Raw genomic sequence first — 144,179 nt, forward strand, 5'->3', positions numbered from 1 at the left:
CAAGGTGTGATTAGAGGGGGGAATAGATGCAAGCAATGCACTGGCGAGGTGATCAGGGCTGGGGTCTGAGGGCATTCTGAGGGTGTGGGCGGGTGATTGAGTGCCCTAGGGGCAGATAGGGGTCTAATCTGATAGGTAGCAGTGACAGGGGGTGATTGATGGGTAATTAGTGGGTGTTTAGGGTAGAGAACAGATGTAAACACTGCACTTGGGAGGTGATTGGACGTCGGATCTGCGGGCGATCTATTGGTGTGGGTGGGTGATCAGATTGCCCGCAAGGGGCAGGTTAGGGGCTTATTGATGGGTGGCAGTGACAGCGGGTGATTGATGGGCGGCAGTGACAGGGGGTGATTGATGGGTGGCAGTGACAGGGGGTGATTGATGGGTGGCAGTGACAGGGGGTGATTGATGGGTGATTGACAGGTAATCAGTGGGTTATTACAGGGGAGAACATGTAAATATTGCACTGGCGAATTGATAAGGGGGGGTCTGAGGGCAATCTGAGCGTGTAGGCGGGCGATTGGGTGCCCGCAAGGGGCAGATTAGGGTCTGATCTGATGGGTAACAGTGACAGGTGGTGATAGGGGGTGATTGATGGGTAATTAGTGGGTGTTTAGAGGAGAGAATAGATGGAAACACTGCGCTTGGGTGGTGATCTGATGTCGGATCTGCGGGCGATCTATTGGTGTGGGTGGGTGATCAGTTTGCCCGCAAGGGGCAGGTTAGGGGCTGATTGTTGGGTGGCAGTGACAGGGGGTGATTGATGGGTGATAGGTGATTGGCAGGTGATCAGTGGGTTATTACAGGGAAGGCCAGATGTAAATGCACTGGCGAATTTATAAGGGGGGGGGGGGTCTGAGGGCAATCTGAGCGTGTGGGCGGGTGATTGGGTGCCCGCAAGGGGCAGATTAGGGTCTGATCTGATAGGTAACAGTGACGGTTGGTGATAGGGGGTGATTGATGGGTAATTAGTGGGTGTTTAGAGAAGATAACAGAAGTAAACAATACATTTGGGAGGTAATCTGACGGCGGGTTTGCGGGCGATCTAATGGTGTGGGTGGGTGATCATATTGCCCGCAAGGGGCAGGTTAGGGGCTGATTGATGGGTGGCAGTGACAGGGGGTGATAGGCAGGTGATCAGTGGGTTATTACAGGGAAGAACAGATGTAATTAATGCACTGGTGAATTGATAAGGGGGGGGGTCAGAGGGCAATCGAGCGTGTGGGCGGGTGCCCGCAAGGGGCAGATTAGGGTCTGATCTGATAGGTAAAAGTGACAGGTGGTGATAGGGGGTGATTGATGGGTAATTAGTGGGTGTTTAGAGGAGAGAATAGATGTAAACAATGGATTTTGGAGGTGATCTGATGTCGGATCTGCGGGCGATCTATTGGTGTGGGTGATCAGATTGCCCGCAAGGGGCAGGTTAGGGGCTGATTGATGGGTGGCAGTGACAGGGGGTGATGGACAGGTGATCAGGGGGGATAGATGCATACAGTACATGGGGGGGGTTCTGGGGAGAATCTGAGGGGTGGGGGGGTGATCAGGAGGGAGCGGGGGGCAGGGGGGGGGGGATAAAAAAAAAAACAGCGTTGACAGATAGTGACAGGGAGTGATTGATGGGTGATTAGGGGGGTGATTGGGTGCAAACAGGGGTCTGGGGGGTGGGTCTGATGGGTGCTGTGGGCGATCTGGGGCAGGGGGGGGAAATCAGTGTGCTTGGTGCAGACTAGGGTGGCTGCAGCCTGCCCTGGTGGTCCCTCGGACACTGGGACCACCAGGGCAGGAGGCAGCCTGTATAATACACTTTGTAAACATTACAAAGTGTATTATACACTTTGTATGCGGCGATCGTCGGGTTAACATCCCGCCGGCGCTACCGTATGGCCGGCGGGTGAGCGGCGCCAGGCGGAGGATCGCGTCACGGATGACGCGATCGCTCCGCCCATGCCCATACAAGGACCGCCGCCAATTGTCAGTACGGCAGTCCTTGCGGCGTCCACTTCCCGGCCGCCAATTGTATATACGGCGGTCGGGAAGTGGTTAACAGTTGGACCTGTGGATCCTCAGACCATAGGGAACCATTGCTCTAAGGCACATTTAACTGTGTTGTGTAGATTATTGCAAGTCCACAGAAACACCAAGCCACATATTTAAAAGATTTATTTTTACATACTGGAACTTTAAAATGTACATAATTCACACTATAAAAACAAACACACCACCTAAGCTATTGGGAGGTTAATACATGCCCCAATGCAAAAACAAAAACATGTTCCAATACAAACGCACCATTAATGTTAACATGTATAAAACATTTTGGCATTCTGCTTAGAAGGTAAGTAAGATTTGTAACCAAATGAAGACTGAACAGGATACGTACAATTTAAAATTAACAGATTATACCATATTTAGGGCAAGTGGAATGTGCATACATTTATCAGTTTTTATTTCAAGCCTTCCTTTAAAACCTCTTTAGAGCTAAATTTGGCTGTTCAGTGTAAATGGAAACGGCACAAAACTGATGCTGGCAAAATGTAGCCAATTCACTATGAAGTGTCCAGTATAAAGAAGGAATTCTTAAAGTGAATGTATTACAATAAATATAGTTGCTAGTATCCTTGCAGTTAACTTGGACACTTCTGCATGGAGTAGTTCGCATTGTCCGTATGCATTTATTTACACAGACAGGATCAGACACACTAGAAGCACTTTTTTAGGGTTCTTTCAAATTACCAAACGCGTGCAGGAGGCAATTTCCAGCACGCGGTAATGGCCTGCGCGTGATGTCAGGAAGTTGCGGTGGGACGTTGATTAGCGGCAGTAGTTCTAATTTACCCAACAGTAAAAACGCCACGGCTGGACATTACGAAGCTCCCAGATGCATTGTAACGTAATGCTTAGTCTAATGTAAAACATGAAAGTCAAATAGACTCGTTACCTTTCTAAACACAAACTAGCAGTAATTCATCAAAACGCTCAGATCAGCTCCTAGTGTGAAAGAGCCCTAAGCCATCAGTGCTTTCTGGGAGCTTGTTAAACGCTCCCATTGACGTACATTAAAATTGCGGTAATTTAGTGTGTCTGAGCCCTCAGCCATACAAACTTAATTTCTTGACTACAAACCTAAATGGGACCCTGGGGAGAAAGACCCCAATTTGAGTACTTGCCTAAGGAGTGGGAAGCCTCTGGATCTCCCTGTGAGCTTTTTCATAGCTTTCCCCATTGACAAAGCTCACCTGCACTGTGTAGGCAGCTTCGCACTAGTACAAAGCCGAATGGGTCCGCTTTTCCCAGCCAAGCCCGATCGGTGGCTCGATGCTACTGCGCAGGTGAGAGTCCGTGGACCTTCAGGGGTCCCAGAGGCTTCCCTCTCCCAGTGTAATTTACATTTTTTTTTGTCTAAGGATCTCCCAAATTTGCATTAAAAACAGACCCTAGAATCTGAAAGGTTTACGAGGTTCATGGTGATGGTATTTGTTTGATGTACTTTGTAAAGTGCTGTAAAAATGCTTTCTTTAAACCAAGAGTGGTAGAGCTTTCCTTTCTGCATGTGTTATTATAGTTACAGGGCTATGGAGTCACGTTATTGCTGCATCTTCCATCGTCCATTGGCTAAACAGTGCCACTTGGTTCACTAACAAAATCAGTTTTTGGCCACATCTACGGTACTTGGTAGGTTGGCTAAAAGATCTAACTGTAGTTGAAAAAGTGTCAGGTTTACGTTCAGCCCGAGGACACACTACCTGCTCTGAATTTACAGAACTAGACTCCAGCAATAAAAGCAGTTTAAATATTTTATGTTCTGAAAAAAAAATGTCTAAAACTTATTAGCTCTGGTCCAATCAGTTTTCTAGAAATGTAGACATTACCCTCTTAACAGTATTTTTTCCCAAATAAGCACTTTGTTACTCTTATGCAGGCTAAGAACTGCACTTCAACAAAGCTTGCAAGTCCCCAAAACATACCTTTTGTATTCCACACTCCTTTCCCTACAAATATTGCTTTCAGTTAAGGTGGCCTAGGTGGTTTTTCTCCCACACATGCCATGCTTCATGTACAGGCCATTGCCTGGGTACAGTCATGGTCATCTGACAGCCATGAGAGATATACCTAGGACAGATGACTTTCCAAATGTTGGAATTTGCAAAAGTAGTTTGAAGGGGTTGTTTTGGCATAGTGAAGACAGAACATTACAAGTATATTTACTGCACATGTGTTTTAAGAGAAATGATCAGAATGCAGTATGCATGGTCATCAGTTGGGTTTATCAATCTGCTTGAACATGCCTACTGAAATAAGCGGGTGCGGTTGCAACATGCGGTGGGCTGGTTAAGTGGGTATAACAATGCTATCTCCCTTCGCTTGACCAATGTGATCCACCAGGCTGGATGATCGTTCAGTGGCTGCTGTACATGTACAGGATTCTCAGCAGAGGCGGTCGTTATTGGCTGCATTTTATCTGGTGTGTGTATGGGCCTTTAGAAAGCCTTGTTCACACTAAATCCCACAGTGGGTTACCGCAGCATATTAAATGCTAAACATGAACGGAGTGCAGACAGAAGCCAATCCCAAATGGACTGAGAAAATGTATTAAGTCCAAAGACTCAAGTTCTTATGAGTTTTCAGAGTGCAGGGAGGGAAAAAATGAATGCAGTATGAATAAGGCCTCAATCAAAGCCTCATCTTGCTTTCAAAGAACAGTTTGCCCACATAGGTAAGAAAGGAAGTGCTTTTTAATCAGGCTATATTTCAGTTGTAGCTTACTGTAAATATAAGTATCATGTATACTAACTTGTAACTTGAATACGGCTATACATATTATAAAGCTACTAAGCTAAAGACTCTTGCTCAAAATTTATAGAATAAGAGCAGCGGTCTAACAGAACCAGCGGCTCACACTATGGTTAGCAACAGGCTAGTTTATTTAATGGATGTCATTTACTGCCTAGGTTCTCAACGTGTGGTACGCGTACCCCAGGGGGTACTTCTGATGGTTCCAGGGGGTACTCGGGCTTGATATACTTAACCAAGAATAACAAATTTAGAGTTTTAGAAAATGATAAATCTTATGTAAACAACCCCAAATTAGTCTTTTAGCTAATCAAAAACAATTGTAAATTCTTGGAAATTGTTTAGAATATTATCATGTACTATGATTAAATATATATTTGTAAAGGGGGTACTTGTGATAATGTTTACTATGCTAGGGGGTACTTGGTGAGTACAGGGTTTTAAAAGGGGTACATGCCAATAAAATGTTGAGAAACACTGATTTACTGCATTTAGGACAGCCTTTCGGTAATTCCTCAAATATGCTAAGAGCTACTGCATGCCTTAGAGGGATAGATGAAGCACCAGTTAAGAACAATGGCTCCTCTACATGTAGGTAATTGTCTTCTGTAAAAGTCAGCACAGAAGACAGTTAAAGAACCGCTGTACAAACTTGCAGGTACACAGAATGGCAAAGAAACTATCCCAACAGATTAACAAAAAAAAATAATTGGATAATCATAGCAAAACCCGGTATTTGGAAAGAACTAAATGGTTCTCTTACACAGTGCTCTAAAATAGAAATACGTTAAAACAGGTAATTTCCATACTTTTTGTATATTGCAAAAGAATAGCCAATAGAAACAAAATGAAAAGAAGATTACACAAAATATTTATGTTTACATGAAACATGTACAAAAATAGCAACATCTACATGCAAGGTTATTGAAACTTTATATGCAATGTGCATAGGAGAAGAAAGAAGTGATAAATCTGGTTTACAATTTTACACTTTCTATGTGAAAATGGAGGAACTTTTAAGTACGTAATTATTCTGTAGGGCTTGTTCACAATGGAAGTGGTGCCAAGTGACATTCTATGTGACAGTCCCCAGTCTAGGTAACTGATGTCCCTGTGCCATTTAACGGAATGACACCTTGCATCCAGTGCACCAAAATGCCAGATGTTCTGCACTGGAATGAAGAAGCATTATACTGTTGGAAAAGCCTGTTGGGATTGTTGCTTCCAACATGAAAACCCCCCAATGCATTCAAATGAACGATAAAATATAAAAAAATAAAATCTAATAGCCTTAGAGAGACTATAAAGGCTAATCTAGACAAGGTTTGCATGGCATTCTTCTACAAAGTTATACCAACTTTGACAGCTAAAACACAGCGTTTTCAGTGTAACATCCTCAGAGACCCCCGTGTGTCTTCCAGAGCTTAAAAGCAGATATTGAGTCGCGTACCATTTATAAGGCGCTGGACCATATAAGCAGTAAACAAAAAAAAATCCAGGTGGTCTGCACACTCAATCTTGCAGAATAAAGACTCGTTTATTCACATATCGTGACATCAGTCCGTTCAACATAAACCGATGACCGTTTCACAGCCACGGCGGGTACCCTTTGTTTTTTTGATAACTTCTTATTTGGTCCAGCACCTCGTAAATGGTGTAAGGCTAACTATGCTTTTGAGGTTACCATTTGGTTCTAATACCTTGACAAAGGGGACCCGCCGTGGCTACAAAACTATTGTTGGTATACTGTGAATTGACTTGTCACGATATGTGAAGAAAAAGCTTTATTCTGCAAGATTGAGTGTGTAGACCTTCTGAATGGTTTTGATTACTTCCAGAGCTTAGCTTCCCCCATTTGCAGCCGAGTGCCATGGCGCATTGTATCAGATATAGCGCCACAGGACTCGGCTGCAAGGGGGCGGGGCTAAGTGCTGGAAGTAGGTGTACAGGATGAGTTACAATGAAAACACAGCCAAAGTCAATATAAACTTTTTTTAAGAGGAACGCCATGCACACCATGTCTATTTTAGACTTTATAGTATCTTTAATCTCTCATGTGGCAAGAGGTTGTAGAAAGAATCTTCTGTAAATGTGAAGCATGTTTTAATCTTGCAACTATGTTTAGACAAAGGTGTACATTAAGCTTGCAATATTCCACAGCAACAAAGCAGAAACCTACTTACAGAAGTCCTAACTACTAAAAGCAGATTGCCTACATCAAGCAACTGCACATAGCTGCTTTTTTTGTGCAAATACATAAAAAAATCCAAATGTTAATGTACTGCAATAACAATAAATTACACAACCAAAATGCCCATCAACTCGAACAATACGGAAAAACAAAAAGCACAGAAGGATATTTAAAAAATACAGTTCAGATTACTGTAAAAATATGTTTTAATCAAGCAATTTACACAGGCATTGAAACTCAGAAGAGCAAAATCTGCTTAAAAATACACTGTACCCAAAGTGGTAAAAACAAAAATGTTTTGCTGGTGTCTGATTCTCAGAGAGCTTGTGGTCAGAATGCGCATATTCCAAGAGCTCAGGTAATCTCCACATATAAAATGAAGTCTTCTAGAGAACTATGAGATAAGCTGTGAAGGCAAGAGAGAAATCAGATGAGAATTCTGCAGTACATAAACAGGTAACTACAGATAATGAGACAAATGTGTATCCTCTCTTTGGAGGACACATGACTGGTTACACCATGCTTACAGGAGGCTATTCATCTCCCATGACCTAAATTCCTGCTATAGGTCTTTCCTTGTAGTGCCTGAATAATGTACTGGTTAAGCACTCTGCCTCTAAAACATGAGACTGGGATTCAAATCTTGGCTCTTTCTGTTCAGTAAGCCAACATCTATTCAGGAGGAGACCTTGGGCAAGACACTGCTACTGCCTATGGACCCTGACCTAGTGGCTGTAGCTCTGGTGCTTTGAGTTCCCCAAGGCGAAAAGCACAATATAAAAATGTTCTGTGTTTTGTCTAGTGAGGGTGCATACACATATCCAATTATGATTGGCCAATTTTACCACCTCCATGTAGTATGAGGGCAAATAGAATTTAAATACTGTAAACAGACCGTGTAGGTAAGCTCTCATTCTACATGGCAGTTGTAAAATTGTCCAACCAAAACTGGATGTGTGTATGTACAAAACCTTCAATTTTCAGTCTTGCTGCATGAAAGCAATACTATGACTCATTATAGCCTGCAACTCAGCGCTTGCTGGCATCCACGCAGAAGAGCCTGACCCGGCCATTACGAAAGCCACACCGACGACTGGGAGACTGCAGCTGCATCGAGGGACAAATACACTAGGGAGTGAAAGAAACCCCAGGCGAGTTGACTTTTTTTCCCGCCTCATGTACTCTTTAAAAAGGCAATATCAGGCATTTTTAAGAAACTGGGAACTACTTACTTGCAGCTTCAACAGCCCCAGGAAGGCTATAATTGTCCCCCGCCACAGCTCTGCACTGGTCTCCCGGGGTCCCCTGCGTAGGCCGCCTCTGCGCTCACGTGGCCAGGAGCATTCTGCGCAGAAGTACTGCGCACAAAGCTCCAGGCCACATGAGCGTAATTGCCACGCTTGTGCAGGCGCAGAGGCTGCCGACCTCGCTGGATCACCGACTGCTACAGAGGGGACCCAGGAAGAGGAGCTGTGGTGAGGGTCACATAGCCCTTCCAGGGGCTGGAGGAAGCTGTAGTTCTCATTTTCTCAAAAATGCCTGATATTTCCTTTAAAGGACTTCCGAGGCTAAATGTTGAAAAAAAATAAAAAAAGTTAGATACCTGCATCAGTTTGGAAGACATGGAGGATGCCGTCCGCACCCTGTGCTGTTCTGCAGGGTCCCCGCCGCTCAATAGCCCCCCAAACGGCCCCCGACCGCACGGCCCGGCTCTCCTGCCTGCACAAAGATGGCCGCCGGAGCTGGCCGCGCAGTCCGCATAGCTGCGAGTGCGGCTGCGCAGCTCTAGGGCCAACCGCCCAGATCCACGCTACAGGAAACGTGGATTTCGGGGTGTATTTTTTACACATACCCATGCTGGGTGGGAGAAATCTCTGTAAATGGACAATTGTGTGTGTAAAATCAAAAAAAATTGTCATTTACAGAGATATTTCTCCCACCCAGCATGCTCTACTTACATAACATTTGCACTGTCCACGTTATGATTCCTGTGAATCTTATAAAGGAAAAAGTAGAGTGTAACAGCGATTTTATCTTTTGGATTGCCTGGTTAGCATCCTTGTTACTTGGTCACCAGATAAAAATGAATTTACTTTTGATTTTATGCCGACAGTTAGGACTGCAGTGTAAACCCCCCCCCCCCCCCCCCCTAAAGACCAGAGCAATTTGAACGAAATGGGCCACTGCAGCTTTAAGGCATAGCTGCAGGCCCGTACAACTCGGCACACAAGTTTGATTTCCCCCCCCTTTTCTCCCCACTAACAGAGCTCTCTGTTGGTGGGGTCTTATTGCCCCCCTTGTGTTTACTTATGTTTTAATAAATATTTATGTTGAGTTTTTTTTACTAACTTTTTTTTTTTTCTTCCCCAAATCCCCTCCCTCCCCCCAGCCGGCCAATCACGCGATCGGCTGTCATCGCTCTCAGCCGATCGCTCTCTTGTCCCCCAGGGGGACAGCCGTGTCACACAGCTGTCCCCAGTACAGCGCTGCTGCTGATCGCAGCGCTGTACAAGTAAATAGACGGCGATCACGCCATATAACAGTCTCCCGAGTGGCAATATCCAAATCTAGCAGAAATGACTTGTTCGTTAGCTAGATTGGCATGGAGATACAGCAAGATGGCGCCGGACTTGGACGCCACGGCCACAGGGCTCCGGCCTTTTCTGTTTTTTTTTAAGGCATTCTCTGCCTACACTCACCTCTGAGCTCCGCTCTTGCTGAGGTGGGAGGCGAGGGACATGACACGGCTAATCCTACTCCGAACCGGCCACGGATCGCAGCCTGCGGGTTGGCGTGAGGACGGAGACCACGTGCAGGCATGGGAGAGGCGGCACGGAGCCTCGCTGATCAACCGCTGCCACCTCCAGATCACCCGCGCTGACTCCACCAGGCACCGCAGCTTGTCATCCAGAACGGCTCCCAGCATCATCCAGGACGGCTCCACTAGGTAGTTACCAGCGTCCACAGCCATCCCCTGAAGCCGCTGCCATGGAGACCAGGAAGCCGCCGCTATGGAGACCAGGACGCAAGTAGGGAAACTCACAGCTGTTCCCCCACCGCTTACAGCCAGCAAGCGCTGCCGGAGGATCCAGGTTGCTGCACAGAGGTGGGTCACAGCTGGTCCTCCGCTGCTGCCCCCAGCCTCTCACTGCCCGTGGGAGAAGCCATGGCAGGCCTCATCCACCAAGGCTGGAGGATCCTTTTTGTCCACATGGCAGCCCTGGATACCCATGGGCCATGGAGAGCTTGGTTCTCTGTGGGTTTCAGCTGCCAGGAGCACAGGGTCCCCTCTGCCTGCAACCACCATCCATACGGATTTTTGGTCCATTTCCCCATCGAGGGATCCTTCACTGCCGCTGCCTCGGGAGATCCCTGCACACCAATTGGACTGATTGTCGGACCCAGGTTTTTTTTTTTAATCTGCAGCCCCATAAGGACCCTGCCTCTGTCTCTCTCTTCTTGCCTTGGTTCGTCTCTTTGCTATCCTTTCTCTCTATTTCTCTATCCACTCCTTTCCAGGACACACTGCGGGGCATCTGGAGTTGTTGGAGCGAGCGAGCGCCGTCAGTAGTTGGCAGGCTGCTCCCCTCACACAGCACTCCAGTTTTCCCCACACGTCCTTCACTACAGTATGGGCTATATGTGTATTTAGGCATTTGCTTACTTGTACTACTGTACCTGATTGTATGTGTTGAATTGCATGCACGTGTTGTACCATCTCCGACCCTGTAAGAGCCAAAAATAATTCCAGGTACAACCCCCGTTGTACTTGGCGAAATAAATTATTCTGAATAACCGCTCGGAGACGGAAGAGGGGGCGGAGCTCCGCCCTCCGAGCATGAGATGCACGCGCACGATCTTATGCAAATTGAGCCCCAGGACTTGACACCAATTGGCCTTACGCTGTCCTGGGGGCGCCGCTGTGACCACGCCCATTGGCGTGGGGTGGTCGCTAAGTAGTTAAGGAGATTAGTTCAGGAACTAGGACTGCACAGACAGCAATGAAGGAACAGTGTACATTGCATTCTGCTCTCATTATGCAGCAAGACTTTTCGCACGTTATTCTGCTTAACACGGTTTAGTCCATACACCCTACTGTTAGTGAAGAGACCAACAACGCTGAGGGGTTATCAGGCTGAAGCAATTAGAACAATGGTCCTGGCCAAACAAAAATATTAAATGTGTAAATAGCTTCAGAGTTTCTGGTGGTCACTGGTCAGCTATAGCCACCTCAAAGCTGGAGTCCTCAGTGAGAGATAAAGAACATAAATTGGTTGGTTTTTAAAATCAACTTTACATAAGCATATTGGTAATTAACATTAAAAGGAGAAATAAGGGCATATAAAATTTAAGCCAATGGATTTCCTATAAAATTGCTTGTGATTTCCTATCACAACAGATCAAAATCTATGTGTGTCACTTCAAATGTCAGATTTGACTGGAGAGGAAAAAAAAAAGGGAAAAAACAATAGCAGCTAGGTTTGCAGTAAAAAAACAAAAACAAAACAAAAAAAAACACTTTTCTATTTTCACAAGAGTCATTGGCTTGGCTTAAAGAGACACTTAAGCCAAGAAAAAAAAAAATGAGTTTTACTCACCTGGGGCTTCTACCAGCCCCCTGCAGCAGTCCTGTGCCCTCGCAGCCACTCACTAATCCTTTGGTCCCCCGCTGCCGGCTAGTTTCGTATTTGCCGACAGGCCCGTCAGGACTGGCCACGCGTAGCTTTTTCCGCATTCCCGACTGTAATTAGCGCTATTGCGGGCCGCAACGCGTACAAAAATACGCGTTGCCGCATTACGCACACATAGATATGTGGCAATGCGTATTTTTGTACGCGTTGCGGCCTGCAATAGCGCTAATTACAGTCGGGAATGCGGAAAAAGCTACGCGTGGCCAGTCCTGATGGGCCTGTCGGCAAAAACTAAACTTGCTGGCAGCAGGGGACCAGAGGATTAGTGAGTGGCTGCGAGGGCACAGGACTGCTGCATGGGGCTGGCAGAAGCCCCAGGTGAGTAAAACTCGTTTCCTGGCTTACGGTTCACTTTAAGCAGAACTTCCCATGAAAATGGCAGTCTCATAGTATTAGGTATTTAGGGGTCCACAAACTGAACTTAATTACCTACCCCTTTTTAAAGGGGGACTGAAGTAAGAGGTATATGGAGGCTGCCATATTTATTTCCTTTTAATCAATACCAGTTGCCTGGCAGCACTGCTGGTCTATTTCTCTGTAGTAGTATCTTAACAACACCAGAAACAAGCATGCAGCTAGTCTTGTCAGATCTGACTTTAAAGTCTGAAACACCTGATCTGCTGCATGCTTGTTCAGGGGCTATGGCTAATAGTATTAACCTCCCTGGCGGTATGATTATTTCCAGATTTTTTTTTTCTCCAAAAGCGGTGCAATTTTTTCACAAGCTTTCAGACCCTAAAAAGCATACTGCTTGATAGATCTGTGGCAGCCCTGCACATTCCACACCTCCAATGGATTCAAATCTGGATTACTGCTCTGAGCTGAGGATTTCCGTACTGAGCCTGACTCAGGGTTACCGCTAAGGAGGTTAAAGGCAGAGGATCAGCAGGGCTGCCAGGCAACTGGTATTGCTTAAAAGGAAATAAACATGGCAGCCTCCATATACCTCTCTTCAGTTCTCCTTTAAGAAAATTAGAGCAGATCTTCTAACCTGGCTGCCCTATCCTATTTCATGGATAGAATGGATTTATGCCCTAAAGATGAACTCCCTTCCTAAGCTTCTTTATCTTTTTCAAACCCTTCCAACACAAGTCCCTCTGAGTCATCTATGAGCCCTACAGGCAGACTTTATGCGTTTTATTTGGAGGCATAAGAAACCTAGAATCTCCCGCAAAGGGAGAGAGGGGCATTGGGCGTTCCTGATTTAAAAGCTTACTATTTAGCTTCTCATTATAGACAGATAAAAGAATGGGCTAAAAGACCTCAACATGCCAGATGGGTTTCCTTAGAGAAGGCGACTACCCTCCCTCACTCACCTTTAGCTTATAGGATCGTCTCAAAAAATTAGCATATTGTGATAAAGTTCGTTATTTTCTGTAATGTACTGATAAACATTAGACTTTCATATATTTTAGAATCAAATACACACAACTGAAGTAGTTCAAGACTTTTATTGTTTTAATATTGATGATTTTGGCATACAGCTCATGAAAACCCAAAATTCCCATCAAAAAAAAAAATCAGCATATTTCATCCGACCAATAAAAGAAAAGTGTTTTTAAAACAAAAAAAGTCAACCTTCAAATAATTATGTTCAGTTATGCACTCAATACTTGGTCGGGAATCCTTTTTCAGAAATGACTGCTTCAATGCGGCGTGGCATGGAGGCAATCAGCCTGTGGCACTGCTCAGGTGTTATGGAGGCACAGGATACTTCGATAGCGGCCTTAAAGAGACTCCGTAACAAAAATTGCATCCTGTTTTTTATCATCCTACAAGTTCCAAAAGCTATTCTAATGTTTTCTGGCTTACTGCTGCACTTTGCACTATCACAGTCTCTGTAATAAATCAACTTATCTCTCTCTTGTCAGACTTGTCAGCCTGTGTCTGGAAGGCTGCCAAGTTCTTCAGTGTTGTGGTTCTGCTATGAACTCCCCCCTCCTGGCCCCTCTATGCACACTGCCTGTGTATTATTTAGATTAGAGCAGCTTCTCTCTTCTCTCATCTTTTACAAGCTGGATAAATCGTCCTCTGAGCTGGCTGGGCTTTCACATAGTGAGGAATTACAGACAAGGGCAAAGCTGTTTGCAAGAAGAAAAGAGCAGCCTGAAACTTCAGTGCACGAGAGATGCAGGGGGAAAGAAACACACAAATGATCTCTTGAGATTCAAAAGGAAGGCTGTATACAGCCTGCTTGTGTATGGATGTATTTTCTATGTGTGGACATACTGTACATTAACCTACTTCCTGTTTTGGTGGCCATTTTGTTTGTTTATAAACAAACTTTTAAAAACTGTTTTTAACCACTTTTAATGCGTCGGGGAGCGGCGAAATTGTGACAGAGGGTAATAGGAGATGTCCCCTAATGCACTGGTATGTTTACTTTTGTGCGATTTTAACAATACAGATTCTCTTTAAGCTCATCCAGAGTGTTGGGTCTTGCGTCTCAACTTTCTCTTCACAATATCCCACAGATTCTCTATGGGGTTCAGGTCAGGAGAGTTGGCAGGCCAATTGAGCACAGTAATACCATGGTCAGTAAACCATTTACCAGTGGTTTTGGCACTGTGAGCAGGTGCCAGGTCGTGCTGAAATCTTCATCTCCATAAAGCTTTTCAGCAGATGGAAGCATGAAGTGTTCCAAAATCTCCTGATAGCTAGCTGCATTGACCCTGCCCTTGATAAAACACAGTGGACCAACACCAGCAGCTAACATGGCACCCCAGACCATCACTGACTGTGGGTACTTGACACTGGACTTCAGGCATTTTGGCATTTCCCTCTCCCCAGTCTTCCTCCAGAATCTGGCACCTTGATTTCCGAATGACATGTAAAAGTTGCTTTCATCCGAAAAAAGTAATTTGGACCACTGAGCAACAGTCCAGTGCTGCTTCTCTGTAGCCCAGGTCAGGCGTGGCTGCCGCTGTTTCTGGTTCAAAAGTGGGTTCATGCTTCCATCTGCTGAAAAGCTTTATGGAGATGAAGATTTCATTTTTCAGCACAACCTGGCACCTGCTCACAGTGCCAAAACCACTGGTAAATGGTTTACTGACCATGGTATTACTGTGCTCAATTGGCCTGCCAACTCTCCTGACCTGAACCCCATAGAGAATCTGTGGGATATTGAAGAGAAAGTTGGGAGACGCAAGACCCAACACTCTGGATGAGCTTAAGGCCGCTATCGAAGCATCCTGGGCCTCCATAACACCTGAGCAGTGCCACAGGCTGATTGCCTCCATGCCATGCCGCATTGAAGCATTCATGTCTGAAAAAGGATTCCCGACCAAGTATTGAGTGCATAACTGAACATAATTATTTGAAGGTTGACTTTTTTGTTTTAAAAACTTTTCTTTTATTGGTCGGATGAAATATGCTAATTTTTTGAGATGGGAAATTTGGGTTTTCATTAGCTGTATGCCAAAATCATCAATATTAAAACAATAAAAGGCTTGAACTACTTCAGGTGTGTGTATTTGAATCTAAAATATATGAAAGTCTAATGTTTATCAGTACATTACAGAAAATAATGAACTTTATCACAATATGCTAATTTTTTGAGAAGATCCTGTATATTTGGGGACACCCACATATGAAAGATCTTCCTGAGACCACTCTTTCTTCAGTTAAGTTTACAATTAAATTTTGGCGGAATTATGCAGCAGCGCTGCGCTGGATTCCCACGGCCTTTTTACTTTCCCCTATATTAGGGTCCCCGGCGTTTGCGAGGCCACTTTCTAGCACCTTTCAGGAGTACTGGGGAGTTAGGGGCTTAGACTACCCGATAGATTTTTGTCCTGCTCCAGCTTACCGTTTTCTCTTATTTCAAGACCTCCAGGAAGGTTGATTTCTGGGGATAAGCTTTTTGACGATCTACAAATTCGACATTATGTCCTCTCTATCCTGTACCCTAACATTTCCACATATAACATTCTTTGAACGTCTTACTAGGAGCCAGGCTAGGCAGAAAGGTATGATCTCACTCTTATATAAGGCTATTACTTTGACTCCTGTGGAATCTTCAGAATACCATTCTTATATGTCCAAATGGGAAACAGCCTTATCAGGCCCTATGAACATGTCTAAATGGCAAAAGATATGGGACAATGCCCGTCGTACCTCAATCTGTATATTGATAAAAGAAAACATTTATAAACTACTTTTCAGGTGGTATCGCACTCCTGAACTCTTACATTCTATTTTTTCTTCGATTTCTGATAGATGTTGGAGGGGCTGTGGACAGAAGGGTACATTGGAACACATTCTGGTTCTGCCCCAGATTGCAGAGGTTTTGGTCCTCAATCCACAAATTAATAAACTAGACTATTCGAAAAGCTGTCCCATACGATCCTTGGGTTCTACTTTTGGGCCTTCCTATCCCAAACACTCGAGTTTCTACACAAAGAATGGCAAATGCTATCCTAGTGGCTGCTAGATTATCCATAGTGGCTGCCTCGAAGTCCCCATCCCCTCCAACAATAGAAAGAGTACGATCCAAAATAGAATTTATTCGAAATATGGATTATTTATTAGCTATCAAACATAATACTGTCTCGGCCTTTGAAAAAGTATGGGATTTTTGGGATATTAATATAGTTATGGAGGAAGAACTATCCTAATCTAAATGGGCCTTTTGTGGGAGAGTTGGGAGAAGTTTGACTGGAAACAAAGCCAAAAAATTCATGGGGAATGGGATCGGGAGGAGGCCGGGTTATATTACTCTGTTCCAACACTGTTTTAAAGGTTTTATATGTTCTTGGTACTATTACTTATGACTAACACCGCCTTCCATCAGATTTGATATACTGTTAAAATTCTTTGAGGACTGGAACAATATGTTCATTACTGATATGTTCTTGTACAGATTGCTGTTATACTCTGCTTCATTTGATATTTCTCAATACAAAAAACTTTTAGTACCAAAAAAAAAAAAAAAAAAATTCTATAAAACTACCAATTTTCAATGTGCAATAATACCTTACAACTGTAATATGATGTCCCAGTGATTGAGGATAGAACCAGCTCATGGAGGAGCTGGCACCGAAGACATAGCACTGAGTTTATTTACCTCCGTACATAACACACAAGAGTACTGGCAATCTCCTGCATGCCAAGAAATGGAGGATAGCAAAACAATGTGACGGGAGTCTAAAAACCATGCATGGGCAGAATGGTGGCCAGCAATTTTACTTTGCTGCACCAGAGCCAAAGTTGTGCTTTCTGAGCAAGACATTACATAGGTTTGCCTCTACCCCCTCCCCCCCCGTTTGCCTGGGCACTCCCTCAACCCCAAAACATAAGTTAATTGGTCGCCCTACCCTCAAGCAAAAGGAAAAAAAAAAATTGCTTTAGACTATGGTAGGCACATTAAAAAGTGATTAAAGTAGGAATTCAAATGTTTGTAGTGATGGTCAATAAAATGCAAATAATTCCAAGTTGATGAAGGTGCAAATTTTGTACACAAATGTATATGTAGCTTGAAAATGGACTTGCTAAGGTGGAATTCCATTGGTCCATTTTCACGCTATGTAAATTTGATAACATTTTCATGACCCGAAATCAGTTTAACTACTTGAAGACCACTTCATGCCAATGGCCGTGACCGCGGCAGCAGCCCCAGGACCACCTAACGCCAATTGGCGTCAAGTCCTGGGGCTGCTGTTTCCCAGGGAACGGCCGTGCGCATGTGCGATCGTTCCCTGCCCATTTACAGAGCGGATTTCCGTGAATAGCCTGCTAGCCGCCGATTGCGGCTGGCAGGCTGCTTGTAAACGAAAAGGGAAAGAAAGCCCCTTTGCTTACAAGCGTACAGCGCTGCGGTCTCCAGCAGCGCTGTACGAGATCGGCGATCCCCGGCCTCTGATTAGCCGGGGATTGCCGTCCTCTTATAGGCTGATGCCTATGGGAGGCGGAACAGGACGGATCACCGTTCTGTTCAGTGTAATGCACGGAGGGGAGGAGGGAGGGGGAGATCGAGCCTGATACAGGCTAAGAAAGAAAAAAATGTGACAAGAGCGATCGGACCCCTCCGGCAGCATGTCCCCTTAGGAACAAAAATAGGAGGCGACTCCGATCACCATACTTATTAGCTGGGCTGTGCAGGAGGCTGAAAAGCCTGCAGAGCCCAGTTCAGCCAAAAAGAGCCTGGTCTTAAGGGGGGGGGGGGGTTAACACTGCGGTCATCAAGTGGTTAACGTTAATAGCATCTCACCGACAATCCCCAATTGTGAGATCCTCTGAGGGACAGTTAGCGACTCAACTATGCCACACCAGTTGCTGCAGAAGGTCATTACTGCATAAACACAATATCTTCCGCAGCACTTTGAAGAGTACATAATCATGTTACTATTTCGCCCCTTAGAGGAGCTCACAATCTAATCCCCATCATAATTCTATTCCAATGTCCCTACCGTAATATACCCGCAAGGCCATTTTTTCGGGCAGGGAAAGAAGGATCCACAAAAAAGGGGGGAGAACATCCAGACTCCATGCACAGTATCTTGGCAGAGATTGGAGTCTAGCACTGTTCAACATCAACGTGCAATCTTTTCATCCACCTATAACTATTCAATTATCCTTCAATTCAACCAGGGAGAAAAATGAATAACTGTAGGTCCAAGATTTTGAAGCCAATGAGTGGAAGATGATGTTGGCATCTCAAACTCACCTCTTTAACCGTAGCTTTTATGTATTTTTTCCTTGAAGACAAGTCATGATTGGGATAACTTTCATTAACCTTAAAAGGAATACAACAGCTTATTACTCAACTATTTTACTGGTGTCATAGGTCAGCATTCTTCATACAGCTAGGATGTGTCAACAGTGAAATATCTGCAACATCTTAAGTTTACCTTTTTGCAGATTTGTTTCATTGTGACCTCTTCAAGATTTGCTTCAGCTAAAAGCTTTTGCACAGTTTCTCGGATTTCTTCATCAGTAGGTGGCTTTTTCATCTTTTTGATCAAGGGTTCATCATCTGAACTGTCGTCTGACTCACTCTCGGACTCTACAACTTTCTCTGTTAATTTCAATATGGTTAATGAAGTATGGTGAACTTGCCCACAATACAACTACATAAATTATTCTCAAGCCAATGTGACAAACCAATAATAATAAAAAAAAAAGTGTACAGAGTTATTTTTATCTTAAAAAGTTTTGAATATGAAGAGCTGGAAATGGAATAACTTCTGTGGTCAGGACAATTAATGGCCTTTGTAATTAACCTGACAGGCCACATGTTCTACCCTGGCTATCTAGTCATTGCAGGAGTAGCTTCTGCAACCAATAGTGGGTCGCTGCTCCTGCCATGAAGGGAAAGCAGGGCTGTGGAGTCAGAGCAATTTCTGGGAACCTGGAGTCGGGAAGAAAAAGTGTACAGACTCCTAATAAATTTAAAATAATTAAAAAAGATAAAATATGATAAAAATGTTCCATTTCCCAGACAATAGTGACCATACATAACATGTAATAGCTGTGCTTAGTCCACAAAAACAAAAAACCTTTAAGCTATTTGTGCTGCTGTAATAAAGCAGTCACCATATTTTTAAAGTGAATGGGAACCCATATTTAAATAAAAAAGTCAGATACTCACCTTAGGAGAGGGAGGCTCTGGGTCCCATAGAGCATTCCCTCTCCTCTCCTGGTCCCTGTTGAGCTGGCTCCCCCGTAGCGGTATTCGACCGTTCGGTCAAATACCGCTGTTTGCCCACCGAAGGGAGGCTTCGGAAATGCTTCAGGAGCCCGAATGCTCCTGAAGACTGCTGTACACTGCGCATGCGCGCCCTCTATGACGCACTCGCACGTGCGCAGTATGGAGCCGCCTGTCTTCGGGAGGACTCTGCTCCCGAAGTCCCCGCGGCGGGGGATTTGAGAAGGGGAGCCAGCGCAGCACCGAGGGCATCGGGAGAGTAGAGGGAAGGCTCATTAGGACCCGAGCCTTCCCTCTACTTAGGCGAGTATCTGACTTTATTTAAATATGAATTCCCATTAGCTCAGTCAGATATACAGATCTCATAACTACATTTTTGATGTTTACACAGGAATTTTTATATATAGCATCTCTGCTGTAAGATTAAAGCCTGGTGTGTAATGTCACTAGTAGGGATGGTCAGTCAAATGCAAATAATTCTGTGTCTATTCAGGTTTATGTAAATGTTGTATGCAAATGTATGCACTACCTTTGATCATGAGATAAATTTGATAGGTTGTTAAATTTGGGGTTGAGGAACTAAAAATCAATTTACACAGTTGTACTATACTTAACCACATAACGACCGCCTAACGCCGATAGGCGGCGGAAGGTCGTTTGTGGTTTTCCATGGAAACGGACGCTCGTTCCATGTCAGTTCACGGAGGGTGTCTCCGTGAACAGCCTGCGAGCCTCCGATCGCGGCTCGCAGGCGAAATGTAAACTCGCGTGGGGAAGAAATCCCCTGTGTTCACATCATACGGCGCTGCTATTGCAGCAGCGCCGTAAAGGAGATCCCCGGCCTCTGATTGACCGGGGATAGCCGCAGTCTGATAGGCTGAAGCCTATTAGAGGCGGCGCAGGACGGATCGCCGTCCTGTGCCGCCCACAGTGAGGAGAGAGGGGGGGGGGGAATAGCGCTGCGGAGGGGGGGCTTTGAGGAGGCCCCCCCCCCCGCTGAACCAAAACAGCCGGCGGCGATCAGACCCCCCCAGCAGGACATCCCCCAAGTGGGGAAAAGGGGGGGGAAGCCAGTCTGATCGCCCTGCATGCTGATCTGTGTTGTGGGCTAGAGAGCCCACGCAGCACTGATCAGCGAAATATCCCCTGGTCCTTAACTGGATAAGCACTCCCCGCAGAGCTGTAGTGAATCCACTGGGAATGTTGTGCACATTGAATGCAGGTGTTGTCCATCACCCTTAAACCTGGTTCAGACCATGCATGAAGAGTGTGTAATAGAGGAAGAATCCCCTCATTCTCCTGCAGAGAACCTGCACATCACTCTTGCATGTACCCACACAGTTAGATAGGGCCCGATCGATGTTCTTTGTTCCTGTCTACACCCTCAAGTACCCTTACCAAGAACTAGTTTTGATTTCTATTTAAAGGGGTTCTTTCGCGAAAAAAGTAGGCAGTTAAAAAAATGTGACAGATGACAGGTTTTGGGCCAGTCCATCTTTTTAAGGGGGATTCTCAGGGCTTTCTTTGTTTTCAACAGCATTTCCTTAACAACAGTTGCAAAATCTAACTGACATAATAGTGTGCAAGTGATTAGGGAGGCCGGCTGGTATCTTGCTATTTTAGCAGTTAAACTGCTGTTCAGGAAATGCTGTTGAAAACAAAGCCCTGAGAATCCCCCTTAAAAAGATGGACTGGCCCAAAACCTGTCACATTTTCTAACTGCCTACTTTTTCGCGAAAGAACCCCTTTAACAGCTACTCTACAGCTATATCTTAAGCTTAGTTAAAATGCATCTCTGGTGTACAAAACCAAAACAGAGGTATGCTAATGCTTAAAAGTTATATTGTCCCAACACATTGTCTGTTTAATAAGATTCACTGGAACTCTATCAGCTGGGGTCTGGTGCATAGATCTACCCCTTCTCAGAAAATGGCCCTTGCTTTTTCTATATCAGATATAGAAAAGTTAGAGGCCTTTTTCTGCAAGGTGGCAGAGCTACATGTCAGAACAAGGCTGATATGGGGCTCCAGTAAATCCTATACAGACGATATGCTTGGGCATTCACATTGGAAATAACAGGCCGGGGTGGCAGACAGGGTAGTGTCAGCTTCCTAGCCAGGAGCTTTTTGTTTCAAAAGCAGTTGCCATCGTAATATAGCCTAAAATTTCCTAAGCTTTGGCAATGATGAAATGCCTTTTATGTGACGTACTTTCAATGAACAAGATTGTTATATGCTAATTAGAGTTGAAGTTGAGGAATCAGAGTCGTCAGAGGATTTTTGTACCACCGCCACAACCCTGAGGGAGAGAGGGGTCGGAGAATGTCCATGGATCCCTGACATGACTCTTCCACATCTTACGTAGTACTTAGCTTCACTTATTACCTCTGTGCTGTAGACAGTGTCACTTTATTAAATAGTATAGTGTCCCAGTGCTAGGGGCAGATAAGTGCAGTAGATAGCTTCACTATAAAAACTACCAATTATTAATGTAACAACTAATATGGTGTCCCAGTGATTGAGGATAGAACCAGCCCAAGGAGGAGCTGGCACCGAAGACATAGCACTGAGTTTATTTACCTCCGTACATAACACACAAGAGTACAGGCAATCTCAAGCATGCCAAGAAATGGAGGATATCTAAAACGCTTATTTTTAGCGATTTTGTGTAGTATAGAGTGGTTTGCAAAAGTATTCAACCCCCTAGAGGTTTTCCACATTTTGTCATATTACTGCCACAAGCATGAATCAATTTTATTGGAATTTCACATGAAAGACCAATACTAAGTGGTGCACACGTGAGAAGAGGAATGAAAATCATACATGATTCCAAACATGTAACTGCAAAGTGGGGTGTGCGTAATTATTCAGCCCCCTTTGGTCTGAATGAAGTCAGTTGCCCATAGACGTTGCCTATGAGTGCTGATGACTAAATAGAGTGCACCTGTGTAATCTAATCAGTACAAATACAGCTGCTCTGTGACTGCCTTTAGAGGTTGTCTAAGAGAATATTGGGAGCAACACCATGAAGACCGAAGAACACACCAGACAGGTCAGAGATAAAGTTATTGAGAAATTTAAAGCAGGCTTAGGCTACAAATTTTTTTTTCCAAAGCCTTGAACATCCCACGTAGCACTGTTCAAGCGATCATTCAGAAATGGGAGTATGGCACAACTGTAAACCGACCAAAACAAGGCCGTCCACCTTAACTCACAGGCAGAACAAGGAGAGCGCTGATCAAAAATGCAGTCAAGAGTACCATGGTGACTCTGGACGAGCTGATGAGATCTACAGCTCAGGTGCAGGAATCTGTCCATAGGACAACTATTAGTCATGCACTGCACAAAGTTGGCCTTTATGGAAGAGTGGCAAGAAGAAAGCCATTGTTAACAGAAAAGCATAAGAAGTCCAGTTTGCCACAAGCCATGTGGGGGACACAGCAAACGTGGAAGAAGGTGCTCTGGTCAGATGAGACCAAAATGGAACTTTTTGGCCAAAATGCTATGTGTTGCGGAAAACTAACGCTGCACAGCACTCTGAACACACCATCCCCACTCTCAAATTTGGTGGTGGCAGCATCATGTTCTGGGGGTGCTTCTCTTCAGCAGGGACAGGAAAGCCGGTCAGAGTTGATGGGAAGATGGATGGAGCTAAATACAGGGCAATCTTGGAAGAAAACCTCTTGGAGTCTGCAAAAGACTTGAGACTAGGGCGGAGGTTCACCTAGCAGAACAATGACCCTAAACAAAGCCAGGGCAACAATGGAATGGTTTAAAACTAAACATATCCATGTGTTAGAATGGCCCAGTCAAAGTCCAGATCTAAATCCAATCGAGAATCTGTGGCAAGAAGAATGGGCATGGATTTCAGTCTCTAGATGTGCAAAGCTAGTAGAGACATACCCTAAAAGACTGGTAGCTGTAATTGCAGCAAAAGATGGTTCGACAAAGTATTGACTCAGGGGGCTAAATAATTACGCACACTCCACTTTGCAGTATTTTTTTTTAAATGTTTGGAATCATGTATGATTTTCATTCCACTTCTCACATGTACACCACTTTGTATTGGTCTTTCACGTGGAATTCCAATTAAATTGATTCATGTTTGTGGCAGTAATATGACAAAACGTGGAATAGTTCAAGGGGGGCAAATACTTTTGCAATGCACTGTGTAAAGATGTACTTTTACATACCAATTTATTTAGCACATTTTTATTTCAGGTAACATCACAATACTCAAAACTCAGACTTTTACAATGCATTTCACTTAAAGAGAAACTCCGACCAAGAACTGAACTTTATCCCAATCAGTAGCTGATACCCCCTTTTACATGAGAAATCTATTCCTTTTCACAAACAGACCATCAGGGGGCGCTGTAAGGCTGATATTGTGGTGAAACCCCTCCCACAAAGGAATTCTGAGTACGTAACCCTTGGCAGTTTCCTGTCTGTGAACCTTGCTGCATTGTGGGAAATAGCGGTTTACAGCTGTTTCCAACTGCCAAAAAAGCATGCAGCAGCTACATCACTTGCCCACAGTAAAAATGTCACCATGTAATAAATGTCAATGTAAATCAGGGATTTAAAAGATTTTACAAAGGGCAAACACTGACTAAATCATTTATACATAATTATTGTAAAAATTAAGCACTTTTTTATTACATTATTTTCACTGGAGTTCCTCTAAGGTTTTGGCAATTTTTACCTTTTTTGGAAGCACTTTGGTTCTTCTTGTTTGTAGTACTACTGTCTGCTTTCTTAACATTAGCAGATTTAGAGGCTTTCTTATTCTTGGGTGTCGATTTTGGTTTGGCCTTTTCTTTCTTGGCTACTTTCTTTGGAGGCTTAAAAAAAAATCATATCAGGGAATCAGTTGAAATGTAGTATTGAGTATGACACAGATATATGAATGTTTTATTTTTGTTTTAGCAATACCTCTTCCTCTTCTTCCTCCTCACTTTCCTTTTCCTCTTCTGAAGATTCAGCTTTATCCTTTTTCTCATCTTCACTACTAGACTCATCTGTTAGAATCACATTGGATTTACGGCTCTTTGATTTTCGTGCAGATCCAGAACTGCTGCGTTCTTTTTTACTGCCCTTTGAAGGTTTTGATTTTGATTTTGGAAGTGCCTATAAAAACAAAAACACAGTTTGAATACAAACACAATATGCAGTCTAAGGCCACATACAGACATCAGACCATAGTCTTTGGAAAATGAAAGATCACAGACCAATCTTACCACCCTTCCTGTAGTATAAGAGCCATACTCTACACAGTCTTTTCTATGGAGCTGAACTCCACATCAGGAAAAAATCTTTGCAAGATGCTGCACACAAACATGCTGCACACACAAAAGATCAGTAGCTGCAAAAGATCTGTTCCTGCCAAAAATCCATTCCTGCAAATTGCAATGATAGTCTATGAGATCTGCAGATCATCATACACACATGATTTAACTGACATTCATCTGCAGATCTGCAAATCCATCCTGGTGGATCTGATCTGCAGTTGAATGTCAGTTAAATCATGTGTGTATGATGATCTGCAGATCTCATAGACTATCATTGCAATTTGCAGGAATGGATTTTTGGCAGGAACAGATCTTTTGCAGCTACTGATCTTTTGTGTGTGCAGCATGTTTGTGTGCAGCATCTTGCAAAGATTTTTTCCTGATGTGGAGTTCAGCTCCATAGAAAAGACTGTGTAGAGTATGGCTCTTATACTACAGGAAGGGTGGTAAGATTGGTCTGTGATCTTTCATTTTCCAAAGACTATGGTCTGATGTCTGTATGTGGCCTAAGACAAGTCTTCTGTTTCATTAGCAGTAAAAAGCACAGGTATGACATTCAGCCAATTCACTGACCTTTCTGTAGAAGACAAATATTTAAGTGAAATTCCACTCAATAAAATGTCCTATAAGCACATAATGATACTGCACAAATGTATTTACAAATCATGATATTAAAAACTACCCTTCCAATTTAATTTGCAGCCAGCTTTCAAAAGTAACTAAACACAAACAGAACCAATTTTCTATCTTGAATCCCCACTGTGTTTCAGTACAGGCGGTCCAGGTCTCTCCCCACTTACAGTACATGGGAAGCACAGTAACAGGTCTTGTTAATTTCCACCTCTGTTCTAATTGGGTGAAAGTCGTGTCCACACCACCAACCCAATCGTCTGTTATAAATATAGCTAAAAGGATGGGTATTTTATACCTTAGCAAATGTCAAATTTTCACTTAAAAGTGTGGCTGCTGGCAAGTCCTGAGAGCAACAAAAACACTATACAAAAAATTAAAATATATGGAATAGCTGGTCAATATAGCCACATCAAAACAAATTAGGAGTGCTGTGCACATACAAGCATTCAATTTGAGACAATCTCTGTATATGGTGTCACACCATGGGGTGCTGTTCCTGTCTCTTCTGTAACAATTTTGGTTACAATGTGATCCACTTCGTATCACTGGTGCAAAAGTAGCACAGCTGAATGGTTAGTGTCTTACCTACTCCAGCTCTGGGTCGGATTGCTTTTCCCCTGCTACAGCTGCCTGATAACACTAACAATTCTGATTTTAAGTTGTGACACGACATGCAGAAGACACGGGACTAAGGCAAGGGTAATTGTGCTGCTGCAGTAAAGGACGATTAATCAGACCCAGTGTTAAGTAGATAACACATACCACAATGCCATGCTACTCTGCAGTCCCTGTTGTCTCCCACAAACTAGTCACAAATAGGGGGTATGGGTTTATCCAGAAGTAATCTTTGGAGTGAATTTCTAAAATATTCCACGCAGTAGAGAAAGGACAGAAAAAGTAAAATATCGAACGTAGAAGTCCCGAGGTGGGATTTAACCACCCTGGCATTCTATTTCGTGCGGCCATGGGTGGCATTTCTATTTAAAAAAGGACTTTTCTTTTTAGCGTAGCTAGCACTGTTTCACCTGCTCCGCTCGCCGCCGGCAATATTTACCTGGCCGCGATCCCGCAATAGTCGAGACTTCCGACGTCATGCGTCAGCCTCTGTTGCCCTATTGTGTGCCCCCAGGACCCCCCTGCGCTCTGCTGTAACCTGTAACGAAAACCACCATGCTAGCAACACACAGTGTGTCGCCAGCAGGCTGTTTACCTGTGTGTGTCACCGCCGCTATATTGGAGCTCCCTGCCTGCATCCTTTCCCTCCCGCTGATTGGAGGGAAGGGCCGCGGGCGGTGAGCACCGATATAGAGGAGGCGGGGGAGCGGCGGTGACAGACACTCACAGGTAAACAGCCTGCTGGCGATACGGCGGTTTTTGTTACAGGGGACAGCAGAGTACAGGTCAGTCCTGGGGGCACACAATAGGGCAACAGAGGCTAGTGATAGTGTGCACAACCAGCCTCTGTGCCCTGCTAACTTTATTAAATCCCACCTCGGGTTCTATTTAATTTGTATTATTTCACCAGATTTTATAAAAATAAAACAAAAATCCCTAGAGTAGAGATTTGGTTGTCCGGAACTTAACTAACCAGCGTTCTCAACTAAAACAAATCGCTGGCAGTACTCACAGTAGAAGGCCAGCTGAGGTGGGGAACACACTTGTCTCAGTTTTCTGCATGCATTCTCTGCACACAGTGTGTTTGCATGAAGAAAAAAACGGCAGTTTTTTTTCACCGCACCTAGTGTAATTGATAGAGAAAACTGACAAAGGGCCTGTACACACTAGCTGCGTTGCATGGCGATTTTAAAATCACATGGGATTTTTAATCGCAAAGCCTTCATGAAAATAAAAATCACATTGCACCACTATGTACAGTGCCTCGCGATTTGCTTTATTTTCAGGAAGGCTTTGTGATAAAAAATAAAAATCACAACACAGGCAGTGTGCACAGCTCTCGCGTCATCGGAGCTTATTGCGCAGGCGCAGTAAGCTCCCGATGACGTGCACAGAAGCGAACATTATTCGTCTGTTCAGATGAATATTAAACCGGGACCGTCGGCGGGGAACGGGTGATCGGAGGAGGGCGGCGTGGGACATTACCACAACAGGGGGCTGATAGAAGCCCCAGGTAAGTGTCAGCTTGTTTGATTTTTAGACTACCAGAGAACCCCTTTAATGTGCAGAATTTTCTGCACATGAAAAAAAAACAACGCATTAAGAGTAAACTAGCCCATTGATTAAAATGCGTTTTCAGTTTTTCTGTGCAGAAAACGCGCACAAAACAGTCAAGTGTGTTCCCTGCCTTAGACCGACAGATCTCGCTATGTAAAGATTTGATCTTCCCCGGGGGCTTTCTCCTGCTCCACAAACACGAGCGAGTCCCTTGCCATCCTCCCGCGGTCTGCCAATCAGCCGTGATCAACCCCGGTAATAGGCTCAGTCACATAAGTCTGGGTCTACTGCAAATGCGTGGGAGGTCCCCGGATGCGCAGAAGACCCAGACTGGACCTGACTGAGCCTATTACCGGGGCTGATTGGCAGACCACGGGAGGACAGCGAGGGACTCACTGTTTATGGGGCGGGAGGAAGCCCTGGGTACGTATCAAATTCTTTACATAGCAAGATCTCTGGTACACTTTAAAGACTGGACTCCATGGCTCCCCCAAGGTTAATATACTTTTAGTTACTGTATTTTACCATTTAATACAGAGTTCATGGTATGTACAAAAAGTGGAGTAGAGTACTGTATTAGCTAGGCACAATTTTAATACTGAGTCTCAAGCAACCAGAAAACAATCTTATCTGGCATCAACATACTCAATGCATCCATGGATGGATATGGATTCTGTTGGGATTTTTACAGTTTTCGGGAGCTCTGACATACTATATAATAGTATGGCGTCAGAGAATAGTATGGGGGGGCATACAATGGCCATGGATCCAAGGCACTGGCATGACTCTTCCACTTCTGTTGTAGTACGTAGCTTTACTTGGTACCTCTGTTCAGTAGACATTATGACTTTATAAAAATAGTATGGTGCCCCTGTGCTAGGGGCAGATAGCTTTATAATTAAGCCATCTAATGCAAACCTATCAGTTTTCAATGTGATCACCTTGTGCTATAAACAATAATACATTACAACTGTAATATGGTGTCCCAGTGATTGAGGATAGAACAAGCTCATGGAGGAGCTGGCACCGAAGACATAGCACTGAGTTTATTTACCTCCGTACATAACACACAAGAGTACAGGCAATCTCCTGCATGCCAAGAAATGGAGGATAGCAAAACTTATTTTCATGGAAGGTTTTGCTGAAGATCTGACATAATATAAGTTTATTACATAATAAACAAAAACAGTATTGCAACTGATCTCTAAAAAGTCAATATTTGTATGTATCTTGGATATGTAAAAATTAGCCGGGAAGGGGATTAAAGAAGGCCTGAACTCAGAACTTCCTTTCTGCTCTAAAAGATAAGAAACGGCAATAACAGTTAAGAATAAAATACATTTCTTATTACAGCTTACAGAACTCCTGCAATAAATCTAAAATCTACAGTGTCTACTTCCAGGTTTCATGGAAGCAGAAAAAGGGGTCAACATCCTGGGTGTACAGATTAGCTGTGTTTTCCAAGGACTGGTGAATTCCTGTGCGGATACAGCTGACAGCTCAAATTACACTTGTGATGACTTACAGATGAGATGGAATTAAGACTGGCTCTTCTCTCTAAATCACACAGGGTGCATTTCTGTTCTCCTTGTGTCCTGCACAAGAGAGTTTAGGTCCAAGTATGTCGGTACTGATAAGGGGCAGTTGATAAATATTGCACTTGGGGACCAGGAGGGTTTATTCCAGCTTGAGGGGTTTAAAAATTGCGGCAGACTTAAGGTCTTAACATTTGTGTCATTGTGTCGCAGAAAATAGTCACATCCGAGGCAGAAGCAATAATAGGTCTATGGCGATGTCACAGTGGGTACAGACGCAATAAACAGTATGCATTTACATGGGAAGTGAGGCAAACTTGAATGGTTCAGTATCCCTAACTGTATGGCAGCACCGCACCTTTCTGGCAATCTTTTGGTTGTGGATTGATTGAAAAATCATTGCACCGGATTCAGCCTAGTGTCTAAGGAGCCTCAGTCAGGGATGTAATGAGAATGACCACCTCAGCGCTGTCTGATCTTCATGAATGCTGACTAAAAATTGACTCAGCAGCACTGGAAAGGCCTGGTGTTTCGTTAACTGTTTCACAGTATCAGAACTTGTTTTCTCTTATACAAGCATCATTTTTAGCTGCACAGAAAAAAAAAAATGCCCGGGCATTTTTCCCCTAATGCTGTGCAAAGCATGATGGGATTTCTGATGTTCTCGTTCTGCTGTTTTGGTGCAATTTTTTATTTTTTTTTACATTTTGAATTTGACATTTAAAGCCTAGCACGTGCAGCTGGGAGGGGTGATCAGGACACAGGACAGTTGGAACTGTGTCTCCTGCTCCGTCACCTCCTTTCAACCAAAAGGATGGCTGCCCCCATGACAAAGATGGCAGCCCACATGAATCACAAACATTTGCCTGTTCTTTTAAAATTGGGTGGGTAAGAGATTACCTATCTATTCTAATTAACATAACTAATGTAACTTAATGACAGTATGTTTAGGCTGAAGTTCCCCTTTAAGACTTTTCATTTCCTAAGAACTAACGCACTTTCTGTAGTGAATCACGCACCAAATATTGATAGTTAACCGTTTAGCACTAACTTGTTCCTCTAATGCATTTTTGATAGTGATGTTAGAGTGAATTCCTCAACTATACTATTTTTCAGCACCTATACATTTAAATTCACTGCTGTCATTATTACTTATCTGGGCATCACAACCATTTGCATGCCCAGATATAATTAATAGATTTTTGCTGCCAAGGAAATATTGCTGGCAGAGTGATTTTTATTAATTTTATTTGTGAGATTTGAACTTTTGAATACGAATATATATGATCCCACTCTTCGGTAATGGCATTTGAATTGTGTTTCTAAATTCTTATGATTTTTGTAGATACGCAAAGTAGTTATTTATTTTTGATTAATTACTTTTGGGATGCCATCTTCTTTGATATATATGCACACGAAAAAAAAAAAAAAAAAAAAAAAAGTACCTCCTTTTTTCTCATTTTATGAGTAATATATCTGGGTGTTAAAGTGAACCAGAGACAAAGCACACATGTATTTTCCATATATATCAGTGGGAACATTAGAGAAACACCTATCCTGCTCTGTTTCTTCACTGCTCAGCCTGCTTATTAGCAGCCCTGATAAAATCCTAAACTGAGCATTCAGTCTGGCTTTGCTCAGGAATCATTATAGGCGAGTGTCTTCTCTGATGTCTTTTCAAGCCCAAGCCTACCCCCTTCTGGCTCTGCTATATTGACTCAGCTATAATGATTCCTGAGCAAAGCCAGACTGAATGCTCAGTCGGGGACTTTATCAGGGCTGATTAGAAGCAGGATGAACATTGAAGGATGAAACAGAGAGCAGGGTAGAAGTTTTCTCTAATGTTCCCACTGATATATATGGTAAAATACATGAGGGTGCTTCGTCTCTGGTTCACTTTAAGCTTGAGTCATTTAGTAACTATTATAGTCAAAGCTATATATTGTAGTTCAGTGTTTCTCAACTTTTTCGGCCCAAGTACCCCCTACCGCAATTCAGTTCCAGCCAAGTACCCCCCCACGTGTATAGCACATACATACATACACATACATACATACATATACATACATACATACACACACATATACATATATACACATATATATATACATACATACATACACACACACACACACACACACACACGTGTGTATGTATAGAGACACACACACACACACTTATACCGCACCGTAGGTATAGGTGCCCCCAGTATAGATAGATAGCCAGGTATAGGTGCCCGCCCCTCGTATAGGTGCCCTCAGTATAGCTAGGTATAGGTGCCCTCAGTATAGCTAGGTATAGGTGCCCCCAATATAGCCAGGCATGGGTTGGTGCCCACAGTATATATAGGGGTTGGTGCCCACAGTATATATAGGCATGGGTGCCTCCCAGTACAGCCAGGCATGGGTGCCTCCCAGTACAGCCAGGCATGGGTGCCTCCCAGTACAGCCAGGCATGGGTGCCTCCCAGTACAGCCAGGCATGGGTGCCTCCCAGTACAGCCAGGCATGGGTGCCTCCCAGTACAGCCAGGCATGGGTGCCTCCCAGTACAGCCAGGCATGGGTGCCTCCCAGTACAGCCAGGCATGGGTGCCTCCCAGTACAGCCAGGCATGGGTGCCTCCCAGTACAGCCAGGCATGGGTGCCTCCCAGTACAGCCAGGCATGGGTGCCTCCCAGTACAGCCAGGCATGGGTGCCTCCCAGTACAGCCAGGCATGGGTGCCTCCCAGTACAGCCAGGCATGGGTGCCTCCCAGTACAGCCAGGCATGGGTGCCTCCCAGTACAGCCAGGCATGGGTGCCTCCCAGTATAGCCAGGCATGGGTGCCTCCCAGTATAGCCAGGCATGGGTGCCTCCCAGTATAGCCAGGCATGGGTGCCTCCCAGTATAGCCAGGCATGGGTGCCTCCCAGTATAGCCAGGTATAAGTACCCCCAGTATAGCCAGTCATGGGTGCCCTTAGTACAGCCTGGCATGGATGCCCCCAGGATAGCTAGGCATGGGTGCCTACAGTTTAGTTAGGCATGTGTGCCCAAAGTATAGCCAGGAGGGGATGCAGCGCTAAACGGGGGAGCATGCCCACACATAGCGGCAGGGAGGGGGGTCCACTCCCCCCCTCCCTCACCTTGGACTCCCCCGTCAGTGCTTCCCCCTCTGACATGTATTAATAGCAGCGGCATGCCGGAGGTCCGATCTTCTCTGAGCCTGACACTACTTCCTGATAAACAGGAAGTAGCGTCATCGCTGAGAGAGAAGGACCTCTGGCGTGGAACGCGGAAGTAAGTCCGCGTTCCTTTTACCATGCCGCCGCTGCTATTAATGCGTGTCGGAGGGGGAAGCGCTGACGGGGGAGTCCAAGGTGAGGGGGGGGGTGGACCCCCCCTCCCCGCCGCTATGTGTGGGCATGCTCCCCTGTTTTGCGCTGCATCCCCTCCTGGCTGCGTACCCCCAGCTACGAACCGCGTGTTGAGAAACACTGTTGTAGCTGATAAAAAAAAAAATTTGTTTGGGTAATACACTATCCTATTAATTTACCCAACTTTGTAACCCTTCACTGTTCAAAATCCAAGGAGGATTTACCTTTCCTGTAGACTTTGGCTCCATAAGAAAAGTCATAATCCTAGAAATTAGTTCTTGGTTTACACCAGACTTTTCCAGATCAAGGACAGCACAGATATTTTTTAGATCACTCTTTTTAAACCTAAAAATTGAGAAAGTAGAACAGTGTTAAAGATACAAATGTTACCATTATGAATAGCAGAATGAAAGTAAATGCTTACTTTTTAAGCATTTCTTCCTTCTTCTTGTACTGATCACTTCCAACTTCAAATGCAAATCCATTGAACTGACCAATATTCTTCTTTACTAGGTTGACCTAGTACAAAGAAAAAAAAAAAAGTCTAATAGCAAGAATTATATGAACTAAAGTTTGTTCACACAAAATAGCTAGTACGAAAGACCTACTTAAAGTTAACTCAAGATGAAAAACTAATGAGATAAACAACTGGATCGGTCCTCCTACATTTTATTTTAATGTATAAACATTTACAAATCAGATTTAATGTTATATAGTCTTTGTTCAATTGCAGTGTCTCAAGAGTCCTGTAGTAAAAATCACTAACTACTGACCTTTTTTTATTTTCCCCATGCACTCAGAAGCGCAGGAAAGTGTTTTATAGCTGTAATTTGTTATCAGTGAGCCTCACTGGGTCCCAACTGGAGAAAAACTGTCAGTTCCATAGCTGAATATTATCTCTTTCAAGCAGGAAACAAAAGAAAAAAAGGAGCCCAGCATAAGGGTTTGTATGCTTGCCACTGTATATACACATTTATCTCGGATACACTTTAAAGTGGATCTGAGATAATCTTTTACTCACTGCACAATTGTGTTCCTTTCATATAGTTTATACGGCATTCCTCAAGCCAAATACCTTTTCTTTTAATACTCTAATTCCCTATAAACTAAACTAGCCTCACCCACAGCTTCTCCAGTGCCTTGGCACTTTAATGTAGCAAGGGCTTATGAGAGCTCAGTCTGGGCAGGAGGTGGTGGTGTTACTAGCCAGAGATTTCAGAGGCAATGGGGAGGAGGAGAGAAGAGTCAAGTTTTCACAGGCTGAGGGCTGGAGATGCATAGCAGCTGCCTGTGTGTAATGTGACAAACAGAATATGGCCGCTGATTGCATCACAGGAAGAAATAATCATATACTGTTGAAGCTGTTTGCAGTTAGAGTTGCTGTGTAAACTATCTAAACTTTAGATAAAGGTATATAGACAAGTTACTTGTTATAGTTATTTTTCATCTCGCATCCACTTTAAGCCTGATATACTTTATTTTATGCATATAAACACACCTTTTCCCACAAGTGTTTATTGTACGTGCTATTACATGCACCCGCATACAACAGCTATAAAAACATTGGAGCAGGCATATACTATAACCTGTCCCGATTCCAGTCGCTCTCCCAGTTCTCCTTTCTGCCCCTGCATTATACCTAAAAGCCACCTGGGACCCTCTTCAGGGTCGCTGGAGTCAGGCTTTACTGTGCAGACCAGGTTGCACACGTCTGTGGCTGGGAGCGCTCTGTGCATGTCATTACATCATGCGCATGATGTCATGCGCAGAGAGAGAGAAAAAGAGAGAGAGGTCTAACAAACAAAATGTTCAGGACATATACTTACTGTGCCAAGACGATTAAAAAGCAGACGATGAAGAAGTCTCAACTGATCACATTTCTGTTTCTTCAAGAAGAAAGCAACGCGCTCTATATCATACAACTTTTGACCCTTTCCTGGAAGGCAAAACAGCTTCAGTAATATAGTGGTACAATAAGGATCATCTACATATTCTGGAAATTTGGGGGACACTCAGTGTTCTCCCTAGAGCCCTTTAAGTGGGCGGGCCGCCCGGGTAAATGCTTTTACCGCCCGGACGTTATTTATAGCCTCCTTCCACGGCTGGCTGAAGGTCTTTCATCTTCTTCACTTCTCTATTTAGTTCAGCGGGCAGCGGCTGCGTCAACACAGAGCAGACAGCTCACTGCTGTCAGTCAGAGACATGATCTCCCCCTCCTCCTCAGATTCTTCCTATCAGCAGAGTGGGAGAGGGGCGGGGAAAGCTAGGAACAGCACAGAGCAGAGGAGTCTGACCGCGGGAGCTTTGAAGGAGCTGGAGGGCGGGGCGTACACCGAGGGAGCAGAGAGGTTGTGACTCTATTCCTTCTAGTGAATACTGAGTAAGTAAGTTATCTCCCGGGCCACTGCAATGGCAGATGCTCTTCTCCTCCTTCTCGCTCTGTCAGTGCAGAAGCACAAAGCCCCTTCCTCTCCTCCCTTCCCTTGATCAGATAAGCTTTATTGTGTCTGTGGGTTCATTAAAAAATCTAAATGTTTAAAGGGATACTGTAGGGGGGTCGGGGGAAAATGAGCTGAACTTACCCGGGGCTTCTAATGGTCCCCCACAGACATCCTGTGTTGGCGCAGCCACTCACCGATGCTCCGGCCCCGCCTCCAGTTCACCTCTGGAATTTCTGACTTTAAAGTCAGAAAACCACTGCGCCTGCGTTGCCGTGTCCTCGCTCCCGCCGATGTCACCAGGAGTGTATAGCAGAAGCCCAGTATGGTCTGTGCCTGCGCAGTACGCTCCTGGTGACATCAGCGGGATCGAGGACACGGCAACGCAAGCGCAGTGGTTTTCTGACTTTAAAGTCAGAAATTCCAGAAGTGAACTGGAGGCGGGGCCGGAGCATCGGTGAGTGGCTGCGCCAACACAGGATGTCTGCGGGGGACCATTAGAAGCCCCGGGTAAGTTCAACTCATTTTCCCCCGACTCCCCTACAGTATCCCTTTAAGCACTGAGAGTTTACAACAGTTAAAATATACCCCATTTAAACACTGCCAGGGATGTGTCATGAGAAATATAACAAGCAGTTTACAGCCAGCTGCGAGAAAAGTCTGGTACATGGCATTCACTCAGTCTCCTATCTCACTACACACACCTTTGTAATCTAACACCAAATGTCTTTCCCTAGTTTAAATTAACCCCCGATTCTCCAGCTTTCAGAATCTGCACATGGATGGCTAAAAGTTCAGTTTAGCCTGCCTGGTCTCAGCTGTTATGCTTATTTCACAACAATGCAATTTTCTCTGATTGACGGTCCAATCTATTTCCGACAAGTCCGATCTGATTCCCAATCGCTTTTCTAATCACGTCTATACAAAATGAATCAGAAAAACGATCGAGAATCAGATCAGACCTGTAAGAAATAATCGATTCGACTGTCCATTCTGACAGAAAATTGCATTGTCTTTATAATGCTTAGTACACACAATCTAACTTGTATGCTCATAAATCACTGTGCTTAAAATTAGCCTAGTTTTTACTAAGTCCCTACTGGGGTTCTCACCACCTCTGGTGCTGCCTGTGTGATTCGTTAGTCAGCACTCTTCTCTGGCTCCTAGTGCATGTCCAGCAGCAGGAGTCATGCACATAGCATGCACGGTGAATGTTATCTGGTCATTGTCAGTCATGCATGTGATGATAGGGCTATGGCACCAAGGCCCCATTCACACTGGAATGCTTTTCAGGGGTTTTTTCAGCGCTTTGCTGATTATCAGTGATCAGCAAAGTACTAGGACAGTGTTACTTTATGGTAGCAATAATTCTGCAGTTGTGATTTGTTTAAAATCGCTAATGTGCTGCCTGCAGCATTGTGGGAGCGTTCACAATGTTACTCTCTTTCCCAAAAGAGATGTCCCCCTCTTCACGCAGCTTGGTGCCAACCTCTTCCGACCCAGCGTAACTCTCCCTCTGTATTACTTTACTTCCTCACCCAGTAGCAAACAGTGTGACCTTACTTACTTAGTGGGGAGAACACTGACACTGTATAGAGTGCGGAGTCTGGCAGAGGCATGGGGCTCCCCACTGGATTGCAAGAGACCAACTGGACTCCTCGTTAGCAGAAGGATCATCATTGGTTCATGGTGGGTCAATAAAAATCCTCCCTATTGCAAGCGAGAATTGGTCTGTTGCAAAAAATGGGGCGCCCCATGCCATAGAAGGTGTAATTATAAATAATGCTGTTAAAATCTGTTAATTTCAAATGCAGAACTCAATAGAAATATTTGTATTAAAGCACAACAAGGGCAGATACTCTTTGCATATGCTGTGGTAATCCGGACACCGGGGATAGCCGATATTAGTATATTGGTAAAATTACCAATATTCTACAATTGTGCAATACTATCATAGAATACCAATAATTTCTACAATCGCTATACCTAACCGTATTCTTACTGAAACATTTCCTCTCCCAATGCACAACCCTAACTACCCCCCCCCCCCCCCCCAATACCTGTGCTGCTTGAAACCCCCTCCACTGATGATATTTGGGCTGCCAAACAATTACCGGCAAGCACCCAAATTACACCGCAGTGCAACACTAAAACATTGCAGCACCCATGTTACCAGAACGCTACAGGTGCCCAAGTAATGCTTCAGCTCAGCCCCTCTAGCCCAGCCCCCCCCCCCCCCCTCCATAGTCTTCCCAGATGCTGCTGTATGGCAGTACATTTAACAGAATCCAAGGCAGCCACCTGTGCTGCTGATTCTGGCACTCTGCTTTAGTAGCTTAGCTGCTACCCAAGCACAAGTGTGACTTCAGAAAGAAGCCAACTAGTCACTAGATGGAGACACTACACAAATGTCACTGCTGGGGCTGGAGACAGAGCTGGAAGAAGGAGAGTCAGGGTTCAGAGGCATCAGCTCTTCTTGCAAGTTCTCTGCTGCACTTCCGCAGATTGGAACATTCATCTTGCTATAAGCAACACTTTACAACTGTAATATGGTGTCCCAGTGATTGAGGATAGAACCAGCCCAAGGAGGAGCTGGCACCGAAGACATAGCACTGAGATTATTTACCTCCGTACATAACACACAGGAGTACAGGCAATCTCCTGCATGCCAAGAAATGGAGGATTGCAAAAATAAGTTATGTGCTTGGGGTCTCAAAATCTAGGGAGTTAAAAGCAATTATTGGGTACCTGGAAGGGTGGCACCACAGCCAGGTCAGAAACATTACTAAAAATGTATCTAACCTCAGGTATTCTTTTACATATAAAAACTTCTCCTATGGGCCCTTTTCCACTAGCAATCGCAAATCACCAGCGATAGTGATTGTGATTTTTAATTTTGTTATGCGATTTTTAATTTGCATTGCATTATCACTCTTAAAATCACTCCAGAAAGCGATTGCGATTTGCAAATCGAATCACTATATTGGAAAATACTTTTCATGATGAATTCTATGATAAAGTAGCAACTAGGCCTGAAAGATTTTAGGAAAAGATTGAATCGCACGATTTCTCTCAGAAATTGCGATTTCGATTCAATCCACGATTTTCTTCAAATGAAGCTTTAGCAGGCTGTAAGCCTCATTCAGAATTCTACTGTGCAAAGGAGACGGGCGCTGAACTGTGATCCTGTAATTCTATTTTCTAAGCCTGATTGCTGGCCACACTATTTTTAACTGACAGGCCCAGCTAGCAATGGAGGGAGAGGGAAAACAAGTGAGAGCCCGTGTGTGGAGGCTTTGAGGTAAAATAAAAGTAAAGCTTTACTTGCCGGCTTCTTCCAGCCACTAAAGTCTACCTGAGGCAGCTCTGATGTTCCACTGTCCTGCAGAGGGAACCGAGTGAGAGCCTGTGGGCGGAGTCTGATGCCCGGCGCCCGCCCAGCTGATGACACGCTAGACAGAGGAAGAAGCCAAAAGAGCTGATGACGGAGGAGGAGAGGCGGCGCACAGCGGGAGAATAAAGTTTGCAGGCGAACCGCTGGGAATGAGAGCCGCTGAGCTGCCGCGACTTGTACACAGAGCGGCGAGGGGGAAAGTAGAGCGGGAGGGCGCGGGATATCGTAAAAAAAAAAACCCACTGATGATCACGGAATCGCCGTTTCCGTGATTTCGGTTTAAAAACGATAAATCGTTCAGGCCTAGTAGCAACCCTAGCGATTTAAAAATCACTACCGATTTTGCGATTTAGCTGTGTAGTGAAAAACGGCCCTAAGAGACAGATTCTTTTTTACATCGTAGCAAACCCCTGCTTCGGTGAAAAATATAAAATTTAAGATCTCTAAGTACCTTCAGTTACAACTGGCTCCTTCCTTACAACAGACATTTCCAAGCTCAGTCTCTCCACCTTCTTCTTCTCCCTTTTCCCCTCAACAATAAGGCTCTTTTCTGGAGGGGAAAAAAAAAATATATATAAAAAAACAATTTTAAAACGTTTTTACACACATTATTTGAGGACTAAAGTAAATTAAATTTTCATCCGAAATTAATTCCGTTTAAGTTAGAATGCACCTGTAATGCAGGAAAGCTGGGGAGTATACTCTGGTACATTGATAAGTTATGAGAACTATGGCAACATGCAGGATAGCTTATAAAACGTTTAATTTTTATAGTATGGGGTTTGTAGCTACCCCTTCACAGGAATTCCTTAAGTTGGAGGTAAAATATACAAAGGGAACAAAGCATAAATAAGGCAGTTCTAATATTTCTAATACTGAAAGCAGGAACAGATTGGTCTAGAAATTCAGTTTAGCCACAACCATTTTCACATTTCAGCACTCCTCCCATTCCTTTGGCCATAACTATCAAATCTAAATGATCTATATCTTGTTTTTTTTCACCACAAATTAGGCTTTTGGTGGGCGATATTTGTTTTAGAAAAAAAAAAAAAAAACACTTTCTCCAATTCCATTTCCTATAGTTTGAAACTACTATAGTAAGGGGTTAATAACTATAGTATTTTTAAAAGGAATTTTTCTTTGTAGCCACAAGATGGTATTTTACTTATTTCTGTGTGCTCTGCCCAGAGACTGACTTCCGAGGCCAAATGAAGAAAATGACACTATACCTTTTTATTAGCAGAATCTACGGAGAACGTCCTGCGCGCGCCCCCCGCTCCTTGATCCGCGGCACATGCGCAGCAATGTTGGAGGAAGAGGAGCTGCACGGCCCTGATGCGATTAGTAACATTGCATTATCGCTAATCTTCTGGGGGCTGCGCTCTGTGACGGGGGACATCAGAGCAGGGAGGGAAGCCTCAATAGTATCCAGAAGTTTCCCTCTAATTTTGTACCCGAGCTTTGGCTTGGGAACTTTTTAGTCATCAGGCAAATAGGAAAGCCGATTTACTTACCTTGGGCTTTCTCCTGCCCCTTGCAGCTGTCTGTTCCAGGCAGACAGCTCTGTTCGCAGCCGCCTGCCCGGGGTCCTCGCATGGTGCCTGCATGAAGCGCCGCTGTCAATCAAGCCCACATTGTCCGTGGCGTACTGCACACCTACTCCTGCACAGTATGCCACGGACTTGATTGACAGCGGCGCTGCACGCAAGGACGACCTCGAGGTCGTCCTCTACACCCTGTGGGGAACCTGGTCCGGCGGCTGCGAAAGGAGCTGTCGGCGTGGGACAGACAGCTGCAAGGGGCTGGAGAAATCCCCAAGTAAATTGGCTTTCCTATTCTTTGCCCGATGACTCCTTCAAAGGGAAACTGATGTATAAAATAAAAGTTTCACTTACCGTGGGCTTCTGCCAGCTCCCCGCAGCCGTCCTGTGTCCACAACGTTTCAAACGTTCCTCCGGTCCCCCACCGCAGCTCACTTTCAACGACCGACAAGTCGACATCCACTGCGTCCTGTGCAGGGGCAGTACAAGAAAATCTCTACTGCGCCTGCGCAAGAAGCTCCAGTCAACGGAAGCGTGAACGAGGATGTGTGCAGCCAGGGCTGCACAGGCGCAACCGACGGCAACTGAAGAAACAAAGTGAGCTGCGGCGGGGGACCGGAGGATAGTTTGAAAATGGTGTGGGCACATACTTCAGGTTTCCTTTTAATAATTATAATAATAATATACACAAACTGGAAAACAGATAATTCCCACTTGCTCAAAGCTGCACTTCAGCCGATTGACCTTGCTGTAAACAATACTTCGCAACTGTAATTTGGTGTCCCAGTGATTGAGGATAGAACCAGCCCAAGGAGGAGCTGGCACCGAAGACATAGCACTGAGTTTATTTACCTCCGTACATAACACACAGGAGTACAGGCAATCTCCTGCATGCCAAGAAATGGAGGATAGCAAAAATAACAGTTATGTGCGATCTGGAGTAGGGTGGCAGACGAATAGCGACGATCGCATTGCACACGCAGCTAGCAAAGTGCTAGCTGCGTGTAGCAAAAAAAAAAAAAAAAAAAAATTATGCATATCGGCTCAGCGGGGATTGAGCGGTGCCTTCCGGCGGCATAGCCTGTGCTCAGCACGGGCTTACCGCCAGGGAGGTTAAAGAGGAACTGTAACGGCAAAACGTCCCCTGGGGGGTGCTCACCTCGGGTGGGGGAAGCCACAGGATCCTAATGAGGCTTCCCACGCCGTCCTGAGTCCCTCTGGGGTCTCGCTGTAGCCCTCCGTACAGCCGTGACGTAATATTTACCTTCCTGGCTCCTGCGCAGGCGCTCTGACGGCTGTCGGCTCCGAAGTAGGCGGAAATACCCGATCGCCGTCGGGTCCGCTCTACTGTGCAGGCGCAAGTCTCCGGCATCTGCGCAGTAGAGCGGACCCGACGGAGATCGGGTATTTCCAAGCCGAATGCAGCCTTAGCGCCCCCGCGGGAGCCAGCAAAGGTAAATATTGAAATTACAGTCGGGCCTGTCGCCAGCTGTTCAGAGGGCTGCAGTGAGACCCCCGTGGGACGCAGGACGGCGTGGGAAGCCTCATTAGGATCCGGAGGCTTCCCCCACCCGAGGTGAGTACCCCCAGGGGATCTTTTTCAAGTTACAGAGTCTCTTTAAAGAGAAACCGTGACCAAGAATTGAACTTCATCCCAATCAGTAGCTGGCCTGATACCCCCTTTTACATGAGAAATCTATTCCTTTTCACAAACTGATCATCAGGGGGCTCTGTTGGGCTGATACTGTGGTGAAACCCCCCCCCCCCCCCCCCACAAGACACTTTTAAAATTTTAAAGTGGCGATTCTCATAAGGCGACCCTGGGGAGGGTAGGGACCTGTAATGAAGACTGGATTAGGCTCATAAAGCACCTGATAATGACAAGCAAGGTGCTGTTTGTCTGCCCTGAGGTCTGCTTTTGCAATGAGGCAATTAACTTTTTTTATGAATTTCGCCTCGTAAGTCCTTTAACTGTGGGCAAAAGACATGGCCCCCACCAGGAACAGAATTCTCATAATTTTCTATATCTATATAACATTCACTGAAATCAAAACGTGGACAGTATAATACATGTGTTATGTAACTAGATCAAGTATTTATCTACTTATGTGTTTTTTTCCCCCTGGCATAGTATGGCTGATCCTACTGCTTTAAGAACAGAAACATCAGTCTAATTGTTTCCAGTACAGGAAGAGTTAAGAAACTCCAGTTATCTCTATGCAAAAAAAGCCATTAAGCTTTACGACTTTCAAAGTCGTGGAGAGGGCTGTCTTCTGACTTATCTCAACTGTTTTCTTTTTCTCTGCCAGAGGAGAGGTCATTAGTTCACAGACTGCTCTGAAAGAATCATTTTGAATGCTGAGTGTTGTGTAATCTGCACATATTAGCGAATGCTGCAATGTTAGAAAAAAACACTATATACCTGAAAATAAAAATATGAGAATATTTTCCTTGTTGCTAATCTTCTAGTAATTATTCATAGTACACAACCAATTCATTATATCATATTTTTTTTGCTTCAGTGTCTCTTTAAAGGGAACCTAAACTGAGAAGGATGTGGATTTTTCCTTTTAAAATAATACCAGTTGCCTGACTCTCCTGCAGATCCTGTGTCTCTAATACTTTCAGCCACAGCCCCTCAACAAGCATACAGATCAGGTGCTCTGACTGAAGTCAGACTGGATTAGCTGCATGCTTGTTTCAGGTGTGTGATTCAGCCACTGCTGCAGCTAAAGAGATCAGCAGGACTGACAAGTAACTGGTATTGTTTAAAAGGAAACATCCATATCCCTCTCAGTTAAAGAGGAGCTGTTAGGTATAGGGTCTCAGAGAAAATAAACACATATATCAGTAGCTAAACATTGGCTGTACTTACATTACATATGCATTTCACTGTCCACGTTTGGATTTCACAGAATCTTTATATAGTATTTGCAGAGAATGATGCTCCTGACAGCTCATTGCAGGTTCCATGTTTGTCTGTCTCCTATGAAGTCAAATGTGTCGTCATGTCCTGCCTGCTTCCTGATGATTCCACTCACACAAAAGATCAGTAATGTAAAACACTACTGTGCAGTGAATATTAATTAGCCATGTGGCTAGGAACAATAGCGGACTCCTGCAGTGTACTCTGCCAGGAGTTTTTTCAGTGCTGTGGGCTGCTGCTTTTGTAACAGGAGCCCTGTAACTTATCACTAGCAGCCGAGGGGAGGGCCCCAGAATGCTTTGCTGTATGGTATGCGGCTCTCGGCTTCTTAAGAGCTTGGGTCTAACAGCTTTGCTGATAAGCACACATCAAAACTCAGGGCTCGTTTCCACTGTAGCGGTGCGGAATCGCCTGGATTCCACCGCTGAAGAAATCGCATGCGGCTGCGTTTCCGCATGCAGATTTACCCGCGATTTTGCATGGTAAGGAGCCATGCGAATTTAACCATGTCACTGCCTGTGTTAAATTCCATTGGCTTTCATGCGAAATCGCGGGGAAATCCGCATGACAAAGCCGCATGCGATTTCCCTATAGAATACATTAGCGGCGATTCGCCCGCATTCCTGCCGCACGCGAATCTGCACGACCCTGTCGTGCAGATTTTCCCCGCAACGAAAAACGCCGCCGCCGCACACGTGGAAACAGCCCCACCCACTAACATTAAGTATGTGAATCCGCATGCAGTGCCCGCATGCGGATTCGCTATAGTGGAAACGAGCCCTTAGAGAGATTTTTAACTTTAGTATTGCCTTTTTGGCTTCCTTCTAAACTGTTTAACACAGGAGAATAGAGGTTTAAATTAGCTTTTGCAGCCTGACAGTTACTCTTTAAGGTTCCCTTTAAGTCTGAGGGGAAAGTAGAGAAGCAATAAAGGACAACCTAGCATGTCCTGCAACTTCCTTTGCGCATACCAAATAAGAGTCAGGTAAACTGGGGAATGATCATTACAAGAAAAGTAAGAGTGATTTTAAACTTTTGGATTGCCAGCTTAGCATCCTTATTGTTTACCAGATAAAAATCAAGAATTGATTTTTGATTTAATGCCCGACAGTTACACTTTAAGGTCTGGGCACCATGGATTGAGAAAATGGGGAGGTCGGGTGTTCACTCCATTTTTTGACCACTATATCATGCTATTATTAGTCAAGACGTATTTTACTATACACTCTCTTTGTAATGGATTCCCCTTTATGCTGACTTTTTGACTGGTCCCATTGTGAAATTCCCTTATTCTCAGCAGTTCACTCCGATTCCGTATCTTTAATTTTGCTTTTTTATTTCTGTATTCTCTATATACCATGACTGTGCTTAGGTTACTTGAGCTATGTTGTGGCCTACCTAGGCCAATAGTTTGTTGAAAATTCAACAAATAAAACTAAAAATATATGCAGCTGAAAGCAAATACAGGGGAGTTAGAAGTGTTAAGTATAGTAATTTTTTATTTTAATTTTTTGGGGGCCACAAGATGGCACTATTCTGGGTTACCAGGAGGGTTTTTTTTTCTTACACTAATTTTTACTTTTATGAATGAACATGGCTCCTGATTGAAACCACATTCATTTATTCCCAGGCATTTAAACTGGCTCAGGGAACACAGATTCCCATTTATTAATCCCCAACAAGCAAGTCCTGCCGTAAACAGGCATGCGCATCCGCTAATTGATATGACGTACCGATTCATCCTAATTGAGTTAAAGAGAGTCAAACTGGACACGTAAGTACGTACAGTTTGAGTTAAGTAGTTAAACCGACATGGATTATTGGACACATATTACGATGCTTCCAATCCTTACTCGATTTTGTCTTTTAAATTAACCACATAACGACCGCCCCCAGCCGATGGGCGGCGGCAAAGTCTGGGCCCAAACGACCGCAATACGCCCATCGGCGGGGGCGGCTGCGGGAGTGGCTATGCGGCGATCGCGTCATTCGTGACGCGATCAGCCGCCGGGGACTGGCTCCGCCCCCCGTTCGCCGTAACCCGCCGGCCGTTCGGAAGCGCCGGCGGGTTACTGGCATCCGGATCGCCGCTGCAACAGTGTATAATAGGCTTTGTAATGTATACAAAGCCTATTATACTGGCTGCCTCCTGCCCTGGTGGTCCCAGTGTCCGAGGGACCACCAGGGCAGGCTGCAGCCACCCTAGTCTGCACCAAACACACTGATTTCCCCCCCCCCTGCCCCCTGATCGCCCACAGCACCCCTCAGACCCCCCCCTGCCCACCCCCCAGACCACTGTTTGCACCCAGTCACCCTCCTAATCACCCATCAATCACTCCCTGTCACTATCTGTCAACGCTATTTTTTTTTTAAGTCCCTAATCTGCCCCCTACTCCCTCCTGATCACCCCCCCACCCCTCAGATTCTCCCCAGACCCCCCCCCCCCCCGTGTACTGTATGCATCTATCCCCCCTGATCACCTGTCAATCACCTGTCAATCACCTGTCAATCACCCGTCAATCACCCCCTGTCACTGCCACCCATCAATCAGCCCCTGATCTGCCCCTTGCGGGCAATCTGATCACCCCCCCACACCAATAGATCGCCCGCAGATCCGACATCAGATCACCTCCCAAATCCATTGTTTACATCTATTCTCTCCTCTAAACACCCACTAATTACCCATCAATCACCCCCTATCACCACCTGTCACTGTTACCCATCAGATTAGACCCTAATCTGCCCCTTGCGGGCACCCAATCACCTGCCCACACGCTCAGATTGCCCTCAGACCCCCCCCTTATCAATTCGCCCGTGCAATATTTACATCTGTTCTCCCCTGTAATAACCCACTGATTACCTGTCAATCACCCATCAATCACCCCCTGTCACTGCCACCCATCAATCACCCCCTGTCACTGCCACCCATCAATCAGCCCCTAACCTGCCCCTTGCGGGCAATCTGATCACCCACCCACACCAATAGATCGCCCGCAGATCCGACATCAGATCACCTCCCAAATCCATTGTTTACATCTATTCTCTCCTCTAAACACCCACTAATTACCCATCAATCACCCCCTATCACCACCTGTCACTGTTACCCATCAGATTAGACCCTAATCTGCCCCTTGCGGGCACCCAATCACCTGCCCACACGCTCAGATTGCCCTCAGACCCCCCCCCTTATCAATTCGCCCGTGCAATATTTACATCTGTTCTCCCCTGTAATAACCCACTGATTACCTGTCAATCACCCATCAATCACCCCCTGTCACTGCCACCCATCAATCACCCCCTGTCACTGCCACCCATCAATCAGCCCCTAACCTGCCCCTTGCGGGCAATCTGATCACCCACCCACACCAATAGATCGCCCGCAGATCCGACATCAGATCACCTCCCAAATCCATTGTTTACATCTATTCTCTCCTCTAAACACCCACTAATTACCCATCAATCACCCCCTATCACCACCTGTCACTGTTACCCATCAGATTAGACCCTAATCTGCCCCTTGCGGGCACCCAATCACCTGCCCACACGCTCAGATTGCCCTCAGACCCCCCCCTTATCAATTCGCCCGTGCAATATTTACATCTGTTCTCCCCTGTAATAACCCACTGATTACCTGTCAATCACCCATCAATCACCCCCTGTCACTGCCACCCATCAATCACCCCCTGTCACTGCCACCCATCAATCAGCCCCTAACCTGCCCCTTGCGGGCAATCTGATCACCCACCCACACCAATAGATCGCCCGCAGATCCGACATCAGATCACCTCCCAAATCCATTGTTTACATCTATTCTCTCCTCTAAACACCCACTAATTACCCATCAATCACCCCCTATCACCACCTGTCACTGTTACCCATCAGATTAGACCCTAATCTGCCCCTTGCGGGCACCCAATCACCCGCCCACACCTCAGAACGCCCTCAGACCCCAGCCCTGATCACCTCGCCAGTGCATTGCTTGCATCTATTTCCCCCCTCTAATCACACCTTGAGACACCCATCAATCACCTCCTGTCACCCCCTAGCACACCTACCCATCAGATCAGGCCCTAATTTGCCCCGTGTGGGCTCCTGATCACTCGGCCAAACCCTCAGATCCCCCTCAGACCCCCTTCCGATCACCTCCCCAGTGCATTGATTGCATCTATTTTCCCCTCTAACCGCCCCCTGAGACACCCATCAATCACCTCCTGTCACCCCCCTAGCACTCCTATCCATCAGATCAGGCCCAATACATCCTGTCATCTAAGAGGCCACCCTGCTTATGACCGATTCCACAAAATTTGCCCCCTCATAGACCACCTGTCATCAAAATTTGCAGATGCTTATACCCCTGAACAGTCATTTTGAGAAATTTGGTTTCCAGACTACTCACAGTTTTGGGCCCGTAAAATGCCAGGGCAGTATAGGAACCCCACAAGTGACCCCATTTTAGAAAGAAGACACCCCAAGGTATTCTGTTAGGTGTATGATGAGTTCATAGAATATTTTATTTTTTGTCAAAAGTTAGCGGAAATTGGATTGTTATTGTTTTTTTCACAAAGTGTCATTTTTCACTAACTTGTGAGAAAAAATAAAATCTTCTATGAACTCACCATACCCCTAACGGAATACCTTGGGGTGTCTTCTTTCTAAAATGGGGTCACTTGTGGGGTTCCTATACTGCCCTGGCATTTTAGGGGCCCTAAACCGTGAGGAGTAGTCTAGAAAACAAATGCCTCAAAATGACCTGTGAATAGGACGTTGGGCCCCTTAGCGCACCTAGGCTGCAAAAAAGTGTCACACATGTGGTATCGCCATACTCAGGAGAAGTAGTATAATGTGTTTTGTGGTGTATTTTTACACATACCCATGCTGGGTGGGAGAAATCTCTCTGTAAATGGACAATTGTGTGTAAAAAAAATCAAAAATGTGTCATTTACAGAGATATTTCTCCCACCCAGCATGGTTATATGTAAAAATACACCACAAAACACATACTACTTCTTCTGAGTACGGCGATACCACATGTGTGACACTTTTTTGCAGCCTAACTGTGCTAAGGGGCCCAAAGTCCAATGAGTACCTTTAGGATTTCACAGGTCATTTTGAGACATTTGGGTTCAAGACTACTCCTCACGGTTTAGGGCCCCTAAAATGCCAGGGCAGTATAGGAACCCCACAAGTGACCCCATTTTAGAAAGAAGACACCCCAAGGTATTCTTTTAGGTGTATGATGAGTTCATAGAAGATTTTATTTTTTGTCACAAGTTAGCGGAAATTGATATGTATTGTTTTTTTTTTCACAAAGTGTCATTTTCCGCTAACTTGTGACAAAAAAAAAATCTTCTATGAACTCACCATACTCCTAACAGAATACCTTGGGGTGTCTTCTTTCTAAAATGGGGTCACTTGTGGGGTTCCTATACTGCCCTGGCATTTTAGGGGCCCTAAACCGTGAGGAGTAGTCTAGAATCCAAATGCCTCAAAATGACCTGTGAATAGGACGTTAGGCCCCTTAGCGCACCTAGGTTGCAAAAAAGTGTCACACATGTGGTATCGCCGTACTCAGAAGAAGTAGTATAATGTGTTTTGGGGTGTATTTTTATACATACCCATGCTGGGTGGGAGAAATCTCTCTGTAAATGGACAATTGTGTGTAAAAAAAATCAAATAATTGTCATTTACAGAGATATTTCTCCCACCCAGCATGGGTATGTGTAAAAATACACCCCAAAACACATTATACTACTTCTCCTGAGTACGGCGGTACCACATGTGTGGCACTTTTTTGCACCCTAAGTGCGCTAAGGGGCCCAAAGTCCAATGAGTACCTTTAGGATTTCACAGGTCATTTTGCCACATTTGGTTTCAAGACTACTCCTCACGGTTTAGGGCCCCTAAAATGCCAGGGCAGTATAGGAACCCCACAAATGACTCCATTTTAGAAAGAAGACACCCCAAGGTATTCCGTTAGGAGAATGGCGAGTTCATAGAAGATTTTATTTTTTGTCACAAGTTAGCGGAAAATGACACTTTGTGAAAAAAAACAATTACAATCAATTTCCGCTAACTTGTGACAAAAAAAAAAAATCTTCTATGAACTCACCATACATCTAACGGAATACCTTGGGGTGTCTTCTTTCTAAAATGGGGTAATTTGTGGGGTTCCTATACTGTCCTGGCATTTTAGGGGCCCTAAACCGTGAGGAGTAGTCTTGAAACGAAATTTCTCAAAATGACCTGTGAAATCCTAAAGGTACTCATTGGACTTTGGGCCCCTTAGCGCAGTTAGGGTGCAAAAAAGTGCCACACATGTGGTATCGCCGTACTCAGGAGAAGTAGTATAATGTGTTTTGGGGTGTATTTTTCCACATACCCATGCTGAGTGGGAGAAATATCTCTATAAATAGACAATTGTGTGTAAAAAAAATAAAAAAATTGTCATTTACGGAGATATTTCTCCCACCCAGCATGTGTATGTGTAAAAATACACCCCAAAACACATTATACTACTTTTCCTGAGTACGGCAATACCACATGTGTGGCACTTTTTTGCGGCCTAACTGCGCTAAGGGGCCCAAAGTCCAATGAGCATCTTTAGGCTTTACAGGGGTGCTTACAATTAGGCAACCCCCAAATGCCAGGACAGTAAACACACCCCACAAATGACCCCATTCTGGAAAGTAGACACTTCAAGGTATTCAGAGAGGAGCATAGTGAGTCCGTGGCAGATTTCATTTTTTTTTGTCGCAAGTTAGAAGAAATGGAAACTTTTTTTTTTTTTTTTTTTTGTCACAAACTGTCATTTTCCGCTAACTTGTGACAAAAAATAAAATCTTCTATGAACTCACCATGCCTCTCACTGAATACTTTGGGATGTCTTCTTTCCAAAATGGGGTCATTTGGGGGGTATTTGTACTATCCTGGAATTTTAGCCCCTCATGAAACATGACAGGTGCGCAGAAAAGTCAGAGATGCTTGAAAATGGGAAAATTCACTTTTGGCACCATAGTTTGTAAACGCTATAACTTTTACCCAATCCAATAAAAATACACTGAATGTTTTTTTTTTTATCAAAGACATGTAGCAGAATAACTTTCGCGCTCAAATGTATAGGAAATTTTACTTTATTTGAAAAATGTCAGCACAGAAAGTTAAAAAAGTCATTTTTTTGACAAAATTCATGTCTTTTTTGATGAATATAATAAAAAGTAAAACTCGCAGCAGCAATCAAATAGCATCAAAAGAAAGCTGTATTAGTGACAAGAAAAGGAGGTAAAATTCATTTAGGTGGTAGGTTTTATGACCGAGCAATAAACCGTGAAAGCTGCAGTGGTCTGAATGGAGAAAAAGGCTCTGGTCCTTAAGGGGCGAAAAGACTGTGGTCCCGAAGTGGTTAAATACACATACCCTTTTTGTCATCATCATCTTCCTCATCTTCGTCGTCCTCATTTTCCCCATCTTCACTACCATTTGCAGCATCGTCTACATCTTTCTCCTCTGTGGTTTGTTCAAGAGCCTCTTCCTCCTCCTCTTTATTCAGAGGATCTGATGCATCAGACATTTTTTTTTCCTGAATGAAATACAACTCACAATTATAATGCTTGAAATCACAGTGTCACACATGGCATATCAATTACAACTAAAGCTGTGTACACAAGCTAGATAAACCTGACCAGGGCAGTTAAGGACTTTCCCAGCCAAAAATCTAGCATGTGTACAAAAGCTTCCACCTTCCCCATATGTTGCCAAAAATCTGGGGCTGAACATGGGAGACATAGCAAGCTGAGCAGTAGTGTGAAATTCACATATTTTAAAGAAGGGCTTTGTCCCACTCCGTTGATTGCAGCAGCAACTTCATTTTCTGTCACCAGAAATGCTTTTGAGTTTTGAACTGTTAACACGGTTTGAAGGAGTCTCATAGTAATCAAATCTAAAAAGGACCCAAATGTTACTGCTGGGACTGGAGACAAGAGCTGGAAGAAGAAGGATCGGGGTCCAGAGGCATCAGTTTTTTATCCCTGCGGGGTTTTTTGCGTGCTCTGCCCAGAGACAGGCATTAACCACCGTGACGGTAATCCCGAGCTAAGCTCAGGCTAGCCATCAGCAGCTCTAAGCAGAGTATTGCGCGCAGCGGGAGCTTTTACTCAACTCCAGGCGGATCCAGACGTCGGTAGCCATTCTCTTTCCTGTTCTCGGAACGAACAATCCCACATATTCTCTCTGTGTACAAAAATGTATTTTCTCTGCTGAGAGCGGAAGATAGCTTATCTCTAGTCGCCACCAAATGTAATAATTGCTGCTAAAGCGCTTTGTAGGTTTCTTTCCTCTGCCTCTTCCCTCTGCTGAAGACACATCAGATTGGCAACAGCTGAGTCACTTAAAGAGAATCTGTGATGAAATAACTAGGGGGTACTCACCTCGGAAAGCCTCCGGATCCTATTGAGGCTTCCGCCGTCCTCCTCAGTCCCACGGTGGCGGTGAAAATCCTCCAGGAGCAGCAGAGATGTAAATATTTACCTCCGTGGCTCCAGTGCAGTATCCGCTCTTCGTCGGACCACTCTACTGCGCAGCCGCAAGTCTCCAGCGCAGTAGAGTGGACCCAACAGAGATCGGCTATTTCCGCCTATCTCCGTCAGAAGAGCCGAAGCAGCGCCCCCGCTGGAGCCTGGAAAGGTATATATTGAACAGGCTGTTGGATTTGTCGCACCGGCTTTGAAGGGCTGCAGCGAGACCCCCATGGGACAGAGGATGGGGAAGCCTCATTAGGACCCTGAGGCTTTCCCCCTCCCGAGGTGATGTACCGCCCAGGGGACTTTTTCTTGTTACAGTGCCTCTTTAAGCAAAAAAAGGAGGCGAGTAATTACCACATTTGATCCTGACTAAAGATAAGGCTTTCTCCTACTTGCTGCAGTGCAAACAAATATTTGTAAGTAGAGAGAATGTGGGATTGATTAGGGTTGCTCTTACTGAGTAGCTACGTACTCGCTACTTGGAATGGAAATTTAAATTAGCCAGCGCCGCCCGCTGGAGAAGGGGGTTAACTTACCCATGCCGCCGCTGTTAGACGATGCACTCTACATCACTCCCATGCTTCCTCCCTCCGGGTTGAAGTACGAAGCATGGGAGGGACATGGAAGGAGACACTGAGCAGGTTGTCTAGCCACAGCGGCATAAGTAGTAAACCTCCCCTCTCCCGCAGGCAGTGCTGGCTAATGTAAAATTCATTTCTAAGTACAGGTAATTCCCGACTTACGAACGGCATGGATTCTGTGTCTCCATGGGAACAAGTCAAAACTTTTAAAGTTGTATGAGTAGGTACAGAGGGCAGGGGTGACACAGAGGGGGACACTGGACTGGAGGCACAGGGGACAAAGATGGCACAATGTTCCGGCTGAAGAACAGATTCTGGTTAAGAAGGAGCCTACAGTCCCTATCCCGTTCGTTAACTGGGGACTACCTGTAGCTAAGAGTACACAAGAGCAGCCCTTGGATTGATGTCAAATGTTCTTTTATGTAACAGAATAGTAGTTTTGGGAGTATACCACTTTAAAGAACACCTATCAGGAAAAAAAAAGTGCTCCTTGGAGGTACTTACCTAGGGAGGGGGAAGCTCTGGATCCTAATGAGGCTACCCCTGTCCTTTTCGGCCAGTCCGATCCTGTGGTGGGACACCTGGACGAAAACCAAAATATCCATTGCATGCAGGTGCAGTAGCGGCTTCCCGTTTGTGCTCCGGCTAAAATAGCTGATCCCAATCAGGTCCACTCTACTAAGCAGGTGCGTGGCATTTGCCCCAGCACAGTAGAGTGAACCCAATCAGGCTTGGCTATTTGCGCCGGAGTCTGAGCAGGAAGCTGCTAGTGTGCATGCCAACAAGAAAATCTTCAGGGGTCCCAGCGATGGATCCCCTCTAATGCAGAGGATGGGGGAAGCTTCTTTAGGATCCAGAGGCTTCCCCCTCATGAGGCAAATAACCCCTAGTGAAACTTTGATTCTCACTACAGGTTCACTTAAAAACAAAAATAATGAGAACATGCACAAACTGGAAAACCGCTGATGATTTCCCCTTGCTCAAAGCTGCACTTCAGTGGACTGAAACATTCACCTTGCTTTAAGTAATACATTACAACTGTAATATGATGTCCCAGTGATTGAGGATAGAACCAGCTCATGGAGGAGCTGGCACCGAAGACATAGCACTGAGTTTATTTACCTCTGTACATAACACACAAGAGTACAGGCAATCTCCTGCATGCCAAGAAATGGAGGATAACAAAAATAACAGTTATGTGTTTGGGGTCTAAAAAACTATGGAGCAATTATTGGGTATTTGGAACAGGCAAATGTGTACTGACTGAGTACTAATAAATACATTGCTTAACTTCCTTAGCGGTATACCCGACACTGTCGGGCATGCCGCTGCAGAGGTTTTGCTGGCGATCGGGACCCCCCAGAATTCATCTATTAAAATATGTCCTTTAGATACTAGCTAGCACTACGCTAGCTGGTATCGTCTGCCGGCACCCCCGATTGCCCGCTGGATACATACCACCTATTAAAAAAGAAGGAGAGAAGGAAAAAAAAAAAAAAAAAAAAAAAAAAAAAGGTACTCTGGGAAAGGTTTGTTAACTTAGGGTCACAGGACCTCAGCTAAGTAAAGTCTAAATAAATGACTGTAAATTTCCCATTAAAAAGTGGAAACTGAAGGGAATACGATTACCCGTATTTTTCAGACTAGAAGACGTTCTTGACCATAAGACGCAGCTAGGTTTAGCGGACAAAAACCAGGGGAAAAAAAATAAAAAATCAGGGCTGTGGAGTCGGTACAAAAATCCACTGACTCCGACTCCTCAGTTTAGGATTCCACCGACTCCTCGACTCAGACTCCTCTAATTTGCATATTGCAATCTTGTTGATTGAAAGTATGTAACATGAAATTTGTCTCTCAACCCTCCTGGCGGTCTAATTCATTTCGCCAGGAGGGAGCGCAGAGCCCAGGGCGACCTCCAGGTCGCTCTGTACTGCGCCTGCGCGAGCGACGCTGTCAATCACCGCCACGTGGGCCGGAGCGGACTGCGCAGGTTTATCAACTGTGTGCAGGGATGACATGACAGGTGCCTGATTGGCACTGTGACATTACAATGAGCAGCAATAAGAGGTGGCCAGCATGGGTCATATCATGCAGTGCCAATATAAGACATCCCCTGAAAATAAGCCCTAGCACACTTTTTGGAGCAAAAATGAATATAAGACAGTGTATTATTTTCAGGGAAACACGGTAAGACCCCAAAGCTCACAAAATTGGTCATTGAGTGACTGTCAAGGTTACAAAAAAGTGGGCGGAGCCAAAACATTTTTTTTTTTTTTTTTTTTTTTACTGGGAAATTATAAACGGCAGCCATTCTTACACTGTTAATGGCAGGGTTATCAAACGTTGCCCAGATGATCACTGGGTGACTGATTAATATTAAGGGAAGTGGATGGATCCTATAATAGCCAATCAAAATTCGTTTGTTGATTTTCAAGGGGAATTTTTAAATTGCTGCCATTTTTACACTGTTAATAACAGATGTCTCAAACCTGCTACAGTTAGTAATTAGATCAAAATTCTGGAGAGGGGTGGAGCCACAAACAGCCTCTCTCATTTGCTTGATTTCTACGGGAATATACAAATTGATGCCAAGGACCCCAAAGTTTACAAACATGGTCATTGAGTGTTTGAGCGTTAGGAAAAGTGAATGGAGCCATCACCAGCCAAATACATAGCAGCCAGGCAACGCTGGGTCATCAGCTAGTGCTTTATAAATATAAAAGCTCCTCTTGGACATTTTAACTATTTCTGCCGCCCGGACGTGAAGCTCACTGCTCTGCTGCGGTTCAGCGCGCTCGATCGTGGGCGCGCACCCGTGGTGTCCCCCAGTAGCCCTGGGATCAGTGAACAGGAACATGGTTCCCGATCACCGATCCGTCTTCCTAGCAGAAAAACCGAAGCACTCTTGCAAGAGTCTTCAGTCTTTCTGCCCAGAAAAATTTCCGCATCCCCCTTGTGCTTCCGCTTAGCGAGAAGCAAAAGGAGGGGAAAAAAAAAATTCAAGGAGGCAATCCTGTGGCCAAATTGTAAAACTACATCTACATATTTTTTACATTACAATTTACACATATAATAACAAAAAATTAACTGTTTATTTCCAACACCAAAATATTACCCAAATAAAAATTTTAATGGAGAAAAAAAAAAAAAGACAAATAGTTACCTAAGGGTCTGAACTTTTTAGCCAAAAACTGAGAAATCATGAATTTCCATTTTTTTTTCTTATGAATCCTGTTAAAATGCATTTATAAAAAATTAAATGTACCACCCAAAGAAAGCCTAATTAGTGGCGGAAAAAAAGATATAGATCAATAAATTGTGATAAGTAGTGATAAAGTTATTAGCGAATGAATGGGAGGTGAAAATTGCTCTGATGCATAAGGTGAAAAATCCCTGCAGGCTGAAATGGTTAAGATTGTAGTTAGGTTTTCCCATGTACAGACAGTCTGGAAATTAATTACTACAAGTAAAATTCCCTGCAGAAATGAGAAGTCTCAAGACATCTGAATGTGGGAAACCGGTTCTCTCTTGGCTGCACCTGATGCTAGAGAACATATGGAAGCAATTTCTTAACAGAAGAAAAATAAAAAAAAAACGACAAAGAAAAACAGGCATTGCCCTATAATGTGACAAAAAAATAAAACAAACAGCAGATGCCAAATCCAAACATGAAACACCACTATGGATTTAGGTATAATAAGAGAAAGGTGGTTAAAGGAATACTGTAGGGGGGCAGTGGAAAATGAGTTGAACTTACCCAGGGCTTCTAATAGTCCCCCGCAGACATCCTGTGCCCGTGCAACCACTCACCGATGCTCTGGCTCCGCCTCCGGTTCACTTCTGGAATTTCAGACTTTAAAGTCTGAAAACCACTGCGCCTGCGTTGCCGTGTCCTCGTTCCCGCTGATGTCACCAGGAGCGTACCTGCGCAGGCCCAGTATGGCCTGTGCCTGCACAGTACACTCCTGGTGACATCAGCGGGGAACAAGGACATGGCGACGCAGGCAAAGTCGTTTTCAGACTTTGAAGTCTGAAATTCCAGAAGTGAGCCGGAGGCGGGGCCCGAGCATTGGTGAGTGGCTGCGCGAGCACAGGATGTCTGCAGGGGACCATTAGAAGCCCCTGGTAAGTTGAACTCATTTTCCCCAACCCCCTACAGTATTCCTTTAAGTCTCCCCTCAAATGAATGAAGTCCATGGTAGGCTAAATTGCCTTTTCCTGATACTGCTCGTTGTCCTCTCCGTTATTTAGGGTACCTGGAGTCAGAGGTTTCATGAACTGATGAGTTTGATGATTTTTGTACCAAATTCCACAGACCTGGTATGTATTAGACTAAGGAGTCTGAGCAATTTTGGGTACCATGAATCGGAGGTTTCATAAACTGAGGAGTCTGGCGAGTTTTCTACCAACTCCACAGCCCTGATTTTCACAATGGTGTTTTATTCTGCTGTGTCCAGACACTGCAAATGCATTTAAATTTCTGCAGAAAGAAACATTTTGGTGCTAGGGACCCAGCAAGAAACCTCAGAGAAAAGTTCTCCAATTACAGCATCCTCTGAGTCTACAGCAAAGCGTTGTGATTGGCCAAATAGTGTTGGTGTAGTTCTATCTGAAACTTAGCAGAGGGAGCTTTCCACCCAATCACAGTTGAATTTCCCTATGAGGTTTCCTCCTGGGTCCCCAAACCAGCACCAGGTTTTCAAATCAGTAAAATCTTTTTTTTTTTTTGCAAAGATTCAATTCTGACCACAGTATTTCCTGGGGGGGGGGGGGGGGGGGGGGGGGCAAAAAGATAATCCTAAATTTGATTATGGTATGTAACACTAGACAATGATCACACTGACACTCAAACACCATTCTGCAGAAATGAGGAATCCTAATGCTTTCAGACAACTCAAACGTTTTATTATTATGCATCCATACAGTTGATCATCTGGTGGTTTGGAAGAAAAGTTTTTAAGCTTGGGAGAACATCAGTATTCGAGGTTAGTGTATAGGTTTTATTGGCTAACCTTACCAATCTAGCTTTATGTGCATCTGCCCACAGCAAGCAGCACTGTCACATAGCTGGATCCACACCAAACAATTCATCAGCAGATTTACCTGCCAGATCGATTTCCAGCAAGTCCAATCAATTTGTTTGAGTGATTATCTGACCAATTTCCATAGAAACTTATGCTAGGTACACACCATACAATTTTCTGTTAGATTCTTCTGTTAGATTTACCTACAACATGGAAAAAAGCTATCTGGCAGGTAAATCTAAGACAAAATCTAACAGAAAATTGTATGGTGTGTACCTAGCATAACAGAAATCACTGAGAAAATCAATCGATTCTCAGATCGGACATGCTGGAAATAATCGATCTGGCAGGTACAACTGCCAAATAAATTGTATGGTGTGGATCCAACATTACACAATGGCAGAAGGCCAAAGTAGCAGATCGTCGATTCGATTAACTGGCAACAGGTCTCGAATACACAATGAATGAAGAGAGCACAGACTTGGCAATAGAATCCTTATCTTCTGCAGATCGCATACATGAGAGCGCCTGGCAGGCTGCGCTACACAGAGACACATGGCGCAGACACAGAGCACACGCGGACCATGCAGCACACAGCAGCGCTCTCACACACACAGCGCGGCACATTACACCGCACAGCCACAGGCAGAGCACTCACCGAGCTGGATCAACGGCCGAGATGGCGCAGCGGGAAAATGGGCGGAGCAGCTCTCACCACACTTGGCGGGAAGACACGAGCTGAAGATTACACACACCTACCAAACACTACGGCGCACCGATTAAAAAACACCACATAAAATACAAGCGGAGAAAAAGCAGCCCGTCCCCTGCCGCGCTGGTGTTTTATTTCTATGTACGTTTAAAATGGCGGTGTCTGTGCAAAGCGGGAAACCAGCGACCAACCACAAGAGCAGGAGGAGCTGTAGAGGGCAACAACAGGAGGGAGCGTCAGCGGAGGCTGTCGGACTCGGGAGAGGGCTGCAGCAGCACATACGTCACTTAGCGTCACTACACCGGCCCGGAACAGGAAGCTGAGTTTTTTTCCCCGCAGCGTGTACGCTAAGCTGAGGAGTATGGTGGCATTCTGCCTAGTTTTCTAATATCTAGCTGGGAAGCACAGAAATTGTAAAGGTGCCCATACATCTGGTGATGCACGGCAAATTCAAGAGACATATCTCTCTGATCAGCTGACCGCCCATACACCACAGGCTTATTGATGTCAGCATGACAGTTTTCAGGAAACTGCTTTGTGACGCTGCCCCGCCACAAACGTTTTATGTGCCTCTTGCATACGCGTACCCAATGGACCATGTCTAATCAATTTCACCTATTTTGGCCTGAAATCAGTCTGTTGGCATGTTTGCAGCAGCACCGATTGTTGGCCTTAAAGAGAACCAGAGATGAGCTAAAGAAAAGCTTTTATACATACCTGGGGCTTCCTCCAGCCCCATACGCACGGATCTCTCCCACGCCGCCATCCACCACTGCCCGCAACTACGAGAACCGGCTTCCCGCTCTGCCGTTATTCGGAGCCAGTCTAGCGTAGAAGTGCGGGTTTTTGCGTATCTCTCCAGCAGCCACTGGAGAGATACGTACAGGGTGCACTTCTGTGTAGTCTGGCTCCGATGACGTCTGCGGTAGCACCACCACCACAGATTGTGATAGGTTTCATGCTGAAATCGATTCACAATCTGTTAGCAGTAAAGGCAGCCATACGATCTCTCTCTGATCAGAGAGGGATCTATCTGTTGGTCGGTCTGATGGCAAATCGACCAGTGTCCCTTTAAAGCAAACCTTTGTCCTAGTCTGTCAGCAGTTTGTGATCCTCTTCATCTTTGCAGCCCTGCTCCCCTCCGCATACGAGCACAACCACACTGTGCAGGCTCCAGTAGAGTTCGCATGTGCACAGTAACCACTTGTGCACACAGAAAAAAAGCCACACATAAGCAGGTCCGTGTTGCTGCCCAGGTGCGGGCCATACCTGGCGCTTGTACAGTGTGGGATGGTAGTGCGGCCAAACAAAATTCAACATTAAAGAAGTCCTGTAATAAAAAACATACCCCTCTGGGGGATACTTACCTCAGGAGGGGGAAGCCTCTGGATCCTAATTAGGCTTCCCCCATCCTCCGGTGTCCCTCTGTTAAGTGCCCGAAACCCCCGAAGTGTGGCGATGTAAATATTATCTCTCCGGGATCCTGCGCAGACGTACTAGCAGCTTTTCATTCAGGTAAGGTGGAAATAGCCAAACGCGATTGTTCCGCTCTACTGCACAGACGCAAGTCCTTTTGCACCTGCGCAGTAGAGTGGATACGGTCAGGCTCGGCTATTTCTGCCTAGCCCGAAGGAAGAGCCGCTACTGCGCTGGATCCCAGAGAGAAAAATAAATCATTCCTTCTCAGGCTTGTTGGGGGTGGATTCATTGACTGCAGCTGCAGGGGACAGGGAAGCCTCATTAGGACCCTGAGGCTTCCACCTCCCAAGGTAAGTACCCCCCAGGCAGTGTTGTAGCAAAGGAGCTGTGGGCCCCGATGCAATCTTTACAATGGGGCCCCCCCCCAAGCACTCTATACATAACTATTGATAAGGCGCACCAAAACCTGCCAATGGCAACTACAGTGTCAGAGTTGCAAGAAGGGGTGGGGAACAGTTGCTTAATGATTACCACTATTTAAAGTATCTATTGAAGTGATTATTATGAGCACAGGACCAATATAGAGCTAATAATGTAGTTGAGGGAGGGCCCATCGGAGCCCCTCTGGCCCAAGGGCCCCATGCGGTCGCAACCTCTGCAACCCCTATTGCTACACCCCTGCGCCCAGGGGAGGTATTAGTTTTTGATACAGAAACAACCCTGCCGCGTCTGATTGACCTACATGTTCCGTCCAGTCCGATCTCTGTGCAGTGCAAAACTATGCTGTCATTAATCCCCTACCACCCCTTTTCTGCCTGCACACTGTCAGTGTCCTGCACTCACCTGGCTCTGGGGCGCTACAACGCCGCTCTATTGTCTCTCAGCTGCTTTCCCAATCCCAGCTTCTTCCCAGCAACGTGCAGCTTTCTGCCATGGTGGCTCTTCTCCACGTGTTTCAACTTTCTGTGTGAATCAGCTTCGGTATCTCTGACTGTGAGGGAGGCAGCGAGTTGCTCCCACCTAGCGGCAGCTGTTGGTATTGCCTCTGAATTGTATTTTTAGCTCTCCTGGGATAATCCAGAATACCCAGTCAGCTCATGGTGAGAACCACAAAAAAAAAATTGAAGGGTCTGAAGGAGCCAGAAAAGCCCTCTAACACACTATGCAATTTCCCGTCAGATAAATGGGTCAAATGGATTATTTCCGACAGGTCTGATGTGATCTCCAATCGTTTTTCTGAATGATTTTGTATAGAAGGGATTGGAAAAACGTTCGGAAAAACAGAATCAGATCTGACCTGTCAGAAATAATCTATTTAACCCGTCTGTCTGACGGGAAATTGCATGATGTGTGCAGGGGCGTCTCTAGCCATTTTGTCACTCCAGGCGAGAAATCCTGTGGCGCCCCCCCCCCCGTGATATTGCCCCCAGCCCCATACCCCTCGTGGTGGACCCCACCCCCAAGACCCCCGAAAATCATAATGCAGCAGCGTTTCACCAGAAAATACACTTATTGCGGCATGGGTTCAGAAAATAGTTGTAATGCAGCAGAGCGTTTCACCATAAAATACACACACACACACGGCCGAGTCTAGGCGGGTGCAAGGCACCCAGGCGCCTGCCTCTGAGAGGCGCTGCTCAGCCGCCGCTCTCCCCCTGTGCCCGAAGCTCCCTCCCTCTAGCCGCTGGCGCCGCCGCGTCAGACCTCGATCAGGCGGGCGGGCGCTAGGACCTAGCACTCCGCACTGATATGCGGAAGTGACATCACTTCCGCATATAGAGCTGGTGCGTCCGGCGCCCTCTTACTGGTCGCGTCGCCCGCTGATTGAGGTCTGAAGCTGCTGCAAGGTGAGGGGGGAGCGGCGGCAGCGGCTAGAGGAGAGAGGAGGGGAGGGGGGACGCTCCTGTCAGTAACTACCTAAACAGGGACCCTATACCCCCTGGCTACATAGACTGGGCACATATACCCCCTGGCTACATAGACTGGGCACATATACCCCCTGGCTACATAGACTGGGCACATATACCCCTGGCTACATAGACTGGGCACATATACCCCCTGGCTACATAGACTGGGCACATATACCCCCTGGCTACATAGACTGGGCACATATACCCCCTGGCTACATAGACTGGGCTCATATACCCCCTGGCTACATAGACTGGGCTCATATACCCCCTGGCTACATAGACTGGGCACATATACCCCCTGGCTACATAGACTGGGCACATATACCCCCTGGCTACATAGACTGGGCACATATACCCCCTGGCTACATAGACTGGGCCCATATACCCCCTGGCTACATAGACTGGGCCCATATACCCCCTGGCTACATAGACTGGGCCCATATACCCCCTGGCTACATAGACTGGGCACATATACCCCCCTGGCTACATAGACTGGGCACATATACCCCCTGGCTACATAGACTGGGCACATATACCCCCTGGCTACATAGACTGGGCACATATACCCCCTGGCTACATAGACTGGGCACATATACCCCCTGGCTACATAGACTGGGCACATATACCCCCTGGCTACATAGACTGGGCACATATACCCCCTGGCTACATAGACTGGGCACATATACCCCCTGGCTACATAGACTGGGCACATATACCCCCTGGCTACATATGCTGGGCACATATACCCCTGCCTTCATATGCTGGGCACATATACCCCTGCCTTCATATGCTGGGACCATATACCCTTGCCTACATATACTGGGCACATATATCCCTGGCTATATATTCTGGGGACACTGGCTGTTTGTCATTATGTGCATTTACTGGTGAAAATCTGTCTCTTATTATGTGCATTTGCTGGTGAAAAGCAGTCTCTTGTTATGTGCATTTGCTGGTGAAAAGCAGTCTCTTGTTATGTGCATTTGCTGGTGAAAAGCTGTCTCTTGTTATGTGCATTTACTGGTGAAAAGCGGTCTCTTGTTATGTGCATTTACTGGTGAAAAGCGGTCTCTTGTTATGTGCATTTACTGGTGAAAAGCGGTCTCTTGTTATGTGCATTTACTGGTGAAAAGCGGTCTCTTGTTATGTGCATTTACTGGTGAAAAGTGGTCTCTTGTTATGTGCATTTACTGGTGAAAAGTGGTCTCTTGTTATGTGCATTTACTGGTGAAAAGCGGTCTCTTGTTATGTGCATTTACATGGGGAAAAGCTGTCTCTTGTTATGTGCATTTACATGGGGAAAAGCTGTCTCTTGTTATGTGCATTTACATGGGGAAAAGCTGTCTCTTGTTATGTGCATTTAGTGGGGAAGTTTTGTCAGTAAAAATAATCTTTTGTCAGTAAATTTTTAGGTATTTGTCAGTAAAAAATAACGTGAAAGGTTGGCAACACTGGCAGGCTGCGTGGCGCAACGGGAAAGATACAGGCAGCCCACCTTGGGCTTGGCAGGGGGGAGGAGCCAACATCAGCGAGCGAGAGTAGGGTGGCTGCAGGCAGCCATAAGTACGCAGTGTGTGACTGCATCACACTCGCAGAGCCTCTCAGCCTGAGTCAGTCCAGAGACTAGTAGACTCGCAGGAAGCCAAAGCCAGCCAGGAGCAAGCCCATGGAAGAGGGGTAGGAATGGGGTATCGCATGCATGCGTAAAGAGGTGGAAGGTGTGGGTGTGATTAGGCAGAACATGAGTGTGGTTATGTGGTTGGGCGCGGTTAATTTAACCACTCCCATAGGCGCCAGAGAAAATCTTGCACCCAGGTGCCAGGCACCCCAGGCTCACCCCTGCACACACACTCTCTCTCTCTCTCTCTCTCTCTCTCTCTCTCTCTCTCTCTCTCTCTCTCTCTCTCTCTCTCTCTCGCGCGCCATTTTGTCACTCCAGGCAAGAAATCCTGTGCCCCCCGTGATATTGCCCCCAGCCCCATACCCCCCCCCATCCCTCGTGGTGGACCCCACCCCCAAGACCCCCGAAAATCATAATGCAGCAGCGTTTCAACAGAAAATACACTTATTGCGGCATGGGTTCAGAAAATAGTTGTAATGCAGCAGAGCGTTTCACCATAAAATACACACACACACTACACTACACACTATACACACACTATACACTATACACACACTATACACTATATACACACACACACACTATATACACTATACACACACGCACACAGTGCACACAGTACACACACACACATGCACACAGTACACACACACACACACACACACACACACACACACACACACACACACACACACACACACACACACACACACTATAGACATGCACACTATACACACACAGTACACACACACACACACACACACACACACACACACACACACACACTATAGACATGCACACTATACACACACAGTACACACACACACACTATAGACACACACAGTACACACACACACACACTATAGACATGCACACTACACACACACAGTACACACACACACACGCGCAGAGCACACTATACACAGCACACAGTAGACACACACACACACACACACACACACACACACACACACACACACACACACACACACACACACACACACACACACACACACACACACACACACACACACACACACACACACACACACACACACACACACACACACACACACACACACACACACTATGCTGCTAACAGGGGAGGACTGGGACCTTCTGGCCTGGGGGGAAACACAGACTAGAGGCCCTTTATCATGGCAGCCTCTGCCCAAATTATGTCACACATTCACCCCACGCCGTATATGCCAGTAATCACGTGGAGTGCCAATGCGGAAATACAGCAAGGACACTCTGTGAACAGTGTGACAGGTAAAGTACAGGCATCAGGGGGAACAATACATTTTGAGGGACAACGGCCGGAGTTTCCGTCTTGTCTATAATTCGTGGTTAGCGCACGCCATGATTATCGCACCTGACAACCACATTGGCCCAAGATTTCCCAACATCTGAAGCTCAACACACACCATACAATCTTGGTTGTACAGATTTACCAAATCTATGTAGTAAAAGGGCCACCAGATTGAAAATACCTTGAATGATTGATTGGATAAGCTCTTATACTACATGAAAGTGGTAAGATTGAACAACCAAGATTGTATGGTGTGTGTTGAGCCTAAGACTGATTCAACCAATTTCCACCCAAAATTTTTTATCTGATTTGCCAATGTCAAAACGGTTGGTCGATCGGCTGTCAAGTCAACAGAAGTATGGCCACTGTAATTCCCTCAGGGCCAATCCCCCCACGCCCCCCCCCCCCACATACACCTACCTATGTCCCCCCCTTCACCACCATCTCTACTAATCCCGGTTTTCACTACCTTATAGTGTGTCTGATCCCTTATGCAGAGAAATAATGAGGAGAGAAAAGCTGAAAGAGAGGGAAGAAGATATTTGCCTCACCAGGATTGCACTTTTATTTAGCTTTCCTGTATGACAAGAAGACACAGACACCCAGCACTAGGGAAAGAGGGAAACAAAGGTGAATGAAGGAGGCTGGTGCACACCAAGAGTGCTTCATAGCGCTTTTCAAATTACAGCGATTTGAAAAGCGCTGGTCTAATGTTACCCTATGAGGGTGCTCCCACAGCAGTGTTGTGATTTTTTTTTAAATCGCAAAAATGCTGCAGGTAGCATTTATTGGAGCGATTCTTTCAAAAATCGCTTCACAAAGTCGCATTCGCGAATTGCTAGCGATTGCTATTGCGATTTTGTCGTGCACTAGCCCAGAGATAGGAGGAGTGGAGTGAGACTGAGAATAGGATGAGATGAAGCAGAGAGCTCATCTGTATTGCAGTCCCACATTACACAGAGGCTAGTTGCTGGTAATAGGGCTGCTGTCCCTGCCAGTCTCTCACACAAGTCAGAACGCAGCCCTCCTGGAGTCAAGGGACTGTCAAAACTTTTCAACCTGCTTAACACCTTATCTGCACATGCAGTCATTTTAACAATGGGGAGAGACCAGACAGATTTTTTCCCACGGACCCTCCTCTGCATCATGCTGTGTATATTTACCAGCTTGCCTGCCCTCTAATTGCACTTTTATCAGCTAGCCTAGTGTTTCACATTGCCTTACAACAACAAACCTGAATACAGCAGACACAGGACCAACCCTAAATCACTGAATAAAAGGCAGCCTGGGGGGCAGTCCATGCCTGGCTGCTACACAGTCTCTACATCCACGCAGTTACCAGTAGCAGAGAGGGACTGAATGAATCTCAGGACTCAGGAGCTGATGCTGTACTCTGATCCCTGACTAGGATGAGTGCCTTCTCTCACTGACTCATTCATTACTGTGGTTCTTTGAATGATTGAGCTGAAGGAAATGAATGAATCAGTTATCAGTCGAGTCAGGCTGCTGTTAGCTGCTGCTGTGTAAACTAATACCTGAGTGAGCTGAGGCATTTCTTCTCTCACTACTCAGTGCAGCAGCGCCCTTCCCTCCTCCTGCTGCTCTAGGCAAGAATTTATACCTGCCTGATGGCTCAGACGCCTCTGGATGTGTGCCAGACATTAGACAGGGGTCACACTTGAGGGAAGCACAGGAGATTTCACACGATGTAAAATTGCACTGTATTACGCAAATGGGTTCCTAGCATTTACCTATGTTTAAACACAGGTAATTATTACCGTTTTCAAAGAGGCAGGGGAAACAGAGGTCAAATTGCCAACCTTCGATGGATTACAAAGTAAGCGAGGGAGTTACAGAAAATTGTCTACTGTGGATCACAACAAAAATATGGTAAGTTCTTAAAGTGTATCTGACGTGAAACAACAACAACAAAAATCATACATACCTGGAGCTTCCTCAAGCCCCCTTCGGCCTGATCCCTCTCTTCAGATATACAGATGATACAACTTCTCTTGATGAGGGCGAAAGAGGAAAGTTCAAAAGCTGACCCAAGGCTCAATATTAAAGTGAACCTAAATCGGAAAAAAACAAACAAATGAGTTTAACTTACACGGGGCTTCTACCAGCCCCCTGCAGCTTCCCTGTGCCTGCGCCATCGCTGAACGATCCTCCAGTCCCTTGCAGTGCTCCTCTTTCATTTGTATGCGTGGCCCCAGTCCGTGCGCCTTCTGATTACGCTCCCAAGGATGGGCTCTGCACATATGTAGTATGGGGAAATATCTACTGCGCATGTGCAGAACTATCCCGGCAATGGTAGCGTGATCGAGGACCCGTGTGGGCGCACATCCTCAGTGGCCATCAGGTCAGCTGGCCGAAAGAGGGGTGCTGCGGGGGACAGGTTGATCGCTCAGTCATGGCGCGGGAACAAGGTGGCTGCAGGGGGCTGGTAGAAGTCCCAGGTAAGTTAACCTTGCTAGGTCGCCATCTTCTTGACATGCGCGAGCACGCTCACGTGGCCTGGAGCGTAGGCAAAGTAGATCTGCACCTGCACAGAACGCTCCGGGCCTCGTTAGCGCGAGCAGCATGCAGGCGCATCTGCAACAAAGGGGGCACTGGAGCTGTGGTGAGGGACATGTCGGTTGCCAGGGACTGGAGGAACCCCCCGGGTAAGTAGATCTTTTTTTTTTTTTCTCCTTGCATCTGTTCTTTAAGTAGTTGGAGGAGCTGCTTTAGGCCTTATACACCCAGCCATAAAGTGAGAGGAATCACTAAAACGTGTAAAAAACCCCCACTTGACTGAGCTAGTTATATGTAATTAATAATAATAATTAATACTGTGTCAAATTGGCCGCAAATTGTCTGTTGTGTGTACAGCAGGGCAATCTTGTTTTATGTTTATGTAATCCTCCAAAAAGTGGCTATGCACCTAATATATTCACAGTATATGACCACTGCAGCTTCATGTACTGTATATGTGTGCATGTTTGAAGGCTCCATTATATACTGTATGTATGCATGTGTCATATTATCTGATTGCATAATTTGAAGATGAAGCAACATTTACTGAGATGTTAGTGGTGTAACTGCTAGGGGAGCTGCATGGGGGCCTGCCTCTAACCCCCCCCCCATGGGCCCTTCCCAGCGGCTTCTGCCTGACACCCCCCCCCCCCCCCCCAATGCATAACAGAGAAGTTATTTACCTGCTCACTCTTCTTTTTATTCCTAACAGTTCTGCCCCTCCTCATGGGGGTTTGGCCTGGGATGGTATTCAGTACTGGTCCCTACTTATTCAGGATGAGCTTCTTCCCTGGCCACCAGGCACACTTAGACTAATGACAATTGTCTGCTGGTGACAATGGTACCTCAGTACCCTTTGCTGGCCCCTCCTCCAAGCTGAAGAGGCCCTCTTGCCATTGTTACATCTGTTGCTGGGCAATGGGTGCCCCCTGGCCTGCCTATTACTCCTTGGTGAGCAGACACGGTTGTGATGACCCATGTGCAACTGTGGTTGTGGATCCTGGTGTAATGCTGTCTTTGGTTTCATCCAAAACTGTTCTATGTTATTGTGGCCAAATAGCTCTATCTTTGCTATGTCTTTACAGGTTGCTCTGGAAATCCGTTTTTCTAAACATTTGGTTATGTCCTGATGTTCTTTTTGGACAGCAAAAAATCCCATGTAAAAAATAACTTCTTTCTGATGGTGGCTACTGGCTAATTATAATCCATGCCAAGAGATGACATTTTGGGGCTCCTAAAGGGCTTGCTTTCTGCTCTTAGGCACAACTTGCTGGAATGACCTGTCCTGGGTAAGTTTGCACTTGCTTGAAATCTTCTCCACCCATAACTGTTGTTGCAGATAGTGGAATGATTTATGTACAATTTATTTGTAAATGCGTTTATTTATTTACAACTGTTTGGCAATCTTTTTAAATTCCTTTCCAGGTTCAGAGACTTTTATAACCTTCTTTCTGAAGGCCGGAGACTTTTTTTTAATTTTTTTTTTTTTGGTTTAGACACCATGATGCCACATGCTTCAACAACAAGGAGCAAGACGAACTAAATACCTGACAGATTCCTCCAAGATTGCCACTGACAATGTTGTAATCAACTTTACCTTATTCTAATATTAGGTATTTGAGTTAACGATAAATGTAGTGTACTTAATTTTCCCACATACCAAGTTTGCATTTATGTTTATTTAAATTACACTACAATGGACTTCAAAAGTAAATGGTGCATGATATTGGTTATATCATCTTTCTTTGCATGTTAGAAGCATTGAGATGAAGATTGATTCATATCTAATAAAAACGTCTATGTCCACCTGCATTCGTGTGTGCCAGATCTGCACTGTATAGGGCCACAGAGCGGGCAGGTGTGTGCATCCGTGTGAGCCAAATCTGTACTGCGCAGGTGCAGGGCCATGGGCGTTAAGGCGTGTGGCCAGGAGCGAGAGGGTATGGCTGGGTTCGCAGCCACAAGGCACTGTGCAACCCAGCTCACATTATTAAACAGTCCTGATGACTAATATATGTTGGGGAAAAAAAAAAGTCCTATGTGATGTATTCACTTATTTTTATGACTGATAATGGACAGGACTAATTATTGCTTATGGGTCAAGCCAGGGATAACAGTGTATTAAGATCTGCATGGGAATGGTTATACAAGTGTAATCTGGGAATACATTTTCATTTGACTGCTACTTCTATGGACAATTTCATGTACAGTACATGAAAAGAGTATTTTCCGTTTTGAACGAGGACAGTGTAAGGGTCAGTGGAGGTACACTTATAACTTGTCTTGGCCTCTACTTTATGTTTTTTTATTTTTGTTTTTTTGTGTTTTCCCCCTAAAAGGGAGCAGTTAGCACTGATGGCAAGAATAACAAAAATAATAAAACAAAAATAGTTGTATTATTATCTCTACAAAAAGTAGCAGTATTGTGCATTAATTTTTGACAATTTCTCATTGTTGCACTAAGGACACTGAAAATTCACATTAAAGTGAACCTCCAGACTAAAACTCGACTCAGCAGCACTGAAAAGGATTGGTGTTTCTTTAACAGTTTCACAGCAGCATCAGAACTTTGTTTCTCTTATCCAAGCCTCATTTGTAGCTGCACAGAAGAAAACTGCCCGGGCTTTTTTCCCCTGATGCTGTGCAAAGCATGATGGGATTTCTGATGTTGTTGCTCTCGTTATGCTGTTTTGGTGCAAATTTTTTTTTTTTTTTAACATTTTGAATTTGACATTTGAAACCTAGCGTGTGCAGCTCGGAGGGGTTATCAGGACACAGGACAGTTGGAACTGTGTCTCCTGCTCCTTGTCACCTCCTTTCAACCAAAAAGATGGCTGCCCCATGACAAAGATGGCAGCCCCCATGAACCACAAACATTTGCCTGTTCTTTTAAAACAGGGTGGGTAAGAGATTATATTACCTATCTTTTCTAATTAACATAACTAATGTAACTTAATGACAGTATGTTTGTTTAGGCTCCCCTTTAATCACATTTAGTATCCTGAGACTGAACTTACTCGAAACTTTCCACCAGGAGGCAGCAAATTCCAAAACACTGATATTAGGAACAAAAAAAATGTTAGGATTTAATGTGACCATATTATGAGAAGGCTATAGAGGCTGCTATATTCATTTTCTTTTTGATCAATTTAAATACTTACCTTGGGATCCTCCAGAGGCTTCCCCAGCCGTCCTCCATCAGGCTGATCCAGTGTTGGGACCCCCTGAAGTGGGACTGCCTCACTGTGCCTCCGCACTAGTGTGGACCTGCTTGGGCAGAAAAAACTGCACCCGATCAGGTCTATGCTACTGCACCCGATCAGGTCTATGCTACTGCACAGGCACAGACCACTTGCACATGCGCAATAGCATAGACCTGATCGTGCTTGGCTTTTTCTGCCATAGCCCGAGCATGTTCTTGTTTCAATTGACGAGCAACAAACGCTTGTCAATGGTTTTCAGCTGGACCAAGCAAACAGACGGCAAGGAAGAGCCAGATGAGAGAAGCCTCTGGATTATCCATAGGCTTTCCTCTACCTAGGTAAGTACCCAAATTGGGCCCTTTTTTTCCTAAGGGTTTCCTTTAAACAATTGTCAGTTGCCTTGCTGAACTGATGATCTTGTCTGAACGACACATCTGAAACAAACATGTGGGTAGTGTAGTCACACTTGTCTGCTCATTCTCCTTTGACCATGAAGCATGTAGTCCCCACATCCACTGCTCTCTGTATGTTTTACACACCCTAGAGATTTGTTGTATGTGAAAATTCAAGTAGATTAGCAGTTTCTGAAAAACTCAGAGCAGTATTTGTGGCACCAATAGTCATGCCACGTAAATCCCCTTTCTTCCCCCTTTCTAATGTTCTGTTTGAACTTTAGTAAGGCCACTGTAAGGAAACGCGGAAAGGCCGCCGTCTCTCGAGGTGAGGCGGCTGTTTCCGCGTCCAGCATGGCGTCACAACGCGGAAAAAACACCGCATGCCGCATAGGCAGTGCGGCGGAATCCGCATTGGTAACGGCGGAATCCGCATCAGAGGCGGCCCCCGCACTAGATACGTTGCATGACAGTACTGGTGTGGCTGGGACTGATAGTCCACCAGGATTCAGACTTACACGCGCGCGAGCACAGAGGCAGAGTTTAAATAGCAGTTAGAAGGGTGTCGGCTGACCAGCTGGGTCAGCTGACAAATTCCACTGCTCTCATTGGACCAGCAATTAGGGAGGTCCTGGAAAGGTCCTAGAGTATATATACTGCTGGTTGTTCACTTGCTCTTTGTCTGGCGTGCGATCACATATGTGGGAGCACCCAGATCCGTAGTCAGATCCGCAAGTGTGCCGGGACCAGCTGGAGCTGAAATCCTACACTTAGCTAGATTCTGTTGATAGCTAAAGTACTAGTTTGATTGTGATTATATGTTATGACTTTTGCCTGCTTTGACTATCCTCCTGAACTCTGATCTTGTACCTCGATATTTCTGATACTCTGTTGCCGAACCCCGGCTCGTTCCTTGACTCTGTTTCTGCCTCCTGATTTTGTACCCCGATATATCTGATACCCCGTTGCTGAACCTTGCCTGTACTTTGACTCCGCCTTTGCCTCCTGATCTTGTACTTTATCTGTCCGTGTGTGTACGACCTGGCTTGTCCGACCTCGAGAACCGACCTTACTGTTAGAGGCGGTTCCTCGTTCTGTTAAGTGACCCTTCCGCCAGAGGGTTACTTTCAGTATATCCTTCCCGCTGGCAGCCTGACTCCTCCCGCCTTGGAGAGCTCAGGTTTGCGGAAGGAATCTGTACAGTACGCCTTACTGTACTGAGGCCCTGTCCTCTTAGTGTTACTGTTACACCAAAACACTACACTCTACTCAGGTGAACAGAGGTTAGCTAGTATATCGGATTATCAGTGATACTGCAGATCACGTATAATCTGGTATACATCTGTATTCCCATTGATTCTGCAGATCACTGGTAATCAGATCCTCTCTGTGCTTCACCGATCGTTACAGAACGCCAGACCAAAAATGCAAATGGACGCACACACTGACCGTCTGGGCGCACTTGCCACTTCGGTGGAAAACATCAACCAAGTGCTGGGTAGCCACAAGACTATGATTGATGTCTTATCAGGCTCTGTGCAAACCCTCCAGACGTCAGTTGATTCAGTGCGATCCTCTCCTAGTGCTGACATCCGTATGCCAGTACCTGATAAATTTTCCGGCCACAAGTCTGACTTCCGGAATTTTAGGAGTAGAGTGTTGTCATACTTCGAGCTGAGACCCCGATCCTCGGGGACTGAGACCCAACGGGTCATATTTATTAAAACTTTGTTAACCGGTGATTCCCAGACCTGGGCATACAATCTGTCTCCCACTGATACTGCTCTAACTTCGGTGGAGGAATTTTTTAAGGCCATGGCCGTAATATACGACGACCCTGACCTTGCGGCTACCTCTGAGCGCAAGCTCAAACTTTTGCGGCAAGGTAGAGGCTCAGTCGAGGATTACGCGGCAGAATTCCGCAGATGGTCGGTCACTGCCAGATTTGATAATTTTGCCCTGATGGATTACTTCTTGTCTGGGTTGTCGGAGGAGGTCTCCGATTTAATGTTAACTTTGCCCGAACCCAGGACAGTCGATGAGGCCATCACATCGGCCATCCGAGTCGACCGTCGATTACGCCATCAGAGGCAAATTCGAGGCAGTCACCGTGTAAGGGCGACATCCTATGCGGCACCTTCTGCTGCACCCTTAGTAACACCGTCTCCCTCTGTCTCATCCCCTCCGGCCTTGCCTCCACCCGAACCAATGCAGATTGGTCGATCGAAATTGACCCAGGTGGAGCGAAGGCGGAGGATGACGGAACAGCTGTGCCTATATTGTGCAACAGCAGGGCATAGAGTGCGAAACTGCCCTAACAGGTCGGGAAACGAGTTTGCCTAGGAGTAGTGGGGGGTGACACCCTGGGCACACAAATTTCACCCCTTAAAGAGAAAAAATTACTTCTCCCTTGTACAGTTACATGGGAGGATAAATCTGTATCCACTAAAGCTTTTATTGACTCTGGCTCAGCGGCTAATTTTATGAATTTCGAATTTGCTCAGAAGTTGGGTCTTCCGCTCACTCCCGTGAGACCCCCCATTCAGGTCACAGCAGTGGATGATTCCCCTCTGCAACGGAATCGTGCTCTGTCGCAGACTCCGGTGGTGAAGCTCACCATAGGGGTATTGCATGGGGAACAGTTACAATTTTTTGTATTACACATGTCAACCTCCACTATTATCCTAGGCATGCCGTGGTTGCAGATCCATTCACCACAAATAGATTGGGCCACGGGCCAGTTAACCTCCTGGTCTCCGCATTGTTTTCAGCAGTGTTTGGAGAATCTGGCCAAAGGTTTCATTCGCCCGTCCCGGTCGCCTGCTGGGGCAGGCTTCTTTTTCGTAAAAAAGAAAGACGGAGGCCTGCGGCCTTGCATCGATTACCGCGGTCTCAACAAAATTACAGTAAAGAATCGCTATCCACTACCCCTGATAGACGATTTATTCACTCAGATCACGGGCGCCCAGATCTTTTCTAAGCTGGATTTACGGGGTGCGTACAACCTGGTACGCATAAGAAAGGGCGATGAGTGGAAAACGGCCTTTAATACACCGGATGGGCATTACGAGTACCTGGTGATGCCCTTCGGGTTATGTAATGCCCCGGCCGTTTTCCAAGAACTCATCAACGAGGTCTTCAGAGAGGTGTTGGGGAGATTTGTTCTAGTCTACCTAGACGATATTCTTATTTTCTCCAACAATCTCTCTGAACATAGGACCCATGTGAGGTTCGTTTTGAACAAGCTAAGGCAGAACCTATTTGTGAGGAAACGCGGAAAAGCCGCCGTCTCTCGAGGTGAGGCGGCTGTTTCCGCGTCCAGCATGGCGTCACAACGTGGAAAAAACGCCGCATGCCGCATGGGCAGTGCGGCGGAATCCGCATTGGTAACGGCGGAATCCGCATCAGAGGCGGCCCCCGCATTAGATTCATTGCATGACAGTACTGGTGTGGCTGGGACTGATAGTCCACCAAGATTCAGACTTACACGCGCGCGAGCACAGAGGCAGAGTTTAAATAGCAGTTAGAAGGGTGTCGGCTGACCAGCTGGATCAGCTGACAAATTCCACTGCTCCCATTGGACCAGCAATTAGGGAGGTCCTGGAAAGGTCCTAGAGTATATATACTGCTGGTTGTTCACTTGCTCTTTGTCTGGCGTGCGATCACACATGTGGGAGCACCCAGATCCGTAGTCAGATCCGCAAGTGTGCCGGGACCAGCTGGAGCTGTAATCCTACACTTAGCTAGATTCTGTTGATAGCTAAAGTACTAGTTTGATTGTGATTATCTGTTATGACTTTTGCCTGCCTTGACCACCCTTCTGAACTCTGATCTTGTACCTCGTTATTTCTGATACTCTGTTGCCGAACCCCGGCTCGTTCCTTGACTCTGCTTCTGCCTCCTGATTTTGTACCCCGATATATCTGATACCCCGTTGCTGAACCCTGCCTGTACTTTGACTCCGCCTTTGCCTCCTGATCTTGTACTTTATCTGTCTGTGTGTGTACGACCTGGCTTGTCCGACCTCAAGAACCGACCTTACCGTTAGAGGCGGTTCCTCGCTCTGTTAGCGATCCTCCCTCCTGAGGGTCACTTTCAGATATACCTTCCTACTGTCAGTCTGACTCCTCCCGTCTTGGAGAGCTCAGGTCTGCGGAAGGAATCTGTGCAGTACTCCTTGCTGCATTGAGGCCTTGTCCTCTAAGTGTTACTGTTACACTAAACACTACACTCTACTCAGGTGAACAGAGGTTAGTTTGTATATCGGATTATCGGTGAGACTGCAGATCACTTATAATCTGGTATATATCTGTATTTCCGGTGATACTGCAGATCACCGGTAATCAGATACTCTCTGCACCCACTGATCGTTACAGAACGCCAGACCAAAATACAAAATGGACGCAAACACTGATTGTCTGGGTGTACTTGCCGCTTCGGTGGACAACATCAATCAAGTACTGGGCACTCACATAACTCTTATTGATGCCCTATCAGGGTCTGTACAAACCCTCCAGACATCAGTGGATCATGTGCGATCCTCTCCTAGCTCTGACATACGTATGCCTGTACCTGAAAGCTTTTCCGGCCACAGATCTGACTTCCGGAATTTTAGGAGTAGGGTGTTGTCCTATTTTGAGTTGAGACCCCAATCTTCGGGTACTGAGACCCAGAGGGTCACGTTTATTAAAACTTTGTTGTCCGGCGACTCCCAGTCTTGGGCGTATAGCCTGCTCGCCGGAGACAAAGCTCTTACCTCTGTAGAGGAATTTTTTAAAGCTATGGCAGTAATTTACGACGATCCGGACCTTGCCTCGACTTCTGAGCGGAAGCTCAAGCTTTTGCGTCAAGGCGAAGGTCCGGTCGAAGATTACGCGGCCGAGTTTAGGAGGTGGTCAGTTACGGCCAGGTGGGACACCTATGCCCTATTAGATCATTTCTTGTCAGGGCTGTCCGATGAGGTCTCTGATTTGATGTTAAGCCAGCCCGAGCCCAGAACAGTCGATGAGGCCATCTCAGCGGCCATCCGAATCGACCGCAGGCTGCGCTACCAAAAACAGACCAGGGGTAGTTCCCGTCTCAGAGGGGTATCTTACACCACGGTCCCAGTGACTCCACCTCCTACTATTTCACCTTCTCCCGTCTTGCCTCCTTCCGAGCTGATGCAGATTGCTCGGTCAAAATTAACCCAGGTAGAGTGAAGACGGAGAATGACCGAACAGCTGTGTTTGTACTGCGGTGAAGGGGGGCATATAGTACAGAACTGCCCCAATAAGCCGGGAAAACGCTACCGCTTAGGAGTGGTGGGGGGTAACACCCTGGGCGTCCGACTTTTACCCCTAGAAGAAAAACGATTGCTTCTTCCCTGTACCGTTACGTGGGAAGATAAGACTGAGGTCACGGAAGCCTTTATCGATTCAGGCTCCGCGGCAAATTTTATGGATTTTGAGTTTGCTAAGAGATTGTGTATTCCGCTCACACCAGTACAACCACCCATCCAGGTTACGGCAGTGGATGACTCTCCTCTGCAAGGGAATCACCCACTGTCTCAGACACCAGAGGTGGGGGTCACCATAGGGGTACTGCACTGGGAAAAGTTACAGTTCTTTGTGTTGCATATGACAACCTCCACCATTATACTCGGCATGCCATGGTTGCACCTTCATTCTCCACACATTGATTGGGCCACCGGCCAACTAATTTCTTGGTCAGCACACTGCTTTCAGCGATGTTTAGGGAAGGTGACATTGGGCCAAACCAGGGTTCATGTACAGGGGGTACCTGAGCAATATGTGGAATATTCTGATGTATTCTGTCCCAAGGCTGCAGACAAGTTACCCCCACATCGCCCTTTCGATTGCCCCATTGATATACGTTCAGGTTGTATGCCCCCTCGGGGTCATTTGTACAATTTATCTGGGCCAGAGAAATTGGCTATGCAGGAATATATCCGTGACAATTTAGCCAAAGGCTTCATCCGGCCGTCCCGATCGCCTGCTGGAGCAGGTTTCTTTTTCGTTAAAAAGAAAGACGGGGGCCTGCGGCCCTGTATTGATTACCGGGGACTAAATAAGATCACGGTAAAGAATCGCTATCCATTACCCCTGATAGACGATTTATTTACGCAGGTCACCGATGCTAAGATCTTCTCAAAGCTGGATTTACGGGGCGCGTACAACCTGGTGCGCATTAGAAAGGGCGATGAGTGGAAAACGGCCTTTAACACGCCAGACGGGCATTACGAGTATCTGGTGATGCCCTTTGGGTTATGTAATGCCCCGGCCGTTTTCCAGGAACTCATCAACGAGGTCTTCAGAGAGGTGTTGGGGAGATTTGTGCTGGTCTATCTAGACGATATACTTGTTTTCTCCAACAACCTCTCTGAGCACAGAATGCATGTGAAATTTGTACTCAACAAATTAAGACAAAACTCACTCTACGCTAAGATTGAGAAGTGTATTTTTGAAGTCACATCTGTCGCCTTTCTGGGGTACATAATTTCCACCACGGGCCTGTCTATGGACCCCGCCAAAGTCTCCGCTGTTTTGGAATGGCCTCAGCCGGTTGGGTTGAAGTCTTTACAGCGGTTTTTAGGCTTTGCGAATTATTATAGAAGGTTCATAAAGGGGTATTCCACGGTTATCGCACCCCTCACCTGTCTTACGAAAAAAGGGGCAGATACCACCCACTGGTCTCCTGATGCATTAAGTGCTTTCTCCACTTTAAAAGATTTGTTTTGTTCCGCACCCATCCTGAGACATGTAGACACCTCTTAACCTTTTATTGTTGAGGTAGACGCCTTGGAGGTTGGGGTAGGGGCTGTGCTGTCTCAGCGGTCAGGCTTGCAGGGAAGGCTACACCCTTGTGCGTATTTCTCTCGTAGGTTCTCTCCGGCAGAGAGAAACTACGATATAGGCAACAGAGAGCTCTTAGCCATTAAACTTGCCTTTGAGGAGTGGCGTCACTGGCTGGAAGGAGCAGAACATACAATTACTGTATACACGGATCACAAGAATCTAGAATACATCGAGGGGGCTAAGAGATTAAGTCCCCGTCAGGCTCGATGGTCTTTGTTTTTTTCGAGGTTCAGGTTCATAATTACGTATACCCCGGGTAGCAAGAACATTAAGGCAGATGCCCTGTCCAGATGCTTTGAGTTGGAGACAGCACAGCCTTCTGCCCCAGAGACCATTGTCCCACAAAATTTGGTGCTGGCTGTAACAGAGACTTGGGAAGACTGGACAGAGACCTTGAGTCCTTTTCAGCAGGATGTCCCTGAGGGGAAGCCTGAGGGGGTTTTATTTGTGCCTCTGCCATTCCGTCTCCGGGTGCTACAGATATTCCATTCACACAAGAATGCGGGACATCCTGGGGCATCTAGAACGCAGGATCTTGTGGCCAGGTGCGCTTGGTGGCCGTCTCTGGCAGCCGAATGCAAAGAATTTAAGGATTGTGCGGTATGTGCTAAAAGCAAACCCTCCCGGCTGGCACCTGTAGGGAGGTTGCAGCCTTTACCCACCCCGAGTGAACCATGGACCCACTTGTCCATGGATTTTGTGGGTGAGCTTCCCAGATCAGAGGGCATGTCGGTCATTTGGGTGGTAGTCGACCGCTTCAGCAAGATGGCCCATTTTGTGCCCTTGAAAGGACTCCCCTCGGCCCAGGAATTGGCAGACTTGTTTATCAAACACGTGTTCCGGTTGCACGGCATTCCGGAAAACATAGTGTCCGATCGGGGAGTCCAATTCGTATCTAAATTCTGGAGGGCATTCTGTCATCAAATGGGCATGAAGCTGTCGTTTTCATCGGGCTACCACCCACAGACCAATGGTCAGACGGAGAGGGTCAACCAGTCGTTAGAGCAGTTTTTGAGATGCTACGTTGCAGAGGCGCAGAATGACTGGGTCAAATTTCTGCCCTTTGCAGAATTTGCACAAAACAATTTGAAAAGTTCTTCCACTGGATTTTCTCCGTTCCAGGTTGTGTCTGGAAGATTGCCCAAATTTTCACCGTTACCAGTGGCCTCCACTCCGTTTCCAGCTCTGGAGGCTTGGCAAAGGTCTTTTAAAGACATTTGGCGGACGGTGAGAGACAGTTTGGAAAAGGCGTTTCTGAGTCAGAAGGGTCAAGCTGACAAGAAACGGTCTTTGGAGTGGAGATTCCAACCAGGAGACTTGGTTTGGGTATCCACACGTCACTTGGCCCTGAAACAGCCCTCAGACAAGTTGGGTCCCAGGTTTGTCGGGCCTTTCCCGATAGCCAGAAGGATCAACAACGTCACTTACGCTGTTGGTCTTCCCGCCAGCATGCGTGGGGTAAGGTCCTTCCACGTATCCCTGCTTAAGCCAGCAGTCCATGTGGGTCCCACTCCTCCTCCTCCTGTGTTGGTGGATGACCAACCTGAGTACGAGGTAGAAAAGATTTTAGATTCACGCGTTGTACAAAACTCGGTACAATATCTCGTACATTGGAAAGGGTACGGCATTGAGGAGAGACAATGGGTACCGGGGAGTCGCATGCATGCGGACGAATTAAGGAGGGAATTTCACGCCTTACATCCCGAGAAACCCGGTAGGAGTTGTCCGGAGTCCACTCCTCGGGAGGGGGGTACTGTGAGGAAACGCGGAAAAGCCGCCGTCTCTCGAGGTGAGGCGGCTGTTTCCGCGTCCAGCATGGCGTCACAACGCGGAAAAAACGCCGCATGCCGCATGGGCAGTGCGGCGGAATCCGCATTGGTAACGGCGGAATCCGCATCAGAGGCGGCCCCCGCATTAGATTCATTGCATGACAGTACTGGTGTTGCTGGGACTGATAGTCCACCAAGATTCAGACTTACACGCGCGCGAGCACAGAGGCAGAGTTTAAATAGCAGTTAGAAGGGTGTTGGCTGACCAGCTGGGTCAGCTGACAAATTCCACTGCTCCCATTGGACCAGCAATTAGGGAGGTCCTGGAAAGGTCCTAGAGTATATATACTGCTAGTTGTTCACTTGCTCTTTGTCTGGCGTGCGATCACACATGTGGGAGCACCCAGATCCGTAGTCAGATCCGTAAGTGTGCCGGGACCAGCTGGAGCTGTAATCCTACACTTAGCTAGATTCTGTTGATAGCTAAAGTACTAGTTTGATTGTGATTATCTGTTATGACTTTTGCCTGCCTTGACCACCCTTCTGAACTCTGATCTTGTACCTCGTTATTTCTGATACTCTGTTGCCGAACCCCGGCTCGTTCCTTGACTCTGCTTCTGCCTCCTGATTTTGTACCCCGATATATCTGATACCCCGTTGCTGAACCCTGCCTGTACTTTGACTCCGCCTTTGCCTCCTGATCTTATACTTTATCTGTCTGTGTGTGTACGACCTGGCTTGTCCGACCTCGAGAACCGACCTTACCGTTAGAGGCGGTTCCTCGCTCTGTTAGCGATCCTCCCTCCTGAGGGTCACTTTCAGATATACCTTCCTACTGTCAGTCTGACTCCTCCCGTCTTGGAGAGCTCAGGTCTGCGGAAGGAATCTGTGCAGTACTCCTTGCTGCATTGAGGCCTTGTCCTCTAAGTGTTACTGTTACACTAAACACTACACTCTACTCAGGTGAACAGAGGTTAGTTTGTATATCGGATTATCGGTGAGACTGCAGATCACTTATAATCTGGTATATATCTGTATTTCCGGTGATACTGCAGATCACCGGTAATCAGATACTCTCTGCACCCACCGATCGTTACACTATTGTACGCAAAAATAGAAAAGTGTATCTTCGAAGTAACATCTGTCGCTTTTCTGGGGTACATAATATCCACCATAGGCCTGTCTATGGATCCTGCCAAGGTCTCCGCTGTTCTGGAATGGCCTCAGCCGGTAGGCTTGAAATCTCTTCAGCGGTTTCTTGGCTTCGCCAACTATTATAGGAGGTTCATAAAGGGTTACTCTACGGTCATTTCGCCACTTACCAGTCTCACCAAAAAAGGGGCAGATACCACTCACTGGTCTCCTGAGGCGTTACAGGCTTTTGCCACCCTGAAGGGCCTATTTTGTTCTGCACCCATCCTCAGACATGTAGATACATCTTTTCCATTTATTGTTGAGGTGGATGCCTCGGAGGTCGGGGTGGGGGCTGTGCTGTCTCAGCGATCTGGCTTGCAGGGTAGAATGCACCCCTGTGCTTACTTCTCCCGTAGGTTCTCCCCTGCGGAAAGGAACTACGATATTGGCAACAGAGAGCTTTTAGCCATTAAGTTAGCTTTCGAGGAATGGCGACATTGGTTAGAAGGAGCGGAGCATACGGTCACGGTCTACACTGACCACAAGAACCTAGAGTACATTGAGGGGGCTAAGAGGTTGAGCCCTCGTCAGGCTCGTTGGTCATTATTTTTCTCTAGGTTCTCTTTCATTATTACGTACACCCCAGGTAGCAAAAATGTCAAGGCGGATGCTTTATCCCGGTGCTTCGAGTCAGAGACAGCACAGCCCTCCATTCCAGAGACTATTATTCCCCAGAGGTTGGTACTAGCCGCAACTGAGACTTGGGAGGATTGGAAGGGGACGTTAATTCCCTTTCAACAAGACATCCCGGAAGGGAAGCCCGCAGGGGTGCTGTTCATTCCGCTACCGTTCCGTCTCCAGGTTCTAGAGATGTTCCATGCAGATAAAAATGCTGGGCATCCTGGAGCATCTAGAACACAGGATCTGGTAGCCAGATGCGCCTGGTGGCCGTCCTTGGCAGCAGATTGCAAGGAATTCGTGAGGGAATGTGCAATTTGTGCCAAGAGTAAACCCTCCCGGCTGGCACCTGTGGGTACCTTGCAGCCTTTACCCACCCCGAGTGAGCCATGGACTCATTTGTCCATGGATTTTGTGGGTGAACTTCCTAAATCAGAAGGTATGTCGGTCATTTGGGTGGTAGTCGACCGCTTCAGCAAAATGGCCCATTTCGTGCCCTTGAAAGGACTCCCCTCGGCCCAGGAGTTGGCTGACCTGTTTATTACACATGTGTTCCGGCTGCACGGCATTCCGGAAAACATAGTGTCGGATCGGGGAGTCCAGTTCATTTCTAGATTCTGGAGGGCATTCTGCCAACAAATGGGCATGAAGCTGTCATTCTCATCGGGCTACCACCCACAGACCAATGGGCAGACGGAGAGAATCAACCAGTCATTGGAGCAATTTTTGAGGTGCTATGTTGCGGAGACGCAGAGCGACTCGGTCAAATTTCTGCCCTTCGCGGAGTTCGCACAAAACAATTTGAAAAGCTCCTCCACCGGATTCTCTCCATTCCAGGTTGTGTCTGGTAGATTGCCCAAGTTCTCACCATTGCCAGTGGCCTCCACCCCGTTTCCAGCTCTGGAGGCCTGGCAGAGGTCTTTTAAGGACATTTGGCGTACGGTGAGAAATAGTTTACAAAAGGCGTTTCTTACTCAGAAGGGTCAAGCTGACAAGAAACGTTCAGTAGAGTGGAGCTTCCAGCCAGGAGACTTGGTTTGGGTCTCCACACGTCATTTGGCCCTGAAACAGCCCTCAGATAAATTGGGCCCCAGGTTTGTCGGTCCATTTCCGGTAGTAAAAAAGATTAATAATGTTACGTATACCGTCGACCTTCCCACCAGCATGCGGGGGGTAAGGTCCTTCCATGTGTCCCTTCTTAAACCAGCAGTCCAGGTGGGTCCCACTCCTCCTCCTCCCGTGTTGGTAGATGCCCAACCTGAGTATGAAGTGGAAAAAATATTAGATTCTCGCAAGGTACAAAACTCGGTACAGTACCTCGTACATTGGAAAGGGTATGGCATCGAGGAGAGGCGATGGGTACCTGGGAACCGTATGCATGCGGATGAGTTGGTGAGGGAGTTTCATGCCTTACACCCCGAGAAACCTGGTAGGAGTTGTCCGGAGTCCACTCCTCGGGGGGGGGGGGGTACTGTAAGGAAACGCGGAAAGGCCGCCGTCTCTCGAGGTGAGGCGGCTGTTTCCGCGTCCAGCATGGCGTCACAACGCGGAAAAAACACCGCATGCCGCATAGGCAGTGCGGCGGAATCCGCATTGGTAACGGCGGAATCCGCATCAGAGGCGGCCCCCGCACTAGATACGTTGCATGACAGTACTGGTGTGGCTGGGACTGATAGTCCACCAGGATTCAGACTTACACGCGCGCGAGCACAGAGGCAGAGTTTAAATAGCAGTTAGAAGGGTGTCGGCTGACCAGCTGGGTCAGCTGACAAATTCCACTGCTCTCATTGGACCAGCAATTAGGGAGGTCCTGGAAAGGTCCTAGAGTATATATACTGCTGGTTGTTCACTTGCTCTTTGTCTGGCGTGCGATCACATATGTGGGAGCACCCAGATCCGTAGTCAGATCCGCAAGTGTGCCGGGACCAGCTGGAGCTGTAATCCTACACTTAGCTAGATTCTGTTGATAGCTAAAGTACTAGTTTGATTGTGATTATATGTTATGACTTTTGCCTGCTTTGACTATCCTCCTGAACTCTGATCTTGTACCTCGATATTTCTGATACTCTGTTGCCGAACCCCGGCTCGTTCCTTGACTCTGTTTCTGCCTCCTGATTTTGTACCCCGATATATCTGATACCCCGTTGCTGAACCTTGCCTGTACTTTGACTCCGCCTTTGCCTCCTGATCTTGTACTTTATCTGTCCGTGTGTGTACGACCTGGCTTGTCCGACCTCGAGAACCGACCTTACTGTTAGAGGCGGTTCCTCGTTCTGTTAAGTGACCCTTCCGCCAGAGGGTTACTTTCAGTATATCCTTCCCGCTGGCAGCCTGACTCCCGCCTTGGAGAGCTCAGGTTTGCGGAAGGAGTCTGTACAGTACGCCTTACTGTACTGAGGCCCTGTCCTCTAAGTGTTACTGTTACACCAAAACACTACACTCTACTCAGGTGAACAGAGGTTAGCTAGTATATCGGATTATCAGTGATACTGCAGATCACGTATAATCTGGTATACATCTGTATTCCCATTGATTCTGCAGATCACTGGTAATCAGATCCTCTCTGTGCTTCACCGATCGTTACAGCCACGTTCACAGTGGTGCAATGCGTGGTAACGCGGCTTAGTGCACCACCTATGCGATGTTCACAGTGCAGCAAATGCGTTGCGGTATAACTGGTTGTGGCATCATAACGCACTGTATGCAGTGCATTACTGCTAAATGTGCATGTTAATGGGTCAGTGATAATGCCCCCAAGGCAATTAATAATTAACATTGGTAGATTGTGGTACATAAAAATAAAAAATGTCTGATGCACAATTTATCTAATGTGTATCCCTCATGGGCATAAACTGGGATAAGTATGTGATTACCCCATTTGACCCAGATCCTTTAGACCCAGATGCATTGGGATTTCCAACCTCATCACAGGAGAATTCAAATATTTAGTAATCACTAGCTGATGGCCCGGCATTGCCCGGGTATGTATCTGGCTGGTGTTGGCTCCACCCACTTTTTCTAACCCTTAAGGTCCGTACACACTCCGGACTGGAGGCAACGACGGGTCCGTCGTCACCTCCCGCTGGGTGGGCGTTCCAGCGACAATCTGGCGTGTGTACGCACTGTCGGCGGACTGATACGGCTGTTTCTGAGCGATCCGCCCACTTTTTATGGGGATAAAAAGTATCCCATATGTTGTTCCAGATAATGTACTATGGGTGTGTCATATTTCATTCAAATCCGTTCAGCCATTGTTGCATGATTAAGTAACAAACATCCAAACATCCACATTTATAATGTTAGTAAGATAAGATAATAACTAAAAACTCCTCAGACATTTTTTGGAAAAAAAAAACTACCTATAACACCTCTTGGACATAGTGAAGCAAAAGTTCAAAACATCATCTAAACTACCCCTCTCTCTGGGGATTCCTAAAAAATTCTTAAAAAGGAACTGTAGCGGAAAGGGGAAAAAATAAATCAATACATTGCAAAGTGAGAAGTTAAAAAATAGAAGCGAGATCAAGAAATGATCGATACATTATTGATATTTGCCATGTAATTTGTTCATATTGTTTGATCCACAATGAGCCTGCACAAAATCATCTTTACTACTGGCAGACATGAAAAAACAGCACCAACTGCCATTATCTATAACCACACCCCCTAACAGTGCAATAGGCTAAATGTTTTTTTTTATATAGATATACATATGCACAGAGGGAGATACTGTTTGCTTGGCAGTTGTAAACAGCTGTTATTTCCCACAATGCAAAAAAATTTCACCATGCGATAAATGTCAGAATGTAAATCAGGGAGAGGAAATTTTTTACAATGGGCAAACACTGACTAAATCATTTATACATAATTGTATGTATAGCCGAAAGTCTGTGCAGGGAGCCGAAGTCTGTGTAAGTCATCTGTGCAGGGAGCCAAAGTCTGTGTGAGTTATCTGTGCAGGGAGCCGAAGTCTGTGTGAGTCATCTGTGCAGGGAGCCGAAGTCTCTGCAAGTCTGTGCAGGGAACCGTAATTACAGCTTGTAACAAAAGAAATATCGCCACACTTCTGCTGTACCGCTCAATGGGCTGCGGTAATTTACTGAACTTCAAAGGCAGCTGTGAAAATCTTTATGAATTAGCACACAAAGGTCTAAAATACCAAATACGGTATTTTCCCTCCCAGATTTTCTTTTACCGCAAAGCCTTTTATGAATTGAGGCCTTAGTTGTAACTGTCAGCAGCTGATATATAACTGACAGCAACTGGTATATTTCAGTTCTGACAAAATATTGTCAGAACTGGAAGGGTTCACTGTAAGAAGAAAATGGTGAGCCTCTGAGAGGAACTGACGGTAAGCTTAGTATGTAATATTCATTTGCAGCTACGTCATGTGTTTATTTTAAATAATTTTACTCACTTCAGATCCCCTTTAAAAAAAATACTTGCACTACTCTGCTGGGACCTTTTATGCATGCCAGAGATCAGTGTGTATGAAAATAAAGCTTCCAGAATCCACCAAGACAAGAAGTAACCCCATGTGACTGTAAAGGGATGGTACCTGCTGGTGAACTAGCCTCTTGTATCACCTGTGGTGAAAGATGTATTAGGCTGGGTGCACACATGGCTGTGCACGAAAAGTTGCGTTTTAGGTCGTGTGCGGTGATTTTTGTGTGCTTTTTTTTAGTGCGTTTGCGTTTTTCCCGCATATGTGTTTTTCTAGTGTTTTTACGTGTTTGCAGTTTGCATATACAAAACGCATATGCGTTTTCCCATTCATGCAAATCATTAGGAAGACAACAAGATGCGGAAATATCACATTTTTTTTTTTATAGCATATAAAAACGCATGAAAATACATACAAAACGCAATACATTGCGTTACCATTGACTTTCATTATGTGCGGTTTTGCTGCATTTTTGTAAATTCTGCAACAAACCCAGCGTTTTTAAAAATGCATGTTTTAAAATGCATAAAAACCGCATATGCGTTTTTAGATGTGTTTTTGATGCAGCCTATTGACTTGCATTAACGGCAAAAATGCTGCGTTTTCTGCAACGCTAGCGTTTCTGCTAAGTGTGCTCCTAGCCTTTATGATACAGCTGATCTGTGATGAAGACATTTAGTCTATTTTGACACAGTCATGACAAAAATGATAGAATAAAGCATATACATTGGATAGAAAGTAAAGTTGCTGTGCATTATTATTCTACCGTAACAATTACAAGTTCCAAAGTTTCTTTCTTCTTGAATAAAGCTATACAATTTCTTTCTTTGGTTGAAAGAATTTCATACAATCTAACACATACCTTTTAATCTTTTAAAAGATACCCGAGGTGACATGATGAGATAGACATGGGTATGTACAGTGCCTAGCACACAAATAACTATGATGTATTCCTTTTTTTCTTTCTCTGCCTGAAAGTGTTAAATATCAGGTATGTAAGTGGCTGACTCAGTTCTGACTCAGACAGGAAGTGACTACAGTGTGACTCTCACTGATAAGAAATTCCCCTTTTTATCTCTTTCCTGCTCTCAGAAGCCATTTTCTGCTGGGAAAGTGTTTTATAGTTGGAATTTCTTATCAGTGAGGGTCACACTGTAATCACTTCCTGTCTGAGTCAGGACTGATTCAGCCACTTACATACCTGATATTTAACTCTTTCAAGTAGAGAAACAAAAAAACCACAGCATAGTTATTTGTGTGCTAGGCACTGTACATACACATGTCTAGCTCATCATGTCACATGTCACTTCGGGTATCCTTTAAAGCAGTAGGATTAGCCATACTATGCCAGGGAAAAAAACACATATATAAGTAGATAAATACTTGATCTACTTGCATAACACAATAACACATGTATTGTACTGTCCACGTTTTGATTTTTTTATTTCAGTGAATTTTATATAGTAAATGAAGACAATTTTGTTCCTGGTGGGAACCATGTATTTTGCCCAAAGTTTGAGACTAAATCCTGATGCCATTTCTGCCCTTAACTTTTTTTTTTCTTTTCTCTTCCAATCGCTGAGTCACCTCAGCCTTGCTTGTAAACACAAGTGAGCAAAGGATCATGTTTCAGGTAAGCGGCTAGGCAGGGAAATAAATGGAAGAGGAGGAATATATTATAGATAAAAAGAACCCCTAGCATGCAACTGTTTGGCACTGACTACTAAAGGGCCAGTGCTCCTAAACTATGTGATAACTCCAAACCATAACAGCAGAAAAAGTTTTGAAAGTTTTGAATGCAGGATTAGCTTCATTATCACTTAATACACTCAGACCAGTTGCTGCTGAAATTTGATTTTTATAGAGACAATCCCCTTTAAGAAATTGTTCTGATTTTTTTCCACTCTTCCCAATCAACAGTTATCAAGAAAAACGGCAATTCCGATCAGATTTCTCAATTTAATTAAAAAAAAAATACTTCTGATTTTTAGATAGAATCAATTGTTTTTGTCTAATTGGTCTAAAATCAAATGTTTTAGCTGTAACTTGTGGCCACTTTAAGAGAGTTCACAGTGGGGCATTGGGGTGTGACGTAATTGAGACATTTTGACGCAGAAAGTCGCACTGCAATATTAAGTCTATGCAATGTTCAGAGTTCATCTGGTGTGTTTCGATCCAACAGACTACAGTATCCCGTGGCAATGCATACAGTGCGATACCGCATAACAATGGCAGTGAAGCATACCTTTCATTGACTGTAAATGATGCAACAATCACATGTGAGATATGGCTTTTCCTTTCCATTGCGTTCCTGTTTTTATAGGGAATGCAATGTATTTCCCACCGTGAACCTAGTCTTAAACCTAATATTCAGAAGGTGACTACCATTTTGGAGTGGGGGGATACTCCACATAGCTATTCCATTATTTGTTCTTGCACAGAGCGATTTCTCCACAGGTGTGCAGTCCACAGCATTTATGATCAGTACAGGGGGGGGGGGCAGGGGGTGTCGATGCGTGCGCGCGACCTAGTGGACAGTGTCGTGCACATCGGGTTACGGGGGGAGGGAGGGGCTGGGGCTAGTATGGCCTTATGACCTTATGAGCGGGCGGCCGCTTCTTCTCTTATATTCCCCCAGGCGGCGCTCTCCTGTCTGCAGCATCTCGCATTACAGCAGCGCGTCCTGCGCGGCTGCTGTAAGGAAGGGAAGGAAGCAGGGCAACGGCTTCCTGTAGTGGTGATATGCATCGCCGTTGCCATGGGAACCGCTGCCCTGCCTCCTTCCCCTCCTTACAGCAGCCGTGCAGGAAGCGCTGCTGTAATACGAGATGCTGCAGACAGGAGAGTGCCTGCCTGTGGGAATATAAGAGAAGAAGCGGCCGCCCGACAGACCCGCCGAGGCCCAAAAGAAAACTGCTCACGGACCACCAGTGGGCCGCGGCCCACAGGTTGAGGACCTACGCTCTATAGGACCCAAAGGCCTCCCTCTCTTTAGGCAAGTATCTGGCTGATTTTTTTTTTTTTTATAGATTCCTATTGACTTTAAAGGAAACCTAAAGCCAAACAGAAAATAAAAAATAAGTTTACGTAGGGGTTTTCGCGTCTGCTGGAGAGTTACGTAGAGGGCGCACTCCTCTTGCGCAGACTGGCTGCGACTAGCAGAACTTATGGGACCCGGTGCTGGAGAAGGTTAAGGACAGAGGCGTGGGAGCGATCTGTGCGCATGGGGCTGGAGGAAGCTCCAGGTATGTATAAAACTTTTATTACAGCTCGGCTCTGGTACACTTTAGGCTGGTTTCACAGTGGGACGTTACGCAGCCCACCGCACAGCAATGAAAAATCAATGGGCTGTTCACAGTGCCCACATTGCGTTACTCAGTAACGCTGCGCCATAACAGAACGTACTGCATGCAGTACTTTATAAGCGGCAGAGCCGCGGACTGCTTGCACATGCGCTGTAATGTTGGGGAGGAGCGGAGAGCGGGCAAGCACATGGCTAATTAATATTCACTGCACTCAGTGACGTGCAGTGTTTACTTCCTGGAGCGGCCGCTCTGTGCGGCGATTGGCCGGGCGGGACCACGTGATGTTGCATGCGTCCAAGAGTGCGCATCACGGCATCACCGACGCCAGAGTGAGCTGCACAACGCGGATCACTCTGACGTCCACATTAGAGAGCACCAGGCGTTGCGTTAGGGGCACGTTATGTGACCATAACGTCCCCTAAAACGCAACGTCCTGGTGTGAAACCAGCCTTACAGAGGAACTCCAGTGAAAATAATGTAATAAAAAAAGTGCTTCATTTTTACAATAATTATGTATAAATGATTTAGTCAGTGTTTGCCCATTGTAAAATCTTTTAAATCCCTGATTTACATTTTGACATTTATTACATGGTGACATTTTTACTGTTGGCAGGTGATGTAGCTGCTGCATGCTTTTTTGGCAGTTGGAAACAGCTGTAAACAGCTATTTCCCACAATGCAGCAAGGTTCACAGACAGGAAACTGCCAAGAGTATGTACTTTTTTTGTTTCTTGTGGGAGGGATTTCACCACAATATCAGCCATACAGAGCCCCCTGATGGTCTGTTTGTGAAAAGGAATAGATTTCTCATGTAAAAGGGTGTATCAGGCGAACACGCTGAAACCAGCGCAGGAGATTTGGGTGTAGCGCAGGAGATTTGGGTGCAGCCGGCGCCCTTATAGGCCGTAATAGGAATTACGGCTATAGCAGGCACAGGGAGTAACTTCAGCGCCGTCAGAAGACGGAGCTGAAGTTACTTAAAACAGCCAAACTATTTCATTCCCCACTATCCATGGCGGCCTGGAGGGGAAATAGCATTTAATACGGCCGGGACTTGTGCGGCAGCAGGATCAGCCATATACCGGCTGAATCCTGTGCCCAAGTCTCCAGCGCTGTTATCTCTCGTATGCGTATCAGCTACTGATTGGAATAAAGTTCAATTCTTGGTCGGAGTTTCTCTTTAAGCCACCAGCAAGCAAGAAAATATTCAGAATAGTACATTTTCACCTACATTTTGTACTATTTTAATTGCAGAGTGCTGAAAAGTTATTTTGAACAGAAGATGAAACATGATCTCCTAGGAGAAAATTTAAGAGGAAAAGTGAATTGGATTGAGCCCAGTGTGTGTTGATGTGGGGTGGTGTGGAATGCTCTGATTTACCGTCAGCATGAATAGGCTCCTAGATTCTCCTGCAGCAGCCCCATTCTCCTCGGTCAGTCGGGTGCAGGCGCAGTGCGTCCAAGCGCACTCCGTCTTACTCCCCATGGCTCGAATCGTTCTGCGCCTGCACAGTAGCTCGACTGCCCGAGAAGAACGGGGCTGATATGGGAGAATCTAGGAGGATTTAGACTGTGGCAAAGGAAAGATCTGTGTTGAGGGGGCTGGAGGAAGCCCCAGGTATGTATAATACTCTTATGCCCCCTCGTCTCTGGGTCACTTTAATGATCCTGGTCACTTGAAGAGCGCGCCCTAAGTGGCTGCAGCCCTAAAGCACTTGAGTCTGCTAGGAGAAAAGCATGATATAAATGTTCTGTGTCTTCACGGCACAAATTATCAGACAGGCATTCAGAACTTCATTCCAATCAGTAGCTGATACCACCTTTCCCACAAGAAATCTTTACTTTTTCTCAAATAGATCATCGGGGGTCTGTATGACTGATATTGTAGTGAAACCCCTCCCACAGTGTGATGTCATGACCTTGGTCCTGATAGTTTGTTGTCTGTGAACCTAGTTGGATTGTGGGAAATAACTGCTTTTTCCAACTGCCAAGCAAGCAATATTTCCCTCTATGCATAGAAAAAAACAAAGGACCGAGAGCCCAATATAGTGTAGTATGTACTGGAAATTGGAGAGTCTCACAGAGGTGCCAAGCTCCGTTTGGACTCCGTGCTGTTTTTGCTCCGGTTATTTATTGCCTGATGAAGCGGGATTTTGCCTGCGAAACGCGTTGCAACTTCTACTAGGAGTATGTAAATAAATTGCTTTTTGACTATAATTCACAGTACTTTTGTCTGTTTTGGGGTTGGCTGGTCCACCACCGCATCCCGAATGTTTTAAACATTTTAGAGTGTTTTTATCCTACTGGCGCCTCTGTACAACTTTACACAACTCTATGCATAGAACTCTCAGTAACGAACATTCCATACAGATCACCTGGAAGAACTGAAGATGTCACCACCAGTGATAAATTTCAGAAAGTAATAATGAGGAAAGATTTTTACAATGGCCAAACACTGACTAAATAATCTATAAAATAATATTGTGAAAAATAAGCAATTTTATTCATTATGTTATTTTTACTACAGTTCCTCTTTCAACCACAGGACATTGTATGAATTAAGATCAAACTATATAGATCTCATAAATGTAGTACCGTACAGTACAGTGCTGAAACAAAATCTCATGTACTATTGCTGTTCGCTGGCTTGCTTTGACTGGTAGGTTTCTTATTACATTGGTTAAGTATTAGCAATACTGTACTGAACGTGTCCCATGGTATTTTCCTCTGTCAGCTAAAATGAGAGTTGATGTAATCACCTGCAGCTGAATTGAGGAGCTCCAGATGGGAAGTAGGAAGTGCAGTGTACAGGCTTCCTGTATAATTACATGCAGTTCTCTTCAGATGCTGCATACAAGCTGTGACGTGCTTTCAGATAATGGCAACTTGCTCTGAATAGAGGGAGGAGATTAGTCCGTGCCACAGCGGCTTCTGGCTGCTGGGAGACTTTGCCTGGGAAGGTGGAAGCTGCTCGCAGAGGGGATTTCTGGGACTGCCTTGTGGCAGAGATGTCTGTGTAGCAGCCAGCCAGGCTCTCTGCAGGAAGAGGAGACATCTGCTCCACAGTGGGGATCTCTATAGTCCAGGCAGGTAAGCGCTCTCAGACCTGGCTGCCACTTTATTATACGGGGAGCAGCTGCGGCCATGTGATGTACAGTCATGTGTTATTACTTACAGCCCCACCGAAGCATGGGGAGGGAGAGTGATGGATAGAAGGGTCTTGTATCCATCACTGATGTCTGGCTAATACTGTTTAGAGCTGATGATGCATGGAACGTCTAAATATTGTCTAACGTGATGATGATGTATACACGGTGAAGCTATGCAATACTAACGTCACTTGCTGTATGGGCTACATAATGGAAAATAATAATACTTTTGGCGTTCAGTTGACATAGCATATATGTGTTCATGTGCAATTTTCTTCCCAACGTTTTCTCCTCTAAAATATAGCATTTACACAGCCTCCTATATGTAAACAGCAGTAACTAGGTAGCAGGGCTGTGGAGTCGGAGTCGTGGAGTCGGAGTCGTGGAGTCGGGCAATTTTGGGTGCCTGGAGTCGGAGTCGGAGTCTGGAAAAAATGCACCGACTCCGACTCCTAATGAATTTGTAACTGTAATTAAAATAGAAAATATGATAAAATGTTCTATTTCTCAGATAATAGTCATTAAAAATAATGTATATATACAGTGTATATATACAGTAATAGCTGTGCTTAGTCCACAAAAATGAAATAAACCAATCAAAATTAGTTACTTGTGCTGCTTCAATAAAGCAGTCCCCGTATTTTTAAGGTCAGATATACATATCTGATTGTGACTGTATATATGATGTGTACACAGGAATCTCTTATATATACTAAATAACATCTATGCTGTAAGAATAAAGCCTGATGTGTAGCTGTGTCACTAATAGAGATGGTCAACGAGATGGAAATAATTCTGCATTGATGCTGATTTATGCAAATGTATGCACTCCCTTTGCTGATGAAATAAAATAATATGATATGTAATTAAAATTTGGTTTGGTGACTACAAATTAAAGGGTAACTGAGACGGATGAAAAGTAAAGTTTTTACATACCTGGGGCTTCCTCCAGCCCCCTTCAGGCTAATCAGTCCCTCGCTGTCCTCCACCACCCGGATCTTCTGCTATGAGTCCTGGTAATTCAGCCAGTCAGCGCTGTCCGGCCGCATGCCGCTCCCACAGCCAGGAACATTCTGCACCTGCGCAATAGTGCTGCACAGGTGTAGTATGCTCCTGGCGGCGGAGTGTGTGCATGCGCACTACGCCCGACTGGCTCAAGTACCTGGACTCATAGCAGAAGATCCAGGTGGTGGAGGAGGACAACGAGGGACTGATTATCCTGAAGGCGGCTGGAGGAAGCCCCAGGTATGTATAAAACTTTAATTTCATCTGTCTCAGGTTTACTTTGTTACACAGTAGTACTATACTCTACATATGCACTCCCCACAGAGCTGCAGGGAATCCACTGAGAATGCTATGCACATTGAACACAGAGGTGTTGTCTGTTTACAATCTCCTCATTCCCCTGCAGAGTACCTGCACATCATTCTTACATGTACCCACACTTACATTGCCTAGGGCCTGATAGATGTTCTTTGTTCCGGTTTGTACCTTTTACAAGTACTCTTACCAAGGACTAGTTTTAGTCTAAAGGGAATAAATATAGTAGTCTACATATCCTTCTCACTTCAGTTGTCTTGTAAAATTCCTAAGCGTTGGCAGTTAAGAGACGAATTTCATGTTACATACTTTTAATCAACAAAATTGTAATATGCAAATTAGAGGAGTCGGAGTCGTGGAGTCGGAGTCGGTGGAATCCTAAACTGAGGAGTCGGAGTCGGAGTCGGTGGATTTTTGGACCGACTCCACAGCCCTGCTAGGTAGCCCAGTGGCTCAGGGTACACTTGTGACTGTCACTTCTCTTTGATGTTACACCCAGCAGCCTCTGTAGACAGATGCTGCATTTGTACCTGACTGAAATCATGCTGGGAGATCCACTTCTACTGATGCCAAGATTTACTTATGTAGTTTCATTATTTTGCTGAAAGGTTTCTTGAATAAAAAAAAAAAATAGGACAGCACAGGTTTCAGTACTACAGAGTACCTAAATAGCTCAGGTGACCCAGAACCACTAGGAACATATTATGGCTAAAAGAGCTCGTTAAGTCCTCTTACTAAAAAAAAAGCAATGCTAAATATAATTTTGCCTTTCATAAAGGAAACCTGAAGTGAACAAATGGTAGAGATTTATACTTACCTGGGGCTTCATCCAGCCCCCTTGTAGACTGTCTGCTTGAACAACAAATATTTCGAAGAGCGCTACAATATTATCAAATGTAACACTGGAATGTGCATGCACAGGGTATCACACAATAGTGCGTATACTTCCAGTTAAACCTAATAAAAGCTACATTCCAACACAGATCTTCACGGCGTGTGCTCTATAGCTGCTTCAGGTTAAAGCCAATGTTAAACTACAGAAAAGAAATGAGCAGACATAATTACACAAGCAATGTTGCTACCAAGAAGGTTTGTATCGGGGAAGTAGGTCATAGACCTGTTTCAAACACTAATATACAATAAGAAGCAAAAGGACAACCCCTATATAAAAGCTAGGATAAGCGAGCAAAAAATGGTGCAAAGACCATATATGAGGTCTTGTATATAAAGTTTATTTGAAGCCAACTTACAAAACTAACAATTTTTGTTAGTTGGCTTCAAATAAACTTTATATACAAGACCTCATATATGGCCTTTGCACCATTTCTTGCTCTCTTATCCTAGCTTTTAAATAGGGGTTGTCCTTTTGCTTCTTGTATATTCAGGTTAAAGCCAATGTCAATGTAATCCGTATATATCGATAACGATCAGCCTCCTTTAAGATTCCACCACCAATCACCCCATGAGGGAGAGAACTCACCCGATTGCAGTGACCACTATTAGACTGGTTATCAGGTGCTTTTTAGCCTCCCCTCGATCACTTCAAGTACTGGGCTGTCTCCTCTGCCTCCTCACATGAGATGTCAGTAGAACAAGTAAAATCTTCAATCAAATACCTCCATAAAATAGTGTAATTCCATAAAACACCACACATTTTATTATTAAAATGCACTCACATGCTGCAGGGGATTGACAGGCTAAAAGAGTTTATGTGCTCTCCCCCGTTGCCTCCCGGTAGGCTAGTCGGCAGGTCTCCTTCTCTTCGCTAAGTCTCTGCACGCCGTCTTTCTGCTTCCTGGATTTACCATCATCTGCTTCCTGCTTGATCACCATCCTCCTGGGCCGCTCGGTTCTACTGCAGTGTGGCCTGGTAAATATCCCAGTCGCGCTCAGTCACGCTCCACTGCTCATGCATGGTCCCGGCTATGCGCATTCCTGATCATGTTTTTGTGGCCGGGAGTGTTCTGTGCAAGCGCAGTTACAGTCTGAGCAAACTGTGCATGCAAAGAACGCTCCCGGCCACGGGAGTGTGATCGTAGGACGTGCACAGCTGTGCAATTTACTTACCAGTCCACGGATACTCTATGGATATAACAATAATTCACCTTTAGGCTGGTTTCACAGATGGTCCGTTGCGATTGTCCTGCAGCAGTAGAGCCCGGGGCGCGAAATACCGTTCATATTATCCTGCGGCCGCGTAATATACATAGCTCCACCCTCCAAACAGTGACGTGCTCCCTGCTTTACAGAAAGTGTCACAGTTTTTCACCCGACCAGTACATGTGTGTCGCACCGCAACAATCTAACTACTGTAGATTGTTGCTACGTCATAGACTCCAGTGTATTTGCCTGCTGTGCGGTACCCCTCGACAACACACTGCAGAGTCTGTGTCTCCTCTGTGTCATCGTGAGACTAATGGCCACTGAGTTTTAAGGGAGTGTACCTCAACGCAGTAAAGGTGGCAATACATCAGGCAACTTGGTGGCCGATCAACCATCCGATTTCGAATATTCTAATCGAATCAAAAGAAAATCGGTGCTGCCAAGTGCATGCCCCATCAACGATGCAACCAGTTTTGGGGCAAGCATGTCGATCGGATGTCGGGCCATAGTGGTCGACTGGGTGCCCGGCAGTAACGGCGAGTGATATAGGGATGAGTCTCAAATGCGACTAAACCCCAGGCGCTGTTGATTTTTGTACCAAATCCACAGCCCTGCTAAGTATTTGACTAAGGAGTCGGAGCCATTTTGGGTACTTGTAGTCGGAGTCGGTGGTTTTATAAACTGAGGAGTCTGAGTTGGAGTCTAATGATTTTTGTACCGACTCCACAGCTCTGCATGCATGTATGTTTGTACTTATACATTAGCTGTCCTGTGTCGCGGTGCTCGTCCGTCTTCTGAATCTGCCGCTCTTCCATTATCCCTATACAAGCCGAGGTGCATAGCACGCAGTGCGTGCGTGACACGCGGCGTGTTTAGGGCCAATGGAAGAGCGGTAATCAAGGTAAAAATCGCATACGCAATTGCAACGATTTTTACCTCGATTTTTAATGAAAGTGAATGGGAGTGATTTTTTTTTTTTTTGCTAACAAGCACTCAGCAAGCGCTAATCAAACGCAAGTGCTCACAAAAGCGCTTATAGTGTGGATCTGGCCTGAGTGTTCGGACGCCTCTTTCACCTGTCTGGCCTGCCCTTGTATCCTATTACTGTACCTCCTTCTCTGCCTTTAAGATCTCGCTCCTAAGGACTGCAGTTAAGCGGCGCAGGCACGTATGTGCGAGATCTGAGAGGCAGAGAAAGAGATAATAGAATACAAGGGTGAGCCAGAAGGGTGAAAGAGTCTTGTTTGTGCTACTGCTTTGATAGGCCTGGTGCACACCAGAGGAGTTTTTCTGAGCGTTTTTGAGTTTTTAAATCTGCTGCTAATGTTATTCTATGTGTCTGTGCACACTGGAGCAATGAGGTTTTGTTAAAAACCCCATAGCATTACATTGGGAAGAGCTTTTGAAACCTCTAGCGCCCAAACGCTAGAGGTTTCAAAAGCTCTTCCCAATGCAATGCTATGAAGTTTTTTTTTTTTTTTTTTTTTTTTTTTTTTTTTTTTACAAAACCTCATTGCTCCAGTGTGCACAGACACATAGAATAACATTGGCAGCAGATTTAAAAACTCAAAACGCTCAGAAAAACTCCTCTGGTGTGCACCAGGCCATAGTCTTGGAGAAAAATATGGTAGGTACTCTGGTTTCAGGTGTGTAATTTAGACCCTGCTGACCAGAAAGATCAGCAGGACTGCCAGGCAACTGGTATTGGTTAAAAATAAATATAGAAGCTTCCATAGGTCTCATACCTCGGGTTCCTTTTAAGAGTTATGTGTTGCCGAACATTTGTTGTTACAGCTGACAAATGATGGGAATTTCTGCTATCAGTGAAACAAAAACTGAAGAATGACGGTAATTCCCAAGTTCTGACTGGAAGGCACATGCTGCTATCATGCTATGACTTGTTTTCATCAGAGGAAAGTTCCTAAGATTTACATCTGTGGAGTAATAGAAGGTGTGGGTCACACTTGTTCAACCTGTGGACGTTCGGTCAGTTATTACACTGCTCACACACGTCAGAGTACAAAGGGGGGATTATATTTGTTCAGCACATATTAGCACAAACAGTTGCAGTGAGGACAGTTTAAAAATAACAGTGAGGTATTTGGAGTATTTTGTTGCCATGACTATTTTGTAATCTGCTGTTTGTGTCTGTGTTTTGTAATCTATTGTTTCTGTTATTACAATTACACCCTCCAGTTATTGTGCCGGTTCAGTCAGTCCTTTGAAGGTGTGTGCCATCTGTCCCAGCACTGGTAAATATTTTTTCAGTAGCGTCAGGCCATAATGTTGGGCTAGATGTAAGAGCACTGGCTGAGTGGCAGATATTTTTAGTTTTTCTTTATTTTCATTCAGAGCTTGAAATAGAAGTTGTATTATTTTTGTTTTTCTATTTATTTTGAGTATTGTAGATTGGATGTAAATTCTCAGACAAGACACAGAACATTTATATTGTGCTTTTCTTCTGGCAGACTAAAAGCGCCAGAGCTGCAGCCACTAGGACGCGCTCTATAGGCAGTAGCAGTGTTAGGGAGACTTGCCCAAGGTCTCCTACTGAATAGGTGCTGGCTTACTTAACAGGCAGAGATGAGACTTGAACCCAGGTCGCCTGTATCAGATGCAGAGCCCTTAACTATTACACTATCCAGCCACCCCAGTTTTATGTTCCCCCAGTATAGATAGCCAGAATTTGTCCCCAGTATCAGCCTCTTCCCCCCCCCCCCCCCCCCTCCCCTAGTATAGCCAGATGTGTCCCCTGTGTTTGCCATCCCCAACTTAGTATAGATACAGTACAGACCAAAAGTTTGGACACACCTTCTCATTCAAGGAGTTTTCTTTATTTTCATGACTATGAACATTGTAGATTCACACTGAAGGCATCCAAACTATGAATTAACACATGTGGAAGTATAGTACATAACCAAAAAGTGTGAAACAACTGAAAATATGTCATATTCTAGGTTCTTCAAAGTAGCCACCTTTTGCTTTGATTACTGCTTTGCACACTCTTGGCATTCTCTTGATGAGCTTCAAAAGGTAGTCACCTGAAATGGTTTTCACTTCACTGGTGTGCCCTGTCAGGTTTAATAGGTGGAATTTCTTGCCTTATAAATGGGGTTGGGACCATCTGTTGCATTGTGGAGTCTGGTGGATACACAGCTGATAGTCCTACTGAATAGACTGTTAGAATTTGTATAATGGCAAGAAAAAAGAAGCTAAGTAAAGAAAAACGAGTGGCCATCATTACTTTAAGAAATGAAGGTCAGTCTGAAAAATTGGGAAAACTTTGAAAATGTCCCCAAGTGCAGTCTCAAAAACCATCAAACACTACAAAGAAACTGGCTCACATACGGACCACCCCAGGAAAGAAACACCAAGAGTCACCTCTGCTGCGGAGGATAAGTTCATCCGAGTCACCAGCCTCAGAAATCGCAGGTTAACAGCAGCTCAGATTAGAGACCAGGTCAATGCCACACAGAGTTCCAGCAGCAGACACATCTCTAGGATAACTGTTAAGAGGAGACTGTGTGAATCAGGCCTTCATGGTACAATATCTGCTAGGAAACCACTGCTAATGACCAGACCAGTGGAAATATGTGCTTTGGTCTGATGAGTCCAAATTTGAGATTTTTGGTTCCAACCACCGTGTCTTTGTGTGACGCAGAAAAGGTGAATGGATGGTTTCTACATGCCTGGTTCCCACTGTGAAGCATGGAGGAGGAGGTGTGATGGTGTGGGGGTGCTTTGCTGGTGACACTGTTTGCGATTTATTCAAAATTGAAAGCTTACTGAACCAGCATGGCTACCACAGCATCTTGCAGCGGCATACTATTCCATCCGGTTTGCGTTTAGTTGGACCATCATTTATTTTTCAACAGGACAATGACCCCAAACACATCTCCAGGCTGTGTAAGGGCTATTTGACCAGGAAGAAGAGTGATGGGGTGCTGCGCCAGATGACCTGGTCCCCACAGTCACCAGACCTGAACCCAATCAAGATGATTTGGGGTGAGCTGGACCGCAGAATGATGAAGGCAAAAGGGCCAACAAGTGCTAAGCATCTCTGGGAACTCCTTCAAGACTGTTAGAAGACCATTTCAGGTGACTATTTCTTGAAGCTCATCAAGAGAATGCCAAGAGTGTGCAAAGCAGTAATCAAAGCAAAAGGTGGCTACTTTGAAGAACCTAGAATATGACATATTTCCCGGATCGTCACTCGGACAGCACCCCTGGATGAGACTTGTCTCCCTCCCCACCGTGGACAGGAACTGCAAAAGAACAATTTGCATAAGCAACAGGCAGCCTGCTATATAAGCTACTTACTTGCTGCTATACTTCAGTATAGTTTCCTGTCCCGGACGGAGCGGAGGGAGAGGTCTCCAGGGTGCCATCCATGTCAGTCGTCAGGGGCTGCATGTAGCAGGACTCCCAATAGAGCTGAGCAGTGATCAGTGGGGAGTCCTGCAGCGTATGGGAGGCTTCTCCGAGGAAGGCAGCGGTGTTATGCGCGCAGGCGCGCGCATGAAGAGGTCACTTCCGGTTTACTCAGAAGTAGTCACGCGCTGGCGTCCCGCGTGATCTGAGGTCTGCAGAGCGGCAGGGCCGCGGTGGTGAGAGGCGAATCAGTGAAACAGCTGATTCTAATTACAACACAGACGCTGGGCTAATTATGTGGCAGGGGCCGCGGCGGTGAGAGTAATCAGCTTTGGCTGGTCAATCAAGGTATGTGAGGCTGATTAGCATAATTTATGCGGCATTAAGTGTTGTCAGCTGGGTCTGTTTATGGGTATTTATTTGGAGGTGAGTCCATGATTCAGATGTTGCTGGCAATCATGGAGGACGCTTCAGGTTCAGCTCCTTTGCAGTCTGCTAAGTCTGGACAAGACCCCTTTCTGGCAAGTAGATGTGGTATCTGAAATACTGCTTGTTACTATTATATACTTTGAAACCTCTAGTAATGGTTGTTCCTTGTTGTGTTGTTTTTTTATAGCATAAAAAACATGACAAGTCGGACAAATCTGATAAAAGTGAAAAAACTGACCAAGCTGCTGCTCAAACCAGTCAGTATGGTTCAAGCAGGTCTGAGAAGAAATGTGCAATTTGTAACAATCGGTTTTTTTTTTCATCCTCCTCTAAGAAGTTATGTCAGAACTGTACAGAAAAGGTTGTTAAAGATGAATCGCCTGTCATATTTAAAGATTTAATGGTCTGGATGAGATCTGAGATGTCTTCAGCAATTAAAGAGATTAAAGACTCTGCCATTGCTTCCAATTCTATTGTTCCTTCTGATCTTCCAGGAACTAGTGGAAATATGGACACAATGCCTGCAGTTGTTATTCCGGCATCCCCTGTTTTGACTTTATCTCAGCCGGGGCCCTCTGGATCTAAACGTAGAAGAGAGAGTGAGATGGAGGGTTCTGAATTATCTGAGGGAGAGATTTCTGAGTTAGATCAGCCATCAGATATGGAAGAGGAGGTCTCTAATGCTGACAGATCAAAATTTGCTTTCTCAACTGATTTAATGAAAGATTTATTGGGGGCTATGTATGATACAATGGGTATCAAGACAGAGAAAAGATCTTTGACACCTTTGGATGAGATGTACAAAACTTTGGTGGACCCTCAGCCTCAGTTTATCCCAGTTCATTCCACCCTAAAGGGTATGATTAAGAAAGAATGGGATAACCCTGAGAAGCGAGCCTTCTGGCCTAGATCCTTGTCCAATCGTTACCCTTTTTCTCCGGAAGATCAGGGGTTTTGGGGTCCTCCGCCTAGGTTGGACCCGTCTTTTTCAAGGGTGTCAAAATGGATTTATTATTTGAGGATTTTGGTAGTCTAAATCTAAAAGACCCAATTGACAAAAAGATGGACAACCTTCTGCGTAGAGCATGGGAGTCCTCTTCCTTGACATTCAAGCCCGCGGTAGCTTCCACGGCAGTGAGTAGATCTTTAAAGACATGGCTATTAGAAATACAGAAGAAAATTGCTTCCGGGGTTCCTCGAGAAGAAATTCTTAATGACTTTTCCTAAAGTTTTTAATGCCTCTAATTATATGGTAGATGCATCAGACGACACTGTTAGGCTTACGGCCAGAACAACTGCCTTAGTTAACTCAGCTAGAAGAGGCATATAGGTTAAAACTTGGAATGGTGATAATTCCTCAAAATCAAAATTGTGCGGCATACCATGTGAAGGCGGGCTGCTTTTTGGATCCAAGTTAGATGATACACTAGATAGAAAGAAAAACTTTCCAGAAAAGAAAAGACCATTCCAGTATAAGCGGCCATTTCGTCCCTCTAACAGGTCTGAGCAAGATTCCAAATCCTCCAAGGGTAAACGTTGGGCTCCATACAGACCACAGAAGTGAAAACCCAACTTCATGTCATACTCACCGTGTCAGAAGGTTGCAGCATCCCCGGGCTGGTGTCTCTACGCGTGCGCGCGGGAGAACGCTGGGCCTTGTAGTTCCTCAAAAGACTGTCATGGCGTCCAGTGTTGCGCGATGTCCGCGCACTTGCGGTGGCGCGCGCACGCGCAGGGGCGCGCACCAAGTTGCGCACAGCGCTTGCGCAAAGGTGAGTGCGTGCGCAGCATTGCGCACTGCGCATGCGCAAGCGTTAATTCCGGCGCCAGTTTCAATTACCAACAGTATATAAGCAGCACTGCCCTTCACTGCAGTGCTGCTTGTTCTGGCAGTTTGGCTAGTGTTTCTAAGTGCATCTAAACCTTTGATCTGATCTCCTGAATTGACCCTTGGCTTCGTGACCCCGACCATCCTTGATCTCCGCCTGCCCTGACCTTTGGCTTGTGTACCTGGTTATCCTTGAACTCTGCCTGCCTCGACCTATTGGCTTGTGTACCCGGTTATCCTTGTTCTCTGCCTGCCTCGACCTTTGGCCTGCCCCTGACTACGTCCTGCTCTGCTACGCCTGATCATCCATCCAGCAGTGTCCTCCTGTTCTCCGAATCACTGTGGGCTACTTCCAGCGCAACCTGGTGGGCACTAGGCAGCGAAGTCGACATCCCCGCTAGGGGGGTGTTCCAGCATTCCCATTAGGGGGGTGTTGGTGAAGACCCGTGGTCACTTAGACTCTGTGCTGGAGTGGTCCTATCCCAGTGGTGAGGTCAACAGTTCTTCACCTGTGACACTTCAATCCTGCCAAAAGGCAGGATAAGCAATGACGCCAGGATTCCAGTGGGGGGGAGAGTTGCAAACTTTTTAGAAGTGTGGCAGCCTCGATTCACAAGTCAGTGGTTGCTAAAGATTGTATCAGAGGGGTACCGGATCGAGTTCAATCATCATCCTCCTCTGAGGTTTTGCATTACTCCCCAACCACAAGATCAAATAAAGTGTCGGTCATTACAAAACGATGTCCTTTCTCTACTGAAAAAGGGGGTAATAAGATATGTACCAAGTTGTCAGAGAGAAAAAGGGTTCTATTCTCCAGTGTTTCTGGTGAAAAAGCCACAGGGGTCCTACCGGTTCATCTTAAACCTGAAGAAGTTAAATCTAAATGTAAAATACAGAAAATTCAGGATGGACAATATAAAATCTGTGATTCATCTCTTGCAGAAAGACGATTTTCTTGCCTCCCTAGATCTCAAGGATGCATACCTTCACCTGCCCATCCATCCGTCATCTCAACAGTATCTAAGATTTGCGGTCCACATGGAGGTAAGACATTTTCAGTTTATTGCTCTTCCTTTTGTACTTTCCTCTGCCCCTTGGCTGTTTACCAAGGTTATGTCTGAAGTTCTAGCGGAGCTTAGACTAAGGAAAGTTAATATCCTCGGATATTTAGATGATTTTTTTGATTTGGGGACCTTCAGCGGAAGGGGTAAGATTACAGACAGAGTCAACGTTAGACTATCTTCAGCAGTTGGGTTGGCTTATTAATTGGGAGAAATCTTCCCTAGTTCCATCCCAGGTCATAGAATTTCTAGGTTTTAACATTGATACTAGGAAAGAGAAGATCTTCATGCCTGATAGAAAAATTACTGCAATTCTAAACGCTATTTTTTCCTTTCAGAATGCAAGGACAATATCACTGAGGAAAGCAATGGCAGTACTCGGGCTTCTAACAGCCTCATTTCCCGCAGTACAGTGGGGACAATTCCACGCAAGGGTTCTGCAGTTATGGATACTCAGATCATGGAACAGAAGCCTCACGGTATTGGACAAGAGGATCCCTATCCCTCACAGCATAAAGGTGTCTCTACTTTGGTGGCAGGATCAAGTTCATCTTTCGACAGGTCGTTTATGGAATTACCCGGAACAAAGGATAATTACAACAGATGCCAGTTTATGGGGTTGGGGAGCACATTTGGAGGCTCTTCTGGCCCAGGGACAGTGGTCTGTACAGATCAGCTCAAGGTCATGAAACAGCAGAGAACTAGAAGCAGTGTGAAGGGCACTACTACACTTCAGGGATCAGATCAAAGGAACGCATGTGACGATAAAGACCGACAACAGGGCGGTAGTAGCATTCTTAAACAGACAGGGAGGCACGAAGAGTCAGATGTTATGGAATCAAACATCAAAAATTATGTTTTGGTCAGAAAACAATGTCAAATCATTACAGGCACGTCATCTAAAGGGGACATCAAACCAGGTGGCGGATTATCTAAGCAGGGAGAGGCTGGACCAGAACGAATGGTCGCTCAATCCGAAGGTTTTTCAGATGATAATTTCACAAAGGGGATGTCCAGAACTGGATCTATTCGCCAGGAAGAAGAACTTAAAATGTCAGAAATTTTGTGCCCTGTATCAGGAGGACTCTCCTTGGGCAGTGGATGCGTTCAGTCAGTTGGGAGGGCATGATGATGTATGCTTTTCCGCCAATTCCATTACTTTAAAGAGTATTGAAGAAGATCATTCAGGACAGAGCAAGAGTCATATTGATTGCTCCAATGTGGCCCAAACGTCCGTGGTTCACATTACTTCAGTCTCTAGCGATATCAGAGCCAATAATCCTCCCACTAACTCAGGACTTGTTATCCCAGGGCCCAGTATTGCATCCAGATCTGAGTCTACTTCACCTATCAGCCTGGAACCTGAGTGGGAAATACTGAAATCCAAGGGGTTCTCAGATGATCTATCAGAGACATTACTCAATAGTAGAAAGAAAGTAACTCGGGTAATTTACCAGAAGGCATGGAGAGTCTTTAATGGCTGGTGTATAAACAGATCTTTCAACAATAGATCGCTTAGATCGGTTTTGGAGTTTTTACAGTGTGGTTATAAGAAGGGCCTCAGCATTAGTACCCTGAAGGTTCAGGTTTCAGCCTTAAAGAGAATCTGTATTGTTAAAATCGCTCAAAAGTAAACATACCAGTGCGTTAGGGGACATCTCCTATTACCCTCTGTCACAATTTCACCGCTCCTTGTTGCATTAAAAGTGGTTAAAAACAGTTTTAAAAAGTTTGTTTGTAAACAAACAAAATGGCCACCAAAACAGGAAGTAGGTTGATGTACAGCATGTCCACACATAGAAAATACATCCATACACAAGCAGGCTGTATACAGCATTCCTTTTGAATCTCAAGAGATCATTGTGTGTTTCTTTCCCCCTGCATCTCTCATGCACTGAAGTTTCAGGCTGCTCTTTTCTTCCTGCAAACAGCTTTGCCCTTGTTTGTAATTCCTCAGTATGTCAGCCAGCTCAGAGGACGATTTATCCAGCTTGTAAAAGATAAGAGAGAAGAGAGAAGCTGCTCTAATCTAAATAATACACAGGCAGTGTGCAGAACGGGGCCTAGAAGGGGGAGTTCATAGCAGAACCACAACACTGAAGAACTTGGCAGCCTTCCAGACACAGGCCTGACAAGTCTGACAAGAGAGAGAGATACATTGATTTATTACAGAGACAGTGATCGTATAAAGTGCTGCAGTTAGCCAGAACACATTAGAATAGCTTTTGGAACTTGTAGGATGATAAAAAACAGGATGCAATTTTTGTTACGGAGTCTCTTTAAGTGTTTTTCTAGAAAGAAAATTAGCACAGGAAGACTATATAATCCGTTTTTTTTCAGGCACTAAGAAGACTAAAGCCATCTATACGTTCAAGAGTACCTACTTGGGATCTTAATACGGTGTTACAGGGTTTATGTGAGTCTCCATTTGAGCCCTTATCTCAGGTCTCGGACAAATTCCTGACATTGAAGACCATTACTACAGCGAGAAGGATAGGTGAGCTACAAGCACTATCCATAAAGGAGCCGTACTGTGTTATTTCAGAAGATAGAATAACATTACGTCCGGACGCAGCATTTCTTCCGAAAGTTGTTACTTCATTTCACAGGAACCAAGAAATTTATATCCCATCATTTTGTGAAAATCCTACAAATGATAAAGAGAAGAGACTACATTCGCTAGACGTAAGAAGATGTCTATTACAGTATTTGGAAAGGTCTAACTCTTGGAGAAAGTCAGACGCAATGTTTGTCCTGTTTGCAGGAAAGTCAAGAGGGAACAGAGCTTCTAAGACAACCTTAGCACGCTGGACAAACAGACAATTGTATCAGCATACCAAGTGCAGGGGAAAACATTAACCTCTTCGGTCAGAGCTCATTCTACAAGAGGCATTTCTACGTCATGGGCAGAGAGAGCAGGGGCCTCCATTGAACAGATATGCAGAGCTGCAACATGGTCAAGTCATAACACCTTTGTGAAACATTATCGACCCAATGTATCTGCAGGCACAGATTTATCCTTTGGAAGGAAGGTTCTGCAAGCAGTGGTCCCGCCCTAAGCCTGATCTCTAGTATATCGTCTCATCCAGGGGTGCTGTCCGAGTGACGATCCGGGAAAGACAACTTTACTTACGGTAACGTCTTTTCCGGTAGTCAGGAGGACAGCACCCCTACAACCCGCCCTTATTGAGTGGAGTATCAGAGGTTTGTATAAGCATTATTAGTGTCCGTATTATCTTTTATATTAACTGAAGTATAGCAGCAAGTAAGTAGCTTATATAGCAGGCTGCCTGTCGCTTATGCAAATTGTTCTTTTGCAGTTCCTGTCCACGGTGGGGAGGGAGACAAGTCTCATCCAGGGGTGCTGTCCTCCTGACTACCAGAAAAGACGTTACCGTAAGTAAAGTTGTCTTTTCAGTTGTTTCACACTTTTTGGTCATGTGCTATACTTCCACATGTGTTAATTCATAGTTTGGATGCCTTCAGTGTGAATCTACAATGTTCATAGTCTTGAAAATAAAGAAAACTCTTTGAATGAGAAGGTGTGTCCCCTCTTTATAGCCATATGTGTCCCTGGGATTAGCGTTCCCCCATTATAGCCAGATGTGTCCCCAGGATTAGCACCACCCCAATTATAGACAGATGTGCCCCCAGTATTAGGTTATCCCCCTCAGGGTAACCAAATGTGCCCTCATTATTAGCTTCACGCCTCCAGTTTCCCAGATGTTCCCCGTTAGGATTTAGCCTCCCCCCCCCCCCCCGCCTTCAGATATCTTCACTCCTGATTGGGTGCCAGATGTGCTCCCCTTTACCTGGGCACAGTGGCGTCCCTACAATAGAGCGCAGGGGGGCGGGGCGCACCGGGTGTCAGACACCCAGGGGGGTGTCGCCACGACCCCCCACAGCAGCACAATCGGAGGGGGAAGCAGGGCTAGAAGGAGAGGCTGTGGAGGCAGCGGTGGGGAGGGGGGAAATACCCCCCCCCCTCCCTCACCTGGGACCCCTCCTTCTGCCTCTCTCTCCCCCTCCAGGAAAGCGGCGATAATCGCGGGGCGGCCGGAGGCAGGGCCGCGCCTGGGCAAGTGCTGTGGTGTGGGTGCATTGCACCCAGGCGCCGGGCTGTGCTTGCCCCCAGTCTGGTCTTCACCGGTGCCCTCTGCCTCCCCCTCGGTCGCCGCTCTCTCCCCCTGGCCGCCTGCAGCATCAGACCTCATCAGCGGGCGACCAGATAGACGGGCGCCGGCGCTAGGACCTAGCGGACACCGCTCATGCGAAAGTGACATCACTTCCGCATAGCGGTGCGCCCGCCGCCCGCTCTAAGGTCGGGTCGTCCACTGATAGAGAGGTCTGCTGCTGCTGGAAGGTGAGGGGTCCCTGTCACTCACCCTCTACCTAGCCTGGGGGCACCTGTCACTCACTGGGGTCCCTGTCACTCACTACCTACCTAGCCTGGGGGCACCTGTCACTCACTGGGGGTCCCTGTCACTCACTACCTACCTAGCCTGGGGGCACCTGTCACTCACTGGGGGCACCTGTCACTCACTACCTACCTAGCCTGGGGGCACCTGTCACTCACTGGGAGTCCCTGTCACCCACTACCTACCTAGCCTGGGGGCACCTGTCACTCACTGGGGGCACCTGTCACTCACTACCTACCTAGCCTGGGGGCACCTGTCACTCACTGGGGGTCCCTGTCACTCACTACCTACCTAGCCTGGGGGCACCTGTCACTCACTGGGGGCACCTGTCACTCACTACCTACCTAGCCTGGGGGCACCTGTCACCCACTACCTACCTAGCCTGGGGGCACCTGTCACTCACTGGGGGCACCTGTCTCTCACTACCTACCTAGCCTGGGGGCACCTGTCACTCACTGGGGGTCCCTGTCACTCACTACTTACCTAGCCTGGGGGCACCTGTCACTCACTGGGGGCCCCTGTCACTACCTACCTAGCCTGGGGGCACCTGTCACTCACTGGGGGTCCCTGTCACTCACTACCTACCTAGCCTGGGGGCACCTGTCACTCACTACCTACCTAGCCTGGGGGCACCTGTCACTTACTGGGGGTCCCTGTCACTCACTACCTACCTAGCCTGGGGGCACCTGTCACTCACTGGGGGCACCTGTCACTCACTACCTACCTAGCCTGGGGGCACCTGTCACTCACTGGGGGTCCCTGTCACTCACTACCTACCTAGCATGGGGGCACCTGTCACTCACTGGGGGTCCCTGTCACTCACTACTTACCTAGCCTGGGGGCACCTGTCACTCACTGGGGGTCCCTGTCACTCACTACCTACCTAGCCTGTGGGCACCTGTCACTTACTGGGGGTCCCTGTCACTCACTACCTACCTAGCCTGGGGGCACCTGTAACTCACTGGGGGCACCTGTCACTCACTACCTACCTAGCCTGGGGGCACCTGTCACTCACTGGGAGTCCCTGCCACTCACTACCTACCTAGCCTGGGGGCACCTGTCACTCACTGGGGGCACCTGTCACTCACTACCTACCTAGCCTGGGGGCACCTGTCACTCACTGGGAGTCCCTGCCACTCACTACCTACCTAGCCTGGGGGCACCTGTCACTCACTGGGGGCACCTGTCACTCACTACCTACCTAGCCTGGGGGCACCTGTCACTCACTGCCTAGCTAGCCTGGGGGCACCTGTCACTCACTGGGGGTCCCTGTCACTCTCTACCTAGCTAGCCTGGGGGCACCTGTCACTCACTGGGGGGTCCCTGTCACTCACTACCTACCTAGCCTGGGGGCACCTGTCACTCACTGGGGGGTCCCTGTCACTCACTACCTACCTAGCCTGGGGGCACCTGTCACTCACTACCTAAAGGGCTCCCTGTCACTCACTACCTAAAGGGGGTCCCTGTCACTCACTACCTAAAGGGGGTCCAGGCTGGCTACATATACTGGGGACACTGGCTGTTTGTCATTATGTGCATTTACTGGGGAAAAGCTGTCTCTTATTATGTGCATTTGCTGGTGAAAAGCTGTCTCTTATTATGTGCATTTACTGGTGAAAAACGGTTTCTTATTATGTGCATTTACTGGTGAAAAGCGGTTTCTTATTATGTGCATTTACTGGTGAAAAGTGGTCTCTTATTATGTGCATTTACTGGTGAAAAGCGGTTTCTTATTATGTGCATTTACTGGTGAAAAGCGGTCTCTTATTATGTGCATTTACTGGTGAAAAGCGGTCTCCTATTATGTGCATTTACTGGTGAAAAGCGGTCTCTTATTATGTGCATTTACTGGTGAAAAGCGGCTTCTTATTATGCGCATTTACTGGTGAAAGGCTGTCTGTCATTACGTGCATTTACTGGTGAAACGCTGTCTCTTATGTGCATTTAGTGGGGAAATTTTGTCAGTAAAAATAATCTTTTGTCCGTAAATTTTTAGGTATTTGTCAGTAAAAAATAACGTGAAAGGTTGGCAACACTGGCAGGCTGTGTGGCGCAACGGGAAAGATACAGGCAGCCCACCTCACACTTGGGCTTGGCGGGGGGAGGAGCCGACGATAGCGAGCGAGAGTAGGGTGGCCGCAGGCAGCCATAAATACGCAGTGTGTGACTGTGTCGCACTCGCAGAGCCTCTCAGCCTGAATCAGTCCAGAGACTCGCAGGCAGCCAAAGCCAGCCAGGAGCAAGCCCATGGAAGAGGGGTAGGAATGGAGTATCGCATGCATGCGTAAAGAGGTGGAAGGCGTGGGTGTGATGAGGCAGGACATGGGTGTGGTTATGTGGTTGGGCGCGGTTAATTTAACCACTCCCATAGGCGCCAGAGAAAATCTTGCACCCAGGTGCCAGGCACCCCAGGCTCTCACCCCTGGGCGTATGGACAATTACTTACTTGATTTCCGCGTTCCAAGCGTGGAGCGCAGCGTCATGATGACGTTACAGGTCTCCGTCTTCAATGCCGCCCACTGTGCTTCCTGATTAGCGGAAGCACAGTGGGCGGCATTGGAGGCGGAGACCTGTAACGTCATGACACTTGGATCTCCCCACCACTACCTCCACAGCCCCTCCATCTAGCCCTGCTTCCCCCTCCTGGGGCACCTACACAGGGGGCAACTATACTAGCTTACTGGGGGCAACTATACTAGCTTACTGGGGGCAACTATACTAGCCATACTGGGGGCAACTATACCAGCTATACTGGGGGCAACTATACTAGCCATACTGGGGGCAACTATACTAGCTTACTGGGGGCAACTATACTAGCCATACTGGGGGCAACTAAACTATACCAGCTATACTGGGGGCAACTAAACTATACTAGCTATACTGGGGGCAACCAAACTATACTAGCTATACTGGCTGGGGCAACTATACTAGCTATACTGGGGGCAGCTATCCTGGCTGGGGGGCAACTATACTAGCTATACTGGCTGGGGGCAACTATACTAGCTATACTGGCTGGGGGCAACTATACTAGCTGTACTGGCTGGGGGCAACTATACTAGCTGTACTGGCTGGGGGCAACTATACTAGCTATACTGTCTGGGGGCAACTACACTAGCTATACTGGCTGGGGCGACCATACTAGCTATACTGGGACAACTATACTAACTTCATTGGGGGCAACTAGCTACACTGGGGGCAACTGTACTAGCTATACTGGGGGCAACTATATTACCTACACTAAGGGCAACTATACTAGGTATTTTGGGGGCAACTATACTAGCTATACTGGGGCCGCTATTCTGGAGGGGGAAGAGAGAGGCAGAAGGAGGGGTCCCAGGTGAGGGAGGGGGGGATATGTCCCCCCTCCCCACCGCTGCCTCTACAGCTCCTCCATCTAGCCCTGCTTCCCCCTCCTGGGGGTACAGCCTCCATATCACTCTCATCCCGGGTTCACTTTAAATTAGTTAGCTCCGCCCTCATCTGGTCATGGCCATGCCCATTTTCCACCACAGCGCGCTTTGCGCGCCGCAATTTATAGCCACGCCCATTTTTTTTTGGGGGGGGGTGTCTTTTAATACCCAGCACCGGGTGTCAAATGCCCTAGGTACGCCACTGCCTGGGCAGTCCCCTCCATGGCCTGATCGCTAAAATAAAAGCAGCTTCAAGCAGCCTGTCTCACCTCTACCTGGTTACAGCGATTAGCCTGCAGACGGAGCCTCCTTTCACCTCTCTGCACTCAGCCCTGTGATGCAGAACATCCGGGGTACCGGCTTGATGACATCATTAATCTGGGATATGTGGCAGTACGATGCTGAGTGCAGAGCGGTGAACAGAGGCTTGGGCTGCAGGAAGATCGCAGGAACCAGGCGAAGTGAGACAGGCTGCACTTGCAGCTTCTTTCTTCTAGCGATCCGGCCTCGGAGGAGGACCAATGAAGGATCACTGCAGTTGGCTACTGCAGTGATCGTTCATCCGTTTGAGGGAGGACTAATTGGCTTAAAAAAGAGCATGTTCCCTTTCACCAATTAGTATTGCAGCTACAGTGCCAGGGGGCGCGCGCCTGATTGTGCACAGCTTTGCAAACAATGAAAATTGTATATCTACATCCTCTATGGCTTTGGTGAAGTCACAGAGGACGTGGATATACTGTAGTGGTGGGAAAAGTGGTTAAAGATCTGGCACACCAGATCTTCAAACGTCAGTGATCAACCAGGGTTTTGTTCTCTTCCTTACACTAGTGGAAAATACTTCTTATGATTTCTATGATAAAGTAGCAACCCTAGCGGTTTAAAAATCACTATCAATTTGCATTTTTGCAATTCAGCTGTGCAGTGGATAAAGGCCCTGAGTGCTTAGTTTAAATAAGTGTTACATTTGGAACTGAGCTTTCTGAGTTCGAAAAATGCTTACAAAAATACTTTTCAGCATTTTGCAATTAAAAAGTGACTAAAATTTAGGTAAAAAAGAAATACCAAACTTTACACTGAGTATTTTCTTGCTTGCTGAGTATTTTATTGCGAAACTATCTCCTGGAAGAAAACTCCTAAATAAAGTTAATTGAATAGAAGCCTGTCCGAGCTGTCTTTTTGAAGGCGAATTTCACTTAGGCATAATGTATCTGAATTATGAGGTTTTTCTTCCTCTTCTCTGTTGTTGCATCTCTTTCGTTTGTGTGATTCACATCTGCTATTTAGGTTCTCCTATTTTGGTGGGGAGTTCCTTCTTAGCATTTATACTCTATGCCACTTATATTGCTGCTTTAAACCCACTTACTCTCGTCTTTACTCCCCATACAGCTGCTAGCTGTGCTAGGATTATGTATCGGTCGACGGTCACCTTTTTGCTGAAGGGTTTCCTGTTGCCTTCAGACACCTGTCTCTATGAATGCTGTTTAGCATCTCTCCCCTTGTTTAGACAGGGCACATTAACAATAGAGTGTATAGTTTCCTGGTACTGACAGTAGGATGAGGGGTAGTCCCCCAGTGTTTAACAACTGTAATGGAGTAGGCGGAGGTGGGGGGGGGAGAGTTTCTGAAAGTCGGCACAGGCCAGAAGTAGCTTAATAGATAGTCTAGCCGATGTCAGTAGTACCGGCCTCACCTCTGTCCCACCTGCGAAATGGCTGTAATGTCGTAGGAGTGACACCTGACTGGGGGGGGGGGGGGGGGCTTCTCTGCATTCTATGATTTTAATAAGGTTGTTCTGTAATATCTCCATCAGAACTCGCCTCTCGATTATGTCAAAAACCCTCCCTTGTTCGACCTGCACAAAACGCCCATGGCAAAAATAAACAAACAGCCACATGAGGCAGTCTACTGCACAGAACGAATCCAATAACGCAGACTGGTTTTGTATTAAAACTTTGCATGCAACAGAACCATTTCTTGTACATATGCGTATATAACAACCACCACCCTTTAAACCTGTAGAGAAAGTATAATGTCAACATAATAAAACCACCTTTGTTATTCCTTGCTTTTTATCAGCCTATAACAGTGTTAAATATGCATATGACTTACTGGTAGTCCACAAATGCATGACTCTGAGTAAACAGAAGCAAGAAATGAACCAAAGTAATTTAGAAAGTACCTATTTTACCTAATCATCTCCTAAGCAGTCATACTGCAGTAAAGGTGTTGTAAAATTGGTAGTTTATAATGCTCAAGAAATATTTTTGGGGTTTTAGCTTGCTTATTTATTTTTATATATGGTTACAGCTGAAACCTATATCGGTTTTAGTTATTTGTACACAGTACCTTATCCACATATTTAAGAATAAAAAGTGGATGTTTGGAACATCAAGTAGTGGGCAATATAGATTTTTTGTTTGTCTACTTGCCACAAATGTGTGTAGAATATGTTCTAACTTTTCATGGGACAACACTGAAGATATGACACTTTGATACAATGCAAAGTAATCAGTGTACAGTTTGTATAACAGTGTAAATTTGCTGTCCCAAAAGAACACACAGACATTGTCTAAAATGCTGGCATCGAAAGTGAGTATGCCACTAAATGAAGAATGTAAAAATTCTGCCCAATTAGACATTTTCCCTCCCAAGGGTCACATTACTTGTTTATGTTACAAAGTCTCATGTGTGAAATATGGTGTTATCGCTCTTTCACTTTCTCATACTGGTCATTGGAAGTTCAACATGGCACCTCATGGCTGAGAACTCTGAGGATATTATGAAAAAGAATTGTTACTCTACATAAAGATGGCTTTGGCTATAAGAAGATTGACAACACCCTGAAACTGAGCTGCAGCACATTGGCCAAGACCATACAGTGGTTTTACAGGACAGGTTCCACTCAGAACAGGCCTTGCCATGGTCGATCAAAGATGTTTAATGTATGTGCTCAGCATCATATCCATAGGTTATCTTTTGCAAATAGACGTATGAGTGCTGGCAGCATTGCTGCAGAGTTTGAAAGGGTGGGGGTCACCCTGTCAGTGCTCAGAACATACACCGCACACTGAATCAAATTGGTCTACATGGCTGCCATTACAGAAGGAAGCCTCTTCTAAAGTTGATGCACAAGGAAGTCTGCTTGCTGAAGATTAGCAGACTAAGGACATGGATTACCGGAACCATCTCCTGTCATCTGATCAGAGCGTTCTGCAGAAAGGATATCTACCTGTCCGCTACCCAGCTTGCAACCATGCGTCTTCCCAGCAACCTCTGAACTGGCCACTAGAGCTCCAGGCTCACTGTGGTTATGGAAGTTGGCTTGTATGTTTAGTGGCCAGTTCAGAAGCTGCCGGGGAGACCTGAGGACCAGAGATGGAGCAAGGAGAGGTGGATATGTTTGCATCCGCACATGTGGGGGGCTACAGTGACACATTTACGGTTATTCTAATTGGCAGATCGTGGCTTTCGCCCTATCTTTTTTTTTTTTTTTTTTTACACCAAAAATGTATGTTTGTGTATAAGGGGATTAAAGAGAATCTGTACTCTAAAATGTTTACAACAAAAAGCATACCATTCTATTCATTATGTTCTTCTAGGCCCCTCTCTGCTGTTTCTGCCACTCTCTGCTGCAATCCTGGCTTGTAGTTAACAGTTTTAGGCAGTGTTTACAAACAAACTAACCAGCTTGTGATAGGCTCACATAAGCAGAGTGTGTGAGTCATACAGAGCCTGCAGGGGGCCTGCAGAGGGCGTGTATTGCTTCTATCCAATCACAAGCAGCCCTGCACATTCTACACATTCAAGCCTTTAGCCCGACAGAGCCGACAGAAGGAAACAGATTAGATCATATAACAGAGATAACACAGCCACTGTGCAATTAGGAAAGGCTGCAGTAAGCCAGAGCACATTAGAACAGGCAAAGGAACTTTTAGGATAGAAGAACTAAGGCTGAAAATTTTGTTACAGAGTCTCTTTAAGCATGGTTTGGCCTATGCGCGTGCATATATATACGGTACTCCTTTAAGCCAAGAATGTATCATTCAGTCTATTGGAACTTACTTGCTTATACAATACAATACAATAACATTTGTAAAGCGCTTTTCTCCCATAGGACTCAAAGCGCATAGTTGTGTCTCAGATTAATACAGGGTTGCAGGCTGGGTTGTGTTACAGAGGAGATAGTCAGATGTTCATGAATGCCAGACTAAAGAGGTAGGTCCTGATTGGGTGTGGCAGGGAGTTACAAAGTGTAGGGGCAGCATGACAAATGGCTCTGTCTCCAAAGGTTTTGAGGTGGACTCTGGGGGTGACCATGGTGTTGCGTCCTTTTGATCTAAGATTGTGGGGGGTGTGATGCAGTTGCAACAAGTCCTTCAGGTATCCAGGGCCCAGATTGTGCAAGGATTTGAATGTCAGTAAGCCAATCTTAAACAGAATTCTCCATTTTATTGGTAGCCAGTGGAGTGAGCTCAGGGTTGGTGTTATGTGGCAATGGCGGGGTTGGCTCGTTAACAGCCTTGCGTCGGCATTCTGTACTAATTGCAGGCGGCGTAAGTCTTTCTTATGCAGGCCTGTGTATAGGACGTTGCAGTAGTCTAACCTTGATGTGACGAAGGCATGGACTAGGGTTGGAAGATCCTCTGAAGGAATTAGGTGTTTAATCTTTGCAATATTCCTTAGATGAAAGAAGGAATGTTTCACAACAGCTGAGATTTGATTCCTGAAGCTTAATTTCCTATCAATCAGTACTCCCAGGCTGCGCACACAGTCTGAGTTTTTCAGGTCTGAGCTCCCGATCCTTAGCGGTGTTGGTTGAGACTGGGGCTGCTTTGCTGTTGAGCCCTGGCCCTCGATAACAAGAACCTCAGTTTTGTCAGCATTAAGTTTTAGCCAATTCATATTCATCCACTCCTGAAGCTCAGCTAAGCATGAGTTTATTTGTGGAGTAGGGTCTGTGATGCCAGGTTTGAATGACAAATATAGCTGGGTGTCATCAGCATAGCAATGATATGTCAGGCCATGTTTTTGTATGATTTCTCCAAGTGGCAGCATGTATATGGTGAAAAGTAAAGGGGATAATATTGCGCCCTGAGGTACACCGTATTTTAGTGGTACAGGGTTGTAGAGGAAGGGCCCTAAGGCTACCCTTTGTGTTCTGCCAGCCAGGAAGGAGTTGAACCACCAGAGAACAATGCCATCTATGCCACAGTACTCTTGTAGCCTGTTGAGCAAGATTCCATGATCGACTGTGTCAAAAGCCGCTGAGAGGTCGAGCAAAATCAGGATGGAACATTGACCCTTGTCTCTTGCAATGAGCAGATCATTGCAAATCTGGGTGAGGGCTGTTTCACAGCTGTGATATTTCCTGAAGCCAGATTGAAGAGGGTCAAGGATGTTGTTTCTGGAGAGCCTGTCTTCAAGTTGGAGGTAGACAGCCTTTTCAATAACTTTTCCCAGAAAGGGGAGGTTAGAGACAGGTCTGTAGCTGTTTAGAGCATCTGGGTCTAAGGATGGTTTCTTGAGTAGTGGCCTGACGGTTGCTTCTTTCAGAGTAGAGGGAAACCACCCTTCTTGTAAGGAACCATTGACTATTTTGTGGAATGCTCTGTGTAAATTCTTATCATCCATACGAAGAACATACCTCAAATATTAGTTACCAATTTAAACAAGGAATTTATTGTTCATCATTACAAGAGGAGAACTTTTACTTGATCTATGGTGGTTCTTCTGCATTGCTAAAATCAATCCCTTTGGGGTGAATCCAGGATTTCTGCAACATAAACAAAAATGAGTCTCATTGAGAAAAATAGTTAATCCCAGGAGAGGCTGAAAACTGTTTAGAAAAACACAATAAGTGAGCCTTTCCTGTCTGTCAGTCCTTTTTCATCTGAGTATCACTTTCTCCTGTGACACAAAAAAAAAATATTTTCCCCAGGAGATACTGAAGACTGATAGGGGTAGTCACAGAGTATTGTCTTCTTATCTGTGTTAATATATTGTTAAAATATATTTATATGTGAAGAGTTATTTGTTAAGTTAAAGGGAGTCTGAAGTGATTTTTAAAATAAAAAAAAGATACTCCCCTAAGGGGAGTGAAGACTCTGGGTCCTATTAGAGCCTTCCTGTTCTTTTCCTGGTCCCCACGTTCCTCCGCAGGCTCCCCGTTAACAGTCCACTACCATTTCGTCGTGGAACCCTCTCTTCCGCATTGGGTTGGCTTCAGCAGACTTTGGAAGTACTCGGGCTTCCGAAGACGGGCTGCTCCTTACTGCGCACGCGCGAGCACACTCTCTCACGTGCTCGCATGTGTACAGTACAGAGCTGCCTGTATTTGGGAACCCAAGTGCTTCCGAAGACTGCCGAAGTCTTCCCTTTGTCTAAAATTGTTTATTTTCACTGCAGAGAGTGGTATAGGCATGCTTATCTCTTATCAGCAGCAAAGACAAGAATTTCCCTGTGTTTGCTTCCTCACACTGCCCCCCTTCCCTCTGTTTATAAGACACAATGGCCTCAATTCACTAAGCTTATCTCCTGTCTTTAATAACTCTTCTAGAGTTGTTACCATGGTGATAAGGCATGTAGTATTCAGGAAACATTTTACCTCAGGCAAGCCTAAAGTTAACTCTTCTGTCTTTAAATTAACTCTCCAATCCTTAAAATAACTCCAGAGTTAAAGACAGGCTGTTAATTAACTGCGTGTGAAAATAACTACAGAGGAGGTAAATTAACTACAGAGGAGGTAAATTAACTACAGGAGAGGTAACTTAAGGAATGAAGAGGTAAAATAACTCTCTCACGTGTGGAGGTAAGTTTTCTCTTGCTTTATTATCTCTAGCATGACCTTAGTGAATTAAGGCCAATGGCCTCAATTCACTAAGCTTATCTCCTGTCTTTAATAACGTTTCTAAAGTTATCATCATGATGATGAGGCATGTAGTATTTAGGAAACATTTTACCTCAGGCAAACCTAAAGTTAACTCTTCTGTCTTTAAGTTAACTCTTCAATCCTTAAAATAACTCAAGAATTCTAACAGGCTGATAATTAGCTTTGTGTGTGCGTAAGGGATTGCAGAGATGCCGCCGCATCAGGGAGCGGCATGGCGGCTATCTCCGCGTCTCAGCCGGCGGGTTCCGCCGCGCGGATACATGATGGGATTGTGCCTGGGATTGTGGGGAATGAGGAGGAAGCCGCCGCAGCGCCGAGTGGCATGGCGGCTGTCTCCACATCTCAGCCAGCGGCTTTCGCCGCATTGTCGCATGGTGGAACTTTGCCTGCTCCCTCAGTCGCACATAGACTGAGGTCTACGCGCGCGCACAGACAGGATCTTTATGCAAGCAGAAGGGGAGTCAGCTAATCAGCCGGTCAGCTGACTCCAACACTGATCCTGATTGGCTGAGTGACTGGGGCGGTGCTTAGGAGCGCTCCCAGTATATATAGAACAGGCCTGTCAGTTGTTCCTCGTCTGCTGTTGCATATGCTACGTGTTAGCACTCAGACCCATAGTCAGATCCGAAAGTGTGCCTAGAACCAGCAGGAGCTGGGGATCCACACTTAGACAGATTCTGTTGATAGCTTAAAGTACTAATTGAATTGTATTATTTGTTATGACCCTCTGCTAGCCTTGACTACTCTTCTGTCTTGTGATACTGTGCCTTTGCCTATCTGATCCAGTTGCCGACTTGGCTATCCCTCACTCTGATTCTGTCTTCTGCCTTTGTACCGTATCTGTCCGTGTGTTGCCGAACCTGCTTGTCTGACTCTTCTGCCCTCACCAGGGAGCTTAGTCCTGGTGAGGGGCTCTCAGTTTAGTTATCACCTGCTCCTCAGGTTGATAGCTGCAGTACAGTCTTAATCACCTGCTCCTCAGGTGACTAGCTATCATTAGTACTGTCTGCGTCTCCTGCCCCTCAGGGGATCATCTGTTGCAGTACAGTCTGAATCACTCACTCCTCGAGTGATCTCGCTACATTGTCTTACTGTGCATCACCCGCTCCTCGAGTGAATCTATCATTACTCATCTGAGTCTCCAGCTTGCTGGAATACTGATTACTGTGTTGATTAGAGATACCCCCTTCACCAGCTCCTCTGGACAGTGGGTATCTCCATCTATATTTACTGTTGCACCAAACACCATCTTACATCTTTGTATCCTGTGTGTCTTGCTATACTTGTATTATTGGTGATTCTGCAGATCACCACACAATCAGGTATAACATCTGTATTATTGGTGATACTGCAGATCACCAATAATCAGAAAATCTGTTCTGGCTGACACCGATCGATACAGAATAGCAGACCAAACAATATGGACGCACTGCGTAGTCAAGTTGAAGCCCTGACCACTGCGGTAAACGATCTTACCGGAGTTATTGGTACCCAACAGACTCAGATCACCCAACTGTCTGGGCTGGTTCAGGTACTTCAAACGACTATCGATGCAGTGCGATCCCCTCCAGTAACGGACCTTCGCATGCCCGTACCAGAGAATTTTTCTGGACAGAGATCTGATTTTCAGAATTTTAGAAATCGTGTGTTATCTTACTTTGAGTTAAGGCCTAATCTGTCAGGGTAACATTTATAAAGACACTTTTGACAGGAGATTCACAAACCTGGGCATATGGTCTGCATGCAGAGCATGAGGCTTTATCCTCAGTTCAGGAGTTCTTTAAGGCTATGGCCGTTATTTACGATGATCCGAACGTGGCTATTACGGCTGAGAGGAAGCTAAAGACTCTCGGGCAAGGTCGTAATCCGGTGGAGAGTTATGCCGCTGAATTTAGGAGGTGGGCTTTGTCAGCTAGATGGGGAACGTATGCTTTATTAGATAGTTTTCTGTCAGGGTTGTCTGATGCAGTCACTGATTTGATGCTAGGGCATCCTGAGCCTAAATCCCTGGATGAGGCAATTTCGTTGGCCGTGCGGATTGATCGTCGCATTCGCTATCAAAAGCTAACCCGTGGAAAAAATGCTTTAAGATCTATTTCCTTTGCCTCTTCTCCACCTCCGTCATCACAAGATGAGCCGATGCAAATCGGTCATTCTAGGTTAACTCAAGTGGAAAAGAATGGCAGAGGATCAGAGAGACTCTGTCTATATTGTGCTGAGGAAGGTATAACATCTGTATTATTGGTGATACTGCAGATCACCAATAATCAGAAAATCTGTTCTGGCTGACACCGATCGTTACAGTGTGAAAATAACTACAGAGGAGGTAAATTAGGGAATGAAGAGATAAGATAACTCTCTCACTGTGTGGAGGTAAATGGGCCCATACACTCAGACGATTTTCTGGCCGATCGATCTCGATCGATCGAGTGATCGATTGCAAATCGGTTGGCCAATCGACCGATCGATGGCCGATTTCGATCGATTTTGATGGATTTCCATCGAACTGGCAGGGTGGAAAATTTAGGTCGATCTGATGAGATTGCTTATCAGTTTGCATTGGCCTTAATGGAAATCTGATGGCAAAAAAATGCCATCAGAACGAATTTCAATAGATTTCAAACTGAAATCTATTGGAATTCTATCCTGGTAAAAAATGTTCTAAAAACGCATCAGATAGATCATCAGATGCATTTCTTATCTATCTGCTGCCAATCTGACGAGTGTATGGGCACCTTAAAGAGAACCCGAGGTGTGTTTAAAGAATGTTATCTGCATACAGAGGCTGGATCTGCCTATACAGCCCAGCCTCTGTTGCTATCCCAAACCCCACTAAGGTCCCCCTGCACTCTGCAATCCCTCATAAATCACAGCCATGCTGTGAGGCTGTGTTTACATCTGTAGTGTCAGTCTCAGCTGCTCCCCCGCCTCCTGCATAGCTCCGGTCCCTGCCCCCGTCCCTTCCCTCCAATCAACCGGGAGGGAAGGGATGCAGGCGGGGACTGGAGTTCTGCAGGAGGCGGGGAGAGCAGCAGACTGACACTATAGAGATAAACACAGCCAGCTCTGACAAGCTGTTTGTCAGCAGCGTGGCTGTGATTTATGAGGGTTTGCAGAGTGCAAGGGGACCTTAGGGGGGTTTGGGATAGCAACAGAGGCTGAGCTGTATAGGCAGATCCAGCCTCTGTATGCAGATAATATTCTTCAAACCCACCTTGGGTTCTCTTTAACCACTTGAGGACTGCAGGGCTAAACCCCCCTAGTGACCAGGCCATTTTTAGCTAAATTGGCCACTGCAGCTTTAAGGCCAAGCTGCAGGGCCGCACAACTCAGCACACAAGTGATTCCCCCCCTTTTCTCCCCACCAACAGAGCTCTCTGTTGGTGGGGTCTGATCGCTCCCCCCATGTTTATTTTTTTTAAAATAAATATTATTGTTATGGGATTTTAGGAAAAAAAACCTGTTTCTTTAAATTTATTCCCTCCCTCCTTCCCCACAGCCGGCCAATTATGGCGATCGGCTGTCATAGGCTTCTGCCTATGAGAGCCGATCGCTCTCTTGTCCCCCATGGGGACAGCCGTGTCACACGGCTGTCCCCAGTGCAGCGCTGCTGCTCATCGCAGCGCTGCACCTAGTAAATAGACGGCATAATCGCCGTCTAACAGTCTCCCGAGCGGCGACAGCCGCTCGGAGACTGAAGGCGGGGCGGAGCTCCACCCTCCGAGCATGAGATGCGCGCGCACCATGCGCGCGATCTCATGCTAAACAGAGCCCCAGGACTTTACGCCAATTGGCAGATCCAGCCTCTTTATGCAGATAACATTCTTTAAACACACCTCGGGTTCTCTTTAAGCTTGCATACAAGCACATGGTGGCCATATAAACTGAGTACAATTCTGATTTTATGCAGTGAATGTTCTGCAGAATGGACTAGCTTGCCACATCACGTTTTACTTTGATTTTTGGGATGTCTATGAATTCAGTTTTCTGTAGACTGATAATTTCCATGAACCAATGTGTAAGTTTTCTGTTCCTAACACATTTCCCTACCCATATCACTATACAGATCCAGTATGATTTAAAAAAAAAATGAGATGTCTTTACAAAGTGTTCCTTTATTTTCCATTGCATAATCTACACTGCTGAAAGGAATGAAATAGTTATACTTTCCATCTTGCAAGAATTTTTTTCAGAATTCTTCCAGGTTGCATCATTTTTACGCCACAGTTTAATTTCATTCTTTTTATGAGTAGATGCAATAATGTGGGCTGCATTCATTCAGGAAAAATAAGGTTCACTTGAGGTAATGGGATAACATTGGCAGAATATCTTCTTTGATATGTCATCCAAAACTATATTAGATTTTGGAAAAGACTCATCTGAACAGCCAGTAGTCGATGTGAAGTAACTTGATTATGCAACATATTTTGTCTAAATTGTTGTCTGCTATCTAGTGAGTGTAAAATATTCATAATACCGCTGCTTGTGCTAACTATCCTAAATGGCACGGCGCAGGCGATGACCGTTTGTTCATTTCTTTTCCCAAATTGGCCAGACCATGGGAAGATCAGGATTCATGTTGGTCAGGAAACTCGGCTATATGCAACCACTCACTAGATGGAACTCTCTAGCAAAAGATTAGAGGAAGATATGATCAGAATTATTGAATCCACTGGTTTTCAATTGGTACAGTTTGGCACCTTTTTTAGATTTTTGTTGTTGGGGACCCGCTGGGAAAGATGGGCAGTGCAAAGTCCACATTCAGTTATAAAGAGGAATTTTAAAGAACATCACTTATACTTGAAGACTTGATGATTTTAGTCATCACTCTCATTACACGTCACTCACTGTACATTTATATATCTAAATATTTTACTATTTGCCAAAAGCTGAGGTATTTCTGTGACCCCATTCAGTTTCTGCTTCATACAACTTATCATACTGATTTTTGAGTTCACAGTAGAAAGCTAATGTTGGTCAAACATTGGGCAGGAACACATTTTACTTCCTCTTCGTTTCTTTTTACATTGAAATCTAAAACATAATGCACACTGTTAAATTTTTCGACGGATCTATTAGATAATTCCCAGCCGGTCCGATTGGATTGCAATAGATTTTGGATACTTATCAACACAATCCATCTGAAACAATTTGGATGTCTACACACGATGCAATTTCTTATTAGATCACAGGCTGAGCTAATTTTCTGTTTTGGAACCTGCCTCTCACTGAAGCTAAGAGGTTTAAATAAACATTTAGGGCCTGATCCAATTCACTTTTTCTCCTAAGTTTTCTTTTAGGTGATATTTTTTCATTATAAATAAAATGCCTTTTAAGCCACCAGCAAGCAAGAAAATACCTTTTCACCTACTTTTTGTTACTTTTTCAATTCAGTTGTAGTGTTGGAGAGTTATTTTAACCAGAAGATGAACATTATCTCCTAGGAGAAAAGGTCAATTGGATCAGGCCCTTAATGTCTCTTGCACGATCCAGATGTTACTTAGAAAGGATGTTAATTAGATGTTACTTAGACTTGTAAGTTCCGTATAGTGGCATTGCCTGTAAGTAAGAAGTTCATGCACACCATGGGCCATATGCAATTCACTTTTTCTCTTGAGTTCTCACTTAGGTGATATTTTCACTGTGTCACAAAATGCCCTTTAAAGAAAACCTGTAACAAAAAAACCCTCCCCTGGGGGGTACATACCTCAGGTGGGGGAAGCCTCCGGATCCTATTGAGGCTTTCCCCGTCCTCCTTGGTCCCACGGTGGCGGCGATAAAGCTCCCCGAACAGCGAGGATGTAAATATTTACCTTCCCGGCTCCAGCACAGGCGCAGTAACGGCTCTCCAGTCGGAGATAGGCGGAAATAGCCGATTGCTGCCGGGCCGCTCTACTGTGCAGGCGCAAGTCTCCTACATCTGCGTAGTAGAGCAGACTCGACAGAGATCGTTTAGTTCCGCCTATCTCCCTGCTGAGAGCCGCAACAGTGCCCCCGATGGAGCCAGGGAACGTAAATAAATGTAGCTTGTCAGGCTTGTCGAGGGAGGATTGCCGGACACTTCGGGGGAGCCAGCGCTGGATTGCCTGCAGCTACAGGGGTAGGGGGAAGCCTCATTGGGACACTGAGGCTTCCCCCTCCTGAGGTGAGTACCCCTCAGGGGAACTTTTTTTTTGTTACAGGTTCTCTTTAAAGAGAACCAGAGACGAAGCACCCTCATGTATTTTACTACATTTATCAGTGGGAACATGACTGTAAACACCTACCCTGCTTTTAGTTTCATTCTTATCTGCTTAATTAGTCTGTTATCAGCTGTGATAAGAATCCCCGACTGAGCCTTCAGTCTAGGTTTGATCTGGAAGCATTATAGCTGAGTCACTCTTCTGTGGAGTCTTTTCAAGCCAAAGCCTGCCCCCTCCTGGCTCAGCTTTGCTACTTTGCATACTGAGAGCTCTGATGACATGGGAGAGGCTGCTTCTGCTGAGAGAGAAGCTCTGAAACAGACAAGTGTGGCTGCAATATGATCTGTGTGCACTCTGCACAGATAATGATGATGACTGCAGTTTCATTCCTATGAGAGACACTTCCTACAGGCAGCTGCACATCATACCAAAATGAAAGCACACAGATGAAAGCCTGCAGCAGCCTTTCTCATATAGCCTAGACAGCACATCCAGAACAACTCATAACCCGGAAGCAGAAGGGATATGACCTGGTGGCCATATTGTATTTTGTGTGGATCAATAATTGATAAAAAACACTAAAAAAGGCACACCAAAGTGGTGAAATTACCAGGTAGAGCATTTATTCTTTACAAGCTATCGACTGATATGTTTATTTTGTGTGAACCATTTATCTCTGGTTCCCTTTAAGGCATCATCAAGCAAGAAAATACTCAAAATAAATTTGATAGTACCTTTTCACCAACCTTTGGGTACTTTTTCAATTGTAAAATGCTGAAAAGTTAGTTAGTTAGAAAAGATGAAACATCTAGGAGATATATGAGGTGAAAAAGTTAATTGCTTATGTGCCCATGGGTGTAGTGGTCCAGTATCGCCCACTGCATATAGTGTGCACTCTACAAGGGCATGAATTCCAGGTACAACACCCGTTGTACTTGGCGAAATAAATTGATTTTGATTCTGATAAAAAAAGGTCCATATACTGGCCCATATGCAATTAACATTTTATCCTGAATTTTCTCCTAGGTGATATGTTCACTCCGTGTCATAAAATGCCTTTTACACCACCAGCAAAATATTACTCAAAATAATTTTGCTGGTACTTTTTTGCCAATTTTTGGGCACTTTTTCAATAGTAAAATCTTATTTTAAAGAGAATATGAAAATTATCTCCTGGGAAGTAACTTAGGAGAAAAAGTGAATGGCATATGGGTGTCTCTGCCCATATGCAACACATTCCAATGCTATTTCAAAGACCTATAGCTACATTCCACGTTTAGGTTAGAGCTTCTCGCTCTTGTCTTAAAAGTTGTGGTTTGCAATTGAAAATGTCAGGTACTTTTTTTTTTCTGCAGAAGTCCTCTATCATTTAAAGTGTCACAAACAAGTGGGCTGGTAAGTGCTCTTCACCAAGCAGCACCTGGTTATAAATGGTTGCAGGGAAAGGCTCCAGGTAAATTTAAAGGCACAGGATGTGCAAATTAATTTAACCACTTAATGACAAGCTGACTTATATAAACGTCCTGCTAGAGCCTCTCAATGGCTCCAGGACGTTTTTATAAGTCAGACAGTTCTGCTGTCGCTGTGCACGTCCCCGTGCGTGCACGTGCATTCCCGCACGCGTGCATGTAAAAAATAGTGAAAAAAAAACCCACCAAAGAAAAAATACACCTTTATTTCCAAATACTATATTGTCACCATACTTTGTACTAGGGACATAATTAAAATCTTGTGATAACCAGAACAAATAGGCAGATAAAATGTGTGGGTTTTATGCACAGTAGCAGTGTTTATATTAAAACTTTAGGGGATGAAATTGGAGAAATAGTGTATTTTTTAATTTTTTCCTTGTTTTCCCCTTTTAAAAGCATAGAAAATTGATGCAGTGTTTGACAACTTGATAAAGAGCTAGATTGCTCGAAACAGCGGTCTGTCGTATCCTCTGCTTTGTCTGATGTGACCAATAAAAAGAAGCTATAATTACATCGGTGGTGCCTGCACGATTTGTTTTCTGCATAGAAAATAAAGTAATTACTGAAAACAAATATCAACCCCAAAAAGCCCAATTGGTGGTGAAAAAAACAAGATATAGATCATTTCATTGTGATTAGTAGTGATTAAGCTATTGGCAAATGAATGGTATGAGCACTGAGAGGTGAAAAACGCTCTTGTCCGTTAGGGTAAAAACCCCTTTGAGGAGAAGTGGTTAAAAACCACCAGTAAGTGGTTTTGAAAATAAAACCCTGAGAATCCCCATGAAGAGATGGATTAGTCCAAAAACCTGACAGATTTTTACTGCCTACTGTAAGCAACAGGAACATAGGAGAAAAGTGATTTAAAGTGCATTTTAAATGTTACAATTTTTTTCGTGATAGTGGTCCTTTAACCTCCCCGGCGTTCTATTGAGATCGCCAGGGAGGCTGCGGGAGGGTTTTTTTTTAATTAAAAAAAAACTATTTCATGCAGCCAACTGAAAGTTGGCTGCATGAAAGCCCACTAGAGGGCGCTCCGGAGGCGTTCTTCCGATCGCCTCCGGCGCCCAGAATAAACAAGGAAGGCCGCAATGAGCAGCCTTCCTTGTTTGGCTTTCCTCGTCGCCATGGCGACGAGCGGAGTGACGTCCTGGACGTCAGCCGACGTCCTGACGTCAGCCGCCTCCGATCCAGCCCTTAGCGCTGGCCGGAACTGATTGGTCCGGCTGCGCAGGGCTCGGGCGGCTGGGGGACCCTCTTTCGCCGCTGCTCGCGGCGGATCGCCGCAGAACGGCGGCGATCAGGCAGCACACACAGCTGGCAAACTGCCGGCTGCGTGTGCTGCTTTTTATTTGAAGAAAATCGGCCCAGCAGGGCCTGAGCGGCAGCCTCCGGCGGTGATGGACGAGCTGAGCTCGTCCATACCGCTCAGGAGGTTAAATGGCGGTATGTGAGGTTTTGCAGTTAGGATAATAAATATATATTTGATTCAGTAGTGCTGTCTTCTTACCTAGACTATCATTCAATATATATCATTTATTTTAGAATATTTCCTTATTTAATTTCTCCTTACAGTAAAACATGATTGTTTCTTAAGTGTGTTTTTTTTTTTCTCTTTTTTTTTTTTTTTTTTTCTTTCAGTTCTCACGAGTAGGAATGTTGATAAACTGAGGCAATCATGGCTTCTGCTGGTAAGATCCTTCATCACACCATGATGAATGGCAATTCAAGCCATGGAGAATTGGCACTGGAACCCCTGATTATGTGCAAGCTGTGTCTGTGTGAACACCCTCTTGATATGATGACCACCCTTCGGGGCTGCAGCTGCATCTTCTGTACTGCGGTAAGAAATGAGCCACAGAATAACTATTATTTGACAACTATAATTATCATTTGTCTCTGAAAATTTCATTGTAGGGGGAAAAGGTACCGCAGATGGCAATCTACGGATAAAAAACAGGATGCAATTTTTGTTACGGAGTCTCTTTAACCATTTACCGCCATCCTAACGTATTAAAACGTCATGCTTACCGCTATTAACAGCAACATGACGTTTTAATACGTCGCGCATTCCCGCCGCTGCTACCGCCGTGTGTCCGCCGCTACCGCCGCCATTACCGTCGGGATCCCGTGCTGGGCGATTGGGGAAGAGGACTGAACAGTCCTCTACCCAATCGCAGTGCCTGGAGTGAATGGACGTGACCGCGAACAGCGGCTACGTCCATTCACATAAACAGGAAATGTAACAGTTTAATAAAGTGTGTAAAAAAAAAAAAAAAAAAAGTGAACACGTCCTATGAGTGTTCACCAGCGCCATCTTGTGGCCAAAAAGTATATTACACTTACAAAATACATACATTTTCAAGTATATACACATCATTAATAAAATTACACTTCCAACCCTCCCCCCCAAAAAAAACACTTGTAAAAAAAAAAAAATCAGCTTAAAAAAAAAATAAAAATAGTTGCCTTAGGGACTCAGCTTTTTTTATTCTATATTTTATGGGGGAAAATTAATTTTAATTTATTACATAGGGGCTTGTAATTATGGCCAGAACAAACAGAAAAATAACCACTTATATTTCAAAATAATATACTGTCGCCATACATTGTGGTAGGGACATAATCTAAACGGTTTAATTATCGGGACCACTGGGCAAATAAAACGTGTTTGTTTTATCCACAGGAGAATGTTTAATTTTAAAACTATAAAGGCTGAACACTGAGAAATAATGATTTTTTTTCTGTTTTTCTCATTAAAATGCATTTAGAATAAAAAAATTCTTAGCAAAATGTACTATCCACAGAAAGCCTAATTGGTGGCGAAAAAAACGAGGTATAGATCATTTTCTTGTGATAAGAAGTAATAAAGTTATTAGGGAATAAAAGGGAGGAGCGCTGACAACTGAAAATTGCTCTGGTCCGTTAGGATAAAAACCCTTGGGGGTGAACTGGTTAAAGAGACTCCGTAACAAAAATTGCATCCTGTTTTTTTATCATCCTACATGTTCCAAAAGCTATTCTAATGTCTTCTGGCTAACTGCAGCACTTTCTACTATGACAGTCTCTGTAATAAATCAATGTATCTTTCCCCTGTCAGACTTGTCGGCCTGTGTCTGGAAGGCTGCCAAGTTCTTCAGTGTTGTGGTTCTGCTATGAACTCACCCTTTCTGGCCCCTCTATGCACACTGCCTGTGTGTTATTTAGATAAGAGAGAAGAGAGAAGCTGCTCTAATCAGCTGGATAAATTGTCCTCTGAGCTGGCTGGGCTTTCACATACTGAGGAATTACAAACAAGGGCAAAGCTGTTTGCAAGAAGAAAAGAGCAGCCTGAAACTTCAGTGCATGGGGGAAAGAAACACACAAATGATCTCTTGAGATTCAAAAGGAATGCTGTATACAGCCTGCTTATGTATGGATGTATTTTCTATGTGTGGACATACTGTACCTCAACCTACTTCCTGTTTTGGTGGCCATTTTGTTTGTTTACAAACAAACTTTTAAAAGCTGTTTTTAACCACTTTTAATGCGGCGGGGAGCGGCGAAATTGTGACAGAGGGTAATAGGAGATGTCCCCTAACGCACTGGTATGTTTACTTTTGAGCGATTTTAACAATACAGATTCTCTTAAGTGTGGCCATACGGAATTCTACCACATCATTCCATTGTTACATTTTTTTTCCTGAAAAATAATTAATTTATGTAGAGAAAAAATCATATGAGAATTTTTCACATTTTTTTTCAAAAAATAATTGATTTAAAGCAAATCTGAACTTAATCTCACCTCTAAAAGATAAGCAACAGCATAATAACCTTTAAAAAAAATTATTTGTTACAGCTGGTATAAATCCTGCAATAAATCGGCAGTTTGTCTACTTCCTGCTTTCATGGAAGCAAACATATTAACAACCTGTATTTACCTATGAACTCTCTGCCATGGCAGTCAGCTGACACAACTGAGGGATCAAATTACAAATTGTGCTTAGTCACAGATGAGGGGGCCAATCCCTTTAAATACTTTCTCTGACTGAAAAGATTTTATTTTAGTCAATTGTTCAATAAGATGTCTGATTTTCATAGAGGAAAATTCAAAATTCGAATAAACTAATTTATAAAATCGATCGTTAAATATAAATTCTATAGATTTTTTTTAAATGAATGGAATGCTGTAATGTGATCTGATCTTTTAATACAGTGGTGCTCAACCTTTTTTGGCCCGAGGGCCGAACTTCAAATCAAGAAAAATCTCGAGGGACGGAACACATGCATACAAAATTTCGATGTAAAACTTTTAACGTTTTTCTAGTAACAGTTAACATGGTGTTGGAAATGGAAAGAAAACGACAATATAAGAATTGTTGTACTCACTATTTGATGCACATTTTCTTAATGAGAAGTTTGCAGCAGATTAATGCAGCAATGGTATCAGAGTCCAATATGGTACCTGGGTGTATGCACAGGGCAGATTAATGCAGCAATGGTATCAGAGTCCAGTATGGTACCTGGGTGTATGCACAGGGCAGATTAATGCAGCAATGGTATCAGAGTCCAGTATGGTACCTGGGTGTATGCACAGGGCAGATTAATGCAGCAATGGTATCAGAGTCCAGCCTGTAGTGTGCTGGCTGAGGAGGCTGTCAGCTCTGCTGAGGAGGAACAGAGGCCTAAGCTCTGCTGAGGAGGCTTCCCGCTCTGTGTGGGGCTGAGGAGGCTGTCAGCTCTGTGTGGGGCTGAGGAGGCTGCCTGCGGTGTCCTGCGGAGGAGGAGAGGATCGGTGGTATTGCGTAGTTATAGTATCGGCATAGTCCCGCGCATACACCAGCGTGTGCTCCGTATTCAGCCCCGGGTAGCGCTGGAATAGTTAGGAAGCCTCGCTCATTGGTTACTGCAGGAACCTTCCTCCAATAGGAATCAGGCTGATTCCTATTGGAGGAAGGTTCCTGCAGTAACCAATGAGCGAGGCTTTCTAACTATCCCAGCGCTCCCCGGGGCTGAATACGGAGCACACGCTGGTGTATGCGCGGGACTATGCCGATACTATAACTACGCAATACCACCGATCCTCTCCCCCTCCGCAGGACACCACCGCGCGGGCTACAGAAACTGGCCTCGCGGGCCACAAATGGCCCGCGGGCCGTAGGTTGGGCACAGCTGTTTTAATAAATATGAGTGCAGTCTGATTCAGCAAATTCCATTTTTATTGTCATGTCCTTAGGAAACACATGGCCAGGAAACATTCTTCAAACCAATTTAAATTTCAGTACAACCTCCTCATGGCACAAAAGAGCAATAGTAGATATTTTAGCCCGTTCTGAAGTATAAAACCTCTGCAGTCATTTTTTGGGGAATGGTCTATTTGGGTGGTTTTCAGACCAATACAACAGTATTAAGACTGTAATAAAACCTTAACCATTAGCAGTGACCGTGTAAAATGCTCAGAGCTCCATTACTCTGTAAGTTTACCGGTACATGCAGTGCTGTTTCATCACAACACAACTATGTGTATTTGCCATAACATTTTGCACTGAATATTGTTGCAGAAAGTGGTTAGCACTCTCGCCTTGCAGGGCTGGGTCCAAGTTAATTGGCTTCCCCCCTAAATTGGCTCTAGACTCTAGACTACGATACATGCACTACACAATACATACATAGACTATGGTAGGGATTAGCCGGTGAACGCCTCTGAGGGACAGTTAAGTGACATGACAATTTACAGTGTACAGACCTGCGGCAAATGTCGGGGCTATATAAATACATAATATTAATAACAGTGATTTCCTCAATAGTAACCTTTTTTAACCATAACCAGTTTTGTGAATTCCAATGATGAAGAGGTCCTCTGCAAGAACTCTTGAGCTTACCTTGTTGCACGTCAACACAATTTTGATGAGCACATGTTTTTTCATTTTGTCATCTTTCTAGAATTGCACTTAGTTCCACCTCTGCGAATTAATTGAGGTATATTAGTAAAGGATTGCATATCATGTATAGCACGGCTAGCCCTGTTTGTAACATATTTTACAAAAAAATGATGCCAGTCTTGTCTATTTTGACATTTGGACATTTTTTTTAAAACATTTTGAAAAGTGAAGTTGCAGAGTGGCACTGGAATGCAGAAGTGGTTTGTGGTCATTGGCCCAGGATTGCTCTGACGAGACGTTTCCTGGCTCTGCTTCCAGCAGTGTGAGTTCCCATTTTCTATCATTAGGTGTGTGTACAACCTAATAGTAGTCATGGGGGATGAGCCAGAAACTGGTCTATTTAGAGGGTACTGAGCCGCAGACCGCAAGCTACTTCGCGATTCCTGCAGCCTGCTGTTTAAAAAGTCCTTGTGTCTTGCAGCAGAGAATTCCACCACTATTTTTAGATGCTAAAGGTTCTGTGAATTTACTGCCAGAGTTTAGATTGGCTTTATCCAAAACTAAAATCCAAAGTACTGGCTCAAATTCTGCTGTAGAGTACAGAGGGTACTCTGTATCCTGTCTGCAACAGTTAAGCTGTATACTCACCGGAAATGGCATGGGTGTGCAGGTGTCTTTCCCCCCCTCCCTCCCCCAGTGGAGCATGTGTCCACCTTAACACAGTTCATATGTGTTCCCCATAGTATAGTGGCTTTTTTATTATAATTACTGTCTTTGTTTCCATTTCAAGATATTCTGTCACAGGAAGTAATGGGAATCTATCTCTTTAATGGGGGCACAGGACTTTTCCTGCTTTCCAAACCTGTTAGATAGATTTGCTTTAACCTGGTGATGATCTGTTACTTAGGAGTCTAGTTATAAAAAAAGTGTTGATGATTCACATTAGGCATCTTAATGAGGAAATTGTGCTCCTGTCCTGCTTATAAAGACAAGGCGCATGCGCTTCACTGCTAGTGCAAGCCCCTCCTACTCAGGACTGACCTTTGGTCATTTTGCAGGTAACAGTTGCAGACTTTGGTTAAAGTGAGTGTGGTGAGAGAGAACCAGTCCGTGTGCCCGCGACGGATGAATCTGATTCCTCTGTTAGCGGAGTGAGCAGGGCAGGATCACAAAGTTCAGATTCCACTAGAAACAGCATAGACCGGTATTATACGCGGTCTAGATCTAAAGAGAGAAAGGAGAAAAAGAAGGAGAACAAACAGAGAGCGAGGAAAGAACATAGTCAGTCATGTACTTCACCAGAGGAGGAAGAGTCAACGGGCTCAGGGAACATTCGAGGAGCGGGTCATGGACATGGGGGGTCTGCATCCTCCTCTGCCATTCCTTTTTTAGGACAGAGCCGCCTGGGGATATAGACATGGACACCAAGATTGAGGCTGTTTCGGCCGGAGAGATGAACCAACTTCAGGTAATTAATTTGACTAACACACGGTGACCCGATTCTGTGGTAACACTTCTGTCTAGGGGGCTCGGATTTTGTCCGACCCACAATATGGACAGATTTGAGGTTATTACTGATTTTCAGATCTTCGGCAGAAAAATTCTATTACAATCATTATTTGGTGATAAAAGTAGAGATCGAGAGATCTTTTCCCCGGGTGAGCTCTGGACGGAGGAGGATCTAAGAGCCCTCAAGATCTTGGAAGATTTGGAGTCTAATCCAGGTAGTTATGAGATACCGAATGTGGAGTGTGTGGGGGGGACAATACATGCCCCCCCCACATATCAACCACATCTCCGTGACGTTGGTCTGAGGAATAGGTCGGTCAAATTCCCTCCCTTTTCACTTAATCCTAGCCTAAAAACATTCATGAAGGTGGTAGAGGATGAGCTCTCACAGATTAGGTTAGACACTTCCCCTGATACCAACTTGGGTGAACAGGAGACGCTGGCACTGAATTTATTAAGAGAACAAAAGGAATGGGTGATAAAACCCTCCGACAAAGGGGGCAATATAGTCATCATGACCAGCACAGATTATCGAGATATGTGTATGGACCTTCTGGGGAACCGGCAGTGTTATAGGAGGGTATCCATGTCGAGGGCCACCAGATGTCGGGCCGACCTGGCAGCCATAATTGATGATGCGGTTGCTCGCAATATAATTAACGAAGAGACGAGCCAATTTCTTAAGGTAGTAAATCCCATCACACCTACGTTTTATTCCTTACCGAAGGTGCATAAATGTTTGGATAAGCCCCCTGGGCGCCCGATTGTTTCGGGGAAGGGATCCCTCACGGAGAAAATTAGCATCTATCTAGATAAGCACTTACAGCCGCATGTGCAGAGCTTACCTTCATATGTTAGGGATACGTTGCATTTATTGCAAATTTTGAATGGCTTACAGGTTCCGATTGGCACAAGTCTGGTGGCCCTCGATGTGGAGGCCCTGTATTCAAGTATCCCCCATGACAGGGGGGTAATGGCTGTTGGTACGTTTTTGGATGAATTGAGTATTATGCATGCAGCCCATAATGGATTTTTGTTATCCTTGTTGGAATTTTTGCTCTGTAATAACATTTTTGTTTTTGAGGAAACTCACTACCTCCAGGTGCAGGGCGCAGCGATGGGGACCACATGTGCCCCGTCGTATGCGAACCTGTACCTGGGGGAGTGGGAACGGGAGATTTTTTCTGATGACTCTGTCGATGTACCTGTGCCACATTGTGGCGTGGCACAGGTACATCGACGATATTTTGCTGTTCTGGACGGGTGGGCGTAAATTGCTCACAGATTTTGTAGCTCGCTTGAACACAAATGAACGCAATTTGCGATTTACGTTTCAGGTGGATGACGCAGTGGTCCCGTTTCTCGACCTAAACATTTCCTTAAGTCCTGATGGCTATGTTTCTACTACCCTTTATAGAAAAGAGACGGCTACCAACTCATTATTGAGAGCAGATAGCTTCCATCCCTCACATACTGTCAGGGGGATTCCCACTGGTCAGTACCTGAGGATGCGTAGAAACTGCTCAGAGATGGCCACCTTTGAAAAGGAGGCCAGAGATTTGCGTAATAGGTTCAGAGAGAGGGGCTACCGGGATGTCCACCTCAGACGTGCATATCAACGTGCGATGCATACTGATCGTGAGGCGTTAATAGGGGTACAACATCACCCCGCACGTGCACAGAACGATGTGCGTTTCTGTACAAGATTTTGTGTCCAGCATGGCCTTATCATGGATGTCCTTAGACGTCACTGGTATATTTTACGTAATGATCCTAAATTGAGTGCCATTGTCCCTGAGTCACCGAATGTTTCGTTCAGGAGAGCCCCGTCGTTAAGAGATTTATTGGTCAATAGTCATTTTCCTGGTACGGGTGGTACCCCCAAACACTGTAAGGTCACTGGGACCTACAGATGTGGCGGTTGCACGGTCTGCAGGTTTATGCAGGTGGGTCGGGTGGTTGAGCTACCGAACGGTAGGACCTGGACCCTTGCTCACTTTGTTAACTGCAACACCATTCTGGTGATTTATCTCTTGGTCTGCCCGTGTGGAGCTTTCTACGTGGGCAAGACCAAGAGGGAACTGAGGAGACGTATTAATGAGCATATAACTAAAATAAAGAGCAAGGATCCAGAGGTTCCGTCACCGGTGGCCCGCCACTTTAAAAACGTCCATGGTGGGAACTACAATGGCTTGAGAGTCATTGGGTTGGACCGTATCCATACTAACATTCGAGGTGGAAATTTTGATAGGCTAGCCCTCCAGCGTGAGGCACGCTGGATTTATGAATTAAAAGCCACTACCCCCCCGGGCCTCAATGACTCCCAGAGTTATGCCCCCTTCTTGCCACTGTAGACTGCTCGCTGTTCTGGTGTTGTGTGTTCTCTGGCGCACCTACCGTTGCGGTGTTGCCTTGTGACACGCGCCTTTTGGCCTGTGTGGCCATGAGTCATGGTCCTAGCTTGGCGTTCTAGTCCAGCTACACATCATGTGGCCCCTCTAATAATAATTTTTTGATATAATTATTACCTGGCATTGTTTACCCACTTGAGGAGGTAGGGACTTGATTTGCCCTTAACCTTCCTCTATATATGAAATGTTTATATATATTTTTTTGATTTTGGTTTTGGATTTTTGGCCACATATCCACAATATACTTAGTTCAGGATGGTTTTTGAATGTAATGCGGCCATTTTGCTCTTCTGCCCTCCCCTCCCGTCCCTGGTCGCAGCTTGCGTTCCAGTGATGCGGAGGGAGGAGGTGGTGAGCGTGGCTGATGACTGGCCGGAGTTTAGTATATATGGGAAGTGTGTGCATGGTGACGTGAGCTTGCTGACACGCCCCCTCGAGAAAGCCGGAAGTGAGCCGGCGAAACATGTCGGGTACACACGGCGTGCGAGTGTGACCCACGTGGAGCGAGCCTACCCTCCACTGCTCTCCATTCACCTGCCTGACTGCCGGATTGCTGTTCATTGGATCTGCCCTGCATTGCTTCTCCGCTCCGCTACCTTGCCAGGACGGAACTTCGTGTGTCTCCGTGACTGTTTCCGTGAGACCTAGATGCCGCCTGTGGATTACAAATACAAAATGCCTATTTCCATCGTGCCGGGCAGATGAACTGCACAATGTCTTTATGGGACATTTACCATCCCGCAAACTTCATGGAGCTGGTAGAGTATACGAAATAAGCTGGCAATCAATGTGTTTGATACACTGTACGCTATTTATGCTGCTTCCATAGCCTATGACTCTTGAACTGGCCCTTGCATTTCGCAATGAGGCGCTGCTATCTTGCTTGATGTGCTTGGCTGATACTAACCGATACTAATAAGATTGATCATGTTTCCATTCAAATGAGAAGCTATAACTAAACATAAGGCAGATGTTCGGCGGACATTTGGGCATAACCCACTCAGTGATCACTGCAACTGAACTTTTTTTGGCTGTATGTGTATGTGGCTGGATGGATGAGGGTGCAGGGTCGGCCGACCACTTTGTGGGTGCATACTTTTTATGAAAAAATTATTTTATTAAGGTTCTCAATAAAAATTTGTATGTTTATAATATATTGAATTACGTTGGTCATTTGGAGTGTACTCTCTCCTCTATCTACCCTAACACACTTTGTTATAGTGAGAGAGAACATTGCCTATCATTGCAGTTATATGTTTGTTTGTTTTTAAATAAGTGGGCCAAAGTTTATTTTTACAAAGTGCTGTGGTGCAACATGAAGTACTAAGTGGCATTCTACTGCCACCTGATATCAGTACATTATGCTGTGTAGTTGGATTCAAAGTCATCCATCCATGTGATCATTTTATTTAATGCTCAGTCCAATGCGGGTTCAGAAAGCTATGCCACATGTAGGGTACATGTGGTTTGCTGCGATGGTTGGCAGAACATTGGCTCTGGATTTGCGCAGCTTACGCTTCTTCTGCACCTCTGCAATCCTGCTCTTCTCATAGGAAGTAAGTTGTTTAGTTGTAAGAAACCGAAATATGAAAATTATAAAAACAGACTTATGAAAAATGTTACTTACACATTGTATTCAAAATGATATTGTGTAAGGAGTTTAGTCTTTTTAGGACAAATTCTTGATTTACTCTAAATTTCTGAAAGTTGCTGAGAAGCCTTCCATATTTTAAATGCATATTTTAGTAAATTTAGATTCAATAGCAATCTACAAAATTTTGCACATTGCACGTTTGTACTTTTTTGCAATAAGTATACCATATTTAAAATATTAAGCTGCCTGGCTCCTGCCTTGGACCACTAGTTCCTTGTTGCAGCAGAATGGGAGTTCCTTCCACAGCATAGTGCAGATCACCTGACCCCACTCATTTCCTTCCTGTGCTGAAAGAACGGTTTATGACCAGCGCTATAGCTATAGTTCCATTTTGCTCAGTGTGTAATGCAGTAGAATCTCGGTTATCTGGCTTTTACAGGTATTAGCTGATGCCAGACAGGGCCGGCCCTAGACTTTTTGCCGCCTGAGGAAAAAAAAATTTTCCGCCGCCACCCCCCTGGGGGGCCGCCGAGCTGGAGGGGTAGCTGGCAGGACGGGGGTATTGGGCCTAGCGGCGGGGAGGGGGTCGTACCCCCCCCTCCCTCGCCTGGGTCCCCCGAACTGCGCTACCCTCCAGCCTTACATAGAAGAAGCAGCCGCTATTTGTAAGACGCACGGGCGGGGAGGACTCACCTCTTCCCAGCGTGCGCTCCACTGATATCACTTCCTGCAGCGTTGCAGGAAGTGACGTCAGTGGAGCGCACGCTGGATCGAGGAAGAGGTGAGTCCTCCCCGCCCGTGCCTCTTACAAATAGCGGCTGCTTCTATGTAAGGCTGGAGGGGAGCGGAGGACGGGGGACCCAGGCGAGGGAGGGGGGGGTCCGACCCCCCCCCCCCCCCCCCCCTCCCCGCCGCTAGGCCCAATACCCCTGTCCTGCCAGCTACCCCTCCAGCTCGGCGGCCGGCTCCCCGCACGGACGGGCGGATGCCGCCCCTGGAAATTTGCCGCCTGAGGCAAAAGTTTCACCCCGCCTCATGAGCGGGCCGGCCCTGATGCCGGATATCATAAAAATGTACCTTTCTTTACATTTCCTTTCCTGCAGTAAGAAATCATTCTCACTGCTGTGCCACAGAAGATGCTGGCACTATATAAATCCAAAATAGTAATAATAATGAAAAGACACTGGGCAGGGTGTGTTGCAGATTTTTTTTTTTAATACAATAAGCAAAAACCAGGAGATAAGACTCTACACTGACTGTATAAAAAGGACGCCATATAAATATAAAACAATATAGCTTATTATCTTTGCCTTTCATTTCTATACCAACTTTATCGCTTACAATAACCCATTATTTAACAAATAATCTTTTCTAAAACTGTTCCCTGTGCTTTTTCAGGAAAAATAGTTTACATTTCAACTTTTTGAACCACGATGAGCAGCATCCGCGATTGTAACCTGTGTTACAAATGATCGTTTTTCAATAACTCAAACTTATACATTAAAAAAAAATGTATTTTTACGTTTTTGGTTAAATTACTGCTTTATGGGAAGGACTTTGTAACAGCTTTAAAATGGCATTACTTAGTGGTTAAGGCATTACAGCTGTTCTAATCAGCTGCTTTAAAGGCTTAAATTATTGTTTACAGTTTCTTTTATTTGCTCACGGGGTAGGGAGTTAAGGTTATATGCCCACGCACGGAGGAGGGAGGGCGGTTAAGGTTATATGCCCACGCGCGGAAGGGGGGGCAGTTAAGGTTATATGCCCACGCACGGAAGGGGGGGGGCGGTTAAGGTTATATGCCCATGCGCGGAAGGTGGGGGGGGGGGGGGGTTAAGATTAGCATCCACCATGGGGGGTTAAGGTTAGCTGCCTACAGGAACGGGGTTAAGGTTTATTGCTCACCTGGGGGGGGGGGGAGAGTGTTTAAGTTTAGTTGCCTGTGGGGTTATTTAATTGGCCACGACTATTTATATTCACTTCATATGAATAAAGTAGTAGAATATCTGTAAATTTACTGATATTTTATACCCTTTACTGGTGCCAATTTTAATACATGCTAAAATAAAGTAACATCTATAGTTAAATATCGGTATTATAAACAATATTTAAGGCATTTTGTGGTGCCTATTTTACTAGATGATTTATTTAATATCGGCTATATCTGCCACCCTTTTAAACTGGTGCCATTATTTTATGCACACCAGACAGAGGATGTCTGTGCGGTCAAGTGATCTGTGCTCGTAAGGAGAGACTGGCTGCTGCCCCCTCCCAGCTCACTCTCCTGGGTGAGAATGGGATAGGGTGAGTGTATGAAGAGCTGTCTCTCCAGTAAAACCGCTATTTGCATAATGCATGTGATAGAAGCAACATTAACGTTCTGTACATAACACAAGCGTACAATGCACTTTACATTGCTTACGTACAAAATGGTAACATTGCTCTGCGCTTCCTACAATCAGCAATTTTAAATTTAAAGTGAATCAACCCCTGGTGTAAAGTGAGCCTAAAACATTATGCTGGATACCCGTGTTATGTGGTAGGACATTTGTAAAGGAAACAATGGAAGATTGTTTATGAGAACCTGATAGCATGTAATTACACATCCATTACACAAGTTCTCTACTTGGAATCAGTTTAGTTGAGTTGAAAAGCTACCAAGGTGATGCAGTGCAACCATTCTGGCCTCTCTAGCAGTAGCTGTGTGGTGTACGGGTGGCCGTCTAGACAAATCTTGTTATTTAGTTTAAAATGTCATGAGTAACAGAAACTGGAACCACGCATGGGTCAGTGTGGTGAGGTGAATGCTATAAATGGGCTGAGAAAGTAGTTCATTTTCTGTCAGATTAATTTTCAAACTTTTAGCTTGATAATAAATCCTTAATATTCTGAACAGAAAATTGTCTGCACATTTCACTCAGGAACAGGACTGCTGTTTAGCTTAGATCCATTTCCCCAAGTTTTTCCACTTGTGCTTCACAGAAGCCAGCGAGACCCCATGTTTCTGAAACTTAGAGCACTCAGAGAAAAAAGAGTGTACTATGTATACCCCATATGATTTTCTGCCTATGAATTGAGCCTTTTACTGCCACCATGTCTGAAATGTGCCGAGTATGAATGGTCTTTTATGCAGGTGTTATTTTAGTGTTTTATAGCATCCTGACAAACTGCAAAACAACGCACGTATTCAAAATTCTGCCAAAATACAAGCGCATGGAGACTTAAGAGATTTTCAGTGAGCTAAGTTAATAGCATGTAGCTAAGCAGTGTGCTTTTTGTTCCGCATATCATTATGCCTCACAGAGTATGTGATAAAGAGCTGTGGACATGTTATGAAACTGCCCCACACGCTTGCAGCCTGAGTATCGGAGCACCTGGCAAATTTAACAGGTTCCATAGGATTTACGCTGTAACCCTGAGTGCAAATAAGTAGAAATCATCTTTCTCTACACATCATAAATTCTACAAATTCAGAGATTTACTGGAAGTTAATATTTGTAATAAATGTATGCATTTTAATGCATAGCTGCTATACAGGCTGCCGGTTGTGCTAAACACTACACGTTTGAGACCAGACAGTTTCTGGTGTGTGTTTACTTGTTTTACTCATTGGCTACTGAGGATGTAGCCAACACATCTGCACAACCTGACCTCGAATGCTGACCACACACACAGATTTAAATACCATTTCCTAAAACCATTGATTTTAAAATGTTTTCAAAATAATGTTAAATTATCATTTTGAATATTTTAAAATAATCAATTTGATTAGATATAAATAATGTTTTCTATGGCTCCAAATCACCATTATGGGATCTCGCCACCTTCCATTGCTACCTTTTTACATAACCCTATTCACAAATTATAAAAACAAATCAATAAGATTTATCAGACTTTGATGGAGGTAAGCAGCAAAGGAAATTCTTATGACATGGGAGTGTGGTGAATAAAGAGGGGCTTTCCTCTAAGTCAATTCATTAACAAGCTTTGAAAGCAGGTGTCTATACAAGAGATGAGAAGACCCTCGCACCACTTTAAGCTGTATTTCTGGATGTGATAATAAGCTATTGTATATCATCCTGTCATCATTAAAAATAATGCTGTCCAAGTTCTATCAGTATTGAACCTTATCATTCAACCCAGTGGTGTAACTACAATTCATTGGGGCTCCCAGCAAAACTTTGATAGCTCCCTCCATGTTTACACGTCTTCACTTGCCTCCCCTTGGTGACCTTCACAGCCAAGGGGCAATCTCACAAGGGTCATACACAAGTGTGCCCATCATTATCTTCACACCCATAACACGTGTACAAAAACACCTGAGAATGGTCCCCTGTACAGGAGGAAGGAAAGGTTAGTAGTAAGAATCTCCCCCACAGGTCTGCCCCCCACCCCACGGTTGCAGGGGCTGCTCCCCTATAGTTATGCCCCTGATTCAACCCCAGTTACATTAATGAAAAAGTAATATTTTGTCATGTTCTTGTAGTTGTGAAAATTTGCAGAGGACAGGTGAAACACTGACTGTATAATGAGGCAGAGGAATGGACAAGTCAGTTACCCCAATTGTGTGAGCATAAATTGGACCACATTAGAAAGTTCCCAGTCACATTTTTCTGTGTCTGCTGTGATATCCACTTTAGGCAAGGTCTTACACCAAGGCATGGATTTTCAGATCTTGTGCAGATACTAAGTCTATAACTCACTAAGCATTACAGCATTCACTAAAGCTTTAACTGCACTTAAAAGTAAAATTACTGACTAGTGAGGTAACTTATTAACTTGTGTGGTAAATGCCTCAATAAATGGCAATTTACAAAGATTAGAGCATTTGGTAAAACAATTGAGATGCTTGGAATTTTACCTCCAGCCTGGAGCTGTCATTAACCAACAATCGGCATTCAGTAAAATGGACAGACAAAAAAGAGCCAATAGGAAGAGCCACCCCATCTTATTATTTACTCTATTTGATTAGATGCAATGCCTGGCGGGACAACAGAAAGTAAAAACACAACACGAGAGCAAGAGCAGGAAACATAAAGGTTTTTTTGTATCCGTTTAGACGTGCAGATCTATATACTGATACACAGAAAAAGGCCCTCTAGTGACATCAATGCACATCTAAAAGGATGACTTTTACTCTTTAAAGAGAATCTGTAACGTCAAAACGTCCCCTGGGGGGTACTCGCCTCGGGTGGGGGAAGCCTCAGGATCCTAATGAGGCTTCCCACGCCGTCCTCCGTCCCTCAGGGGTCTCGCTTCAGCCCTCCGTACAAGATGACGTCAATATTTTCCTTCCCGCCTCCTGCGCAGGTGCTCTGACGGCTGTCGGCTCCAAAGAAGGCGGAAATACCCGATCGCCGTCAGGTCTGCTCTACTGCGCAGGCGCAAGTTTCTGGCGCCTGCGCAGTAGAGCGGACCCGACTGAGATCGGGTATTTCCGTCTACTTCGGAGCCGAAAGCAGCCACAGCGCCCCCGCTGGAGCCAGCAATGGTAAATATTGAATTGACAGTCGGGTCTGTCGCCGGCTGTTCGGATGGCTGCAGCGAGACCCCCGTGGGACAGAGGACGGCGTGGGAAGCCTCATTAGGATCCCGAGGCTTCCCCCCACCCGAGGTGAGTACCCCCCAGGGGATGTTTTTGATGTTACAGTGTCTCTTTAAGCTGTCATAGGATAAAGGCAGAAACACTCATGCAGGCCACTATCACAGTAGCAGAACACAGCTTGCTGCGGAGACCTACTCCACTGGTGAGACTTCTACATTACTGAGCTGGGCTTAGTTAATTGAAGCCACGTTTTTATGTATATTATCGATTATACTGAATCTATCGAATATAGAGACAGAAGCACATAGAAAACAAATTGTTGCCCAACCAGCAAATGCACTTGGTTACTAGGTGAAAGTGAAAGCTGTTAGGTCTATAAGTGACCCACTTTAGCATTTCACAGTACTTTATTTGGTTTTGTTTAGATAAATTGTTGCTCTGTAGTGCAGTGCTGGTGTGGCGGTGGTTACCGATTATTGTGTTTGAGCTGTCTGTTGTTGTTTTTGTGTACGGTATTTTGGTTCTGTACAAAAAGAACCCCTTTATTTAAATGTGTATGCTGTACATAGAAATAATAGCATTGAGTTTGGCTACCCATTGTTGGCTCTAATAATATCCTGTGTTGTTTAACTTTTTGTTCTGTTATGGTTTTTTGTTTATGTGTATACACATAATGAGCTCTTTGTGCAATTAGTGGAGTTGCCAAAATTCATCCAAATGGCTGCAGGAAAACTTAATGGTGTATATTGAATGAAAGTACTCGAAAGGATTGCTTGTAGTTAATGATTAACTCTCCTCTTTTTCTGCAAGTCCCTGTAGAATGAATTCAGTGAAGAAGTCTGCAGCACCATGTCTGTATTAAAGCTCTTTTACTGTTATAATAAAAAGATAGCCATGGACAGCGACAGATGCTGTTTCTGACAGTCTTGTCCATTCTCAAGCTGTATAGGCAATACAGCTTGTGACATGGGGCTGCAGACTTCTTTACTGGAAATGTCTGACCCCGGAGGATCACGGGATCTACTCTGCTTAGCACATGTCATCTGCCCATTGGGTGCTTGTCCTCCCTGTTTTTGCCTGTAAAATGAATTTGCTTTTTAGAAACTACAGACTGTGACTGCAGAATGCCCTATAATATAATTTGCCATAATTTTGTATATACAGTGATTAGGCCAAAAGTTAAAACCACATGCCTAATACTTTGTAGATTCCTTTGCGCTGCCAAAGAATCTCTGACCTATCAGGCATGGTCCTCATTATACCTCAGAAGATGCCCTCTGGTATTTTGGAGCAAGCTGCAGATCACATAGATCCTGTAATTTGCAGGTTTGGGCTTTCCTGGATTGGATTTTGGTTTTCTAGCATTTCCCACAGATGCTTGATTGGATTGTGATTTGGGGAATGTGGATGGCAAAGAAAATGTAATTTGGAATCCAGCTTCTTTCAAATCTTGCTTGGACACCCAGAACTTTTTTTGGGGGGGAAGAAATATGGAGGAATGCGGATGTAGTGGCAGTATGAGAGATTTGGGGGATTGTTCTTAACCAATTAAGTTTATTAAATTAAAAGTTTGAATAAATTAACAATAACAGTAACTGTATTTTTGAAAGAAAAAAAGTGAATGGCAAACTGTGAGATGCAGTTACATGGTATTAGTTTACATCTTTGCATTGACCTACATTAATAAGAAAGTATGTCATGTGTTTTTTTTTCTTTTGTTAGATGTGTAATTAACGCTTTTGTAATGTGGTATGCTTCAACACCAGCTTATTGGTGCTGTAGGTTTTTGGCATGGAGCCTTGGCAACAACTATACAGTTTAAAGGCTGCCCTGGAGCCTGTACTGATCCTAAACTAAATTGTTTGGCACTCCTGTGGAAAAACAGCTCTGTGCACATTCTAATCATGCCAAAATAGCCAACTCCAGAAGTCATCTGAATTGTATGCTTGAGAATCGTTTGACTTTTAAGTGTTTGTTGTAAAATGCTGCATCTTTATTTGTGATATACTGTATATTTTTTCCTGTCATCCCTGTAGTGCCTCACACATTATGTACAATTAGCAGTTCGGGAAGGATTTGGTTCTCCAATCACTTGTCCAGACATGGTGTGCTCAAACCGAGGCCTTCTTCAGGATACAGAGGTATAGGCAACTGAATTTCCTTTTGATTAATGCTTTATTTTCACTAAATTCCATTTGTATATGCTTTCCTTGCCACTAATAAGCACTTGGCATACATCTCATTTGGCAGCCAGGGCCGTCAGCAATGGGTTTTTTGTTCCCGTTTTTCATGTTTTAGCTACAGGTAATGTTTATTTTGCATCTGCTCAGTCAGTGGGTGAACTATTTCTATCAAAATTTCCCAGTCTTCTGCTTCCATGAACGTTTAATTTGTAATTCCAACTTCTTTTGCTCCAGAGAGGTAGGTGTGACTGAAACTTGCTTTTCCTCTGAGTGTTTCCAGAATGTTTGACCTCAGAGGAAAAATCTCTTGCAATACAAAAAAGAAAGAATAAGCATACGCATGCCATTGGTAGCTACAAACCAGGACTAGATGGTTAATACAAAATCAGTGATACAATAAAACCCTGTTCTGGCTTTTACACATACACCTAAACTCAGCATAACAGGAT

General features: G+C 45.3%; 2 protein-coding genes, 1 long non-coding RNA gene and 6 other non-coding genes across 11 annotated transcripts in view; 2 read left to right on the forward strand and 7 right to left on the reverse strand.

Annotated features, from left to right (window-relative positions):
* Positions 1-2,145: 2,145 nt before the first annotated feature.
* On the reverse strand, positions 2,146-59,831 carry DEK (DEK proto-oncogene). 2 transcript variants are annotated; one of them, XM_068236960.1, is made up of 11 exons: positions 59,697-59,831; positions 50,015-50,177; positions 38,586-38,684; positions 34,129-34,238; positions 32,727-32,821; positions 32,527-32,647; positions 24,253-24,447; positions 24,023-24,161; positions 18,522-18,688; positions 18,338-18,406; positions 2,146-7,388 (listed from the first exon to the last, which is right to left on the reverse strand). In XM_068236960.1, exons 2-11 carry the CDS (start codon positions 50,166-50,168, stop codon positions 7,377-7,379), a joined length of 1,161 nt encoding a protein of 386 aa, XP_068093061.1. In that variant the 5' UTR covers positions 50,169-50,177; positions 59,697-59,831; the 3' UTR covers positions 2,146-7,376. The 2 variants fall into 2 exon arrangements, with proteins under 2 accessions (XP_068093061.1, XP_068093062.1); XM_068236961.1 differs by lacking the exon at positions 59,697-59,831 and adding an exon at positions 57,381-57,689.
* On the reverse strand, positions 16,663-16,794 carry LOC137520065 (small nucleolar RNA SNORA57). Its single transcript, XR_011021411.1, has one exon. It is a non-coding gene; the product is annotated as a small nucleolar RNA SNORA57 (small nucleolar RNA).
* On the reverse strand, positions 21,822-21,953 carry LOC137520067 (small nucleolar RNA SNORA57). Its single transcript, XR_011021413.1, has one exon. It is a non-coding gene; the product is annotated as a small nucleolar RNA SNORA57 (small nucleolar RNA).
* On the reverse strand, positions 28,392-28,523 carry LOC137520071 (small nucleolar RNA SNORA57). Its single transcript, XR_011021416.1, has one exon. It is a non-coding gene; the product is annotated as a small nucleolar RNA SNORA57 (small nucleolar RNA).
* Positions 37,291-37,422, reverse strand: LOC137520068 (small nucleolar RNA SNORA57). Its single transcript, XR_011021414.1, has one exon. It is a non-coding gene; the product is annotated as a small nucleolar RNA SNORA57 (small nucleolar RNA).
* On the reverse strand, positions 40,452-40,583 carry LOC137520066 (small nucleolar RNA SNORA57). Its single transcript, XR_011021412.1, has one exon. It is a non-coding gene; the product is annotated as a small nucleolar RNA SNORA57 (small nucleolar RNA).
* LOC137520069 (small nucleolar RNA SNORA57) lies at positions 52,745-52,876 on the reverse strand. Its single transcript, XR_011021415.1, has one exon. It is a non-coding gene; the product is annotated as a small nucleolar RNA SNORA57 (small nucleolar RNA).
* Positions 57,337-67,927, forward strand: LOC137518739 (uncharacterized). Of its 2 annotated transcripts, none has more exons than XR_011020883.1 (3): positions 57,337-57,776; positions 67,299-67,502; positions 67,710-67,927. It is a non-coding gene; the product is annotated as an uncharacterized lncRNA (long non-coding RNA). The 2 variants fall into 2 exon arrangements; XR_011020884.1 differs by lacking the exon at positions 57,337-57,776 and adding an exon at positions 65,345-65,586.
* A 22,878-nt stretch (positions 67,928-90,805) lies between these two features.
* RNF144B (ring finger protein 144B) overlaps positions 90,806-144,179 on the forward strand; it is a 106,243-nt gene continuing 52,869 nt past the window's right edge. The window contains exons 1-3 of the mRNA XM_068236962.1: positions 90,806-91,085; positions 126,269-126,470; positions 143,584-143,688. Coding sequence (XP_068093063.1) covers positions 126,306-126,470; positions 143,584-143,688 — 270 coding nt within the window. The 5' untranslated portion in view covers positions 90,806-91,085; positions 126,269-126,305. The remainder of the gene's footprint in view (positions 91,086-126,268; positions 126,471-143,583; positions 143,689-144,179) is intronic.

Source organism: Hyperolius riggenbachi, chromosome 5 (genome assembly GCF_040937935.1).
Source record: "Hyperolius riggenbachi isolate aHypRig1 chromosome 5, aHypRig1.pri, whole genome shotgun sequence".
NCBI lineage: Eukaryota > Metazoa > Chordata > Amphibia > Anura > Hyperoliidae > Hyperolius > Hyperolius riggenbachi.

Excerpts from the sequence above, each read along its gene's own strand:
- DEK (XM_068236960.1), bottom strand. The coding sequence starts at position 50,168 with ATGTCTGATGCATCAGATCCTCTGAATAAAGAGGAGGAGGAAGAGGCT. Across the intron at positions 34,239-38,585 it reads GGAGCCAGTTGTAACTGAAG|GAAAGGGTCAAAAGTTGTAT; the intron begins GTACTTAGAGAT and ends TTTGCCTTCCAG. Across the intron at positions 32,648-32,726 it reads AAGGAAGAAATGCTTAAAAA|GTTTAAAAAGAGTGATCTAA; the intron begins GTAAGCATTTAC and ends CTCAATTTTTAG.